Source organism: Rattus rattus, chromosome 14, assembly GCF_011064425.1.
Source record: "Rattus rattus isolate New Zealand chromosome 14, Rrattus_CSIRO_v1, whole genome shotgun sequence".
NCBI lineage: Eukaryota > Metazoa > Chordata > Mammalia > Rodentia > Muridae > Rattus > Rattus rattus.
In genome coordinates, this window is record NC_046167.1 from 38,042,128 (window position 1) to 38,186,306 (window position 144,179).

Here is a 144,179-nt window from a genome sequence, read left to right on the forward strand (position 1 = left end):
GCCACATTTCACAGAATTCTGGCTACTTCATTTGGCTTTTCTTAGATATATCAACTTCTGTTTTAGAATGACAAAATTTGTACATGTTTACAAAATCCTATGTAATATCTGAGTCCATACATATATTGAGTATTCTTTAAATAGGGGCAAGCATTGTTCCCTAAAACATACATTCATCATCTCTATGCCATGAGGCCATTCAAAATCTTTTCTACTGATTTTGAATGCACATCATATTATTAGTTAATATTTTAGTATGCATCTTTAGAATAATTCATAAATTAAGTGATTTCAGGTTTACATTCAAAGTTCCAAACAGAACACTTGATATCTGGATGAAGTAATGGTGGAAATCATTGGTGTGATATTTTCCAGGGTAGTGGGTTATGCATTATCTGAGGTACATAACACAAATGAGCAGTGAGATGCACAGAATTTCTGTGTTCTGCACACGGAAGCTGTGGCAAGGGGTACTGTGAAATCTCCTGAAGCCCCATGGGAATGGCAGGATCTGACCCTGATCCTGATGTTGGTTTGTGTCAACATCTCTGCTCTTATCTAGTATAGTGTAGGTTTGTAAAATGGAAACAGTCTATTCTTCAAGCAAACATCCTTTTGCTATTGTGCTCAAAATGGATGAAGAAAGTGACCTCTTTATTCACATTTTTAAACTTAAAATGTGGGGTTTTGCACAATCAATTCCAGTTTCTGTGAAGCGAAACAGAGTTCACTATGGAAAAGCAACAATAATATTCAGGCTTAAGATGATGAAATATCTCCTCATCCCACACAATCAAATGCACATGCTGGCGAGGATGTGAAAAAAGGGGCACACGAACACTCCTCCATTGCTGACGAGACTGCAAACTTGTACAACTGCTCTGGAAATCAATCTGGCAGTTTCTCAGAAAGTTGGAAATAGTTCTACCTGAAGACCCAACTATTGGGTATATACCCCAAAGATGCTCCTCAATATCACAAGGACATGTTGCTCCACTATGTTTATCTATGCCTTATCTGTAACAGTCAGAAACTGGAAGCAACCCACATGTCCCTCAGTGGAATAATGGATACAGAGAATGTGGTTCGTTTGCACAATGGAATACTATACACCTATTAAAAACAAGGAAATCATTAATTTTGCAGGTATAGCACAAAGAGGGAGGGAGAGAGAGAGAGAAGAGAAAGGGAATGCAGAGGTAGAATCGGATATGGGGAGAGACAGGAGAAAGACCCAGAAGGCCAGGAGAATGAATGGAAATCTCCAGCTGAGGGGTTAGGGGGGCGGGGTTGTCTCTAGAAGTGCCAGAGGCCTGTGTGGGCAGGCTCCCAGGAGTCAATGCGAGTGACCTTAGCCAAGTGCCTCGCAGTGAGGACGTGGAACCTGAAGAGGCCACTTCTTGTAGGATCCTCAGGGGAGGGTAAAGACATCAATTTATCCACAAGGCTTTCAACCCAAAATTTGTCCTGTCAAAAAGAAATTCAGGGACAAAGATGAGCAGAGACTGGAGGAATAGCCAGCCAAAACATGGCCCAACTTGGTGGGCCCAACCCATCCCATGGACAAGCACCAATCCCTGATATTATTAATGATACTCCGTTATGTTTTCTGATGGGAATCTAGCATGGCTGTTCTTTGAGAGGCTCTACCTAGTAGCTGACAGATGCAGATACCCACAGGCAAACACTGGATGGAGCTTGGGAACCCCTATGGAAGAGTTTGGGGAAGGACTGAAGGCACAGAATGGGATAGGAACACCACAGGAAGACTAACAAAGTCAACTAACCTTGACACCTGGGACCTCTCAGAGAATGAGCCGCCAACCAAAGGGCATACAGGGGCTGGCACATATGTAGCAGATGTACAGTTAGTCTCCATGTGAGTCTCCCCTAAAGCTATGCCCTGTCTGCAGTATCCATTTCCCAACAGGGCTGCCTTGTCTGGACTTTGATGGAGTGGATGTGTCCCAGTCCTGAAGGGACTTGATGCACCGGGGTGGAGGGATACCCAGGGAGGTCCCACTTTTGCAGAGGAGGAAGGAGGGGTGGAGCGGGAGTCTGTGAGGAAGGACTGAGAGGGTATGCAGTATTTAGGTTGTAAATAAATACACAGATACATGCATACATCCTTTCATAAAAATATGCGCAGAAAAATTCTTAATAATAAAAAAATGAAGTTGAATTTAGATCTACTTCCTGGTGCTCCTGAACTGACCAGACCGCTCCTGCTCCCAGACTCGAAACAGAGCCATGACTAGGTCTGCACTAGGAAACAGATGCCATGACTGGGAACTGACAATCAGAAGGAGCCTCCTGTGGCTGATATCACTGGTCGGTAGCACCAGGCCTGGTCTTTCGTGGTATCGAACCTCTTAGCGCTCTCCTCCCGGAGTCCCCCTGGGCAGCCCCGAGACCCAGTAGTAAATGCTGGAGGCAGAGAGATGGAAAGACGCTACTGTGGCTCAAAGCAGTTTTACTTTCTCAAGCTTCTTTTGGTTATCTGCTCTGTCTGTGTGGTTGCTTCCTGGAAAACGGTTTAAGTCAAACCTCCTCTGTTTGGGGCAGCACAAAATGTGGCTAAGGCGTTAGAAGACAACACAGGAGCAGTTAAACCACAGCCGGTTCTTTCTCGCTTTCAAAAGATCATGGCTAGTAGAGAGAAAACCTCCTGCTGTGGAAGTGGTCCTGTGCTGATGGAGGCTGGGCTTGCCACGATTGCTGTTTACCATGCTCAGCTCCGGGGACTGGAATCTGATTCTCAGCACTGTGTAGACGCTAGACCCAAGAAAGGAGCAGAGAAGGAGACATGTATCCCCAATATCATTTTAACATTCCATCAAAAGTCTTTTCTCTAGTACTTGTTATAAATGTACAAGTAGCTTTTTGCCTCATTTTCGAAGTGGATAAAAAGGAACAAGGCTGCATCCTGAGCAAAATAGCATAGGACAATGCAAGTGTGGGCAAGAACCATGTGCCAGAGGAAATCACAGAAACAGGTAACCAAGGACAGCTGTGCTATGTGCCATTCACTGAATAGCATCGACACTGGGAGGAAAATGTATCAGATCCTCTGAGAAAGGCTTAGGTGAACATACTAACAGAAGTTTCAGGTATGCAACAGACTAGAATCAGAAAATAAATGTTCAGAAACATGAGCACAGAAAGAAAAACATCTCCATCCTTTGTTGCACGAACTGGGTACAAAGTAGGCAGTGGGCACCTGGCTTCATTTGTCCAGTTCCAGGATAACTGTAAGTATAAATAAAACACTTGAGTCCAGCTTCAAAGTCTGATGTCATGACACATTTTAATTAGATACAGTGATAATCTTGTCTGTAATTAGGGTTAATGTCCTTTTTCTGCTTTTTATTAGATTTTTAATGTATTTACATTTCAAATGTTATCCCCTTACCCTCCTCTACCATCCAGCCTCCCCCTGCTTCCATAAAGATGTTCCCATTCCCACTTCCTCATTCCCACCTCAAAACTCTGACATTTCCCTACATTGAGGAAATGATCCTTCACAGGACCAAGGGCTTCTTCTACTATTGATGCCAGATAATGCCATTCTCTGCTGCATATGCAGCTGGAGCCATGGGTCTCTCCATGTGTATTCTTTGGTTGGTGGTTTAGTCCCCAGGAGCTCTGGTAGGATCTGGTTGGTTGATAATGTTGTCCTTCTTATGGGGTTGCAACCGTCTTCGGTTCCTTCAGTCCTTTAACTCCTCCACTGGGGTGCCTGGGTCCAGTCTGAAGTTTAGCTGCAAGCATCCTCATCTGTATCAGTAAGGCTCTGGCAGAGCCTCTCAGGAGAGATCCATATCAGGTTCCGTCAGCAAGCACTTGTTGGCATTAGCAACAGTGACTGGGTGGCTGCATATGGGATGGACCCCCAGGTGGGGCTCTGGTTACCACTGATTCTGAACAGCCACTTACCGCCCTTACGTTAGTTAACTTTGAGGGAGGGAGGAGAGATTCTGAGACATTTCAAGGCAGTCCTCTCCAGTGCTCCCTGGGATCATATGCAGCTGTCTGCAGATCACTGCAAGCTTATTTAATACAGGGCCGTAGGTACATGTGCACATAGCAGAGGGTGTCTCCTGCCAAAATCCAAGGCCTATCACTGTGGTCTACTTTGCCCACTGCAGGGATATGTGTGTCAGCTCATTCTCATCTCCACTACTTCACACTTCAGTTCCTGGACATCCTGCCCTAGGCAGTTTTCAGTCTCCTGTCTTTCCCACTCGGAGCCATGTCCCCAACCTTGGTCTTCTACCAACTCTTTCTCCGACTGAACAGATCTCACCTGTGTACTTCCAGGCTTAGAACTTTTCTCTTATTCTGTCAAGGCATAAAGTCAAGTTTCCAGAACCCTGGCACTCTGAAGTGCCTTCCCACCTCCTAACTTCTCCTTCTTCAGCTTCTCCCTACCCCATGTTTTGATGTAGGACTTGTCTGGCAGCTTTTGCTAGGTGTCTTCCTGGCTAACTCCACTTCCTCTGCAGTTTCATTGTCATCACTATCTCTTCCAAGCGGCCTCTCTCCTGGGAAGACAGAGGGAAAAGCCTCCAATTGCTGGACAGTAGCGCCGCCTTGTGTCCTCTCTTCTGACAACCTTTCCTGGCTTCTTTTCTATTAGAAGCTGTTTCAGGAGAGGTTAGTTTTCCTTTATTTGTTTTTTGGAGTTGATGACAAAAAAGAAAGAATGAGTGAACTAGTGTTTACGTATTTGTTTAGGTATTTGTATTTATTTTGATTCCCATGAAAGATAAACATTTAAGGTCTGATTTTTGTAAAAACCTAACCAAGTAAAGATCAAGGATAAAGAGTTTCACCTATTAAATTATGGGATTTCATACATGTAAACCCCTCCCCAAGCATAGATCAGTGTTTAGCATCTATTTATGGACATCTCTGAGATTGACTTTACCTGTCTGCAAGGTTATTGTCCTTTGAACATTTCCTACCTTTTGTTTCCCCATCTATCTGATGATAATAAAACCAGGAACACCCTGTCCACCAAATGATGGTGGACAGAAACTGATGGTGATTTTTGACACATTGTGCACACAGCTTCCTGTGAATTGTGCAGGGCAGCAGCAGAAGCCACCAGCCAAGCTTATCATAGCGAATGCCTCAAGTAAAGACAGTCAACAGGAGGCTTCCTAAGCAAGAGTTAAAGGGAATAAAATAATTTAGGACCATCCACATACAAAGGTGTTTTCCAGTTGAGAATTGTTACCATGAAGGAAGGAAACATTAAAATACAGTCTGAAATATGTCTTCTTATAAATTTCAAGTGAAGAATGAGAGAGTAAAAGAATTGGTTTTCTTCAGAGTTATTAACACTTTCCATTGGTTATTTTTTATTTTATTGACTACAATGAGGTCACAGATAAATGTTGACTCTGCAATTGAAAAGGCTTTAGCATGTAGCTTCAATATCAAAGAGTCCGTCATTGTACGGTATGTGTAGTGTCCACTGCTCTGTGTACATCGTGTATACAAAAAGCTCCAGAGAAGTTTGGCATGTGGTGCACGGAGGTTGGGAATACACACTGACTTTCTTTCATGTTTAGTTATTTGGTTATTTGTTTAACGTGTATGTTCATGTGTGGACAGATCCACATGTACATGCATACATCTACACATGTACCATTGTGGGTCAGACGACAATCTTGACTACGGGTCTTTAGGCACTGCCCACCTTGCTTTTGTGAGATGAGTCTTCTCACCAGCCTAGGAATTGCTCATTCATCCAGGCTAGATGGTCAGGGAGCTTCAGGGATTCACCTAACTCCATCTCAACTCTAAGGTTATAAGAAATCTTGAGTGTGGTGTAAAAAGAACCCGAGATGGGGAACTGTTGAATGACAGTTCTAGCCGTGCTGCAAAGACTTATATTATCCTCAAGGGTTAGAAGAACCGAGGGCAGGGCACAAGGCCATTTTCTGCTACATATGTTGATGGAGCCATAGGTTCATCCCTGTGTTCTCTTGGGATGGTGGCTTAGTCCACAAAATAGAAACAGAAGGAGCACTACCCAATTGGTTGTATGAAGCCACAATTACACTTATACCAGATAAATCATCTAAACAGTCCCATAACTCCTAAAGAAATAGAAGCGGTCATTAAAAGTCTCCCAACCAAAATAAGCCCAGGACCAGATGGGTTTAGTGCTGCATTCTATCAGACCTTCATAGAAGACCTCGTACCAAAACTCTCCAAACTATTCCACAAAATAGAAACAGAAGGAACACTACCCAATGGTTGTATAAAGCCACAATTACACTTATATCTAAACCACACAAAGACCCTACAAAGAAAGAGAACTTCAGACCAATTTCCCTTATCAATATTGATGCCAAAATACTCAATAAGACTCTCAAAACCCGAATCTAAGAACACATCAAAACGATCATCCATCATCACCAAGTAGGCTTTCATCCCAGGGATGCAGGAAACGTTCAATATATGGAAAACCATCAATGTAATCCACTATATAAACGAACTCAAAGGAAAAAAACGATCATTGCATTAGATGCTGAGAAAGCATTTGACAAAATTCGACACCCCTTCATGATAAAAGACTTGTAAAGATCAGGAATTCAAGGACTATACCTAAACATAGTAAAAGTAATATACAGCAAATCAGTAGCCAACATCAAGCCAAAGGAACTTGAAGCAATCCCACTAAAATCAGGCCTTGATAAGGCTGCCCACTCTCTCTACCTATTCATGTCTTCTTTTTAAAAGATTCATTTTATTTTTAGTTATGTGTACATACATTTAGTTATATGTACATAACTAAACATAACTGGTGTCTTGCTGTGTGTGCATATGCACTTGCAATTGCAGGAGCCTGCAGAGGCCAAATGAGAGTCAGGATCCCCTAGAGCTCAAGTTCCGCCCAGTTGTAAGCTGCATGTGTTGGGGACAGCAACCCAACTCCAGTCTTCTGCGCGAGCAGCACACACTCTGCCACATTCATGGTACACACTTCAAGAGGAGAAAGCCACTCCCAATGCAATGGCTCCTTCACAGGAGCAGGAGGATAAGGATGTGGGGGACACTCATGCAGGCATTTGTGTGTTCTCCATGTAAGTGTCCTGTAATCTGTAAATCAGCTGGCATTTCTGGAGCACCTGTGCCTGTCACCCACAGGCCAGGTGTTATCACTGGCTCACTAGATCCAATCCTTGGGAATAATAGAACGTTGCAGCACAACTAGAATTCCCATTCAACAGACCATCAGCTTGTGTTCTTTCCACTCCATGCATGAGAGTAATAGTAGCAGTAGTAGTAATAGTATTAGTGGTAATAGTAATAATAATAATAAAAAATAATAATAATAATAACAATACAAAGACTATACATGGACTGACCCTGGGCTCCAACCTCATAGGTAGCAATGAATAGCCTAGTAAGATCACCAATGGAAGGGGAAGCCCTTGGTCCTTGGTCCTGCCAAGACTGAACCCCCAGTGAACGTGATTGTTGGGGGGAGGGCGGTAATGGGGGGAGGATGGGGAGGGGAACACCCATATAGAAGGGGAGTGATTAGGGGGATGTTGGCTTGGAAACCGGGAAAGGGAATAACAATTGAAATGCAAATTTAAAATACCCAATTTAATAAAGATGGAGAAAAAAATAATAATAATGCCAGCCACATAGTTGCACAGGTCTATAGTCCATGCGTCTTAGAGAACAGAAGCAGGGAGATATTTTGAGAATAAAATGGAAGACTAACCCAGGCATCAGAGAAAGACTCTGTCTCAGAATATAGATAAAGGAAAGTAAAGAAAGTCAAACAAGACCACGACTGCTGAGGTCTGGGAGGGAGTACTCTTAAGGAATATGCAAAGCTTTAATCGGCTCTGTCCAGCACCCAGTAAACAATTCTGAGAGTGAAACAAATCACACTATAGAGATTCTTTGAGGAACAGAAGAAAACATTAAACATGGTTTACACTAGGGATTTGAGGTCTGAAAGGAGTGTGAATAATTCCATGAAAAGAATAAGATTAGCATGATCATTATGGAGAGCGGCCAGCTGCCTAGCCTTACCTGCACAGGCCCATTGCCAATCATCAGGCACTTAATATTTATGTCTGCTTTGCACAGGAATGATTCCACATTACCAGAACAGGAGAAGAATAGGTGAGGAGGCCTTTAAACCTTCTGAGGCAATAAGACAATCTGTTTCTGGTGGGTTTTGTTTTATCCAATGGAAATTACAGTCCTCTTCTCGTTCTCTCTCTGTCTCTGTTACTGGCCCATGGTAGATTGTATAAGGTGGCACTCTGGGGAAGAAGAAAGCATGCGCCATTCTGCATTTTAAACATACATTCTAAATGCTTTGCGATCTCTTATGGATGGTAAAAGTAATGCTAGGACTTGTTGACATCATTGAAAACTCCTGATTTGTCTGCTATTATGTAACAATTCTATGTCATATTCTTATGTCATTCAATGATGTCAGCCTCTTAATATTTCTAAAAATTCAAGGGTAGACAAGGTGCACATGCTGAAGTCAAAGCTTAATGTAAGCCAACATTCTCTAGGGTATAAAATACTGGGGACTTTTCTCTTGGGCTTCATTCATTAAGTTTTCACATGGATTATTCAAAATTCTACTGCTTCTGACAGTGAGCTAATCAATGGAAGAGAATAAGAGGCCATACATGCAAATACCACTAGTGCACACTCTTTGTGACTGTGCATGTTTGCACAATAACAAAGGATCTTATTCCTTCTTTTTCCACAAGCCCGTTTTTCACTAAGTAAACCATAAAATTAAGAACTTCCCAGAATTATTAACATGTAAAATATGTGCTTTTTTTTTTTAACCAACACATAGTAGTTGCATACAGTAATGCTTATAGGGTAAAGTAGGACATTTGTTTTGTTCTATTTTACTTTGAGTCAGAGTTTGATGTTATCCCAGCTAGCCTTGAAGCTGATACTTATCTCAGGATGGCATTGAACTTCTCATCCTTTTCCGTCCACTTCTCAGGCTCTGGAATTACATGCTTGCTACCACACGCTTACGTGGGGCTGGGGATCAAACCCAGAGCTAAGCAAGCATTCTGCCAACTGAACTCTGTCTGACCCAGGGGGATGATACTTTAGCTGATTCAGGGAATTGGAGTAGCTGTCCACAGTCATTTTAGTCTCCTGAGGAACATTAAACATTATTCTCGCTGCCTAACTGGACCTTGCCCTTCACCCACACCAGCCCCATTCCTTTCTCAGTCATTATTTCATTCTCTACATCTCTGACGCCAATTGTCTAGTTACCCATACATACGTGAGATATGAATGCCTCTTATAACAGGAATGAAGATAAGTGACACACACCACTTTCTGTGCTTCACTGATTTCATGCAACACCGCATCTTTCTATATTATCCTTATTGCTACAGATGATAATATTTGCTCCTTTTCGGCAGGTAAATAATATCTAGTTAGATGCATATGTGTGCATACATACCCAAACCCAGACCTCATGTTTTCTTTATTCATTCATCTGTGGTTAGAAAACAGCTGATTCATATCTTGGCTCAGGTGCAGTGGAACCCATGCAGAACCGAACATCTCTTTGACAAGCTGATTTCTTTTCCATAGGGGCCCATGCACAGTATGTGTGTGTGAAGTGAGTGAAGTTATATTTCTGTCTATAAATATGTAGAATAAAAGTTGAAGAAAACATAAATGTCTGTTATCTTCATTGACTTTTTCATATATTCGTTAACAGATATTTTTCCTTATCTGAATCATCATACTTAAGAGTTCTGTGTTACTGAATGTTATTGAATGTCTTTTTCCTCTGTCTCCATTTGTCAAATGGAGAAGAACACAGCACTTCATATTGCTGCAGATAATGTTAAATCAAGGCAGGTAACAAAGCTGTCAAATGTCCAAGAAATCCCCAATGGCTATGAAACACTAATGTCAACCTTAGTCTCGAATGCTAATGCTATCATTAAAGGTTAGCCAGGGCTGTCTTAGGCTGTACACACTTAAGCTGCAACCTGACTCCAAGACCCCACAAGAGGAGACAAAACTTTCCAAAGACTACCATGCTTCGTACCTGTTAACAGTTTCAATTCAGTTGTTTCTTTGAAGTTCCTGTATTAGAAATGGAATGCAATTAGCCAAGTCGAAATCTACTTTGCATTTGGTAGAATAAAACACAAAATATATTTTTGCTTGTGCACAGAGTGTCAACCAAGGATAGCATCTGATGTTTTTCTTCTAGTGTGGAACATCACAGTCAGTCTTTGTATCTGGGTCTTGAATCAATAGCAAATCACACAGAAAAACAGACAGATTAAAGCAAACGTCTCTTCATAGTCTCCAAGTAACATAAATACGGTGGAGTCAAGGACTGACTGGGCCACTCTCTCTACTCTGTACCCAAATGAAGACTTTAAAAGGTGTCTCTCTAGATCTTTAATCCACAGATACATCAGATCTGCAGCTGTGAGGCAGGAAACCCCAGAACTGCTCAGAACTGGAGCAGACCAAGACCAACCCTAGGGGATCCACATCTCCGGATCTGCATTTTTCTGAGACAATAGGACAGCCCCACCTCCTGCTGGTAACCTGAAATTCCAGCTTGCAGAGCACTTCTTGCCTCTGCGTGAAGCGGCTCGCCCACTGGGATGCTGCTCCTGAGATGGTTCACCTTCTCCTGCCTCTGGGTTTGTAAGTAGACATTTCTGTGTGCAGGAGGCAGTGAGAGCATCCTCCTTTCCATTTCTTCAAATACTGCTTGATTTGCTCATGAGGACTTTTCTCTTTGCTTGCAGTTGGGCTTGGGCAGTTGAAGCAAACGAAAATGTCGGTCACCAGAGCGACAGATGAGAGTGCCCAAATACCCTGTGTAGTTTCTGTTCCAGACTTCAGCACCACAGCTATTCATTGGTACCGGCAGAAAACAAATCAAAAGATTGAGTATCTAATATTTGTCAGTACAAGCTACAATCAACGCCCCTTAGAAGGGAAGAGCAAGAAAATTGAAGCAAGAAAAGATTCTCAAACTTCTACTTCAACCTTGACATTAAATTACTTGAAGAAAGAAGATGAAGCCACCTACTACTGTGCGCTCTGGGCATACACAACATTAGAGCTTCTAGACCAGCCTGTATAAGAACCATTTGCCATCTGTGCCACCCACATCCTTCTTGGCAAGCAAAGCCACTTGATGCTCAGCCAAGGGCCACAAGAGCTTTCCTTACCCACAGTACTTGAAGCTTCTGGGACACATCCTGGGTTCTGTTTACCCAGTGCAGTCCTAAATCCTGTGGATTACAGACTAAAGACAGGATAGACCCCACACTAACTCAGTTAGGGTATCTGAGAGTTATTCAAATACAGGACTGAGAGCTCCAAGTATGAACTGGTCTTTTGTTAACTCTGCACAGAGGTTTGCAGTGACTGAATGGCTTAGAATTAAATCAGAAGAGGGCTAAATGGAGGAGAGACACAAATCCGACAGTGATATTTTCTGCTACAGTTTCCCAGTACCTTCACAAGCACTGGGGATCTTCAGAGATTACAAAATCTGTCTTTAGTTACAACTTACAGTTGATAATGAAGAAACTAGTGACTATAGCACCTGTAACTAAATAATCAGCTCAATTGGGGGATATTAGAGACCAATGGACAGTTTTTGAGAGGTGGGTCAATGTAACAAAACTTGGTCTATATTCTGGTCTCATGGCTTGTACTTCAGTGATCTGCAAAGAAAATCGTGAGTTCAGAGCAAGAGCATCAGGAGATGCAAAGGGCCACAGAACAAATTAAAAAACAAAACGAAAATCATGCTGTAGTTGCTAGACTGCCTAGGAAGATGGGGTTGGGGATGAGTTGAATAAGAAAGAGGGGGCTAGTTAGTGTGCCTACAATGTGTTATATGGGTATATGAAACAATAAGTTAACAAAAAGAGGAAGAAATCTCCCAGCACCTCACAAAACCCAAATATAAGAAATAATCTTTGACAATTACGATTATTCTAAGTTTAGTAGTGGAATGATTGAGTACATCCAAAAATAATGTGTCAAAATGCTATAAAGTTAAAAAAAATACAGATTCCTGTCCCAAATCCTTAGAATCTACTTTCTGTGGCATGAAGTTCCCAGGGAGAGCTGTCTTCTAGAACATCCACGATGGTGAAGAAATGAAGTGTTGTAGTCCTGATACCAAATCATCCTGAACTAGCTTTAAGCCCTTAATCATTTTTAATTGTTCTTATTTGTATTTGATGAGCATCTTTATGTCTAACGGGTAAACCTTTTGGAATATGCTAACAGCCTACGAGCTGGCCCTGCACCACAGGCGAAGCGTTCTGTGAGATACTGTCTGGTGCCTTTGGTAGAGATTTCCCCACTTTGCTATAATCCATCCACTTGATATTTTCACCAAAGCATTTGAAAAGTACCTTGATTCATGATTTACTCTTGTTTCATCACTACAAAACCTTCATTAAACTGTTTCTAGGTTGGAACATAGCATTTGTGATAAACTCAATGCATGATCCTGAAAAATGGTCACTTATTGTCCCCTCTGAAATTCAATTCTCCTTTTGTCCATTAAAGTGAGAGCCATGTTTTGCAATGATACCTGTAATTAAGGTGGAAAAATTCTGATTTCAGAAAGTATACTTAGATAGATGTTGTGCTAATCTCCTTTGGAAGAATGAAGCAGGGAGAGGAAGACGTTGAGAGTAGCCTGGGCAACACTACTGCAGAGGAGAAGAGAGAGGGAGAGGCAGATAGAGACTGACTGACAGGTGGAGAGAGACAGAGAGACAGACACACAGAGACAAAGACAGGCCAGGAGAAGGCAAATAAGAAAAAAGGAGTTTTTTATATTACTAATATTAGTATAATTAATAGAGGTGATGTATAACATGGGATTATCAATAGTTTGGGTAAATTTTATTTCCATGTCTTTGCCCTTGAATTCGCCTCATTTTTCTATGTCTTAATTATAGATTTGCTCTTTCACATGTCCCAAAGGACTCAAATGTTGCATCCCTGTGCTTCTTTTTCTTTTTTTTTAGATTTATTTTATTTTTTTATGTATGTGAATACAATGCGGCTCTATTCACACACCCCAGAAGATGGCATCAAATCCCATTACAGATGGTTGTGAGCCACCATGTGGTTGCTGGGAATTGAACTCAGGACCTCTGGAAGAGCAGAGAGTGATCTTAACGCCTGAGCCGTCTCTCCAGCACATGCCTGTGTTTTGTTTTGTTTTGTTTTTCATCTTTATTAACTTGAATATTTTTTATTTATATTTCGATTGTTATTCCCCTTGCCAGTTTCCAGGCCAACATTCCCCTAACCCCTCCCCCTACCCTTCTCTATGGGTGTTCCCCTACCCACCCTCCCCCCATTACCACCCTCCCCCCAACAATCACCTTCACTGGGGGTTCAGTCTTGGCAGGACCAAGGGCTTCCCCTTCCACTGTTGCCCTCACTAGGCTATTCATTGCTACCTATGCAGTTGGAGCCCAGGGTCAGTCCATGTAGAGTCTTTGGGTAGTGGCTTAGTCCCTGGAAGCTCTGGTTGGTTGGCATTGTTGTTCATATGGGGTCTCAAGCCCCTTCAAGCTCTTTCAGTCCTTTCTAAGATTCCTTCAACGGGGGTCCCGTTCTCAGTTCAGTGGTTTAATGATGGCATTTGCCTATGTATTTGCTGTATTCTGGCTGTGTCTCTCAGGAGAGATCTACATCCGGTTCCTGTCAGCCTGCACTTCATTGCTTCATCCATCTTCTCTAGTTCGGTGGCTGTATATGTATGGGCCACATGTGGGGCAGGCCCTGAATGGGTGTTCTTTCTGCCTCTGTTTTAAACTTTGTCTTCCTATTCCCTGCCAAGGGTATTCTTGTTCCCCTTTTAAAGAAGGAGTGAAGCATGCACATTTTGGTCATCCTTCTTGAGTTTCATCTGTTCTGTGCATATAGGGAAATTCAAGCATTTGGGGTTATAGCCACTTATCAATGAGTGCATACCATGTGTGTTTTTCTGTGATTGGGTTACCTCCTCAGGATGATATTTTCCAGTTCCATCCATTTGCCTATGAATTTCATAAAGTCATTGTTTTTGATAGCTGAGTAATATTCCATTGTGTAGATGTACCACATTTTCTGTATCCATTCCTCTGTTGAAGGGCATCTGGGTTCTTTCCAGCTTCTGGCTATTATAAATAAGGCTGTTATGAACATGGTGGAGCATGGTGTCTTTTTTATATGTTCAAGCACCTTTTAGGTATATGTCCAAGAGACGTATATCTGGGTCTTCAGGTAGTTCAATGTCCAATTTTCTGAGGAATCTCCAGACTGATTTCCAGAATGGTTCTACCAGTCTGCAATCCCACCAACAATGGAGGAGTATTCCTATTTTTTCACATCCTTGCCAGCATCTGCTGCCACCTGAGTTTTTGATCTTAGCCATTCTCACTGGTGTTAGGTAAAATCTCAGGGTTGTTTTGATTTGCATTTCCCTAGTGACTAAACATGTTGAACATTTCTTTAGGTGTTTCTCAGCCATTCGGCATTCCTCAGCTGTGAATTATTTGTTTAGCTCTGAACCCATTTTTTAATAGGGTTATTTGTCTCTGTGCAGTCTAACTTCTTGAGTTCTTTGTATACTTTGGATATAAGCCCTCTATCAGTACTTGTAGGATTGGTAAAGATCTTTTCCCAATCTGTTGGTTTTCGTTTTGTCCTAACAACAGTGTCCTTTGCCTTACAGAAGCTTTGCAGTTTTATGAGATCCAATTTGTCGATTCTTGATCTTAGAACATAAGCCATTGGTGTTTTGTTCAGGAAATTTTCTCCAGTGCCCATGTGTTCCAGATGCTTCCCTAGTTTTTCTTCTATTAGTTTGAGTGTGTCTAATTTGATGTGGAGGGCCTGGATGCACTTGGACTTAAGCTTTGTACAGGGTGATAAGCATGGATAAATCTTCATTCTTCTACATGTTGACCTCCAGTTGAACCTGTACCATTTGCTGAAAATGCTATCTTTTTTCCATTGGATGGTTTTGGCTCCTTTGTCAAAAATTAAGTGACCATAGGTGTGTGGGTTCATTTCTGGGTCTTCAATTCTATTCCACTGGTCTATCTGTCTGTCTCTGTACCAATACCATGCAGTTTTTATCATATTGCTCAGTAATACTGCTTGAGTTCAGGGATAGTGATTCCCCCGCAAGTCCTTTTATTGTTGAGGATAGTTTTAGATATCCTGGGTTTTTGTTATTCCAGATGAATTTGCAAATTGTTCTGTCTAACTCTCTGAAGAACTGGATTGGTACTTTGAGGGGATTGCATTGAGTCTGTAGATCGCTTTTGGTAGAATGGCCATTTTTACTATGTTAATCCTGCCAATCCATGAGTAAGGGAGATCTTTCCATCTTCTGAGATCTTCTTCAATTTCTTTCTTCAGAGGCTTGAAGTTCTTATCATACAGATCTTTCACTCACTTGGTTAAAGTCACATCGAGGTATTTTATATTATTTTGGACTACTATGAAGGGTGTCATTTCCCTAATTTCTTTTTCGGCTTGATTCTCTTTTGTGTAGAGGAAGGCTACTGATTTATTTGAGTTAATTTTATACCCAGCCACTTTGCTGAAGGTGTTTATCAGGTTTATTAGTTCTCTGGTGGAACTTTTAGGATCACTTAAATATACTATCATATCATCTGAAAATAGTGATATTTTGACTTCTTCTTTTCCAAACTGTATCCCTTTGATCTCCTTTCATTGTCTGATTGCTCTGGCTAGAACTTCAAGAACTATATTGAATAAGTAGGGAGAAAGTGGGCAGCCTTGTCTAGTCCCTGATTTTCGTGGGATTGCTTCAAGTCTCTCTCCATTTAGTTTAATGTTAGCCACTGGTTTGCTGTATATGGCTTTTACTATGTTTAGGTATGGGCCTTGAATTCCTATTCTTTCCAGGACTTTTATCATGAACAGCTGTTGAATTTTGTCAAATGCTTTCTCAGCATCTAATGAAATGATCATGTGGTTTTTATATTCAGTTTTTTTTATATAATGAATTACTTGGTGGTTTTCCATATATTAAACCATCCCTGCATGCCTGGGATGAAGCCTACTTGATCATGGTGGATGATTGTTTTGATGTGCTCTTGGATTCAGTTTGCCAGAATTTTATTGAGTATTTTTACATAGATATTCATAATGGAAATTGGTCTGAAGTTCTCTTTCTTTTTTGGGTCTGCGTGTGGTTTAGGTATAAGAGTAATTGTGGCTTCATAGAAGGAATTTGGTAGCACCCCATCTGTTTCAATTTTGTGGAATAGTTTGGATAGTATTGATGTGAGGTCTTCTATGAAGGTCTGATAGAATTCTGCACTGACCGCATCTGGACCTGTGCTCTTTTTGATTGGGAGAACTTTAATGACTGCTTCTATTTCTTTAGGCGTTATGGGGTTGTTTAAATGTTTTAACTGTTCCTGGTTTAACTTTGGTACCTGGTATGTGTCTAGGACATTGTCCATTTCCTGTAGATTTTCAAGTTTTGTTGAATATAGGCTTTTGTAGTAGGATCTGATGATTTTTTTAATTTCTTCTGATTCTGTAGTTATGTCTCCCTTTTCATTTCTGAGTTTGTTAATTTGGACACACCCTCTGTTTCCTCTGTTTAGTGTGGCTAAGGGTTTATCTATCTTGTTGATTTTCTCAAAGAACCAACTTTTGGTTCTGTTGATTCTTTGTATAGTCCTTTTTGTTTCGACTGGGTTGATTTCAGCTCTGAGTTTGATTATTTCCTGCCTTCTACTCCTCCTGGGTGTATTTGCTTCTTTTTGTTCTAGAGCTTTTAGATGTGCTGTCAAGCTGCTGATATATGCTCTCTCCTGTTTCTTTCTGCAGGCACTCAGAGCTATGAGTTTTCCTCGTAGCACGGCTTTCATTGTGTCCCATAAATTCGGGTATGTTGTACCTTCATTTTCATTAAATTCTAAGAAGTCTTTAATTTCTTTCTTTATTTCTTCCTTGACCAGGTTATCATTGAGTAGAACATTGTTCAACTTCCATGTATATTGGGCGTTCTTCCCTTATTGTTTTTGAAGACCAGCTTTAGCCCGTGGTGGTCTGATAGGACACATGGGATTATTTCTATCTTTCTGTATCTGTTGAGGCCTGTTTTATGACCAATTATATGGTCAGTTTTGGAGAAAGTACCATGAGGTGGTGAGAAGAAGGTATATCCTTTTGTTTTAGGATACAATGTTCTATAAATATCTGTTAAGTCCATCTGGTTCATGACTACTCTTAGTCTGTCCATGTCTCTGTTTAATTTCTGTTTCCATGATCTGTCCATTGATGTGAGTGGGGTGTTGAAGTCTCTTACTATTATTGTGTGAGGTGCAATGTGTGCTTTGAGCTTTACTAAGGTTTCTTTTATGTATGTAGGTGTCCTTGTATTTGGAGCATAGATATTTAGGATTGAGAGTTCATCTTGGTGGATTTTTCCTTTGATGAATATGAAGTGTCCTTCCTTATCTTTTCTGATGACTTTTAGTTGAAAATTGATTTTATTCGATATTAGAATGGCTACTCTAGCTTGCTTCTTCAGACCATTTGCTTGGAAAGTTGTTTACCAGCCTTTCACTTTGAGGTAGTGTCTGTCTTTGTTTCTGAAGTGTGTTTCCTGTAGGCAGCAGAATGCAGGGTCCTCATTGCATATCCAGTTTGTTAATCTATGTCTTTTTTTGGGAAGTTGAGTCCATTGATGTTGAGCTATATTAAGAAATAGTGATTGTTGCTTCCTGTTATATTCATATTTGTATGTGAGATTATTTTTCTGTGCTTTTCTTCTCTTTGTTTTGTTGCCAAGATGATTAGTTTCTTGCTTTTTCTAGGGTGTAGCTTGCCTCCTTATGTTGGGCTTTGACATTTATTATCCTTTGTAGGGCTGAATTTGTAGAAAGATATTGTGTAAATTTGGTTTTGTCAGGGAATATCTTGGTTTTTCCATCTATGTTAATTGACAGTTTTGCTGGATACAGTAACCTGGGATGGCAATTGTGTTCTCTTGGGGTCTGTATGACATCTGTCCAGGATCTTCTGGATTTCATAGTCTCTGGTTAGAAGTCTGGTGTAATTCTGATAGGTCTGCCTTTATGTGTTACTTGACCTTTTTCCCTTACTGCTTTTAATATTCTTTCTTTATTTTGTGCGTTTGGTGTTTTGACTATTAAGTGACGGGAGGAGTTTCTTTTCTGGTTCAATCTATTTGGAGTTCTGTAGGCTTCTTATATGTTTATGGGAATCTCTTTCTTTAGGTTAGGGAAGTTTTCTTCTATGGTTTTGTTGAAGATATTTACTGGTCCTTTGAGCTGGGAGTCTTCACTCTCTTCTATACCCTATCCTTAGGTTTGATCTTCTTATTGAGTCCTGGATTTCCTGTATGTTTTGGACCAGTAGCTTTTTCCATTTTACATAATCTTTGACAGTTGTGTCGATGATTTTAATGGAATCTTCTGCTCCTCAGATTCTCTCTTCTGTCTCTTGTATTCTGTTGGTGATGCTTGTAACTACGGCTCCTTGTCTCTTCCTTTGGTTTTCTATATCCAGGCTTGTCTCCCTTTGTGCTTTCTTTATTGCTTCTATTTCCATTTTTAATTCCTTCACCTGTTTGATTGTGTTTTCCTTGAATTCTTTCAGGTATTTTTGTGATTCCTCACTATTGGCTTCTACTTGTTTATTTATGTTTTCCTGTGTTTCTCCCTGTGTTTCTCCTGTGTTCTTTGTGTGTTTCTTGAAGTCCTCCATCTTGCTTTTCTGTTGTGTTTGGATATTCAGTGTTTGCTTTGGTGGGAGAATTGGGCTCCCATGATGCCATGTATTCTTGGTTTCTGTTGCTTGTGTTCCTGCGCTTGCCTCTCGCCATCAGGTTGTCCTGGTGTTACCTTGTTCTGCTTTTCTAGGTGGCTAGACCGTCCTCTAGGCCTGTGTGTCAGGAGTGCTGTAAACCTGTTTTCCTGTTTTCTTTCAGCCAGTTATGGGAACAGAGTGTTCTGCTTTTAGGCGTGTAGTGTTTTTTGTCTACTGGTCTTCAGTTGTTCCTGTGGGCCTGTGTCCTGAGTCCACCAGGCAGGTCGCTTGGAGCACAAAAGTTGGTCTTACCTGTGGTCCTGCAGCTGAAGTGGCTCCTGGGTGGCTGCTTTTTAGCTCTCTGTGAGGGCGGCAAGCAGGAGGGTCTGCGCCACCTTTTCCCAGGGCCCCCGTTTACCAGGGTCCCAGATGGTGTTAGGTGTTTTCCTCTGGAGTCAGAAATGTGGGCAGAAGGTAATCTTTTCTGGCTTCCCAGGCGTGTCTGCCCCTCTGAAAGTTTAGCTCTAACTCCCACAGGATTCGGGTGCAGGGGTCTGTTGATGGGGTCCCTTCAGATCTGGGTGGTGTCTGGACCGCAGGGGACCTGCCACTTGGGTGCCCCTATCTTCCCATTTCCAGAGGCCCTGTACAGTTTCCTCTTGGGCCAGGGATGTGGGCAGGGGCGGACAGTATTGGTGGTCTCTCCCGCGCTGCAGTCTCAGGAGTCCCCACCTGTCTGGGTGGTAAGCTCTCTCTCCCAAGGGGTTTGGGAGCAAGGAACTCCATCCCTGTGCTTCTTAAGATTTATTATGCTCTTTGACTGATTGAGTCAACTGCTCTAGCTTATCTTCAATCACTGGTATCTTATTGTCACCATAACTATTCTACTGATGAAGACTTTCCACCTTGCCTTTTATTTGACTTACTAAGCTTTCACTTCTAGTATTGCTTTAGCCTAACTTTTCTTCCACATCTTTCACTTGGTTCAATTCTATTTTCATATTCTGAATTGTCTTTGATATTTTGTTTGCTTGTTCTCTCTGAGCATTCACCCAGACATTTTATTCTTAGCCTCTTTGCATCCATCTGGTAATGAGTTCATGTTCTCTTAGAAAATATTTATCTTTTCCCAGAAAATATCTATAACTTAAAAATTATTTTCTGAAGTTTTGTTTAAATTGCTCTCACTGGGGATTACACGTTTAGTAATTTAGGAGGAAACATAGTCTGGGCTTTTTATGTAGCTCATGTTTCAAAATTGGTCTTGGCACACATGGAGGCAATTTTCTGGTTTGGTCTTTGGTATGAGTTTCTGGCTACTTTTACTGAATGGATGTTTTGATCTCTTTCTGTTGTTCCCTAGGCTTAGATAGTTTTGTATCAGATAGATGACGCTTGAAGTTCTGGCCTAGAGGCACTCCATACTCATCTATGAATGAGAAAGCTGGCCTGACACCAGCACAGTTGGGAGCTGTATTACCTTTGACATCACCAGTTGGTGTCTTGCTTGAGCCGGCATAGAGGGAATGGGGAGCTGCAGTGTCAGGCAGGGTATAGTGAGGTTGTAAATAGCAGCTGTTGGTGGTATGGTCTCCAACCTGACAAATAGGCAGGTATTCTGGAGGGTCCTGTACATGATACTAGACTTTGTGATGCCAAGAGTTATCTAAGATGTGTGCAACTTAATTTTTTTATCATTCCATATTTCTCAGTACTAACTAAATGAATCTTTGTTACATATCCATTCCCTGAAATTGTCTGTTTGGCTTTAGTTAAATTTCATATCTTTGATTTCATTTTCCTAATTTGCAATGGAGAATATGATATTAACTTTCTTAAACTATTGAAAGGTATCACCAAATAATCCAGATAAAGTTTTTGTAACACCTGTACTCATCCATCATTAAATAACTAATATTATTGAATAACTGTTAAGACTTGGTCTGGGTTTTTAGCGCATATTAGTGGATGAAATCATTTAGACAACTGAATATGCGGGGCTGACTAAAATAAGCAGGCCTGTTTTTAATGCCTGTTAAAATGGTACAAGGAACATAAAGGATCTTTACGTTGACCATTTGATGGCAACACTCAACAGCCAAAGAAAGTCTAAAGCAGGTTTCTTTGTCTGGATTATTAAAAGTCTAAAGTTGGGGTTGATGTAAATTCTCCCTGTCTCTAATAGCCTACCTCCAAGTATTCCAGGTGAAATGTAGCATGAGCAACAATGTTTGTAAAGTTTTGTTCAAAAGAAATTTCAAATGTAGACCTCAGGGACTATGTATCTTCTATCTATCTATCTATCTATCTATCTATCTATCTATCTATCTATCTATCTCTTAACTATCATTTAGCTGTCTATTCAGTATATATATAATCTATATACTTATACATTTATCTGCCATCTATCATCTCCTAGTTACTTGTCATCATTCTTTTATCAGTCATCTATCATCCATAATCTATATACCTATCATCTATTATCTAGCATTTTTCTATAGATTTTATTATCTAACATCTATTTCAGTACTTTCTCAATCACCTCCATCATCTCCCTTTTCTTCTTTCTCTCCATCCCTACTTCTTTCCTTTCATCTTTCTCTTTCTTATTCTCTCTAGCGCTATCACTTCTCAAACTATGTGCACAATAACTTCACTTTTTAAACAAGTAAGCAGCTTCTTTATATTAATAAATTCAAGTAGAAAATGTGGAAAATCAGGTTTTTACTTAAAATTTGATTAGTAAAACAACTTTTGTAGCACACCTTGATGAATAACAGATTCCTCTTTTGCTACTCAACATACTTTACTGAAAATGAATAATTATGAAGAGATAAAAACAGGTGTTCATTTACAATAGTGTGTAATAGTGTATAGCTATATGATTATTATAATACTTGGAATCAAGCTTCAGACTCTGGGGAAACTCTGCATCTATGAAGGGTTTTTACTATTCATAAGGCTCTGCAATTTTCTTCTATGACTGGAATTCTCATCATATTCTATACGGTGTATAATAATGAAACTCTTCCTGTGTGATTATTATAATCAAATACTGCTTGAAACCTGTTAGATAATATAGAAAACATAAAAAACCCATCTCTCACTTGGACACAGATAAGAATGAAGGTACCTTTAGCCTGTTAGTCAACAATGGTATCACATCAGATGAAGCCACATACTATTGTGCCTCCTGGGATCTTACAGTTCTCAGCATCTCAAGGTACCTGTTAGAAAACCTTCCTATCCCTGCTCCTTGGCTTCCCTCACAGTCCTAAGATCACCAAGAGCCTTCAGTACTCTTATTCATGGGTTCACAGCTATCAGGACTGGGCATAACACTGTGACTTAGGTTTCATTTATCTCAGAGTTGTCACTGCAAATAAGGAAGCTAAAGCCCAGAATGGGTCTGAAACTGGTGACCTACAAAGGTGACTGCACTTGTCTTTGTGGCTTTTTCTGTCTCTCCTATGATGATTGCCAAGCCAAGCTTCTTTTAGAAAACGTTTTGATTAGCTTTAGTTCTCACCGTGGCATAACCTGGAAAGAGAGTGTGAATGGGGAATTGTCATTAGATTGTGATGGCACCTGTGAAATCAAAATGACACCAGTCTGTGAAAGTATCTGCCTTTCACCTCTCACACAGGTCAATAGATATAGTATATATTTTTAGGAAAATACCATATATATATACATCATATATAGAGATACAGATATATGTAGATAGATAGATTTAGATATAGATATAAAGATAAAGATATAGATATAGATATAGATAAAGATATAGATATAGATATAGGAAGCAAATAGCCTACTAGCTTTCTTATAGAAATCCCAACTAGTTAGCAACAGAAGTCGGTAAACACCATCAACGTTTCTGGAAAAGAACTGATGTGAACTCAATGTATAAACTATTCTTTTGTCTCAAAATGCCACTTGGGAGCTGGAGAGGTAACTTAGTACAAGTGCTTTCTGTTATTACAGGGGTCACGGGTTTGGTTCCCATTACCCACATGAAGGCTTATAACTGCCCTTAACTCCAGTTCCAGGGGATTCATGCCTTCTCTGGCTTCTGTGGGCACTGTATATATGTTCTATACATACACATATGCAGGCAAAATATTCACAGAAATAAAACTAAAATTTTAACATTTACATGTAAAACTGTATTTGGGATATAGTTTTCTTCTATAGTTTTGTCCCCTCATCTGTCTCGGTGGCTCTGAATGGGCCATTGATAGTCAGTTGTTCTGATCACCAACAGTCCTTCATCCCCTGGAACAGAGTTCATGTGTGCTCAGGAAATGCATGCCTGGACTCTTGAGTCTTGGACATGGTAGTGAGTCGGGTCTGGTAGGACTTTCAGCTGGGCTCTAGAACATTTCTGGACATTCCTCTCCTCCTATTGGGGTGAGCAACCTGAGTTTACCAAACTGCCTTCAGGGGGCATTTTTTTCTTTTTTTCAGATTTTCCAAATACCAGATTTTAGTTACTACTTTCTACTGTAAATAAGGAATGCATGATTCCATGGGAGATAGAATTGTATAATTTTTTTTTCTTATATGTGAGGAAAAGGAAGCTGTCATTGAAGCCATTTCCTAGTAGGCACCACGCTGATAGAGAATCCTGATGTTAAGAGCTCGTTTCTTCACTAGCCATGCAGGGTTTGGCTCACCATCTTTAAATTTTGGTTGGTACATTTCCATTGCCATTGCTAAACAGTTTTCTCCCTCAAGAAACCACAAATTATTGAAGAAGTGGCCTTGGCATTTCTGAGAACAGAGGCACTTTGGTGAATTATCATACCAGTTTCATCAAAATTAAACCTCTGAGAATCACACACAAAAAAGGAGAGACTTAATTCTGAGAATACATTTCCTGGTAAGTTAGAAAAGTAGCTGGTTTGTGGCGTGGCCCAGCCCTCTTTACCTTTTACTATTCCCACTGTCTGTTGACACTTTCCAGTCATCACTACCTTAGAGAAGAGAAGAATTTGTGAAGGAAACTTACAAACTATTGGATGATACAAAACGTCCCTAAGGAATCCAGGTCATCTTTCTAAGATAAGAGTTCCTAACTGGCTTATCGCACTGAAGCTCAAGAGAGGCTCACGTATTTGTAGAAGCTCTGAACAATGTGTCAGGCACATCATGGGTCAAGATATTTGCCAAAGGAACAAAACTCGTAGTAATTCCCTCAGGTAAGGAAGCTTTGTGTTGTTATCTTAGAGTGAATAACTAATGAGTTTTTTTCTTGTTTTTAGAAAAGCAATAACAATTATGATCAGCCATATCTGACCACAACTTCACATTTATGAGTTAGAGAAATAACAACTGGATAGAGAAAGAAAGCTACATTGTAATCAATTTCTTCCTTCCTTGTCAGTTAGCGAACTGAAATCCGGCAATTTAAAATGCTCAGACAAGGTGGCAGTTAGAATTCTGGGAGAACTGTTTATGCTATTTAACAATATTGCATCAGGTTACCCTTTTGTAGAATATCTTTTAAGTGGGGCTACTCAAAGTGGAATTTTATAATTCTTCTCTGTATATTTGGAGAATTGCATTAGATCCTTTTCTTCAGAGACCTGCAATATCCCTATTCTTGATTATAATACATGCCTAAGTACAGTGAAAACTTCTTACAGAAAATTCTAAGGATGTCAACACATCTATCTCATATACATGACAGCTTCAGGTAGTGTGGGAACAGACAGAATTGATGGCTCTGAGACACTAGGATGCTGTCCGAATAAGGCTGGGTTTAGTGGGATGTGCATCTTCCAGATGGCATTTGAGTCCCAGGTCCATGGAAAGACCCTTCATGGCTCTGCATCTGCCTTTGACCATCTATGCTCTCAAGTAGCAAATAGCTTTTGCTCAGACTGGCAGAGGTAAAAAGGGTAGCTAAGACATAAACTTTGCACTGAAGAGCTTCCCGATGCTGTGATTAAGCCTCACAAGGTCTTGGACTGTGGCTACTAGAAAGTCAAGCGGCCCTGGGTTACTTGATTCCTTAATTTGTGTAATAGCTATAGCTTTTTAAAGCCCAAATCTAGGATGAGCCTTTCACATCTCAAACCGTATAAGATCTGAAACACTTGTGGGTGCAAGCATTTTGAATGAATGATACTTGAAATGTGGACCAGGAAAAATTAGAGAATGTGGCCACAAGTTATTAAAGAGAAAAAATAACACTGGAAAACATTTTGAAGGCTAGATATTAAGGGAGTGTGTGTATCTGCAGTCATTATGCTACATTACTATACACGTGTATTTCTGTATTGGTATCAAATTTGTTGGAAATATTGAAGAATCTAAAAGAAGATAAGCTGTACTAAATAGCACTCCTTAGCTTATAATTCACAGCTGCCTGTACTCTCATGAAGATAGAAATAACCACACGTTAGCATGTTCTGGTTCATAGTGCAGAATTAAATTCAATGCTCAGAACACTGTCAGGGAATCTTCAACAAAAGGAGATTTTCCAAACAAGGAATAGCTTATGAGATCATCACTAAGAATTAATATCCTGGGGTTGGGAATGTTGCTCAGTGGTAGAATTCTTGCCTATCATGCCAGAGGACCCACCCCAGAGGAAAACATGAATTTAGTTTGTAAAATAACTCAGTCATTTATTAGTTGTAGTTGGATCCTAGTAAGAATTCATGTTATAATCCACCTAGATACCAATCATTGCATTCATCTGAATCACAAAATGCCTATAATATTATTGAATATATATTTATTAAATGTTCAAATATATGAATACTGTAATTGGTTCATAAAAAGTGAAGAAATCTTTAAAAATGTAATTACATGCTAGGTTAAAAAGCTGATTTATACTTTGAAGGGAACAGATTTCTTCTTATAGTTATTAAGGTTCCTATCGATCATAGAAGAATTGTTAAGATATATAAATAAGCACAAACACTTATGGCCATTATTCTGTAGAATTTCCAATCATTTGTCTGGGTATATTTTAATTGTTTTTACACAATCAAGGTAGAGTAGGTACACAATACTGATTCTGGGTGTTTTTTTCTTGGTACTATGCTACAAAGATTCTACCCAACTGTTGTTCTTAAAATTAATATTCTCATTCACGGTTGGCCTGTACCTTAAAGATAATGACCTCCACCTTTAATGGGTCACTCTGTAGGATTAATATAAAGACATTGAGTATTTTTAGTAGAAGTTGTGGATTTGTTCTTGTTTTCTCCAAATTCAAAAGACTACAAGTCATTCAAAGAGAAGCTTTAGAACAATGCAGCTCCGAAACCAAGAGTGGATTAGATGTGGAAATGAGATGCTGTACACTAGGGAAATGAGATGCTGTACACTGGCAGTAGAGATCCATGGGCACGACCAAGGGCTCAACTCAATGGGCAAAATGTACTTGGAAGGAGATAGCCACTAAAATAGACAACCTACTTTGAGATTCAGCATAGTAGAAAGTGGGCTACTTGAATTTCAAATGCATGGGAGAATGACTTACTCCATCAGTCTAAGAGACAAAAACATTTACTAATTGTGTATCTGTAAAGTGGGAGCAAAAGTAAGTCTGTGCAACCTGTGGTAGGCAGAGGTCTACAGTGGGTGCTAGTCTTAATTGGTCTTCCAAGCTCTGTGCACAGTTTGTGTCAAATCCATTCAACATCCAAGACCCCCTAACAATTTTCTCTTTATATTTTACATTTTCTGCAGACAAACTCGTTGACTCAGACATTTCTCCCAAGCCTATTATTTTTCTTCCATCTGTTGCTGAAACGAATCTCGTTAAGGGTGGGACATATCTTTGTCTCCTTGAGAAATTCTTTCCTGACATTATAAAGGTATACTGGAAAGAAAAAGATAATGATATAATTCTGAAATCTCAAGAGGGAAACACCATAAGAACTAATGACAGATACATGATATTCAGCTGGCTGACAGTGACAGAAGATTCAATAGATAAAGAACACAGATGTATTGTCAAACACGAAAACAACAAAGGAGGAGTTGACCAAGAGATTCTGTTTCCTCCAATAGACAAAGGTATGTGTAAGTTAAGGTACATACAACTTTTCATATGTAAAGGGAATAGTCCTGTTGTTATAGTATGTATTTATAAAAATAAAGCGTGGATCTTTCTTCAATCTTATAACATCTTAAGCACAGAACCATGCTGTTCTGTCCCAGAGAATGCTACAGGTGGACAAAACTAGCAGAATATTTGCTTTCAATTTACTTAACCTTAGCGACACTATGCAAAACATGAATATCGTATCATATTTTTAATAATTACTGCCTGGATTAAATGAGTAAACATACCCTAGAGCATCTAGTAACTCAGTGCACACAATGCAGTTTCGTCTTGCTGCCTTTGCTTGATGCAGACATAAGAACAATAGAGCTCTTTCAGAAATGTTCTTCCTGTCAAACAAACAGAATTACCTACTTGGATTTTGACACACTAAATTTGGGTTACAGAAAGTTTTTAACTGACAAGATAGTGCTCACATAACATATTTACAGTCAACAACAAAAACAACAAAAATAGGTCAGTTTGGCCCCTGAAGATGTATGCTAGTCTTGAGATTTTCTGATTTTTGTTTTACATGGCATGTTACACACAATCATAATTTAAGTTTGGATGAGGCTAACATACATAGCACATCTCTGTTTCCCATGTTCAGCAGATTTCTTGCTATTGGTAAAGGCAGCCACTTGGGTTGGCATTTGCTACGTCTTTTGCATGCCAGACAGAGTGAGTGAGTGAGTGAGTGAGTGAGTGAGTGAGTGACTGACTGACTGACTGACTGACTGACTGACTGACTGACTGAGATGAGTGGGTGTAAAAAGTTTAGGATGAGTTAGTGTCCCCATGGCTGCAGAGGAGAGAGCCTGCACTCTGTTCCTCATCATTTAAAATCATGCATTTTTCAGATACCACTTCCTAGGCATTTTCACATAGCTCAGCAGAGGGCCGAGTGGGCAAAGACTGGTGGTGGGCATCTAGCTAGCTCACCGTGTGCATATGTTGTTATCCTATTTTGAAAGCATTTCTAAGGCCTTAGAGTGACAGAGAAAAGTAATTCGTTTATTTTCTCGCATGTGGTTAACAAGCCTGTTCAATCTAGTGGAGAAACATACAAATAGCAAAACCTGATGACATCTTTGCCATTTGTGCATCAGATGTCCTCAGTAAGTCCTTGTCCTCTGGGATACTTTGTTTTAACCTATGGTTGTCATGGAGAGAAAATGAATTAATAGTAATGAAAGAAGTTGTTTGCTGCAGCCTAGCAAATCATTACAAGATAGCCCCATATTCTTCTTCCAAGCTTAAAGAGACAGCAGCAAGATAAATATACAAAGCAGAAAGCTAACATATCCATTTTATTAGTTTGATTATGTTATAACCTTTCTAGTGGTCAGGAAAAAATGAAATAACAGTAAAACCCTTGGGGATGAAGCTGTACAGACAAGACATTTCACTTACTAAAATCTGCTTACAGTGAACTTTGACAAGCATCTGCCATGTGCATCTCCTGGCAGGAAAGAGATCAAGGGCATTTTCTCTAACAGGATTCACCGGAGTTTCAGATGCTGCCTCCAGGGTATGTTTTGTCTTGATAGTTGAAGCTTCAAAGACATACAGTGAGATAGAACTTAGTGATGTGCTTATAAAAGTACATGAAGCTGGTCTCTAAGACTGCAGTTACCTTTGGGTAAGAGTTTAGAAACATATAGATTATATTATTAGTAATTCTAGTCTTTGTACCTCAATTGGTACATGGTGATAGTGATTTTTGTTTTTTCAGGTAATAAAGTCACTCAAAGGAAAAAAAAAGTAGACTTTTAGAGCCATCAGGGAGACCTTGAAGATAGAAACCAAACATGATCATATTTATATTTTATATTCATTAAGACACCCATACGTGTGTGTGTGTGTGTGTGTGTGTGTGTGTGTGTGTACTCAAGTGCATTTCCCTGCACACCGAACCTCTTCTTCAATAAAATCGAATAGTGGAAAGAAATGCTTACCTATGAGAACACATGTAGCAAAAAGAAAAAAAAAAGCTCAAATAACATATGTATGCTTTTCCAACATCATTTAAAATAATTAAACACCATATTATTTTTACTTTTAAAAACTCATAATTCTATCTATCTTATCTCAAGTTTTATACAGAAAACTAAAAATATAACTTGGATTATCTGCATATCCCCATAAATAACTGCCCAGGGACTTTAATGTTATAACTAGAATTTATATCTAAGCAGGTTTCTTTCTTTTCCTTCTTTTTTTAGATAGAATCTTACTTTGTAACCTCTCTGGATAGACCAGGCTTGCTTCTCATACTGTGACAGGAAAGTTAAGTGCCTGCAGGCCCATAGATCCACTGATACGCTGTTTACTTCTCCATTGAGCACGTATTAGTACATCTTCTCTTTGGTTGCAGACAGTGTTCTAGGACCTAGTACACAGGAAATAAGGCTGACAGGGAAGTGTTGGGAATTACATTGAGTTACGATAAACGTGTAATCATTGTGACCTTCAACAGGTTCACATGTAGAATCATCATATATGAATGTCATCAACTAAATTACATACAATGCAGCAAATGTTTCTGGGATTGCGAGCCTCACAGTTTAATGGCTGTCCTTTTTTCCACACTAAATTTTTATGCACATGTGTACAAATATGTATATTCATGTTTCTACATACATATCTACAAATACGGTAAAATAGTAGCCATAGATAGCTGATTAGTAGTGTTTGCTTTTCTTTCCTTTAGCTGCCAACATCATTACTCCCACAAAATCTGCTTTGAAGACTGAGAGCGGTAAGTTTCAGATTGTCTTGTCCTCCTTCTAGTCATTTTACTTTAAAGCAATCAATAATTTCCTTGGCATCATAGTAACAAAAGAGAGTCCTATGAGATGCTCTGAATGACTGTTGCTGAGATGTCTATCTGCTTCTCCTTTCTTCACATATTTCAATCATGAAATTTCTCCTTTGCTGTTCTCTCTGGCTAACATTGTCTTTCTTTCTTCCTTATGGTGTGTAGGATTTTAAGATCCTTCAACAGTGCTGGTTTACTGGCTGGCCACAAAGTGTTTCATTTTGTGCTTAAAAGGTCTCCATTGATTTTCAGATACTATTTCCTAGATCCCACTGCATACATTATCAGCATATTTTTGAGTTTTGAAGAGGGTCTGTGCTGGGAGCTCTGAAAGCCTGATGTGTGCCTCTGTGACTTGGTATTTTTCTTCTGCAGCCTTTCATGGATTCTTTCTATTGTAGTTTTCCTATCTTGGCTTTAACGGACCATGCAGAAGTCCTTTTCTGATTGTATTTGGAATTTTAAATACCTCTTGTCCTTGGATGTCGATATCTTTCCCAGGTTTGAGAATGTTCTATCAGTGTTTCAGTGAATACATGTTGAGACCTATAGCTAGTTTTTCCTGGTTTAACTTAGCTATTCTTCTTACCCCATAGTTTCTCAGATTTAATCTCTTGATCATTTATCAGAATTCATGAATTTGTGGTCATGCTTATTTTTCATTATTGATGTCTAAGTATAATATATTCTCAAACAAGTATCCTATTCCAAATATTTTTATTTTGATTGAAAAATATCAATTCACTACATGTTTGATGAAATTTACAAAAGTATTTCCCCTCATATCCTATCTATTAAATTCACTTTCATATCACACACACACACACACACACACACACACACATTTTCAAATCTTTTAAACATTGACCCTCTCATTCACTGTTATGAGTTACATGAGCTCTTTAAAATTTATTTCTTAATTTGTAGTTAGGATATCTAGAATTCAACCCCCTTTAGTATTACAGGAGAATTAAACATGACGATGCCCAAGATGCATTTATCCAGTCCCGGAGCAGTAGTGGTCACAGGACAGACAGCAGCTCTTACGAATACTCATGAGCATGTCCACAAGCACCTGACCTTCAGAAACCAAGCATCTGCATGGGAAATTTGGAGAAATTAGCTGTGGCTGCCTTCCTCTGCTTAGCTAGAAATTGGCCTAAATCAGATTCCCTCAAGGACATATGATTTTTTTTGTTGTTGTTGACTCTAAGTTTAGACACATTCATTGTAGGTAGAACATAAGATATTGGAAATCTGAAATCAGCCCATTTGAAATTCCTTCCATTGACCATATCTTTTGTGCAACATTCTGGCAATTTTGTGCATGGAATTTTGGATAGAGAAAAAAAAAAGCAGGCAGTCTGGAATATAGTATTTCAGGTGTGATTAAAAAATGTATACTTCAAAATATGTACTTTGGTATCTTTGTGTGTTAAACTATACAATAACCATTACCTACAAAATCTCAAAGTAACGTCAATTATTTTTGGAATTTTTAGCCTCATACTTTTTTAATATGACTTCTCTGGTGTCTGTGACAATACTTAATATATATTAATTCACACACACACACAGAGTCAAATAATAAACATGAATAGCTAACTGGTACCTTAATTTCTTTTAGCTTTCACAACTATTAATGTCAATCCCAGAGAGAATGTTTTCAGACATGAAAATGGTAAGTTTGAATATATGCTTGCCTTTACCTCTTGAAAAAGTGTTTTTCTTCTATCACCTCATCTTCTGAACCTTCTTGGATTAACGCTAAAAAGACAAATGAAAACAATCGCTAACTGCAGTAGAAGAGTGTGAGTTGCATTTTAAATCAATCTTTTCTTCCATGTCACTATAGATCAAAAACAATTTCTATCTGAAACTTTACAAAATAGACTTTTTTCCACTATCACAAAGATTTGCACTGAAATGCTCAGCCCTGGTAGTTAAAAACCAAAAAAGTAATTTCCTAAGAAATATTAAGATGCACCAAGTAAGTGCTGTAACGCTTGTATTCCTAGCTCTTGGGGATAGAGGAAGAAGAATGAAAAATTCAAGACAAGCCTGTGATAGATGACAGTGTCTTTGTTAAATGTTTTCACGTGTTCATGGGATTGAGGGGGGGGGGTCTGAGAGAGAGTATGTGTTCAAATTCATGTGTGTATATATGCATATATATACACACATGAATGCATGATAGAGGAAAACCTTTGGTGTCATCCTCTGAAATACTAAACACCTTCTTTAAGACAAGTCTTTCATTAAGCTAGACTGCCCGGCCATCTAGACTAAGGGAGCCTGTCTTTCTCTGATTATACAGCACAATGATTACCAGAAGGCACCCAGGCCTAGCATTTTTATGTGTATTCTGGAGATCAAACTTAGATTCTTATATTTTCAAAACAAGCACTTTTACCAATGGATTTATTTCCCAACCAATGACCTTGACTTTAAAAAAAATCATGTAAGTTTTTTTTTACTATCTCATTTAAGCCTTTTCTTTTCTCAAACATGGAATTATTCAGAATTTAACTTATTTAAGTGCTAGTGTGGAATTAAATACAATGAATGTGAATTGTTTAATACATTGCCTGGTATAGCAATTATCAGCTTACAAGTATGAACTTTCATTATCAATTGTCTGAGAATCTCTCCCTCTACCTCTCTCTCTCTCTCTCTCTCTCTCTCTCTCTCTCTCTCTCTCTCACACACACACACACACACACACACACACACACAATGCCCATGGTAACTCACTAGAACATGTTCTCCTTTCTCCTAGTTAACAATGCTACTGTTCAGGAAGCTTGCTTGAAAGGAAGGAAGGGTAAGTTGTCCTTTCATCTCTTTACCATTATCTTATCACAGAGAACACGATCTCAATCATGTTAAATTTGAACTCTGCTTGAAAGAAAAGCCATAATGGCTGGAACTGCAATTTAGACCGAGTGATACTGTAATTTAACCCATCATTTCCTACTCATCAACAATTTGTCTTCGTACAATACAATTTTGATTAGGGGCTATAGATTTTTTACTTTTTTTTAAAATCCCATTTCCTAATACCTACAGAGTCCACTTTAGGCAAAAGGCCCTTGAGCTGGGTTCTGTATGTATGTCTCATGTATCTCTCATACGCACACTGTAATAGTTTCCTCCATTGTTCAAATGGAGCTAGTGAGCTAATATTAAGTCCTCTGTACATGAACACATTCAGATCTGGGGTGCAACTCAGATCATCAAATGGCAACTTGATCTCTCACTCAGTTTTGCATTTCCCTCTAAGTCACAGAATAAGGTGCTGTCTTCTGTGCAATGTTATATGCATGGGGAAGAACATGGGCTTCAAACCATATCAGACTAGTGGTCCAGTCCTTCTAATGATTCACCACTCACATATGCATGAGTGACTTCCATTCTGTAAGCAAAGGCTGCTTCACCTGGTCATGGAGAATGATTGCCCTAAGTCTACACTGACAGATGAGCACCATGGTGTCAGATGCCCAGCATGCTTATCAGATTTAGTGAGCAGACTGAGTGCTAGTTTCTAGTCCTTTCTCCTAATATATACACTAAAATGAGACTCATATATTTATTCTAGGGCTAACTGCTCTTCCATTTCCTCAGGGCCATGATCTCAGAATATGAGGTGCCACACGAGGAATGGACCTGACCAAGGACAGAGTTAACACATTTCATTACTTGAGATCTCTTATCTTAAGGCCAGAAAGAACCATGGCCTTGACTCTTTAAGTAGTTACTGTGGCTCTCCAATTCAATCATTGCTTTAATTGACAACAGCATGCATTTCTTATAAAATTCCAATTACCCGTTAGTTATACACTAGTGAGAGCCTTGAGAGAGATGGTGACTGTCTTGGGAAACCTGGATTGACAGGTCACCTCAGGCTTTTCTGCAGTGCCCTATTCTATAATTGCCTGTGCATCCCACTGTGCTACAATGGGCTTCCTTAGTCAGTGTCTGCTGAAGGAGCACTGCAGGCTTCATCTACAGCGCTTCAGATGTTCTACACTGCATTTGTGCTCATATTTTTATGCCTGGGAGGAGAGTTATACCTGGAGGTATATAAAGAATTAGGTAACATTTCTTCCAAGTCACTTCTGTAAACAAAGACTTAGGCTGTAGGTTACTCAATACGTATTAGGCAAACTATTTTTTTCTGTGCTCTCTGATTGCAAGTAGAAATGAAAATTCTTCCTCCACCAAAATCTATTACTTTATTAAAAAGGTGAAAGTTTCATGGCTAAGATATCAGAATATTATTTAAAATTTGCTTTGTACATGATGCATATTATCCGTTATTATTTTGATATACCAGCAGTGAAAATTTCGAAACTTATCCCCACTTAACCTTCAAATGGGTCCGTCTATTCCGAGTGCATCTTCTTTTGCCAGTAGTAGGAAGGCTATAAACGAACTTCTCAAGGGTTGTTTTTAATCTGACTTCTTTTTTTTTGTTTGTTTTTATTTATTTATTTATTTATTTTTATTAACTTGAGTATTTCTTATATACATTTCGAGTGTTATTCCCTTTCCCAGTTTCCGGGCAAACATCGCCCTCCCCCCTCCCCTTCCTTATGGGTGTTCCCCTTCCCACCCTCCCCCCATTGCCGCCCTCCCCCCAACAGTCTAGTTCACTGGGGGTTCAGTCTTAGCAGGACCCAGGGCTTCCCCTTCACTGGTGCTCTTACTAGGATATTCATTGCTACCTATGAGGTCAGAGTTCAAGGTCAGTCCATGTATAATCTGACTTCTAAGAGGAGTCTTTTTGCCCGTTCTGCTAAGAGTGGTAGGTGTTGGGTTGTCCCTCAATGCAGGTCACCAGAAAAAACAGTTGATGACGTGTGCTGTTTTGTCAAAAGAGCCGATGAATCTAACTCCAGGATTCTTTTAGATATGCTGCAGCTTCAGGTCACCACCACCTCTGCCTTCTACGTTTACCTCATCCTGTTCTTCAAGAGTGTGGTCCACTTGGCCTTCGTTGTGTTCTGTCTGTTCAGAAGAGTACCTATGCCTTGTGATGGCCAACGTTCCTAGTGGATGATGAAACAGGAAGGTCATGCTATCTTCATCCCTCCTACATCTCAATATCTGCTGAGGGTCTAGCTTGGCTTGCTTGCTGGCTTTGACGTCCACAAGGACACATATGTGTGGTTTTGTATCATTACTATAATTCTCACAGCAGAGAAATCAACTTTACTCTCTAACAAATAGTAGCTTCCAAGCACCCAACCATCCTGACCCATCCTCTCTCAGTCCCTTTAGAGGCCCTAGCAACACAGGCCCAATTTATATAAACTGCAGTTCCTAGTCACCCCACTTCATGCCCTAGAACCAGATAATGCCCCCAAAGCCTTTACTTCATATGCTCTAAATAACTTTATTAGGATTTGAATTTTGTGTTTTGTTTTATAAAATATAATAAAAAATCCAGCCTAATTTTAATGTGATGTGTGTTTTTATTTGTGACAGTAATTGAAGGTTCAAAGAAATATAACAAACTGAACTAGGACATGTTATGTCTGTTGGTAATCTAATCTTAAATCCTAAATCTCAGATGATGGTTGGGAAGATATTCTGAAACAGTGGGTCCTAGGAGCTGCAGCCAAGTGCAAAAGCCAAGGGGACTGCTCTCTCAGGGGAAACTAGGTCATTTGGTTTAAGTCATTCCCATGGAAACAGAATGTGTGCTGTGTGATCAACTCTGTGCCTGTTTCACAGTATCATGCTTCCCAGTCCTCACATAGTTCCCAGGAGAGATATCCAAACCCCAGAGAGGAAAGCAAATGGGAGATATGAAAACATGAATTGTAGACCTGAGTACCTAGGTTTCGACTCTGGATTCAGAATTTAGAATCTGTGTGAGATCAAATACCGAACCATAGTTTCCTCCTGTAAAAGAAAGTTAGAGTGATGTGTTCTCTGGGGGTGTGCATATTACATGAGTTAATAAAGTTCTGTGCCGGCCAGTCCTTGAGAGCCTGGGGCTATGTTCCAGATTTTACCTTAGAAATACTGGATACCACACGCAGACCTCACATAAAGGCACAGGCTTAGCTTCTACGAAGGCACCAGGCAAATTGCAATTCTCTAAGAGTGCACTGATGTGGGTACAATTCTATCCTATAGAGCATTTAAATTCACTTTCCATTAACAGTACAGTTTAAAAGGAGGTTGATCTCAATTCAGTGCATTTGTTTTATAGACATAGATAATTTATGAATTATGTGCCTTCCTCTAAGTTACTCTCAATTGAGAAAAATAAAACAAATGGCTTGAATCATCCCCAAGAATTTCCTGAAGGGCTTAAATGTCTGTCTTCCTTACACATACACGTACATGTACACGTACACATACACATTGTTCATCGATTCTCAGTCCTTCGTTGGGAAAGGCTCTGCTTTACTCTGGAGTCACAGTAGTCTTCCCCTCTGCCATCAGTAGAAGCTCTGCCTTTACCCGTGAGTACCTACCATGCCCCTGCTCTTTCTGGGAGAGCATTAATGAAGTGGGCTATGGGCTGCAGGTAGCACAGGGACTATTAATGCTCTCAGGATGCGAACAGCATTCTGACACCTACACCTACCTCTTCCACACTCAGTGGGCTCTGAAGTCCTTAAACTTGCCACATGAAAGACGCAGGTGAAGCCAAGCACATTTCTGAGGAGGAAGACAGTTGTGCATCCTTCTTCATCTAGGGCTTGTTCACCAAAATTGATACATATAGGAAATCCATGTGCTTTGATGGTAGGATTCTAGACCAGAAATCATACCTCAAAGACATTTTAAGAGTCTAAGAGAGTTGTTCTCTTAGTCTTTCCCTCCCACGTGATCTATCAACATGTATATTTAATTACAAAATCCTGTGATTGATAATTCTGTAAAATTTTCTAATCATTGTAAATATCTTTTCCTTAAACATTTTTCAATATTTGAAAGCATTCATTTTTTTCTCTCACTGTGTGACATACACATTATATTATATGTTAAGATTTAGTCTCATGATGAAATTTAACTATATTGTGGAGAACATATTCCAGTTTCTATGCACATGCCAATTCAATTGCAGAACGCCTAATGAAGAACATGAATCATAGAATGTGGAGCCTTATTTTATATCTCATTTGTACCCAGTGAGACAAGGCTAAGTGACATTCTATAGGTTGGGAAACCGAGGTTAAGATGAGTAAGAAGCCTTCCCACAACACTGCAGCTAAGAACTTGAGCAAGGATTTGAACCCAGGCTGCCTGGATTCAGCAGCCTAGCTCTTGCCTTCTAAATCATTTGGCTATGGAGTAGAAAAAGATATTCTTCAGAATATCTTCAGAAAATCTTCCTCACTAGGCTAAGAACTGATTGAGAGAATGACTCATCTCCCTTTCATCTCCTGGTTTTATGCTGTTGTTAGAATTACAGCAGACAACCTGCCATAGATTGTTTATGCAAGACCAAATTCCACACTGACTTCCTGTCCCCCAAGGCAGTTATGCTACATATCACATAATGCGATAAAATACATTTGGGGACAGAAGTCTGCACTTAAAGGCACTCAAAGAAAACGAAGATTTGCACAATCTCACATGAAGGAAGTCCTGTCTGGACAGTAGCCTTTCTTCCAAAACTTCAAAAGGTCTTAACTACAATTACCAGTCCTACCCCCGAGGCAGGCCTTTGAGAAATAGCTGAGTGTGCTCCAACCTCAACAGCTGGGAGAATTGGGCTGACAAGCTTTTCTGGTTTTCTTAACCACCCATGGAGCATGGGCAAGCAGAGTCCTTCAAATTCTTCTCCACTATACATACAACTAGACTAGTTTAGAAATTCCACGTCTCAATTATAAAGCAAAGAGAAAACTTCTAGACAACACACCTTGGAGTTTTCTCCAGTACTTACATACAGCACTTTGTATTTTTTATTTTGCAATTAAAAATTTTTTGCAAAACAAAAATACGTTTTATAATGATGAAGGTTCGTCAATCCCTAAAGCGCCCTCATAAGAGTTCAAGAACAGTGATACACACTTTTAATCTCAACCAGGAGGAGGTTATGATATGCATATTCCTGGTGCTCACTGGCCAGTCAGCCTAGCTTACTTGGTGAGTTCAAGGCCACCCTGAGTGGACAGTGTCTGAAAGTCAACACTGGGGCTTGCCTCTGTGTGGACATGCACACTCGCACATATGTACAATAACAGACCTTTTTCATGTTCTCTAGTGATACTGAGAAAATATGCCAAATCCCCCTTCAGAAAGCCCAACTTAGCTCTGCAGCCCAGGTGTGTGTGAACCCCTCGAAGGGGCCTGCCAAACTTCACTGCTATGCTAACCTTCCAGTATAAAACAGGGTCTCATGGTGCCATCAATTTATTTTTTCTGAAAGTAAATATCTCATCAGTTTGACCGTTTATATATCTATTACATGTGTCTATTCATCTTCCTTCCCCCATTTTCTACTGTGCAGTAATACAAGGAAACACAGCACCTCTTAGTGCATTTCTGTAAGCAGAGATAATCTACCAGATGTTCTACATGTGGTAGCTGGATGAGAGTTCAGTGTGTGAGACACACCTTTTCCAATGGACACTTGCGAAGTTAGAACTACATTTGAATCAATAACGTCTAACTTTAACCCTGGAAAGGTTGGTTACAATCAGCTTTGATGGTCTGGAGCTGATCAGACTTTTTCAGTCCAAGTTCCCGGCCCGGCTTTGCAGACACGGAACTCTTTCTGCGGTGTTAAGTATAGACAGGGAATTGACAACTAACAGTAGGAGCTTCGTGAGGTCGCCACTGGCCAGGACACAGGCAGCATCTCCTGAGGTCAGGCGTCTCAGCACCCTCCTTCCAGTCCACCAGGGCTCCAAGTCTCAACAGTACAGAATGCAGTTGCAGGGGAGGAGGGGACACTGGAGGTTAATGGTGTGCAGGATGGCGCTGCTATGGCTGGTGGCTTTATTTTCTCAGGCATCTTTTGTTTACCTGTGGGGTCAATGTGGTTGCTTCCTGGAAAATGCTCAAAGCCAAACCCACCACTGATTGGGGCAGCACAAAGGGTAGCTAGGGTGTTAGGAGAGAAAATAAGAGCAGTTAAACCGCAGCCAGCTCTGCTCTGCTCTGCTCTGCTTCAAATGGCCATGGCTGGCAGGAGAAAAATTAGCTTCACGCTGGGTGGTGGCTGCCAAACTGAAGAGTCACACTGAGGACAGCGGGACTCAGTGCTCAGCTGCTTCAGCTAGGACCGGATGCTGACACTTTTCCCTTTACTTCCAGGTGACAGAGAGGAGGGCCACAGTAATGTGCTTCATGAGCAATGAAATGGAAGGCAACTCAGTGCACTGAAGCCCCTGGGCTGATCCCAGAGGCACCACAGTAAAGCTAACTACGACACCATCGTGCAGTAATGAGAGGTCAGAGAAGAGGCCCACAGCCTAGGGCTCATTCTTCCTGAGCCAGAGGAAGCATGACTACCTCTGAGGTCATCTCCCTAAGACTCCCTGTCTGGTTTCACAGTTGCAGGTATTCCATGGCCACCTGTCAACTTCTTCGCATGGCTGCAGTCTTCCCAAGAGAGAACTGGCTGCATCTACTGGCTCAGGCCAGCACTTCCTTCCTCAGCAGCGTTCTTTCTCAGCACTGACATCTGGCTAGGCTTTAAGTACATACTGCTCCATTCCTGACACGGGAAGCTGTCACTGAAATTGTTCCAAGTTCCTGAGGTCCTGTCCCAAGAACAGACCCGGAGAGTTCCCTCCTTTCTCTGTTACTATGAGAACCCCTCCTTGGTTGCACCCAGCCTCCCTGCCAGATTCCTGTGGCACTGCTGAAGTAGGCACACTCTTGAAACGGTGCCTATGCAGGACTGGCTCTGCACAGGACCTGTTTCCTCCCAAGCCTGAAGCACTGCTGCTGCATGCAGTTAACCTTGCCTGCATGACACCAATCAAGGATGGAGGCTCAGTCTGCCCTTCCAGGAAGCCGAAAGTGGATCTGGAAAAGTGACTGGAGAAACAGTTGATGACAAAATTAGTTGACATTAATCCTAACGACGTAAACATCCAGGAAAAGTGGCAGCGAAAGCCTTTGCAGGTTGTTTGTCTGCAGAACATCAGACTACCTCAGAACAAGGAGTCCCAAGAAAGTCGTACAACACACAGGGCAATAGTTTCGATGCCCCCCGACCACACCCTCTTCCTTTTGTAACCGCACCACTCCTAACAGACATATATAATATAGACAAAACACAACAGTCATTTTGATATGTTGGATTTATTATTTTAAAATTGTATAAAGAGCACATGTGCATGAGTTTAAAAACAGAAGTGAAATGTAAGGAGTTAAAAAGAAATACAAAAGAAATCTGAGACATGAAACAAAAAAAATACATTCTGAGAATTGAAATAAAAAGGTATCTCACTTACTACAAAATTGTTATTTTAATATATTAAGCAGTCTTTTGATTCAGATGCAGCACGAGACCGAGTTATTCACTATCAGGTCAGACCGAAACTCACAGACTAGAGGAAGGACCACAGCATGACCCAATGGTCACAGGCAGGGATGATGTGAGTGGAGGTGGAGCAATGTCCATGAGGTATCACCATAAATAAACTCACTAGCTCATCAGCATCCAGCAGTGAGCAGATCCACCACTTCAGCTGGCCTCCTTGGACGACTTGCAGTGAGGTTCTTCACACTTAGAGAGAGTGGAGACACGGAGTGAACAGTGGTCAGAGGCCAAGTGCTGTGTTCCTAACTCAGTACTGCAGGTGGGCTGGGACAGAGATACATCGAGGACACTGGCATGACAACTGACTTTACTTTAAAGGGTTTACCATGAAGCCTGGTATTTCATGCTGACAGTTCTGCCTCTTGTGTGCGTCTAGCTGCTGTGCTGTGCTTGTGTGCTGACAATGTCACAGACACGGGGCTCATCTGCCTTCCCCTGCTTTGCGAGCCACAGTCTGATTGCCTCTTCCCCAGTAGTTATGTCCAGAAGCACTGCTACTCTTTGCTGATGTCCCTGCACGAGGATTGATGACCTTAAGCCATGATTAGGAGGGTGTTTGAAATTAAGCCAACAGCTGGCACTGATAGTTTGGCTAAGTTAATCCTTATTTCCTTAGAAATGCAGGTCTCTGAGGGATCTTTAAAGTTATACATATTTACAGCCCATATACAATATAAAGGCCTCAACCTAAATTGTTGTTACACACACACAAGCAGGACAAATCTGGCTTTGGCTGGCCGCATACTCCATGACAGTTCCTTCAAATCCACTCCAAGGAAATGCCCACACTTCAACACTTTGTTGGTACAATTTCATTTATTAACACTTACTTCACAGAGCAGAACTCATAGTTCTAAAAGCGGTTTCTCACTGTCCTGTTTTTCCTCAGCTTCTTCTTCAGATCCTATGAGGTAGGAAAGAAAAGAAAAGCCAGAGTCTCATTGTGTTAATGTTATAAACTTCTTCACTCAAATGTGGATATAAACTATAATGCAGATATAAAAAAAAGATTAATAAACTGCCATTTTAAAGTTTGACCTTACGTTTTATAGGAGAAACTTCAAGGAGCACTTCTACCTTGGACTAGATTGGTGAATGGACTGACTTATAAACTAGTCAAAGGTATTCACATACCAAGAATTATTATCAGTTCCTGTGCTTCATCTCCTCTTTGTAGAGACTGTTGGCCTGGCTTAACTTTTTTATGTATGTGTAGGTGTTCTGTCTGCATACGACTGTGCAGTACATGAACGCTGGGACATAAATGTCCAGAACTGGAGTTACAGACTATTGTGAGCTCTTATATGGGAGCTGGGAATTGTAGTGGGATTTTCCCCTAATAAATAAAGTTTACAAGAAACTGATCTCTCGGCGAGGAGGTGGGACTTCCGGGTCAGGAAGAGGAAGAGAGAACAGAGGAGGAAGAAACGTGTTTTCGACTTCGGGAGTAAGCAGACGCAATGTAGGAAGCCGGAGGCTGTTCTAGTGGCAGATCAACTGAGATCCACCGATGGAAGATTTCCAACAGAGTAATTTCTAAAATTAGGATACTAGGTTCTGCGCCCAGCTATTGTGTTATCTGTTGACTCTAAACTAAGATTGTGTGGTGTTTTACTTCACGTGGCAACTCAACTGGGATCCAGAGAAAGGTAACTGCAGCCGGTGGGTTTGCAAGAAGTGCATGCACCCCTGCTGGCCCTGGGAATTTAGGAGTGCAGGGCAGATTTGACAGCAGCCAGCCTTGAGGTGGAGAGTGACTGCTGAGCTCTGGAGAGGCAGAGCTGGCCTTGATGGAACAGGCTTTGGATAAAGGGAAAACATGGTCTTGGATGCTGGGCTGGAAACAGACTGAGACTGCTGGCTGGTGCCTGTAGGTTGATGTGGTTATGGAGGTAAAGGCAGACACAAGAAAATACAAGGCTTGTCATTGCACGAGAAGGGAGGTGGGAACAGAGATTTTAGAAGGAGAGGGAGAAGCAGAAGAGAAAAGAGAAACAACATGGAGGCAGACATAGTTACAGGTTTTACAAATATTTCTTTTTTTTTTTTTTTTCTTTTTTTCGGAGCTGGGGACCGAACCCAGGGCCTTGCACTTGCTAGGCAAGCGCTCTAACCACTGAGCTAAATCCCCAACCCCTTTATGAATATTTCTTAAGGGATGGATTTCTATAGGTCAGTTTATCTTATCTAGGTGGGCAGTTTATATCTTTATCAATTGGTTGTGAGTGGATTGAGAATTTAACATATAAATGGGATTGTTGAGTTACAGTTTATTGAGTCATGATTTTTACCTAGTAGCTGGAACCAGAGAGTTCATGGCTAGCAGAGAACCTCTGGGAGAGATAGTAACCAGAGATAAATTACGGCTAGTTCCGGCACCCGTGGTGGGGTCATAAGGTTCTGTTTTTTTGTTTTGTTTGTTTGTTTTGTTTTAGTATTTACTGTAATAGGTACCTTGCCAGTGTTAGTGTGGATTTGATTTTTAATGTATCACACTGCAGAATCCAGGTACTCTGGAATGCCAGCTAATGTTCTTAGCCACTGAAGCATCTCTCCAGCCCCGCTGTGTATACATTCTTAAGCACAAACTACGTTTAATCTAGAAGTTTTTAGAAACCATGGCACAAGTTGAACTGGGCGCAATAATGATTCCTAATGCTAAAGGGAGGTGCTACCAGATGGTAAATTCCCCAGGGATCTTGGACCAGCTCTCTGAATAGATTTTCAGCCTTAGGTTTTTCTACAATTGAGCAAACTGTCTAGTTCTGAAATTCCTTCCTTTGTATCTTTCCTAAAAAAAAAAAATACTAATTATCAACAAGGACTTTTTCCCCTAAAGATCAGAAATCAGTGCTACCAGTCTGAGTTATATTCTTTGAGTTACATTTCTGTGAAATAATTTGCACTCACTTAAAATTAATTTATATGTAACTTATAATAACATGGAAATTATTGAAAAAGCAAATTCATAACAAATAGCTAAATAAAAAGTTTGCACAGCCTAAGTTTACATAGGACAAAATAAAAAAAGATATATATGTGGGTATGTGGGTGTGTGTGTGTGTGTGTGTGTGTGTGTGTGTGTGTATATATATGGAGAAATAGTAGAAAATAACCATATAACACATATCTGTGAAAATTTCAAAATGTCCACAGCAAAATGAAGGAGACTAATTTTTAACTCATAACTTCATAAACAGACTCCTGCTTTAGCTATAGCAAGTATAGACACCATGGTGTGAAATTACACACACCCAACTAGAAGAAAACACCATGAGCTGATCTTGCTCCTCAGTTTGATGGACAGGTCAGATCTGCATATTTTTATGTAAGTATGGAGCATTCTCATGATCAGGGAAGGGTTTTAGGAGAGTGAGAAGACAAGGCACAGATACGGAGGTGGCCATCCTCATGGGCTACAGAGATCAGAAGGTAATGTGCTCTCGAGTGCACATTTGTCTTTAGAGAATTCTACTCAAAAAGCAGAGAACAAGCACAGTAAGGAAGGAATGATGGAGAGTCTTAAGGCTGTGCCCATATGCTAACTGCACAAGCTTTACCTATGTCAAGAGAATGTGGGATAGCGAGGTAAATGTAGAGTGGCCAGGCTTCTCTTCCGTCCCACAAAACTGCTGCTGGATTCGATGGAGACTCTGGGTGGGCTGAGTACTTCCTTTCAATGCAAGAGTGACTCAGAAGAATGTCCAGACTGAGCATTCCTGTTCCCAGACTCAACTTCTACTGCCTGGCCAATGGCATGAATGGCTCTTTGTGTCTTGGATCTTCTACATAAGTCCATCTGCCATGTGGCAGAGGAGAGAGGCCTTAGTCTGGAGCTTGCACATGACTTCTGTCTAGTCACTGGATACCACTAAGCATGGCCGAGTCCAGAGACTTCTGGGAAGTGAGGCTTAAAAAGCAAAGCAAGAATGTGAACCAGAGGACGGGAGGAACGCTGTGAAACTCCGTCCACTGGACGTGACGTTTCCACACTTGAACGCAGAGCGGCTGTGGTTACATAGATCAAGGAGGTTAAACATCCCAGTGTGGAGGGTAGAGGGGCACTTAAGGGCCCATCCTAATTGAGGAGCTTTTGGCAGCCGATGGCTGACAGGGGAGGGAGAGTTGCTTTTCTTTTAGGGGTAGCCACTAGAAGGTTGTCCAAGCCCTGATAGATTACCCCTCCCTGCAACACCCATGTACATACACTTAGCACTAACTGCACTAGTGGATTGGTTACAGTTAAAAGAGGACACAAAGCCAGAGGCAGATGTGCTGGGCATGTGCACTGGTGCCTAGAGGAGGGGAATGTATTTCCACCTTAATGGGAGTCTTCTAGGAATACAAACTTTCTTAAAACTTAGTCAAGTTTAAAAATCAAGTTTTTCGAAGGAGGAGGAGGAGGGAGGAGGGAAAGAAGGAGGAGGAGGAGGAGGAGGAAGAGGAGGAGGAGGAGGAGGAGGAGGAGGAGGAGGAGGAGGAGGAGGAGGAGGAGGAAACTGGCACAGGAGGTACTTCATGGTTAATTTACTACGTTAACAACAGTGCTCCTTTGAGAGAAAAAAGGAAAAAAAATCCAAATCCAGAACTGCGTCACTACACAGTCAACAAAATGCAGCAGAAATTATAGGAAGCATTATTTAAAAGAAAATAACACAATGTGTTAATGATCATCCTAAGAGAGAAAGAAGAGTCAAACCCAACCATCTGTGTGCCTCCAAGTACTATATTTAACCAGGAAAACATCCACACAGCAATGATAAATACATTGAAAGGCTACATACAATCACCTTAAGAAGTGAAGAAAGGCAAGAGAAAGAAACCAGCCAGAGACTGTCAAGAGGGGGTAACATAAAAAATGAGCAGAGACTGAAACACAAGTCCTGGAGTGGGAGAGCAGTCAGGAGTGGCTGTGAGAGGAGATGGGGAAAGCGAGACAGGCAGCAGGAAGGAGCCTTCGCTTCCCTAGGGAGGGAGTGACTGATAGCATCCAGTCTGCACAGCAGAGAAAGACCCAAGGGCACCTCGCAGAGACAGATGCTGGCCAGCAAAGCAAACCAAAACATGCCTGGGGTAGGGGATCAGGAAGGCATTTGAAGAAATACTGGCCAAGTCTTCCTGGGGTTGTTGACAGCCATCAACCCATACCTAATGGCTGAAGAAATGTGAGTAAGGATCTATCTACTCAAAGGGCCATGTCACCCACCTGTTGAGAAACAGTAAATAATACAGCAGGTCAGAATGCAAGCACAGCAGTAAAGCAAGGTCTAGAGGAAACTACAGCTTTAAAGGCTTGCATCAGATCATGAGAAAGGTCTAAGTGACTTTTCACAAACCAGGAAAAGATTATGCTAAACCCAATCCAAAGGGAGTCAAAGAGACTCCTGGCTTGGCACCCACAGCAAATATGTCAAGTGGTCAGAGGGAAGTCACTGTTTTGATAATTGCTTCAAAGACAAATGGACAGATATCTGACATCAAGAGAATGTGCATGTAGTCTTATATTTCATCTATATATTAAAATTAATTAAAATATACTATAATCCTAAAAAATCCAAATCCAACCAAACAAAAATACCTTTCTGTTGAATGAAACTTCTAGATAAAATCTACAGGCAAATTCCTTTATGACCCAGAGTGAAGGTTAAGAGATCTTAGCTATGATGGCTCATACACTATCATCAAAAGAGCAGACCCATAAGCTAGGCTTAATTGACATTAAGACATAACACATGAGAAGACCACAGGACAGGCACCAGCTGAAGTGGGCTTGAAGACGGTTGGACAGAGGCTTCAACCTTGGTCAGAGAAGCTTCTTTCTGCTGCCAACTGAGGTAAATGCAGAATCTCCTGGCTGCTGGAGTGCTGAGAATAACAGTGTTGTGTGCTCAGTCCTAACACGGACATCTGCATCTCCTCCAAGGCTCAGAGCCCGTCACAGGGAAATGGCAGAGATTATAGGACCATGAAAGGGAAGATGAAATGAGGCAAGGAAGGCTGTCCACAGGAAAAGCAGGGGCATGACAGCTCTTGGAATTTTAGCACCTGTATTTGACTTACCCAGAATAAATGTTATACAGTTTGAGATTTTAATCCGTTCATCCAACTGTCCACTGCACTGGGATCAAACCCATGGTTTTACATATGCCAGACAAGTGCTACACTTCTAAACTACACATCTTCAGTCAAACTAGTCTGTATTTTAAACCAGCCTTCCCGTCGGGGTAAAGAACTGTCCTGACTAAGCATCCCACGTAGTTCATTTGTGCTCAGTCAGCACGTTCACTCCAGTCACCTGGAGGGGCTGACACCTTCATCCTCTGCACTCAGAACAGCCAGCAGTCTAATGTCAGACTCATCAGAAAGCTTTGTGAACAAATTGGGCTCTACTTCTAGCCGCACTGCCACCTAGATGTGCTGATTTCTGAATTCCTATTCTAAATTTTGAGCTGTTTCTAAGATGATAACATTTCTAGGTTCACTTCCTTAAATCTCCTTCTCTACTTTAACCCACGGTGATGGTTTGCATATGCTTAGGCCAAGGAGTGGCACTATTAGGAGGTGTGGCCTTGATGGAGTAGGCGTGTCACTGTGGGTGTAGCTTTAATACCCTAGCCCTCAGTGCCTGGAGGTCAGTCTTCCACTAGCAGCCTGCAGATGAAGATGTAGAACTCTCAGCTCTGCCTGCTCCATGCCTGCCTAGAAGCTGCCTTGCTCCCACCTTGATAATTGACAGAACCTCTGAACCTCTAAGCCAGTCCCAATTCAATGTTGTCCTTTATAAGACTTGCCTTGGTCATAGTGTCTGTTCATAGCAGTAAAACCCTAAGTGAGACACCCACCCCTCCCACAGACAGAAATCTGTCATGTGTCAGGTATGTGGGTGTGGGACACAGGCAAGCAGGGCCGCCCCAGTCTTCTGACACCACCAGTCTCTACAGGCAGGCAGTGCCTCTCCCTCTCAGCACTATGGAGTCTGACAGTTCTAAGCACATTACCTGCTGTAATAATTTTATTTTTTTCCAAACTGAACATTCAGACAATATAAACATAACACAAGAAAGCAAGGTCTTTGCGCATCCACCTACGTTTACCAATACTGATGTCTATCTTATGTAACTAAACAGCTACCTAAAGGAACACTAACTACCTAGTAATTGTTTCTGTCCTCTGGCTTCATAGTCCAGTGGTAACTCCCCAGAAGACCACTAGGTGGTGGCAGACATCACAGACTAAAGGCCGGCTGCTGGAGGCAGCAGTATGCCCAAGAATCACCATTTACTGTGTGACGCTGGTGTACTTCTGCTCTGTGTCTGACTTTGTTTCTCTCTTGGTACCGTAAGTGCATGTCACAGAGTGGTTAGTATGATGCCAATGAGCCCCAGTGCCCCTTCCCTGCCTGGTACCTATAAAGTCCTAACAACTTAAAATACTTGATATATTATATGAAAATAAATGTAAATAAAACCAAGTATTTTGGACAGTTTTTCATCTTGAAGTGCTCCATGCAGTGACTCTAGGGTCCACATTACTGTGAGAGCATTAACACTATTCTATTTATTACACAACTTCCTCCATCCTGGGCCACCATTATTCTTCAACTCACTGTTACTGTAATAAACAAAGCCCTTCAAGTATTACTTTTTAAATCCGGCGTGTTTTATCTCATGCATTCTGCTCAGGGTTCACATATGGTCATGGGTCAAGATTCAGTTCCTTTTTAAGGCTCTAATACATTCCCCTGGATGCATGTGTCACGTTCTGTCACTTGTTGATAGCTACTGTACACAAGCCTGCTAGGATTATAGGGGCTCACTGTGTCTCTTGAGTTTGTTTTCCTTTCTCTTGGACAGATAGCCAGATAAGCAAGTGAGGAGTGATATCATAATTCTACACTGATTTTTGTTGGGAAGCACCAAGCTGTTTTCTACAGAGGCTGCACCACTCTGCCCTCTCAACTGTTGTACATGTGGGGTTTGACTTCTTCCATGTGTAGGGGACTTTTAATCCTTACGTTAGTGTGGTACAATGGTGCCTTAGTATGGTTCTGTTTGTATATTTCCCAAAGGTTATTAGTGTTGGCACACTTTCCCACAGACCTGGCTTTCTGCACTCTCCCTTTGGACATGCATCCTCTAGACCCTTATGTGATTTGGTCAGGCCCGTTGCTGTTGCTATCTGTGGCCACTGATGTCCTGGGAGACACCCCCACCCCTACTTGGTTTTACATCATGGCATGCTCTGGGTCTGCTAAACACACTGGAAAATAGACAGGGCATGAGAAGAAAAAATGGAGGGGACTTCAAAATGGAACAAAACACAAACAGTCTGTGATGGCTTACCTGCTTCAGACTCGGGAGGGGAGTAAAACTGACCATCAGAGAGCCCTGCAGGGATGAGAGCTGCCCTCTCCGATGCATCCTGAACTAGCAGTAGTCCTGGGAGAGAAGAAAACAGACGCTAAGAACCTCATCAACCTCCTGGTAGCTTCCTGGCAAGATTAAGAGTTATAAAAATGACATCTCAATACATCAAATAAACTATTAGAGAACAAGGCACTTTGAAAATCTTTCAACCATCTAATAAAGACTTCACTAATAAAACCATACACCAACCTTGTGAAGATTAAAGAAAAACAAAAAACAAATAGTTTTAATAATCATTTCCAATTACGAACACCTGGGCTCAGTATTCAGATCAATCTCCTGAGGATTTTCACTTCTCTACAAACATCAACACCAACTTCAAAACCAAAAAGACAAATGACAGAACCTCATCCAAGGAGGAAGACCATCTGTCCTTAAGGCCTTTTGGCTAAAAAAGTATCAGTGTTAGGAACTGTGGTAGCAAGTACCTGGCCACACAGCAAATACCAGGTATGCTTCCTATGTGCTGCTACAGTGAAGGCAAATGATGCTTTAAATTTCATGAAATATGTAAATATGCATTCATTTTTAACGTAAAAATTAGTTTACTATTAAAAAAAACCTTACAAATAAAACTACCATGCAGCTGGCTGAGCATAGCTGCCGAGCGAGTGTGTGCCCAGCCCTGAACTCCGAACTGCTCTATGGACTTCTATACACTTACCATAGCCATTCTGAAGCCATGGGCTTTCACTTGGGGCTTTACACTGTCATTATCAACTATAATTTTATATGCTTATCTAACACACACAAAAAAGTTAAAACAAGAAAAATAATTAGCTTCATATCCTTTTTCATGAGTTACGTGTCCTTTCTTAGTACCCAGCACTATCTTTCCTGCTCTATTTCCTTCATGTCATACTGTACCCACAGGTACATGTTTATTTATACACACACACACACACACATACACACACACACACACACACACACACACACACACGCGCGCGCACACGCACATATATGTAATGTATACATTACAGGTTAGGATTTATATATGGTAGAATGTAGGGAAGAATGTATGTTTTTTTTTTTTTTCTGATACTAGGTGGCTTGCTTAATGTTCCCTTCTTTAAAAAAAATTAATGTTTATGTACTTGTGTACATATGCTGTGTGGGGTAAGCATGTGTCACACTGTCTAATCAGAAGACAATCTGTGAGATTTGGTTCCCTCTTTCCACCAGGCGGGTTCTGGGACCAGCACTAAGTTGTCAGCCTTGGCCACAGGTCCTCTTACTCACTGAGCCATGTCTCCAGCCTTTCCGCTCACCTTTATTAGATGCTGTGAAATTGGTTTAATCACGTAACTATTCAAACCCCAGTCAAGTGAACACTTGATATTTTCAACAATGTTGAGTTTAGAGTTTATACTGGCATGCCCCTTCTCAGCTAGAAGGACGGACACAGAAGGGTAGAAGCATCTAGGATCACCATTCAGTGTGCTCTGTAAATTCACTCTTGAATTACAGTTCTTTTGTTTGCTTTGCCTTCTCTGTTAAGGAAATTCTTCAAATGAAACTTGATGTAAAGTGATTCTTGATCCTGTTGCTTTTAGAGTTATAATTGTGCTTAATTTTCTATAAAACACAAGATTTCTTTTCTTCTTGTTGGGGCAAATTCCCAGATGCTGGAAAAGGCTCCAACAGGGGCATGTCTAAAGCAGCATGCCGTTTTAAACTGAGTTATGATCCATTTTTCTCCTAGAAGGTTCGGTGGCATTGTATCTCCACTAATGGTTTCTTTCCTACAGAGAAGAACGCCAGGCCAGTAGCCAACTTCCCAGCTCTTAATGGACCATTTGACCCTCCTCCCTAACATCCTAGCACATTGGGTTCCATGAGGTTATGGAACAGCTCTGTCAGATCTTACATGAAAATGGTGCCAGATGTCACTCAGTCACTCAAGGGAGGCTAACAAACTGCTGAGCCAGCCACTGAGTTCTCCTGTGAACCATCACAGAGCCAGTGCAAGGCATTTAACTATTCTATTTGTGACCCATCCTATGCCTGTTATATATACAACGATACTGCTCTGTGCAGTTACCGACTGCTTTAAAACAGCTTCTTGCATTCCACATAGGATTGGTTCAACTTCCCTGTCCCTGAGAACACAGTTCTGTTGTGGACAAAGGCTTACAGACCTGAGAGTTATAATGAGAAAAGGTCAAGCTGCCCATGGAGAAGGAAGCAGTAGCTCTACTCTTCCTTTACAAATGTCTGTCTCTACTCTTCCTTTACAAATGTCTGTCTAACCAATGGCCACACCTTCTAAGAGATGCCTGGTCCAGCAGCCAGAACAAGGACCACTTCGAGTCGCCATGCACTCACATGTCCACCCATTCACCCTCAATTCTGACACAGCCCCTGAAGAACAGGTGCCCACCTGCCTCAGTTTGGTCCCTGAAGCTTCACTCACAGCAAGAAGCCTCATCAGTTCCCTGCAGTGTGATATGTGTAAGCCTGGCAGGCTGACTGTGGAAAGACAACTTACTGTTCTCTTCCTCTGCTTCCTGAGGTAACACTTTGAAATCCAGGAACCACGTCTCAATCCAGGCGAGGATGAAGGAAATGATGGGCAACACATAGCCAAACGCCCCTTGAGAGAAAAGCTAGAGAACAGGAGGTGTTGAGGGAAAGCAGCCACTACTAAGCTTACACAGGAAGCAGGGCTTCATTGGGCAGAGAGCAACAGCACTGGGAGGAGAGCCACACATACCTTTGAGAGGATCACTTTTGCTAATAGAAAGGCACTGGTCACTGCTGTTGTCAACTGCAAGATAATAATAAAACACTTCTCAAACAGGACGCTTAGCACTGTGAGTGCCCTCCCTCAAAAACAAAGCTGCGCCAAGAGCAGACAGTGCCTGAGCAGACTGCGCAGTCTGCTACTTCCCAGTTTTCATGCTTCCCTGTATACCCAGTCCCAGCAAAAGGGGTTTTCTGAGGCATATAACCCGAGTGGCTCTATATGACTTCCTCCTCTTAAGCTGCAGAAGGCTAATGTGTTGGGAAACTTCTGTCTCTAATACATGTAAGAAAGGACAAGTGACATCCAGACAGGGCTCTGTCTCCCTAGGGTTGTGAAGCCTAGAGCAATCACTTCCTGCTGAGCACTGTTTCCCACCTCTCCAACTGAGGCCTGAGCAAGGTAAAGCCTAAGGGGAGTGTGAATGGCAGAGATGACTAAAGTGACCAGCAGGATGGAACACGCCGGCGAGCACATGCACACACTCACACAAGGTAGTTTGCTGAGCGAAAAACAATTTACTACCAGACAATAATTTACTTTAGAGACTGACATCAATTGCTTTTAGGGGACTTGGTTGATTTCCCTTCCTGCAAATAATTTAAATACTCTGAAACAAAAAACTGGATCTGATACATCAGACCTTTCCTTATTTAGACTGAGATGTGAAACAGTACCATTGAAACTAAACTGAATTCTATTTGAAAATGGAAGTAGGTGCTTTACTGTATGTGAATTTCTTTCATAATGGATACCAAGACGGACAGTCTGATGAACATGAGTCTACATGGAGACTCTGGAATAAAATGGCCCAAATGCAGAATGTGATGGAAAACAGAAAGGGGTGATGAGGTCAATGAGAGATGGGGAAAAGGCCTGCTGCAATGGTCAACATTCTTTAAACAAGACTCGGAATGACAGGAGGTCCGACCTGCACCGTATGATGTGGAAGGCAGCACACGCCCGGTCAGCCCTGATGACTGCCCACGAGAGACTGCTCCTGCTGGGCTCACCTTACTCCTGAGCCCCTCTGGTATAAGAAGCTCCAGGGCTCGGTATCTGTCCTCTATCTGAATCACTGGGTTTGCAGGAAGGGACAAACAACATCTGGGGCATCCACACACATGGCAGAAATGGTGCGGGCAGACAACTGTCTTGAACATTCAGTTTCTTAATATTTACTGAAAATGAACAGACTGTGTGTAGTCTCTGCTAGAGACAAGGAAAAAGATTCGGCAAGGGTGGGAGGTGTCCACTCATCTGGAGAAACCAGAGGAAGAAAAGAGCCTGACAATGGCTTTTCCCTCTTTGACAGTTAACAGGACTGTGGACATCTTAGGGGGTTACAACTGCTTAGCTGAAAAACCCCTGAGCATGTGTGAGAGGATGTTTCCAGAGAGGCCTAATGGAAGTCAGAAGGCCCACCCAGAATGTGGCAACAGCATACCATGGGCTGGGGTCTAGGACTGAACACAAATGAGGTAAACTGGGCCCAGCATTCATCTCTGCTTCCTGATTGGGTGTCATGTGACCAGCTGCCTCATACTCCATTGATGCCCTCCCCACTGTAATAGACTGTATCTCAAGCTGTGAGCAGATAAAACTTCCACTCCCAAGGTGCTAACATCACTTCAATAGAAAGTAACCCTTAGGAGAGGACTGAAGGCAGGGGGAGGGGCTGTCATCAAACAGAGACCAGAACATCATGTGAGGACAAAATCACAAAGCAAGGCATTTTCCACATATCTCGCTTGGAGGCACCGCCGGCCACCCTTATCTAACAGATGAGATGGAGGACAAGAGGAGAGGCTTACTCCTTACAGATCAAGCCAGTTACAGAGTTAACTGTTTTCACTACAGAAAGACCCCTGGTAAATTAAGTCTGCTAAAGTGAGGGAAGAGGACTTAGAAAAGGCTGGTGAAACTAGAGGTTGCTCAACTCTTGTCTCCTCTCAGCACAGCCTGCTGTGAGCTGCCTGGCCACCAGCCTGGAGATGACCCACTGTCATGTGCACTCACCGCTATTGCCCACCAATGGCGTAATCTGCATACAGCATACCCAAGTATCAGCACTTTGAATCGAAAAACTGCCAAAAGCTGAGGGGGAAAAATGGTAAGAAAAGTTATGTCCAATATGTAAAACATAAAGCAGCTTCAACTATCATTTTTCTACCTCGGCTGCGGACAGCCCAGAGAGGCTCAGACCCCAGACTGTCATGTGTGGAACATGAACTGCAGCCCTAGGTTTCAAGTCCCTATTATCAATATAAACGGGGGAAACAAACAAACACCCAGAGACAGACCAGCACTTCTTCCCAGGGACGAGGGCCTGTCTGTCAGCTGAACCTGAGCTCTACTGCTAGGGAGAGGATGAGCTCTCCTCTCCTGAGGAGGGCTCCTGGCCTCTCCTTCACCTTTCCTTTTCTTGCCCATCAGTTCCTAGTGAGCCAGAGAGCACTGAGTGGCTAGGTAAGTCCGGGAAAACAAACATGCCCACTGCTCAAAGGAAGGAACACGGGCACTGCATTTATGGCCTATTTCAAGGGACCTGGCCTCTTGGTTTCCATCTCATTATATCTGAATCGAGACGTAAAGGTCCTTACAAATATATCAAAGTAAGAGGAGTAGTAGTCATAGTGAGCCACCTCCTTCTTCAGGGTGTTCTCGATGCCTCCGTTCACCTGGAGAACACAGCAGAACGAGAAGTGAGAACGAAACACTAACATAGCCATACTCACACACACGCATGTGCTAACATAAATATATGAATGAACAGACTATCTGTCTATACAGAGAGACTTTTTTTTGTCCTTTCCTATTACCCGAATTAATCTTAAATGATCAAGTTCATGATTCTACATATTAAACTAGACAGAGAAATTTAAAAACAAAGTCCAGTAGGGCCCATATTTTAGGGCAATTATAGAGTCCAGGCAATAGACTCTATAGCCCTAGGCTCAGCCTGGTCAATTCAAGTTTCTCATTACAAATGCAGTCCTAACAGACAGACAGACAGACAGACAGACAGACAGACAGAACTTACCAGGTAACTGGGTAAGGGAAAATTAATGAAAAATTGTTCACAAGGTCCCACAGCTGTCCAACTTAAAATAGAAATGCCACACAGAAAGGGAGGGCTTAGTTATTGCACAGCTTGCTTCTGCTATAGCAATGGAGCCAAGGCAACTCTTGAGGAAATCAGCATCTGGGTGCTGAGTGTGAATCAGCCATAGATAGACCTGGCTACTGATGTGTACAAGTGAAGTGCAGAAGAGAAGTCCTATGCAAGTAGCCACCTAACTCATGCTGTGTCTCTGCAAACTACAGAAAGCTGCTGCTCAAATATTGAAGAATATTCACTACTGGTGGCCTAGGCAAAGGTTCTCTACCAGACATCTCCCTCTGCTTCTGTTTCATGGGTGCACACTGGCCATGGGGGAATGCCTCTTTTGCTATCTGTGTGCACTGTAACATGACTCTGTTGCCTATATAGAGTTCTTATAGTTTATGTCTGCAACCCAAACTTGTACTTTAAATCCTTGTCTCGCAATCTTTGGTTCAGGGGGTTTTTCAAAGAGATTAGCTATGGTTCAAACAAGATCTCTTCCCAATCATCTTTCCGGCTCAGACTGAGCATCCCATGTATACATATCTGAAATCTGACCTGCTACACCTCTCACTGCAAATGGGAACTTCCACACTTGACCTCATAGGAAGGGACTCAGTTCAACTTAAAGTCCATTAAAGAGTATAAACTGGCCAAGACTATGAACAAAGTATGAATAAATAAATGTCACAAAATTGGGTTTCATTCCCAAGATAACTTGCTATGCAAATATCCTAACACCCTCAAAGCCTAAGCACCTCAGGTAAGGGGCAGAGGGGCAGTGTGCACCTATATTTTTCTGGGTTCCATCAACAGAGTAGTCTTAAATACTGGGTAGATACAAAGTAACTTTCAACAAGTCTGTTCCCCTCACCCCCATCTCCTGAATGTACCTCTCAGATGAGCTTTCTCCCTAGCCAGGTACTTGGAGCTGCATTTCTTCTTCAGCTTCTGACTTTGTGTTCTTGCTACCAACCTGTCTCTAGCTTAATCAAGCTGTTCACTATGGCCACAAAGATCTTCATCCATTCACAAGTATATGCTGGGAACCTACTGAGTGTTGGCATCGTTCCAAGTACAAGAATTACTGCAGTAAGTAAAACAATGTCTGTCCTCAGGGGTTTGCCATTGTGTAAAACGATAACAGCAATAATAGTGAATCACAAGACACATGAACAGACAGGGTGACAGAATAATGGTGCCATTTAAACTGACATCAGTATGATAGGATCCCAGAATTACAAGAGGATACAAGAAATTGATAATTTTATGCAGAGGGAACACTACTGCCTTAATACAGACAGGAACCTGTTTCAGTCTGAAAGCCAGAGGCCACAGTAGCTGTGGAGTGAAAGGAACCACTGACAAGTAAGGGCGAAGTGTCTGCATCGAGGTGTCTTCCAGAAGGGCTCAGGCTAGGTGTGGGGAACACAAGCAACCAGACCCAAGGCTTTGAGAAACAACACATACCAAGGATAACCAAATACATTATTAAAACGTATTCCATCAGGCTATTTTAATTTTGTTAGTGTACATATAGAGAATTTAAATGATATAGTTAAACTTCATATTATATTCTATTTGATAGTATTTATATAATTTGTTCAATAAAATATGAAGAAATAATCTCTTTCTTACACAAGGGAATTAAAAAGCAAACATAGCAATTTCAGAAGCACTTGACACATATATTTCAATATTAAAAATTATCTTATGTGTATGGGTGTTTTGACTGCATGTACATATATGCACCACAGAAGCCTGATGCTCTCAGAGGCCAGAAGATGGCAGCAGATCCCTGAAACTGGAGTTACAGATGGATGTGCACTATCATTTTGGTTTTTAAAATAGAACCTGGGTCCTCTGGAAGAGCAGCCAATACTCCTAAGCACTGAGCCATCTCTCCAGCACCAACAGTTTGTTGTTGTTGTTGTTGTTTAAAAAAAGAGCTGGTAAACATTTATTTAAAAAACCCAAAAAATAATTATTTTTGCTTTTTAAGACAGGTTTGAAGTTGAGCAGAGACTGAAGCAAAGGCCATCCAGAGACTGCTCCACCCAGGGATCCATCCCATATGCAGTTACCAAACCAAGTCACTATTCCTGATGCCAAGAGGTGCTTGCTGGCAGGAGCCTGATATGGATGTCTCCTGAGAGACTCTGCCAAAGCCCTATTGATACAGATGAGGATGCTTGCAGTTAACCATCTGAGCATGGGGACCCAATGGAGGAGTTAGAGAAAGGACTGAAGGAGCTGAAGGGGTTTGCAACCCCTTAGGAAGAACAACAATATCAACCCCACAGGGACTAAACTACCAATCAAAGAGTACATACACATGAAGAGACCCATGGCTCCAGCCACATACACAGCAGAGGATGGCATCGTCTGGCATCAATAGGAGGAGAAGCCCTTGGTCCTGTGAAGGCTCATTTCCCCATCGTAGGGGAATGTCAGGGTGGTGAGGTGGGAATGAGTGGGTGGGAGGGGGAGTATCCTTATAAAGGCAGGGAGGGGGGATCGGAGAGGGGGGAAGCAGAAAAGGGGCTAACATTTGAAATGTAAAGACATAAAATATCCCATAAAAATGCAAAAAAAAAAAAAAAAAAAAGGACATTATGCAGTTAGGGAGATGTGCTAGAGGTTCCTGGAGAGTTATGAGGGGAGAGAGAGGAATAGACCTTATCTAGATGGATTGAATGGAAATGCAAAATAATAAATACGAACTAAACTAAAAAAGGACAGATTTTCCTCAATTATTCGAGCCAAAGGAGAGACATAGATAAGTAAGCCTGTGCACAATGACCAGTGCTGTGTCCTAGGGAAGCTTCGTGAATACAGATAGATGAATTTGTTCAAAAAGCTGGGCATTTTCAACTCTGTATTATTAAGCAGAGCACCAGGAATTCAAATTTCAACAGAGGAAGTAAATTTTAAGCTTACCAGGTGTGATTCACATACTAACACTAAGAGTAAGAAAAGTCTGAATCAGATGGAGACGGGTAACACTTTATCATTTGAAAAGAGATGATATTCACTAAACAAAAAAAATAAGGAGAAAAAATTTCAAAATATTTTTCTTCTAGAAGCAAGAAGTCATGAGCAAAACTAACTTACATTTAACTCTATTATCCACAGTAACGTTACAAATAAGAGGTCAAAGGTGACAAAAAGACAAAAAGTCCTCCTGACATCAGATATGCCTTTCTTTTCCCTTCCTTCATAGGACTCAATCCTGGCCATGAGCTGCCCAGGATTGATGGAATGGATGTCACGCAGAGAAGCGTGTGAGCTCTGGCTCCCTGTCAGAGTGTTCTCCATGTCTTCCGGAAGGTGGTTCATCCTGGAGAAGGACTGAAGGAGTCTCCATCCAACTCCACCATCCCTAGTGAGAAGCAACCTGTAGAGACCAAAAGAGAAAATCCATGTTAAACCTATGCCGATGTCATATGACCATGATGCTCTCACCATTCCACTGAGCCACAGTGCTTTGACATAAGACATTTATGTTTGACAGAAACAAAAAAACATATAAAATATGTCTTATATAAAATACAATACATATTTTATAACATATAATTTATTATTAAATATAGTATGGTATAATATATAAAATATATTTTATAACATGAAAAAACTGCATTCAATATTACTGAGTGGCTACTTAGAAAAGAGTATTAATGGAGAAAACAAAGTAACAGGAGGAAAAGGTGAAGCTAGGGTATTAAGCACAATACCAAAGGATTCTCAGAAACCAGAAGCCAGCTCCCTTGCCACACCAGCAGGTAGAGCTCCAGGGTCTTGTTATTACCATGGGCTACAAAGTCATATTCCACACATCGCCCCAAAGAATGAAGCAGAACCACATAAATAGTTACAAAAGGAATTGTTTTCTACCAAAAGAAATATCCCTATATTTAACACTCCCTAACACTTCTTCATATGCAAGCATGTTTTCTGGGCATCATCTTAGGAAGGTAGTATTTAAACCTGCACTATGCAAACACCAGATTGATAATTTCAGAAGTTATGGCCGCATACAGGGGTTCCCCAAGACCTGGAATGCTTTACCTAGAATAGCACGGAGGAGGAGTAATCTGAATGAGCAGATTCCCCAGGGATGGGCTAAGTCCACTGAACAGAAATGATGAGGGCTGCAGTGCTGAGCATTCTAGCCTTCCAGCCAGGGTACCTCTCTCTCGGGAGGACTGTCTGTGCTTCTGGCTCCACTGACACTCATGTTTTGCTTTGGCCACGAATGTGAACAGAGTTGGGTGGTACTTGTGTCCAAATCTGTAGGTTCACCTTTCTAAACTGCCATATCACTGGCAGTGTCCAGACCAAGCGCATCCATAAGATGAATGGACCAGAGTATGAAAACAGATTGCTAAGATTCCCTCCAAGCAATGTGGTCTCACACAGTACTTTCTCTTACACTTGGCTCTGCTCGCTGTCTTACCCTCCTCAGGAACTAAAGTCCTTTCCATACATTTATACCAGGCGATGGGGTAATATATTATTTTTAAAGCAATTTAATGAAATGAATTGGTATTTTAAAATACATCACTTGCTACAGGAACTCTACTTTTAAAGATTAAAGGGAAATTTACCAAACCACAGACATTTAATGTTAATTTGTAACACTAGAGGTCAGGTAATGGTTGTCTTGGAGGAAGAGAGGGGTATAAGTGACTAGAAGTTCAAAGCAGGAATGTGTTTAGGAAATTTGCTAAAGTTCTATTTTTTGACCCAAGGAGTAATAACAAAGTTGTGTTCACTTGGTGATAAGCTGTCACTTGGAAGCTTCAGTAGAGTGCTGACTGTTTAAATTATTTTACAACATTTGCATGTACCCATATATGTAGCCTTTCAATAACACTTCCATTTAAAAGCTTAGATAAATTACTGTAATTCAATTAGAAAACAAACCTGCTACTTAACAAAAGGAACAATCAGACAAATTGTTACATTTAAATGTATCATTTTCAAGCCCTTATAATGACTTAGGATAATGCTTACATTATATTAATTGGATTAAAACTCTAATGATAAATGGAACACATACATGTGTATATACATGATCATACAATTAATTCCTTAAAGAATCCTATTCATGAAATATATCAGACACTAGCAAAGATTACCTATGGGTGATGAGAATTTTCTTTTTTTATTTTTTCTTGAGTTCTTAAATGTACTTTGTGCATAATACATTTAAAACAGGAGAAACTAAGTCCACACATCTTGCTGTCAAGATTTAAAAATATTTTCACATGATTTCTTTGTCAATTAGGTCAACAGCATTCTAGCTATTGCTATAATTAGGTTTGGCAGACAAACCACGTAAAACTTAAAACAGGCTTCTATATTCTGAAGTTCATAGGTCTTCTAATTCGTATGTGAGCAACTGTGCCTCATGCATGGTTATTTCAAATTGTGTTAGGGTTAGATCTACCCTGCCTGCCATGTTCCTTAGACCAGGGAAACCATCAGCATTTTCTTGTTATTAGAGATGGCAAGAGTAAAAGAGACAAGCTAAACCAAATCAACATTTAAAGTCTCTATATTTTATATGCTTATATACTCTATATTTTGTTCACATCGGCCAAAGTATATTTCTGTATGTTTTAGTAGGTTTCTGCTATGTCATTTGTATTGCCTTGAACGCTTTCATGCTATAGCAGTAGGAATGAAAAAATTGTCTGCAAAAAAAAAAAAAAATTGTCTACAAAGCTGAAAATATTTGCTTCAGTGTTCTCTCTATTCTAGGAAGTGCTAATGGGTTCTTCCTAAAAGAGATCTGGCTGAGACATGAAGTGACAGTGTAAATGTCTGTAAACCATGGATAGGCTAAACGACAAACATCAGTTTCTACAAAATTTCTACAAAATACAGGTCCAGCCATGTAGGGAAAGCCAGCACTGTGCAGCACGGCCTGTTGTCTCTGCAGGCGCTGCTGGAGTGGACTCTCTGTCAGATAGGACACCTGTGATGTAGCAGCAGAGTAACCTGGGGAAAATCCACACGCTCACACATCTGCTGCCTCCTGAATCAGAATAGCCTGCAAAATTATCCTACTCCTCATACAGCACCCTCAGGAGAGAGAGGATGAAAAGATCCAGGGACTTGTTTGCATCTTCCAGGTCATTTTACCACATCTGTTCCCATGTTGGGTACAAAGTGAAGGTGAACTTCAACCTCTTCTGCTTCCATACAAAAGTGCTAACGCCCAAACAGTACACGGAGTGGAGGAAGATGAGGACCAACATGTATGGCAATGCAATAATAAAATCCATTATTTTGTAAACGAATTGAAAAACAAAGCATTTCTACCTATAGATCTATTGTTTTATGAAAATGTCAGTTTGCCTTCCTATGAGGACAAACAGGGAGTTTGCCCTGCTTACTAGTGGCAGTCAGTTTAGTAAACTGGCCTAATCTCTAACTACATTCTAAATATTTGTCCTTATACCCAGAGATAAGTGCAGTACTCACCTCTCATTAAGGAAACGTCTCTTTGCAACAGATGGAGACATTACAGAAAACCACAACCAATCAAAATGTAGAACCCAGTGCCAAGGGACATACCTAAAAATCATTCTCAAACCTAAAGCTCAGGAACCAATGCTAAAGAGGGAGCAGAAAGGCTGTAGGAGTCAGAGGAGCAGGGGAGTTGCTGCAATACTGTGTCTACTATGAGCGTGTCAACCCTACACAAAGAACTAGAGGAAACTAAAGAATACTGAGAGCAGGAGAAATCATCTTTCCCAGGGTATAGTAAACCAACTGGTTATTCAGGACAAAATGGTCACCCCTGAAAACAGACATATAAGTAACATCATATACACTGAGCAGGTTGTGCTTGTGTATTTAGAAATATATGCGTGTGTATTTAGAAATGTATATGTGTATATATGAATATACATATTTAACAAGAAGTAATGAAAAAAGATCATGAATTTGAAAAAGAGCAAGGGAGGGTTTGTAGGGAAGAAATGGAAGGTGTAAATGATGTAGTTCTGCTGATCTCAGTGTGTGTGTGTGTGTGTGTGTGTGTGTGTGTGTGTGTGTGTATGTGTGTGTGCGCGCGCATGTGTTCCTGCCTGTGCTTAAAAAGGAAGAAATACAAAGATAAGACTGCTTCAGGCAATCTTGAAAGAGGCTGGAAGGTACTTTCCACAAAGGATCAGTAACCAAAACAGAATGCCACTAGGGTAACGCATGAACACATCATGGAATGGAGCTGGACCCCAAATAGATCCACATGTGCATGGGCATTTGACTTCCGATGAAGACACCAAAGCAATGAAGCCGAGAAGAAAGCTTGTTTTCAGAAACGTACGCTAAGACAATCAATAAAATTTGAAAAAAAAAATGAATTACAACCTTGAATTTGCATTATGTAAAGAACTAATTTAAGAAGGATCATGGTGTAAGCATACTAAGAATATAAAACATGAGGGGCATCAGAGGATGTGTTCCATACACCAACAATGTACGGAAAAGTAACTGTAAAATCCAGTATTTTCTATGCTAATTGAAGGATTTCTATTTATGTGTCTATTAGTACTTGTGGAAAACACTTTTACAATATTCTTATAGATACAGATTTCTTAGAAAAGGCAAAAAAACAAATGTCATGACTAAAATATTTTGCGTGTGCGCAGGCTGGCTGTCTTAAAAGACCATTTGCTGTCTATCTGAAACAGTGTGAACATCAATGTAAGTATGACTAAGGATAGCATGGTTGGACTTCATTCTGAAAAACAATCTTACAAGACTATGGCTACTTTGTAAAAGCAGATTAAGAGTAGGCGGGAAACCAGAAAAACATGTAGGAGGAAGAAAATTAGAAAAGTCAGTTTACAATTCTCAATGTAACAATTACTTAGGGAAGAAACACCAGCAGACACTAACAAATATTTTAAATTTATGAGGAATAGTCTCAAATCGTCTCAAAGTATTACCTCTTAAATTAGTTAAGTTCTGTTGGGGGACAATATACTTTTATAGAGGAGACACTTGACAGTCAGCACCTGGACCAATCTCACATGATATCATATACTGTGTTGCAATAAACATATAATAACAATTCCTCACTATAAATGTTTAACCTGCATGTAGTTATGAGGAAGTAACCAATCACAGACAACTTTCCTAGACTAGTTAGAAAAGGTAGTGAAGGAACAGTGAACAAAACAGTCAAGTGCAGCAGTGTGAATACTCTTCAAAGTGAAAAAGGCATAAAGCCCAAACATAAAAGTAATGAAAAGGCATGGCTGAATAACAAGTTTAAAAAGGCAAAGGTCATGGTGAGCGCTCTCCCCCGCCCCCCAACACACACACAAGCATGCACCCAGGCAGTTTTAAATTTTTTTTTTTTAAGAATAACAACAAAAATAAAAGGCTACAAAAGACTATTAATGAACTGATAAACGTCTGACCTTGTTACATGGAATGCCGTCAAGTGGGAAGAATGTTACAGCTACACTTCATCACTGCTTTAAGACAGCTCTGCTCTTTGATTTCTCTCTGTTTTTCAGAAGCTACTATCAGTCCAGGATAATTGAAACAACAGAGTCTCCATAGTATCCACCTTCTATTTCCAAGTCTTCTCCTAGAAAGGTACCTTCTAGTGCTCAAATGGATTTAGCATCTTAAGCTCTAATATTACACTCAAAATAGTTCATCTCCACACAGCACCTAAAAACTCTTTTGTCTCAATGTCTCAGAAGAATAGGCTACCTCTCGTGATCTGTATATGCCTGGTCCAGGTAGTGGCACTTTTAGGAGGTGTTCCCTTGTTGGAATAGGTGTGGCCTTGGAGGAAGTGTATCATTGTGGAGATGGGCTTGAAGACTCTCCTTCTACACTGGGAGACAGTCTTCTCCAGTTTGCCTTCAGAAACTCTCAGCTCCTCCTGTACCATGCCTTTCTGGATGCTGCCACGCTCCCACCCTGATGATACTGGACTGAACCTCTGAACCTGTAAGCCAGCCCCAATTAAATAAATGCTGTCCTTTGTAAGAGTTGCCTTGGTCGTGGTGTCTCCTCTGCACCTCTTTTTGTGTTTTTGTCCACTGGTGTCTCAATAAATCCCAATTATAGGCTATTGCCAATGCTATTGTTTACTCTCCAGAATTTGACAGTTAGACTCGATTGATGACACAACAGTTAGACTCAATTGATGACATACCTGACTCATAGACCACAGAAAATTTAGCAGGTACTGGAGGAGAAATGTACTCATCAGTCTCACCAGCTGTGAATCCTTCGGCTCCACCTACGATGCCCATTCTGCTACCACCCACCAACAGCCTACTTCACTGCTGTAGGAAGCTCATATGTCACCTCCTCAAAACACTCTCTGGATCCCTGCGGGCTCCTGAGGGCCTCCTTCAAAGGCTTGATTCTCAATGTGGAGAGATGATAAAACCATTAAGGGCCAGGGCCTGGAAGGGTGCCCGGCTCACTGGAGAAAGATATTACTGTAGTTCTCTAGGACTGGTTGATCCTGAAAGAAGCACAAGATTGTAAAAGAGAAGTTGTGGGCCCTGATCTTCTGCATGATCTCTGCAGAGCTTTTCCCTGTCTTTTCCTCTGCTATTCTGAGTCAGAGACCCTTGCCAGAGGCTGAGCTATCTGACCATGGATTTCTATCCTCCAAAACAATAAGCTAAAAAAACCTTTCTTCTTAACATTGAGGTGTACTTTATATAACATAAAATTACAAAATTGAGGTGTACAATTCAGAGGCTTTGAACATATTTTCAGTATTGTATAATTTTCACTTTTATATAGTTCCAAAATATTTTCATCACTGCCAATAGGAATTTCATAGCAATCACACACTAACTCCTTCTCGCTCCCCTGCCCTGCCCTGCCCTGCCCTGCCCTGCCCTGCCCTGCCCTGCCCTGCCCTGCCCTGCTAACACTGCTTTGTTTTGACTATTTCATAGGCGCGTGCTGTGTTTTGTGTGGAGCTTCTTTTACTTATCACAGTATATTCAAGATGCACGTGCTATTCTATATCACGTGCTAGCAAAAGGCGGCATGCTGTTCTCTTGCCTTCTGTTGCTGTGATTACCACTATTACCAAAAGCCAAGAGGCTTATAAGGTTTACACTCCAGGCCACAGTCCATCACTGAGGGAAATCAGAGCACGAACTCAGGCAGCAGCACCAAACGCTCCAGAGTGATGTTCACTGGCTTCTCCCAGCCTGTATTCAGGTGCCTTTGTTAAAAAGCCCAGGTTCACCTTCCAGGGATGGCTTTTCCCACAGTGGGCTGGGCCCTCTTACAGCAACTACCAATCAAAAAATTCGTCCATCCAGAGACATGCCCATAGACAAGTTTGATCCAGGCAATCCCCCAACTGAACCTCCTCCAGATGGTGTCAAGACTATGACAATTCCAAACTGTGTCAAGGAGACGGCTGAAGCTAGCGAAGAAACCTAATTACAAACTAAACCACTTATCTATAAAATTATTCTATAGCAGTCATTTTGTTATAGTAGTAGACTACTTCTCCTGGGTATAATATGTTCACGTACCTTCAAGACTACCTCTGCTATTCTCAGTGGTCAGCCCAGAAAACCTATACATAAGAGTAACATTATATAAACTGAACGAGTTGTAATTATATATACACATACACAGAGGATTACACATACACAAACATATGTATATAACAATAATAAAAACAGAGACCATAAATGTGAGAGCAAAGGGAGATATATGGGAAGATTTGTGGGGAGGAAAGGTAGGGTAAATGATGTAAATATTTTTTTGAGCTTATATCTAGTGTACTAGTCTGTTGCAGAATATTTGATCACACCGTGAACCGCAAGATTGTGTTATTTACTAAAAAAAAAAAACCTGTTTCTAGTTGAATTGTGGCTCAACCCTTAGCACATACCTTTAATCCCTCTGGCTGGAATACAGACATGCCCTTGGGACACACTTTTAATCCCAAACAATGAAGATGAAGTTAGTTTATAGAAGGAAGCACCCATATTCGAAAGTGTTGTGTAACTGAGTGACAAAGCAATGAATCAGAGAAAGAGTTGACTACATAAAGAATAGGATATGCCCAACTGTTATAAGAAGAAGGGAAGCCATATAAGACAGCACAGAGAGTTTTACCCAGAGAGTTTTATGGAGACAAGTTAAAAAGAAAATGAGCTAGACACAGATGAAGACAGAATTTGTCAGAGAATAAGAAGGACACAGAAGATTAGAACAGATTGCGAGAGTTAGTTTGAGGCCAAGCAGAGCAAAAAGCCAGAAGCGAAGAAAGAAGCCAGATTGAATCAGTCAGAGAGGAGCTTGAGCCAGAACAACTGATTGAATTGAACCATCCAGAGTTCAGAAAGAACTAGGAATGGGTAAGTTTATTCAGCAGTAAGTCTCAGAGGCTGAAAACATCTAGGCCTAGATAAGATTGGATGGAAACTAGAAGGTTCCATGACTAGGCCAAGGTTAGTAGCCTCCAAAGTGACAATTACCTCAGGTGAATAAAAGTTACTTTTACATTAGTATAACTAATACTAGTAGTATAACTAATACATTAGTATAACTAATAACTAATAGTATATTACTATTTTTAAAAACAGAAGCTAAAATAAGAATGTTCTCAATTTTTTATATATATTTCACATATTGTTCATAGGTTTTGTGAAGCATAATATCAAAAATCTCCTTTTATAGAACAATGAGGTATCCTTTTTTTCTACATATCAAAAGCTCTTAGAAAGCCAGGCACAGGGGCACCCACTCTAGTGGTGGGGCCAGGAGGAGCACATCCCCAGCTACACAGGGACCTCAGAGTCATCTTGGGTTATATGAGGCCGTGCCAAAAACAAAACAAAGCAAAACAGAAAAACAAAAAACAAAAATCATAAGCAGAAAATTTCCTAGAGAACAATACTTCATCATAGAGAAGTGGTGGACATGCAGACATCCTATGTGCCTGTTAGATTTATAAATACCAGGTATAAACATAAAGAGGCCGGGTGTGGTGCTGCACGTCTTTATTCCCAGCACTCAGGAGGCAGAGGCAAAAGGATCTCTGTGAGTTCAAGGCCAGACAATTCTACATAAACCCCAGGGCAGCCAGGACTACATAAAGAGACCTTGTTTCAAAAACGTGAGGGGAAAAAGAGAATATAGAGCCTGGGTACTTGCTAACTAAAATTTAAAAAAAAAAAATTACTCACGTTTAGAATTTCAACATGATATAGTAATACACCAAGAATATTTTGTTTTTTTTTAAGCTAGGGTCTCATGAATTTCCTGTATAGTAGGGGGTGACCTTGCCCTGATTCTTATGCAGGGACAAACTATGCTTATTCCCAGTATTAATTTCAGTATCTATTCCTAATAATAGAATTAATAAAAACAACCTAATGTTCCCAAATTGATTAGATTGGTCATCATTCCAAAATGCAAACGCACAGCAGGGCTATATACACAGAAAGCATAAAACACATCAAGTGTATGGCTCTCACCTACCCAACCCAAACAAATGGGCATCTACTGCATGAAAGCATTGTGCTAACTGCTATGCGGGAAAGTCAAATGGAAAGGACACCGTCCTTGTACTCATGTAAATTATTCAAGTAGTATGAAAACAAAGTATAAAATAAATATGAAAAAGGAAGGCTCAGTATCAGTTTGTGATCAGAAATGCCACCAAAAAAAGGCATGTCTTAGAAGAAATATGACTTTGAATGATCTGAAATGTATCAATGAGGACGAAGAAAGGGACAACTTAAATGGACCAAGCACAAGCATGTCCACTAACAATGAGTCAACCTCTGTCTGGGGAACAACGATGAGTCAACCAGGTGAGGGGACTGAGGGAAACAACTGGAAGGCTGGAACACGTGTGTGCACAAGTGAAAGAGGGCTGAAACGTCATCAAGAGAGTGAGGATACCTTTCCCATAAGGTGGAGCTAAGGAGATCAGGATCCTAAGGACAGGGCAAGAATAAAAGGCCAGGAAGAGTTCAGTGCTTCTACGTCATTGGCAGAGAACTTCCTTGTCCAGAGAAAGGTAAACAAGAACTCCAGGGTAAGCGGCTCTTAGCAATGTGAAGTGCGCTCTGGTTCATTTCTCCAGGACCGAGGCACTCAATTCCAGAGTCTGTGTGCTCTCAATGCTCTGATTTTTATTTAAGCACTGAGACAAGTGTAAGTCATGAAAGAAAAGGCGGTGAACAATGACTGTTGCAGTAAAGGCTGGCAGTTCTCACAGTCCGTACCAGCAGCAGACTAACTGCACAGCATGGTAGGTGGCCAGCTTTAATTTCCACATTCCTTGGGCTGAAAAGAACACAAGACAGTGCCTGTGGTGAGAAAGCCTTACTTGCCCATCCTCTGCCCTCCTGTGCCCTCCACTTGGCATGAACCTGACTTCAAACATGGAATGGATACACATGTCCTTAGTTCAGCAAAGCACTATCACAGACCTCCAAAAAGGACATCAGCTACCAAGTGAGGGCTATGGATACTTGTCTGCTGGCTTACGCTTCCTATACAGGGAATTACTTGTCGGTATGTAGAGATGAACATTTCACTAATGAAATCCCTAGGACTCTAGTTTCTCTTGAAAAAAAAAAAAAAAAAAAGACAACTGGCAATATTCTCCATCTCACCATTGTGGCCCTAGACAGTGTGTTTACTTGTGCACTCAGATGGTTCCTGCTGCCGTTTCTCTTTTCTTATTACCAGGTCTTTGGACAATTGCTAGTAGTAAGTCAGAGGGGCACTGCCTGGTTTTACAACCCTATATTGCTACTTTGGTCAAGTAACTTACCCTTTTATATGTTTGGGACAATAGGGACAATGCTACTACAACTTAACTTAGAGAGAAGTTTGGAGAATAAAGACAACAGATGCTCCCAATGGGCCAGGGCATTAGGGAGTCGACTATGCTCACAGGGACATAGTTTTACTCACAGTCAGGCACTTGCCATACAGTTTTTTATCTAGGGCTAGAGGGATAGTCTACAATGTAAAGGCTAGCCCCTATAACAGAATTTTCTAGTGCAGTATGTCAGTAGTACTGAGGATGGGAAACCCTAACCCAGGCCATCAGAACACCTCTGGACACAGAAAATCTTTGCTGCTAATTACTAGCAACAACGCCAGAGCAAGTCCCGGCTTGGTGACTTTACCTCTGCTGATGAAACTTCTAACACTCAAGAGTCCCCGTTCCCTTTGATGAGTTTACAACATCACAGGAACAGCAGAACAGCACTGGAGCTGAAGAACTGCACAGCATTAAGGGCAGATAATGCCTCTGCAGAAGATGTGAATTCAGCTCTGCTGGGTGTGGCTAACGACCCCTTCAATCCCAGCTCCTAGGGAACCAATGCTCTTTTGAACTCTTCAAGTGCCTACACATAGAGGTGCAAATAGCCAGACCCCAACATACACACACAAACATAAATTTAAAAAAATGTTTAAAATGAGTTAAAAAGAAAAATGTTACTGGAATCACTTGATTCTGCATTATTAAATCAACAAACAGGAAGTGGCTAATTCAAAGAATTATGGAATAAATTTTTCTAAAACAAAAATAAGAGCGTACCACAATACTGAATAATATGCCATATTTGAAAAGTCTATTTTCTAGAGGAATATAGGATATAAGAAATCTATAAGTGCTTCAACTTTAAAAGCTCTAAACAAAACCATGCATTTAATAAACTGGAGATATAACTAGTCACAAAATATTGGAGGGAGGGGTAGGCTTTGTGAAACTGGAAAAAACCAGAAGAGACATGTTTTAAACCCAGAGTATAAAACCAACCCTAATCCAGCTCCTGACCAGGAAGACCCTCCAGACTTAAGCAGCCTGAGTCACAAACCCCGCCTGAGAACTGAGGCTTTGGTCTCCATTCACCACAAGAAAAGAAGGATCTTCTATATCCAAGTCTGTTCACAAGGAAAGGAAACAATCAGAAAAGCCTGAGCTCCGACAACCTGTGATTTATGTTCTTGCCGGGAGATCTGAGCTGCAGCAAAAGCTCTAACTGTTCACCGGGCCTAGGTAAGTGGCCAAGAGTCCAGAGGCCGATCTCTCTAGACCCCGGCTTTTCCATCTATAATATTCACAACATTAATGATTATAACTATTTAACACGACCTTTTCAGTAGCAATGTGCCGTCAACATTTACATGTAAGGATTTAAGATTTTTAAAAGAGGTCCTCTGTCAAATTGAAGATGGGACAGGAAGCCAGTTCTGTGGAGTCAAAGCCAAGAAAAGCTTCTTGCAAAGATGGTAATGAAAGTGCAAATAAAACTAGAAGGTTCAGCATTGCAAAAGCTATACCACATGCGATGTAGATGAAGTCTTTTAAACTTTGGCCAACACAGATCTGAGGGTGCACCTATGTACCACATGAACAAAGGAACGAAGATAAGTTGCACACAAAGTGGTTCTGAGAAAAGAGAAAGCTTCCATCAATGGGAGAGGAGAAATGTTTTACTGAAGGATTCCAACATTGGGGTGGACTCTGAGGCACAGTTAGAGAGTTGGTAGTCATCAAGCACAGAAGTGATCAGGTTCCCTGTTTGGGGCACAGGACTCACCATGACTAGATAATTCAAATGCCTACAAGGTACAGTCTGATGCGGATAGCCTAGATCTTTAAGAATGTGGTCATCGGCTGCATAAACATCCTTCCAGACAGTGAGACTTGCTCTAAACAGTTTTGATATTTTGAGTTCAAATGCAAAAGGCTCTTTTGCATAAATGTAAAGACCTTCTGACATTTAAGAATTCTATTTACAGCATTTTAAAGCTATTAAATGCAATTTCCATTTTGACAGCAGGTCAAAAGGGCAGCCAAAAGCAAATCAGCCTGCTGATTTTAATTTTTATAACTTTACTGTTATTAATCTAATATAGTTCTTTGAATAAGAGAACCTTACAACTAATGGTTCTTTTTAAAATTTAGGACAACCTACACTGTTTCTCAACCATATAACAATCTGGTTCCTCAACCATGTAAAGTTTATAAACTGGCTTCTACCTTTTTAAAGCAGCATAAGAAAAATTACATCACTGAGCTGACCCAAATACTTCCTCAATCATGGGAAAACTCTACTTGCTACCAGAAACAAAGAACCAGCAAATCACATTCCATACTACCTCATATCTAAGAATAAGATCAGGTTAGGAAAACAGTAACAACAATTAAATTTAATTAAAACTTGAATTAAAATTATTTCAGGGGTACTGGGGACTGAACACAGGCTTACTCAGGCCTCAGGCATTCTTTCCCTGAGCTAAAATCCTGCCTTATTTTTTTTTAATCAGGAGACAGGGTCTTGTTAAATTGCCTAGGCTGGTCTACAACTTAGGATTTCCCTTCCCAGAGCTTTGCATATAGTTGGTGTTACACGCCATAGGCACCACTGTACTGAGTCACTTACACACCATAGGCACCGCTGTACTGGGAGTCACTTACACGCCATAGGCACCACTGTACTGGGAGTCACTTACACGCCATAGGCACCACTGTACTGGGAGTCACACTGAGACCTGACGCCATAGGCACCGCTGTCCTGGGAGTCACTGAAGCCATAGGCACCGCTGTACTGGGAGTCACTGAAGCCATAGGCACCACTGTACTGGGAGTCACTGAAGCCATAGGCACCACTGTACTGGGAGTCACTGAAGCCATAGGCACCACTGTACTGGGAGTCACTGAAGCCATAGGCACCGCTGTCCTGAGAATCACTTACAAGCCATAGGCACCGCTGTACTGGGAGTCACTGAAGCCATAGGCACCACTGTACTGGGAGTCACTTACACGCCATAGGCACCGCTGTCCTGAGAGTCACTTACACGCCATAGGCACCGCTGTACTGGGAGTCACTTACACGCCATAGGCACCACTGCACTGGGAGTCACTTACAAATGATAGCCTTCTCACAAAAAAGAAGGGTGCACTTCCTCAGAAAAAAGAGAAAAGAAACTAAGAGGATTATTTTAATGCAAGGAAAAACATTGCCCCATCTTTGAAATTGTCTTCTGTGAGTTTAAAAACATTAAGTTTAGTTTCTAGATACTGAGGTGCTGTACTTTGATATAGAACCAAAAAAGACTTGCATGAAAATTTGGAAATAAGCATCTGGCATTCCTGGCATTTTCTGTGTTGAATTTTGGAAACTGCTGTGTATCTATAGTTCCAGAGCCCCTTCTCCACTGAAAGGGTCCAGCACACGAGTTACAAAATGCAACATCAGGACCAAATTGGAAACACCATCAACCTGGAGATCCTGCTACTTGCTTCAAGCGGAAGGGGTGGCTCATGGCGAAGTGGACTGGGAGTAAAGTTAACGACCTCATCAGTCTAGCCGAGGAAACTTAGTGTACATTTTCTTCTCTGATGGAAAGTTTAGTCTGTGCAATATGTCTGCAGGAACAGAATGCATGTGCCATGCCAAGAAAAATGCAGGAACTAGATAAAGACAGAGTAATCCTTAGAAATACAAGTTCTAATAGGAAAGGTTCACCTCCTTACTGTTCGTTACACTTTCTAAGCACTTGTTTGGACAGAGCGAGACTGCCTGCCGATGCTTTCCAAATGAAAGCAGGTAAAGACTGTCCTGGAAATGATTGGCAGCAGGAAGTAAGGGGATAACAGGCAGAGCTGAAGATGAGCAGAGGGTTTGAGTCTTGCATATAGCAGCAATGAGAAGAAAAATAACTGTGGGGTACTGGGGAACAGAGAACCATTCTTCCTTAAGGGGCCCCCAAAAGAGAAAGCTATAAAATGATTAATGACTTCATAATCAAAACAAGTAGGAAGCTGCTGAGAGTTTGTAAGGCCTCTAGAGGAATCTGAAATCTGCGCTTCCACAAGGACGTCTGTTCCTCCATCAGCATTGCCCAACCCAGGCCAGCTGGGCCACCTCACTCTCCCACCATTTACAGCTACAGCACTACTGGGCCCCCTTTCACTGCTTCAGTCTTTGCCTTGAATTGGACACTTCCTGCTCTTCCCCTGACCAGATCACTCTAAACATTCAGGTCTCATCCAAAACATCGTCTCTTCAGGGACATTTTCCCAGATCCCACACACCACTGTCCCAACAATGTGCCTTACTGCCAGATTTTCACGCATTCATTCCTACCTAAAATTGTGCTTTTATTTGCCCATATAGTCTGTCACCAAAACCAAAGAAATTTGAGGGCCGAAACCTTATCTAGTATTCAATACTCAATGTCCAACACCTAAAACAGTATGTGACATGATATAAACTGTCTAATAATTAAATCCAAATGACGACCACTATCCTGAGAAGGTAAGTCCTTGGAACAGTTTTAATTCCACTTCTTTAATGCGTTTGATAATGTAATCTTTAAAGGTTCATGTTTGTAACAGGAAGATCTCAAAAAATAAAATGTACCCTTCCTTACAATACAAAACATTACATACATATGTATGACTATTATGTAGAAGGGGGGCACAGTATACACTGTCCCTTCATGGGCATGATTATCTATCATTTTACTTATGCATCAATACAGCCAAATTACTATAAGTTGTTCTTTTTTCATCAAATCCAGCTCTAGAAGTGGATGATGGACATAGGAAGCATAAATGGGAATTACAGTTAGGACCCTTAAACAAAAACATCAGACGGGGCATGCTATAGTAACTCCAGTACACTGAGAAGTCAAACCTGTTACTGTGTTCATTCAGCCTTACTAACCTTACCCAAGCTAGTACTTGGTCAAGTGATGGATGCCATCTGTGAATAGAGACAAATGCCTTTACAATTGCCATATTAAGAGAACACTAAGAAAAGTTCCACAATGTCCACCCATGTTCCAAACAGTAGAGGAAGAAAAGAAGCCCTAATTGAGATTTTTAAAAACTAAAATCAGGATGAGTGGGCAAAGCAGAGAGCTGAAACCATTGCTAGAACATTCATGACTCATGCTTTAATTTTCGTTTTGTTTTGTTATAACAGGGCTTTTCCTGACGAAGGCATAAGGCCAGTAACAGACAGTACCTGCCGGCCTACACCCGTATGTCACATCTCGGTCTTGATGGGGGTTCATGGCATGGGCCCAAGGCTGGACCACCTGCCTCCTGGTGAGAATGGGTGGGAGTGGGCCCGGGGCCGGCTTCCCTCCCGCGCTCCGCCGCGTTCCGCGGCTGCCCCCACAGACCGCGCGGCCCAGGCCAGATCTGGGGAGGCCGGCGAACCCCGGAACCTCAGGCTTCGCAACCTGCCCAGCAGGGCGCAGAAAGACTGCCTACCTCCTCCGCGGCGCGAGCCGCCCGCTGGCCTGTAGACACGGCTCCGCGGTCGCCGCCCGCTAGGCTGGGGCGGGGCTGCAGGGCGGGACCCTTCCGTGACGCCAACACGCTGGTCACGCAAAGACGTTGCCGCTGTGTGAATAGTGGCAGAGGAGGTGGAGGGTTGGTTTGCAGAACTGTCAGTCTTCGGACGACCAATAGCGGCTCAAAAAGCAGGCAGTGGGCGGGCCTCGGACTAGCCGCGCCCCTAGAGGTATTAAGGTATCTAACTTCCATCAGCAAGGTATTAGTGAGTTTTACCTTCCTTTGGAATTCTACGCAAGGCTCCCTTTATTCTCTTTATGGGATTTAGACCGGTGAGGGGTAACCCTGAGAGTGGCCCTGGTACCTTGGTTTCAGCTGTCCACTTAAGAATTTGCCTATTCTAGGACTCTACCCTAAGTCTCAATCAGGATAGTCTTACATAGGAAGCTTTTTTTCCTGCACTTCCACTCAGTAATGCCTTTGTCTTACTGATAGTTAAGGCCAACTGTATTTGCTTGTTATACACGAAATTGGGCACTAAGTGATTTTTCCCCCCAATAGATGGTACAGTTACATTCTTAAATGTAAGACTACAAAGGAAGATAAAATGGCACTATCAGTTCTGAAGATGCTAGCCTGTTAGAGGAAAATAGTATTAATAATAGTGTTTATATGAGATACTCATAAAGTCTTTTAATTGCTTTTATAATGTTTAACTTACAAATGTGAATTTATATATGCGCAAAATTTTGAACGGTATATGTTGGGTGAAACCTATTTTTTACACCAATTAAGGGCTCAATCTTCCTGTGCATTGACATGTGAAAATATTTGTTAACACTCAAGTTCAGTTCGTCATCTAATCTTAAATGTGCCTCGATGCTTTTTAAATGCTGTATGAAAGTCCTCAGCACCAATAGATATAATTTGCCATTTCTGTGCCCTTAGACCTATAGTTTGTTTTAATTGGTAGTAGAAGAAATGCTACCTTAAACATGTGTGAATGCATGTTCCTACTTCTGTCCAAGTACTGCTTATGTTGCAGGTGATAACAAAAGAACAGTCTAGATGTCTGGCATACGTCCTCAATCCTATTAGTAGATGCTTCTGATAAAGGCTCTTAGTGTTGCTACAATGTTCATTTCCACCCACAACATTTAAATAATCCTGTTCACCATCTCTTGGAAGAGAAATAATATGCAAGCTTTTCTTATTGCTTTTTTTTTTTCACATTGACGAGCATGAGAAAAATTAGGGTTAGGGTATGTGTATATATACAAACTAAGTGCGGGGGTCTTGTGTACAATGATTTTGGTGACAGGGTGAATGAAGCAACTTGTATGACTACTGTAATGCAGAAGCCTTCTGCTTAGTAATGAAGACACTACACACTGTCCTAATACTGTCACTGTGACTAGTTTTCCCTGCTTTCAGTCGTTTGTATACATACCTAGGACATACTCCAAGTACATACTCCCTTTTGATACCAGTGATGCTGATATTGATTATCAGCTCCACACAGTCTAGAATCATCGAGAAGACAGATGTCCGGAGAAACGGGCCGAGCAGCTGTGCTCATGTTAATGTGTTTCCAGACTGTGGATGTATCTGATCACATGCTCACTCTCCTGCCTCCATGCCTTTTCTGTCATGTTGCATACTACCCTAAATGTAAGCCCAAATAAATCTTTCCTTAACTTGCTTTTTGTCTTATATTTTGTCTAACCAATAAGGAAAATAAGTAATATAGCACTATATTTGTACTATTGGTGTGTATTAAAAATGTTGTAGTAACTTATCCGTTCTCAATTTTGTTTATAATTTCTAATCTTGCTCATTCCACTGTTGCCCAACATTGGGTGATCGAATGTTTGGAGTAATTCCAACGATCCTGCCATGGATATCCTCCCACCTTGTCACTGTTACCTATAGCTATACATTGACCTTGGTTTGTAAGAAATGTTGTGTCACAGTGCCTCGGGATATAAATACATGTTTAGCAGTAATAGACATTTCTGGTTCCATCAATTTCCACATCCACAAGCAAGGGAAAAATCTGGTTGCTCAATATTTGCACAGATAATATTTTCGGTTGTGATCTTTTTTTATTTTTTTTCATCTTTTACACATGTATATTTATAAGTATCATAATGTGGATTTAACTTGCATTTTCTACATAAAAATAATATAAACATAAATTTATATACTAAGATTGTATGTCTTTTGTCAATGTCTATCAATTTTTTGCTTATTCTTTATGTTATCTGCCTTTTTCTTAAAGCTTTCTTATATTCTTAATAAGAGTTCTTCATCTCAAATATATTGTGTTAGAACACAGTTCGGGAGTTGTGAGGGCTAAAGTCATGTTTTAAGTTTGAAATACTGTGCTTGAGAAATCTATAAAACAAAAATGCCTCTAATCTGAAAACTCCACTTGACCAAGGGCAGATAACTTCTTGGAGTTCTGGGAGCTATGGTTCATGTAAGATAACAAGCTATAGTTTTCACTTCTGTAAAGAAAGTTGTAAACTGCACAGGAAGTTCTTAGTCACATGTATGTGAGAGGTACATAGGCAGGAAGTACATCAGGATGCATGCTTGCCCCTGATTGGATGGAGGCAGGAAATACATAGCTGTGTGGGTTGTGCCTTTCTAAGCAATTAACTAACATAATTGTGGCCATTCTCTTGGAATCCTGGGTATGGACCTGACCAGTGTACATTATCCAGTCCAGTTTTCAGTAAAACCTACTTCAAATTTCGCTCAAAAATTGTGGTAGTAGTCTTATTCTCACTCAGTGGGATTGATATGTCCTGGAGACCCCAGCAAAATCAGACAACCTACCTAAATTTTAAAGCTGGGCCTTCATTCCCAGACCCCAGGCCTTCTGTAAGAGGTATACAGCTTGAGATACTCCAGGCCTCCGAGATGTGCTTTCAGCTTTGTGTGCTATCAAAGTGAACTGCCAGGGTGATAAAAGCAGCAGACCCTGCTGAAGCTTCTGCTAAGTCATTGTATGATTCTGTTCTGTGGGATCCTGATCTGGAACATGGAGGGGTTCAACAGGATCCAAATACTCTTCCATCAGGGCAAAAAGCAGGACATCACCTGCCCACCTGGTTGTGGAAGTTTGGAAAGGTTTCGTCTGTCTGTTTTGTGCATTTGTACATGGGTTTCTGTTTTATAATATGCCTTTAAGCTTTATTGCAAACATGGGAGCCTAGATTGATCTGGGTCAGGCTTAACTGGATATATGAATGATGGTGGCCACCACATGTTTTGTTTCTGGCTGATCTCCTTTGTGTGGGAGAGCTTTCTGTTTTGTCTTTATTGATTTTGTTTTTGTTCTACCCGCAAGTTACCACCAGTAACTTCATTCGACATGGTTCATTTGATTGCCAGAGTTCAGAATTTATCTCTAACCCTTCTGGTCACTGGATTCAGTTTAGCAGAGATTCAAACATCTTTTAGGTGTGGATAATATTAAAGTTGTTTTAGGCTGTTCTACTTTATTGAAATGCTGACTCAAGTGGGATTTCAGTTCTCCCTTCTCTATACCCAAGCATGTTTATTTAAAAGTTTCTTCTATGTCCTTCATCAGGAGAGCCACCTAATTCTATGACAGAGGGAAAAAAAGAAAATCAGAGCTGCTTTAAAAAAATAGACTATTGGAGCTGGAGAGATAGCTTGGTGGTTAAGAGCATTGGTTATTCTTCCAGAAGTACTGAGTTCAATTCCCAGAAACCACATGGTGGCTCACAACCACCATAATGGACCCAATGCCCTCTTCTTGTGTGCCTGAAGACAGCGACTGTTTTCATATATTCATATATATATATATATTCATAAATATATATAAAATCTTAAAAAAGAATTCTTTTAAAAATGGACTATTGGTTTCATTTAACCGTCTAAAAACTTTTGCTAAGATAATAATAGCCTTATCTCAAAATTTGTAAGACTATTTTGTAAACTTCCTGGACTCCAAGATTCATAAGTTTATCAGATATGGTTAAGTTCTGTAATATCTGTAACACAATAGTTAACTTAAAACTTAAAAGTTCCAGGGACTAAGCCACTACCTAAAAAGACTATACATGGACTGACCCTGGACTCTGACCTCATAGGTAGCAATGAATATCCTAGTAAGAGCACCAGTGGAAGGGGAAGCCCTGGGTCCTGCTAAGACTGAACCCCCAGTGAACTAGACTGTTGGGGGGAGGCGGCAATGGGGGAGGGTGGGGAGGAACACCCATAAGGAAGGGGAGGGGGAAGGGGATAACACTCGAAATGTATATAAGAAATATTCAAGTTAATAAAAAAAAAGAAACTTAAAAGTTAACACAGGGGCAATAGTTAAAAATCTATACATGGGTAATTTTAAAGGAACTAGGTGATCTGATGCCATCTGGGATATAAGTACCATATGGTTTGCTGCTATCTTAGCCCTTGCCCCCATCAGCATAGAGGTGGCCAAGTGTCCAGTAGTCATCTTTGCCAGGGTTGAAGAGGGTGTATGTCCTGTGACTTCATCGCCATCTTGGCTATAGGTGACCACATAGTATAAACCAATCAAGGAGGCAACAACAGGTCTCCAAGGTATCTTGGATTAGGATAGATTTTTGTATGATAATGCTTGTCCTAAAAAGAAAGTAATAAAAACAGAGGTTTTGAAAGATAAGATTTAAAAACAGTGCTTGTTTTATAAGGTATTAAAGCTGCACCTCTATGTGTTTATATACAAGAACGAGCCTGGTGCTGACAGTCAAACTTTATAATGAAAGATCACTCAAGTAGTATTGGCTGTAAAGGCATGAAATGGTCCTAGAGAGTAACTGAGACGTGGCGCTCTGTGGCAGGGTTGGAGCTCCTAAAGAGAGCCCAGGATCGGGACCCCAGCAGTTTTGGAGAGCTCAGTACCATATGATGGCTACCAGAAACAACAGCCACAGTGAAATGGAACCAGATGTGCCCTAAAAGACAGGCTATATGTGCTGCCTAGGGCAGGACCAGAGGTGCTTTCCCCAGTCCCTTGGGAAAGCCCAGGAACTATGAGTGTGAATCCTAGCATTGAGTAGTTTGCATGGTTCGAGTTTGGTTTTTGCCTTGTCCAAATTGTGGTTGTGTTCTGTTTCTTCCCACTTTATTTTTGATATTGCAGGAGCCCACTGCTGAGATTTTAATTTTTTAAAGGAAATTTCGGAGTTTACAAAAATTATAAATGAAAAGGCTAGGTATTTTCTTTAACAATTTAAATTTATAAGGCTTTGGGAAATTTTAAGTTTATAAAATGTTTTGTATTAAGATATATTTATTAATATATAATCTAAATGAATGAATGAATGGATAAATAAATAAATAAATGTCTAAAGAGTCAGGGCCACAGCTATAGGACCTAACACTAAGCAACAGAAACTGGGATATTCCTATCGTATGAGGCTGTGAGACAATGACCTAAGCAGTCTGGCAAAGAGCCCAAAGAATGTCTCTCCTTACCTATGATCAATTCGGGTTAACAGAAACTGAGTCACAGATGTGGCTCTAACCCACATCTTTACTAACTTGTTAAGCTTTAGGTGTTTTGATATGCTGCATCATACAAGAAACTGTGATACTCCGTAATAGTATAGAATAAAAGGACCAAGAAAACAAAGTTGCCAGTTTTCCCCATGGACAGCATTAATGACTTAAAGTTATATTTTGATACTAAAAGAGCTTCAACTCAGAAATTTTTATTTTTTTTTAAGGTTCAAACTTAGCAGAGATAAAGCTGCAAATCCTAATTATATAAAAGCTACTAACTTATTGTGACCTGTTTTGTAATTAATTTACAATGACAAACTTTAGCCTCCTATATGTGTTTTCAAGGTAAAGTCTGAAGATAGTAAGTAAATACAAGTTTTTAACTAGTAAAGCACAAAGCTAGTAACTGAATACAAAGTAAGAACAAAGTTGTCTGCCTCAGATATACTTAACCAATTATGGTCCTCAAACTCTTCAGAGATCTGCTAAATGTGGCATTTAAGATCTTTAATAGAAAACATTTTCCATGATAGACTGAAATGCCAAATTCTAGTAGCAACCTTAAATTCTCCACAGAAGACCATGGAGCATAGATAATGCCACATGGATTGTGGTAACACAAACCATTGGAAAATACTGCTCCAAGCCTTGCCTACCGCTGGGACCCTACCCAAACAGTGGGCAAGCAGGACACCAGAGAGTTGATTCGCCCACTTTACATAAACAAGATAGGCCAGTCCCCTAACTTCCTCCTCCATTGGAAAGTGTCTCCAACCTCTGGACCTGATGGCCAAAGACTGATGCTGCCCTGGGACATCTACCCTCAATGAAGCTATTGAGACCAGAGGAGCCTAGAGTAACTGTGTAGATAATGGGTAAGTCTCTTGTCCTTTTAATTGATATATAAGCCGTTTGGATTATACTTCCTACTAAAATTTACCATCTCAGATTTTTGACAAACTGGTTAAGTATAGCTTTGTCAGTTTAATGGTTCCTTCCCCAAGGCTTCAGATGCCTTGTTAGTTCATTTTATATGTAAAAGTCAGGCCTTGCTCTATCCAGAGCTACTAGTGCTTAGAAAGGCAAATAGGCTTCAGATGTAACTTTTTTACAAACTATTTTGCAATGACTATTCTCGGTAAGCAACGACTTGTGTCTCGTGGTAAATTATTGGATTAAAAAAGGTATAAAGTGTATGTATGTTCTGAGGGTGTAAGAAAGTGTTTGTTTGCTTGCTGGAGAGTCTCAGTATGTACCCCAGGTTAGCCTCTTTGCAGCAGAGACTTTTTGTATACTTTCTTTCTTCAAAAATATGCAATATATTACACATTCCATGTGTATATTATTTTATATACTGGTTTATTTAGAAATGCTTTCTTCTATCACACTCAATTGCTCTTAGCTCACCATTCTCCTGTGCACCACATCCACATATTCTTTAAGCAGGAATTGCCAAACACATGTTCACTTTTGTGATCACAATTTCTAAAAACTTACCATCAATCGAAGTGGCTAGTGGTGACCCTTATTGGGTGTCCTTGAAAAGCACCTACATTCATTTGTCTCTTATGCCCATGCAATCTAAATTTTTTAAGAGGTTTTCCACAACCCTTGAAGACATGAGTTGCTAACTTAAATAATGCACTTTATAATGGGAAAAGTTATTCTGAATGTATGCCATTTTTGCTATTGAGTTCTTACAAATGCAAAGAACTTCCCATCTTCTAATTGTGGGAACTGAGACCCCAAACTGACAAGAAAATAGCCCAAGTAGCAGAATTTTTGTTTGAAAGATTTACTGTTTTAACTCATGTGGGGCCAGATATGTCTTCACTCACATGTCAACTTCTACCTGGGAGGAGATACAGTTGAGGGGCACTGTATCTTGCCTCCCCTCGGACTCAACTTCCACAGTTGTGACTTCCTGTTTTTCTTATTGTTGTTTCCTATTGTCATGTGCTTCCTCTTTAGTTATGTTTTTTTAACACCATGTGTACAGGAGTTTTGCCTGCATGTATATCTATGCGCCAAAAGCACGAACTGCCCTCAGAAGCCAGAATCCCATGGAACTAGAGCTACAGATGATTCTTAGCAACCGTGTGGGTGCTGAAAATCAAACCCAGGTCCTCTGGAAGAGTGGCTGTGCTCTTGACCACTAAACTGTCTCTTCACCACATGTCCAATCCTTCTTGGTCACACTGGGGTCTAAACAATTCTAATTTTGCAGACTACACGACATCTGACCACAGAAGAATGTTCAAATAGAAATGATGTTTACTTTCTCCATCTGTTCATATTGTCATGCTCCCTCTACATTCTCTCCTTTTTCATCCCCTTGGGAAGCAGAAGGCAGAGGGAGCCTCTGCCCTCCTATCAATGGTTGTGTTGGCTTTTGTTTGAAAGACATGTTCAGTATGTTCAGCCACTGAAATGGGTTATTTTACTTGGAAGATCAACATTTTCTACTTAAGCTGACTAGTTCATGTGTAGAAGAAAATGCATTCCTAGCACAGCAAACCCAAAATTGAAAAAAATCAGTTTGGTGCTCAGTATACCCTTCCCCTTAACACATATAAAATAAGATATAAAATATTTGAGATTATTGTATGTTTCACAATACCACTATTCTGCCTGTAACATGAAAGCCAAATAAAAATGATTTGAAATGTAGTAGTTTCTTTCTCTCAGGATAAAAGAAACGTGGATGGGACAGCTTAAGAAAAATGGCCCACACCCAAAACATCATCAAAATCCAACTCACTCATTTTCTCCTTCTTTTTGGTCTCCCTTGGTCTCAGTTGCCTTATTTCTGACTGAGTATCAAAACATGCAAATTAAATGTGGTGTGGTGAAGCCTGGCATAGGTGTTGGCAATAGATACTGAGGAAATGGAGGCTTTGCAAAGGCTTTTTAAAGAAGCCATTGGGTGTTTCAGTGTCTCCTGGCAGGTAGGGAGGAGTCACGTCACATTTCCCTGAAGAGAACATGAATGTCCTGAAGAGAACAGGAATGTTGAGTCTCTTCAATGAGAGGCCCTGCCATGTCAGGAAATCTGTATGTTGCTCAGGTTGCTGCAGCAAGTTGTGGGGAGGAGGTCCAGGGTGGGACCAGATCATTAGGGTCCTCATCTGTAAGCAGGTAGGAGGTCCTTTGAGGGAGCAGGAATAAACTCTAATAGAAATGAAACCAGTGAAGACTTACATAACATTATGGCAATGTGATGATTTCTGCAGTTTAAAATCTACTCTGGCTAGGAACCAGAGGATGTGTCAAAAGAGAATGGGGAGAGAGGAAGACTCTGCTGCCAGGAAAGCCACAAGGACAATTGATTTGGGAGCCTGCCTGTGTGAGGTAGGAAACATGGGTGCTAGCAGAGAATAGGGAGCAGTTGGTAACAGGGAGTCCTGCTGTACCCCCAAGGTGCTGGGATACGAGGGTGCCATTCCAAGCCCAGACTGCTTCAATAAAGCAAGCTACTGGAATTTTGCCTTTGTTCCCCAAAGTATATACAATTATTGTTTATACATTGTAGTTTATTAAACATGGAAAAACATTACTGTTGTAGAAGGTGGCTTGTATCTGGATAGATAACACCAGACCAACACAGCTCCACAAGAAGAGGTTTATTGGGGGGAAATGAGGAAGAAAAGCAGGAGGAAAGAAGAGGCAAAGAAGAAGGAGTGAAGGGTTGGGGTCTCTCTGCCTTTTATTTGGGCTGTGAAATAATCATGTGCACAGGTGAGGCACGAAGGTGAGGTGCATATTGGGAATGTGATGGTTGCCATGACAACAGATGCAAGAGGGTCTTTGTTGCCTACAGGTGACATCATCTTTGGATTTGGAGACCATAAACAGCTTCTGATTCCAACAATTACATTTTAAAAAATAATGTGGATCACTTAATTTGAGATGCATCCTTGTCAATAAATGGTAATGTTTTATTGTGACGTGAATATCTGGGAGTAGTACCATCATTTCTGATTGGACTCAAGTTCCAACCCATGAAATAGAACTTGATACTATTGAAGGAGCCAAGTACCTGTGGGTAGATAACTGTAGGGAAAAACTTAATACTATGATTATGCTAAATGACCATTGTATTAAAATGACTCTTATTGCTATACCCATAGATGACCAGAGCATCTCTCAACCTTTCTCAGAAAAGCTTTTCCTTGCAGTAGATGGCAGTTGACTCAAAGAGCCTCAACTGGTCAATGTATAGAGTGAGTAGAATGCTCAGCCCTAAATTGGATATTTGTATCATCTAGGTGCAAAGGTCTCTGTAGAAGAGACAGAGATATTGTAAGATGAGAGGGGAGTCAACAGCATCAAAGAAATGGTGCCTTTCATCAATATGACAGATGCCACGTGAACTCACAATAATTGTAACAGCATGTACAAGACCTGTATAAGCTCCAGTCAGACAAAATCTTAGCATGGGGCATGGGAGGAGGCATGAATACCCATCAGCAGCTGAGGATCTGGTATTTTGGAGTTTTGGGGTGAGAAGAGTTAATTTTCTTTAATGATGTGACTCCTGATAGGTTGAGTACACACCAGAGCTGGCCACACTCCCCAATACTAAGTAGTAACACAGTTGAGAAAGGAGAAGAGGAGGAGGAGGAAGATGAGGAAGAGGAGGAGAAAGAGGAGAAAGAAGAGGAGGAGGACGAGGAGAAAGAGTAGGAGGAGGAGGAGGTGGAGGTAGAGGAGGGGAGAGGAGAAAAATCATTTCCAAGTCAAGTGGAAAGGTATGGGAGAAAAGGGTGATAACGAAAATTGGAAAAGAGTTAGGTGATGGATGTTTTCAAAATACATTGTACAGAATGCTCAAAGAATTAATAAAATTATTGGGGGAGAAGCACAGGTCAATAAACAAAATAAAGCATTGGGAATTTTTTTAAAACTTAATGATCATTGGGAGCATTAAAACAATCACACAGACAGCTCTTGCAGGATTGCCAAAACCTTCAATTTGAGAGACAGGGAGAAGTGCAGTAAATGTATTTAAGCATATAAAGGTAAAATAAAAGCATCCCTGGGCTAGTTTGTAATCCAATGAAATGGGTTAAATAACACATCTTATCTGATTTTTCAAGTTCAAAATTCTTATGGCTTTCTTAAATTTTTAATAATGTCAATTTTTGAGCAGAGATGTACTTTTATTTCTTACTTGCAGGGTATAGAAGCATTAGGGTTTATAAAGTATAATATTGTTAATTTGAATAAAGAATGTGATTAAATACTTATTTTCAAAATATTGGCTTAATCTTTGTGTGACTTATTTCATTGCTAGAAATACTTCTTCTCAAGAGAATGTGGCTTTAAAAGAAAAGGAGGAAAGGCTGTCTAGGTTTACTCCATCAGAACACAGAAGACATTTGGTTTGGTATTATCAGGAAATTGTCCAGTGTTCTTTCTGTAATCTAGATCTTAGTTGCTTTCTCTCCCCAATAAATCAGGGTGCTTAATAGCTAGCAAATCATGGGGGTTGGAAATCAGAACATTTTCAGAAAAAATTTTGAGAGTATTGCAGATGCCAAGAAGTGCCTGCTGACAGCTGTCTCCTGAGAGGCTTTGCCAGAGCCTGACCAATACAGTGCAAATGCTCTAAACCAACCATTGGACTGATCACAGGGACCCCAGTGGAGAAGTTAGGGGAAGAACGGAAGGAGCTGAAGGGGCCTTATCTGGCATCAATGGGAGGAGAAGCCCTTGGTCTTATAAAGGCTTGTAAATACTAGAGTAGGGAAGCAGGAGTGGGTGGGTGACACCCTCATAGAAGCAGGGTAAGAGGGGGTGGGATAGGGGGTTTGCAGAGGGGAGAAAATGGGATAACATTTGAAGTGTAAATAAATAAAATATCCAATTTAAATAAACTGGTTTTTAAATATAATTAATTTTAAAACATTCATTTCTTGTATGTGCTTGTGTGCATGCACAGTAGTGCTGAGGCTCATGTGTAGGAAAGTTGGTCAGAGAACAACCAGCAGGATTTGGTTTTATCCTGTTACTATGTGCATTTCAAAGATCAAACTCAAGTTAGACATAGTGGCAAGTACTTTTACTCACGCAGCCATCTCACCAGCCTGAACGTTTATTATTGAAAATATTCCTATTTGTCTAAATTTGAGATCATTTGTAAGGCAGCTTAATCCCTCTTAGGCTGCTGGAGTAGAACACACACACACACACACACACACACACACACACACACACACACACACACACACACTTGCCAACTTATTTTCTACAGTTTGAGATCTTGCTAGACCAATATCAAGGTGTTGGCAGCAGTTAGGGACTTTGCTGTGGTGACCTCGTATGGTTGATAAGGGAGAGCTCTCATACAATCAAATGGTCACAGGTCTGTAGGGGAAGGGGTTGAATCTATCCTTTCTTATAGGAATTCAAGGCCCATACCTAAACATAGTAAAAGCCATATACAGCAAAACAGTGGCTAACATTAAACTAAATGGAGAGAAACTTGAAGCAATCCCACTAAAATCAGGGACTAGACAAGGCTGCCCACTCTCTCCCTACTTATTCAATATAGTTCTTGAAGTTCTAGCCAGAGCAATCAGACAACAAAAGGAGGTCAAGGGGACACAGATCGGAAAAGAAGAAGTCAAAATATCACTATTTGCAGATGATATGATAGTATATTTATGTGATCCCAAAAGTTCCACCAGAGAACTACTAAAGCTGATAAACAACTTCAGCAAAGTGGCTGGGTATAAAATTAACTCAAATAAATCAGTAGCCTTCCTCTACACAAAAGATAAACAAGACGAGAAAGAAATTAGGGAAACGACACCCTTCATAATAGACCCAAATAATATAAAAGTACCTCGGTGTGACTTTAACCAAGCAAGTAAAAGATTTGTACAACAAGAACTTCAAGACTCTGAAGAAAAGAAATTGAAGAAGACCTCAGAAGATGGAAAGATCTCCCATGCTCATGGATTGGCAGGATTAATATAGTAAAATGGCCATTTTTACCAAAAGTGATCTACAGATTCAATGCAATCCCCATCAAAATACCAATCCAATTCTTCAAAGAGTTAGACAAACAATTTGCAAATTCATCTGGAATAACAAAAACCCAGGATAGCTAAAACTATCCTCAACAATAAAAAGGACTTCAGGGGAATCACTATCCCTGAACTCAAGCAGTATTACAGAGCAATAGTGATAAAAACTGCATGGTATTGGTACAGAGACAGACAGATAGACCAATGGAATAGAATTGAAGACCCAGAAATGAACCCACACACCTATGGTCACTTGATTTTTGACAAAGGAGCCAAAACCATCCAATGGAAAAAAGATAGCATTTTCAGCAAATGGTGCTGGTTCAACTGGAGGTCAACATGTAGAAGAATGCAGATCGATCCATGCTTATCACCCTGTACAAAGCTTAAGTCCAAGTGGATCAAGGACCTCCACATCAAACCAGACACACTCAAACTAATAGAAGAAAAACTAGGGAAGCATCTGGAACACATGGGCACTGGAAAAAATTTCCTGAACAAAACACCAATGGCTTATGCTCTAAGATCAAGAATCGACAAATGGGATCTCATAAAACTGCAAAGCTTCTGTAAGGCAAAGGACACTGTGGTTAGGACAAAACGGCAACCAACAGATTGGGAAAAGATCTTTACCAATCCTACAACAGATAGAGGCCTTATATCCAAAATATACAAGAACTCAAAAGTTAGACCTTGAGGGGAGACAAATAACCCTATTAAAAATGGGGTTCAGAGCTAAACAAAGAATTCACAGCTGAGGAAGGCCGAATGGCTGAGAAACACCTAAAGAAATGTTCAACATCGTTAGTCATAAGGGAAATGCAAATCAAAACAACCCTGAGATTTCACCTCACACCAGTGAGAATGGCTAAGATCAAAAACTCAGGTGACAGCAAATGCTGGCGAGGATGTGGAGAAAGAGGAACACTCCTCCATTGTTGGTGGGGTTGCAGACTGGTACAACCATTCTGGAAATCAGTCTGGAGGTTCCTCAGAAAATTGGACATTGAACTGCCTGAGGATCCAGCTATACCTCTCTTGGGCATATACCCAAAAGATGCCCCAACATATAAAAAAGACACGTGCTCCACTATGTTCATCGCAGCCTTATTTATAATAGCCAGAAGCTGGAAAGAACCCAGATGCCCTTCAACAGAGGAATGGATACAGAAAATGTGGTACATCTACACAATGGAATATTACTCAGCTATCAAAAACAACGACTTTATGAAATTCGTAGGCAAATGGTTGGAACTGGAAAATATCATCCTGAGTGAGCTAACCCAATCACAGAAAGACATACATGGTATGCACTCACTGATAAGTGGCTATTAGCCCAAATGCTTGAATTACCCTAGATGCCTAGAACAAATGAAACTCAAGACGGATGATCAAAATGTGAATGCTTCACTCCTTCTTTAAAAGGGGAACAAGAACACCCTTGGCAGGGAAGAAAGAGGCAAAGATTAAAACAGAGACTGAAGGAACACCCATTCAGAGCCTGCCCCACATGTTACCCATACATATACAGCCACCCAATTAGACAAGATGGATGAAGCAAAGAAGTGCAGACCGACAGGAGCCGGATGTAGATCTATCCTGAGAGACACAGCCAGAATACAGCAAATACAGAGGCGAATGCCAGCAGGAAACCACTGAACTGAGAATAGGACCCCCGTTGAAGGAATCAGAGAAAGAACTGGAAGAGCTTGAAGGGGCTCGAGACCCCATATGTACAACAATGTAAGCAACCAGAGCTTCCAGGGACTAAGCCACTACCTAAAGACTATACATGGACTGACCCTGGACTCTGACCTCATAGGTAGCAATGAATATCCTAGTAAGAGCACCAGTGGAAGGGAAGCCCTGGGTCCTACTAAGACTGAACTCCCAGTGAACTAGACTGTCGGGGGGAGGGCGGCAATGGGGGGAGGGTGGGGAGGGGAACACCTATAAGGAAGGGGGGGAGGGAAGGGGATGTTTGCCTGGAAACCGGGAAAGGGAATAACACTCGAAATGTATATAAGAAATACTCAAGTTAATAAAAAAAAAAGTATTTAAATGCATGATGTAGAGTATAAGAAAATGAGTTAAGGTAATAAAAATGTTTCAGATTTCTTTCCTGCCTATATGCTCTAATTTATACTAAGATATCAAAAGTTCAATGTTTAATATTGATCAATGGAAAAAATATTGATCAATGGAGTTCTGATAAGCTGGTAAAGCAATGACTCTTACTATCAGCCACAAGATCAAGATTTCAAGTTTCCTTTGGTTGTCTTTCAAATACAGACTTAAAAGTGCTTCTCATTAGATTAAAAATATGTCTGTCCAGTCTCTATATCTTTAGCCCTCTGGAAGAGAAAAGAATGTCTATGCTTTTGCTGTGACTTGAAAGTTTGAGTGTACTCCAGCTCTTATAGTCTACAATGTGGATTTCAATACGAATTACAAAAGTGGTAATGCCAATATATATGTTATCTCTTTTGGTAAAAATCATCCCGTAAGCTTCGGGAGCTGAGGGAGTCCTAAGGTTTGGATCCACCTCTCACAGCTTAAAGGGACTCTGGATAAGTACAGATTGTCTTTCCACCTGCGTGTTCCTGAGGGTACGATGTCTCATCCTCTCCCCTGGTCTTAGGACTTCCCCTCCCCCAACTACCAGGACTATGGGCCTGACAGCTGTAAATTTATGAGTTTCCTTTAAGTTTCTAAACTTTAACTTCTGTTCTTACTCTATATCTGTCTTAGCAGATTTCCGCTTGGCTGACAGACACCATCTAGGAATCGGCTGCCGACTACGAACTGCTCTAAATGCTTGAAATCCCCGGACATGCTGAAAGCTTGTCATGGGCGAGTCCAGCTGATGGAATCTCTCCATCCCAGTCAGCTAACCAGATGATTCTGATGATGTCCCATTGCCTGAATGCTCTCCCAGACTTCGGCTAGGATTCCAGCCCTCGTGGATCCTGACAACATCGTTCTCATTTTAACAGAAGTAGATACAGAACAGAGTACTAAAGGCTGGAATGTTAGGTCAAAAGGAAACTCCCTGACATAGGGTACAAAACATTTACCTTTAGTGCCTATTGGCATACCATGAAAGGTACCTACTTAAACCAAATAGATCTAGTTCTATCAACAGGTAGATTCATTATCTGAAACAATTCTACGATATGATAGAGCACTCAATCTGCCAATATAGAACAAAGAGGTATTGTGCGGCTTTAAGTGAAAATTCTTTCCCTGAAAACTACCTGGAAATCATTAGAGATAATCTGGCCATACTTAAATGAATTACAAAAAAAAATATGAGTACCTGAGATGAAGTAAATTTTCCAGCTCCTCCTAGATAGTAACTCTGGCATCAGCAATCACAGGACCTTTGACCCTTCTGTTTCTACTAATTACTGTTTGCCCTTGCATCATTAATGCCATATATATATATATATATATATATATATATATATATATATATGAAAATATAAGGTGCCATTAAGCTGATGGTTACTAGATCCCACAGAGTCAAGGATTTGACACAGGATATAGCTCAAGGGGGAAATGTAAGGAATAAAGTTATGTTTTAATTACTGTGTTTAAGAGATCTGTAACACAAAAATGCCTCTAACTTATATGTTCAATTTGCCCAAAGACAGATAACCTTATGAAATGCTAAGGGCTGATGTTCACGTAAGATAGCAAAGCTAGTCATCTGTTTTCACTAGTCTGTGTTTCACATCTGTTTTGTAAACAAGATTGCTTGTCCCAATTGCACAAGATGTTCCTTATCACATCTAGGTGAGAAGTAAAGGCCAGAAGTACATAAGGATGTGTGTCTGTCCCTGATTGGATGAAGGTGCGTTTTACCTTTATAAGCACCTGACTAACATATTTGTGGCCATTCTGTGGAAATTCCAGGTATGGACCTGGCCAATGTCCATCATCCTGACCAGTATTTAATAATTCTTTCAAATTTGACTCAAAAATTATGGTAGTGGTCTTACTCTTGGCCAGTGGTATTATCAGAATGAAGCTGCATGAGATTTCTGAGAGCTTTTGAGAAAACACCAAGCAGAATATTGTAACCTCTGTTCCTCCATAGCATATATCTCTTCTTGGAATGTATTTTCACATCCCTCCCACAGGTAGTAAATAGGGGTGGATTTACTTTCCATTACACATCATATTAACAATTATTAATCAGAATGGTGTTTTCAAGCACAGGCTGCCCTTGAGACATAAAGCCTCAATGCCTTGCCCTGTGACTATATACAGCCTACACATGTGTGACCCTGCCCTGAGAGTATATTCAACATGAACTCAAGTGAACATTGCTCACATGTTCTTGCATAACCCTTACAATACCTGGAGATTGTAAATTGTCTGATGCTCTGAACAAGGTGAGCTAGTTCGAGAGACTTCAGTCTGCCCCATTTTTAACTTTCATTCTCCCAGGTTCTTGCTGCCAAATAGAATGGTAACAATATTGTGAATATATTTTTTACCTGTGGTTTACAGTTTCATTATAAAATTAATCTTTGATTTCTTAGAATCTATTATAAATTAATTATTCCTAGTTCTTGGACAAGGCAAGACTTTAAACATTTCAATATTCTTAGGTATTATGAAAATATATCATTCAATTAAATTGTTAAGTCAATCAGAATATAGTTTTGATTTACATAAGCTGTTTATATTTAGGTACAACTATTTTCTTTTCACATTTATTCGAGGAGTATGGTTACCCTTGAGTATAATCATGGATAGATACCTGGAGTGATACTCGATATCTAGAATTGGACTGAGCAGGTTGATGGATGCCAATTATATTGTTTTAATGTGATCTATTCTAGAATAGTGCTATGAACATTATAAAAAAGTCTGGAGTGCTGTTGTAAACATGATTATCTCCCTCCAGCGCCCTGCCCCTTTATAAAAATGTAAGAAAACTTAAATAGAAATGGTCAGAATTAAAACCCGTTCAAAACTCTGAAAACATTTGATATTTTATAGCAAAATAAACGTTGAGTCAAGGAAGAATCAAATTTAACATGATAGGAGAGTTTCAGATGATTTTTAATTATTGTTGACCAACTTCTTCCCAGATTTGAGAGCAGCCCTGAATACATCAGCCAATGTTCCCGAAGAGGGCATATGTCACCAAGCTAAAAGAAAAGATTACAGATCACGAAGAATTGCTTTTATCTAGTCAAACTGGCATCCTTGTGGAAATCTTTCACCAATCTTTTGAAGGGTAGCTCTTCTAAGTAGGCCCTACCAGATCTGCCAGTCTAGCTTTGTTGCTATGCGTTACTTCATGCAGATGTTTTAAGATTGCATGTACCAGAGCTTCAGGAAATGAAACCATCCTGCTGTCATTCAATTTCCCCAGGGAGTTAGCACCTCAATCAGTGAATCTTAGGCTGGCTCCTCATTCCATTCTGTGTGACGAAGTTTGAGCATAGAGAAGTACAAACAGTATCAAAGCCTAGTTAACTGTTCTCCAACTAAGAATTTTAGTGGCTCAGCCAGATCTTTGATTTCCTTTATGGTCAGTCTCTTGGTTCTCTGGGAAGAATATGTTAGCTATTTGTACTGACAAGTCAGCTGCCTGAAGTAGGACTAGTGTTCCCATGAGATGCTTCAGTATATTCATTTTCTGGAATTGGTAATCCTTTCTTTTCCAAGGCACCATGTACATGGTAGGAAGCTATATTTAGAATCAATTTGGTGGTTGATTTGTTTTCTTTGGGGCAGTTGTAAATCTCTAGAAGGTAAAATGAGCCCAGACCTTTGTGTGGATGTGCAGGCTGGAAAGGAGTGTGTTCTATTAATCGTATCTGGTGTTCTCACAGCATATCCAGCTCAGCGCCATTCCTCCAAGCTGATCCTCTTGGGAATAATTCCTAGGCCTCAACTGTCAGTGTTTGACCTCATGAACATGGTCTGTTGCATCAAAAATTGTTCATTTGTTGGTTTGTTTTTCAAGACAAGTCCAGACTAGGGTGGAACTCTCTGTGTAGCTCAGGGAGTCTTCTGCCTCACCTTCCTGGCTGCTGAGGTTACAAGAGTGAGCCAACATGCCAGGCTGTATCTCAGTATCTCAGTGTCGCTGTTACACATCAGCATCATATTCTATCACTGTCAATACAATTGCTAGGGTTAGGGCTGTGTGGCAATGTTTGGATTGTCAAGCGAGTAGCCCACATTTGCCGGTTTTTTGTTTTGTTTTTTGTTGTTGTTGTTGTTGTTGGTTTTTGTTTTTGTTTTTGTTTTTGTGGTTTTTTGTTTGTTTGTTTTTTTTTTTTTTTTTTTGGCACTATCATCCAGAATCCTTTTTATCCCAATAAGGTCAACATGGATGAAGTCCAAACACTGTAAGAAACTGTCCCAAGTAAGCTACTCTTCTCCTTTGCTATCCCTAAGGTACTCCCTGCATCTTACTTGCTGAAACTGGTTTAAGGTTGGCTGGCCAACTATGGCTATAGATGCCAGTTGCTTAGGAAACTAAATTATTGGTTCACAATACATACAATCAACAACTTGAAAGGCTACTGAAGCTTGAACAGCAGAAAAGCTGGAACTGATGTTTTAATTTCTCTTTAATAGCACCAACTGTCTGTGTTCTCTGCCAGTTGGTCATCTCCATCAAACATTGGATTATATACTATTGTGTGAAACTTTCTGTGGAGACATAAGCAAATGTCTACTCACTGCAGATAGGAACTACAACATACCAAAGTAAGGTACTGCCAGAATCCAGCTTGGTGAATGTGGTGGATGAATTGGATGAAAATGCCCCTCATGGGCTCAAAAGGCATGGCACTGTTCGGAGGCATGGCCTTGGAGTAGGTATGGCCTTGTTGAAGGAAGTATGACATTGGGAGTAGGCTTTGAGGTTTCAATTGGTCAAGCCAAGCTCAATGGCACTCTTTCTTCCTGCAGCCTGCTGATCCAGCTGTAGAAATCTAGGCTCCTTCTCCAGCACCTTGTCTGGCTGCATTCTGCTATCTGTGCTTCCTGTCACAACGATAATGGGCTAAATCTCTGATCCTCTAACTAAGGCCCAATTACATGTTAGTTACAGAGCTTTCTGTAACTAAGACAATGAACTAATGACTTTTATTGGAGTTAATAGAACTATGGCGAGGGGTTCCTTACAGGGGTAGAAATGACTCCATGACACCATATCACCAAAACCCATCCCAGCATGAGTGACAGCTCAGAAAGTCTAGAAACTGGTACTGCATATCATGCAGGCAACTCAAGAAGTTGGGGAGTCCAGGGACTAAGCCACTACCGAAAGACTATACATGGACTGACCTTGGGCTCCAACTGCATAGGTAGCAATGAATATCCTAGTAAGAGCACCAGTGGAAGGGAAGCCCTGGGTCCTGCTAAGACTGAACCCCAGTGAACTAGACTGTGGGGGGGGGCAATGGGGGAGGGTTGGGAGGGGCACACCCATAAGGAAGGGAAGGGGGGGGATGTTTGCCGAAACCGGAAAGGGAATAACACTCAAAATGTATATAAGAAATACTCAAGTTAATAAAAAAAAAAAAAAAAAAAAAAGAAGTTGGGGAGTATCTCTGCCAGGTAGCTCAGTAGGTCTGCACCTCTTCTGTGCAGCTTAGATGGTCTCTAATTCATCCAAGCAACTTAGCTGAGCTCTATGTCTTAATTGGCTCAGCTTGCCTGAGAGTCTTCTGGGAAGCTTTGCTGGCCTGAGGATGTCTCTCAGTTGTCCTTAGCATTTATATGCTTTTGGGGGATGGAGGGAACTAGTGAGTCTGGTCAGTTTAAGGAACTTCCTGAAGCCTTTCAATTGTTTTCTTTCTAAGCTTGAGAGGTTTCCCTGAAGAATAGAGTGTTTCATCTGCCTGTGGAATATTCTGTGTCTTAAAGGGTATCCCTTCAGCATAGAAGACTTCTCCTCAGAAGAGACTGCTACATGGTTAAGCATATTGTCCTGCACCGTATCAGGATGTTCCCTTGCCAAGGCGACTGCCCTGTCACGTCAAGGACGAAACTGTGCTTGATACTTTCTCATAGTTCTATGGCTTCAACACTAACTAAGAGTTTAAAAAAAAAAACCAAAAACTAAAACAAAAACAAAAAAGCTACCATCTTCAAGTTATGCAGCATCTGCCTCTACCTGCTGCAGGAACAGCTCACCCACTGGGCAGTTGGCACTATAGAGGATCACCTCCGTCCTTACATGCCAGAGTAAATAAGAGCATTGACCAGCAATGGAGAAGACCAGAGAATGCAGCAGCTATTTTCTTTTCTTGTTTTCTTACCACTTTTCTTTCAGAGTTTAAAGAAAATGGACTCATGTACAGAACACTATGCGTTTTGAAACTTGTTCATCCTGGATTTATTTTAATCATTTGTATCACAGAACTTTAAAAAAAATTAGATGTCTTCTGCACGGACTGTGTGAAAGAAAGTGCTTTGCAGACTGCTGCACTGCATCGGCATCTTATTAAAGTGTGAAGGAAGGACTATTGTACACTGAATGCTTACTGTATCTGAAAGCACAGGGATGCTCAGTGTCGTGGTCTTCATGTTTGTGCTGGTTTTTGCCTCTGACATCTGTCATCAGTATTGAGGGTGAGAGTGAATGTAACAGGTATAAATAACATTTAAAAACTTAATAGCTTTGCTATGATCACCGTTGTTCCAGAGCACTGTCAGATTCATTCTAATGACCAGATGGTTGTTACAAAAAGAAATTACAACCACGGGAAAGAAATGTTAATGAAAAAAAGCATCTCATTGAGTGAGGTATCTCTGCCTCGTGTGCACAGGGCCATGTTTGCTTTCTTGGTACTCATCAGTACATGTATTTTCCCAGATCTCTTTCCCTGAGATGCTGATATAGAGTACTCTGCTGTGTGCAGATGCATTTATACACATTAAAGCAGATCTGGAGTCTGGTGTGGCTGAAGCAGCTACAAAACCGAGGAACAGTCAGAGCTGCAAAAACCATCATAAGTAGAGGACTTTTTTGGTTTTTGTTTTGTTTTTTTGGTGTTAGAAATTTTAATTACAAGTAAAAAATCCAGTGAATTAAAAAAAAAGCCAGTTTTTATTTTTGTTCTCCCTTTCCTCTTGAGTTTTGCTGTCATGGATCAAAACAAAATCTAGCACTTCTTTCTTGGAGTCCTCATTACACAATAATGTAAGAGTTGTATATAAGGAATTTCAGCATATTTACTTAACTCTTATAAAAAGCACAATAATTCCCATCAGACATTAGTTAAGGAAAGGCCAGAGAACCATTTGTCAACAGAATCTTCTGTATCTCAGGACTGTGCAGTGCTACAATGGTGTATCAATTCCTTCCTAGTTCTAGAACTAGAACTATAACCTGACTAGTTGTTTCGTTTGCATTCCACAGGACTCCTAGCTGGACTTGAAACTGAGATGCCTCTCTCCCCATCCTAGAGATAAAAGAGAAGTAGGCAAAATGTCAAACCTAACCAACAGAATGCTTCAATAAACCTCCTGAAAGTGTAGCCCTCTAAATCTTACCCAATATGGACCAATACTCAAAACCCGTTCTGCTGCTTTTATAGGCATTTGAGACTGGTTACCACTAGCTAATACTGTAAGGCAACTTAAGCAAGGTTCAAAGGTTATTTAGCTCAAATTCTGAAATAGACGGTTCCTGTTATCTACTGCAATATTTACTGGACTCTAACTACTTCTCAAAATCCAAAACAAATACATATTTGTGCATGCTCATGAAATCATCATCATACACACACACACACACACACACACACACACACACACACACACACACACACCACAAATAAATGAAAAAAGAACCATAACAATAAACAGAAACTCAGGAAAAGGTACAATCATTGCTCCCCACCAACAAAGATGTCAACATGAAAACACAGCTCTTTCATCAAAATAGCCTATTCTGGATCTAAATATGAGTGGCTAGGGTGTGGGAGCATAGATTTAGATTACGCCAAATTTCATCTTCGAATGTAATAACAGTTTCGTGAGGGATGTTTTATAGTAACATAAGAAAAGAAAGTCAAAAGTCAACCCAGTTTTTAAATACACTGGTTGGTATAGCAAGAGGTAGAAATTGTACTGCATCCACAGATGCTGTTTTATGACACTGTTAACTCTGTCTTGTTCATACATGTGAAGAATGTATCTAATAATCACAAGTTGGTTTGGTCACACAGAGAGTTGGGCAATAAACTTGGTGGGCTATTCAAATGGACATGATAGCCTAAGATCATTTGTATCTTAGCTCTGAACCTGCAACATTAGAACCTCTCCACAGTAACTGGAGCTCTGAATAGTCAACAGCCTTTAGGATGTTACCACAGGGGCATTTCCTTTCAGGGAACTTTGGTTCAGAAAGTGTTTATACTCAGCCAATGTGATGAACAGGAATGAAGGGGAAACCCTGTGGCACATGTCATAGGCAATTGCTGGAATGCCCCTGAAAACCCAAATGTGGGGTCAGCTAGCCATGAGTCTTCTCTTTCTAAGCAGTCATAGGTCCACCCATAGAAAATGGGTGCCTGCTTGAAGGGTCTGGACTGATTCTCTGGGTCCGGTAATTACCATAAGAACCATTACCATTATGTAAGGTTTACATTGCTCAATCCTTCACTGAAAACTAAGAGCCTGATTATCATGTTGGTGTGGTAGGTGAGAGTGCTTGCCTTGTAAGCCTGGGCACCTGAGCAATCCCAGAACCCACAGTGGAAGGGAATGACCAACTCCCCCAATTGTCTTCCGACCACCATGCATATGGAAAACTGCAGTACCATAAGCACCCACACTGGCACTCACACATACAGACACACATCATACACATACAAACACACACAATACTAGCAAATAAATACATTTACTTTGTAAACATAGTAAACTTTAGTGGAAGGAAGTAAATTTGTTTAAGAATTGCCCTAAGGAAAATAGAAGGAACATTTCTATCTTAACTGTCCATCTCAAGAAAAGGAGTGGATTAGGAGTGTGGACTCTCTTATTAGACATAAACTACAGTGAGACAGCTTGTAAGAAACCCCCTGATGACTAAAAATTTTCTCTCCAAAATTGTCTCTTCCTTTTTTTTTTTTTTTCAGAAGTCAAGATGGACCTGGGACTTTGAATTCCAGCTGCCAATGTCTGCATTTTTCCCCAAACAGATATAGAATTATGCAAATCAATTTCTGTGAATTTCGCATTGCACATGAAATAGACATCCACTAAAGATCCAAAGACAGGATTGCTGAGTTTAGGCAAAGTTAAAAGGTTCTTCATGTTGTATTAGAAAGCAAGCGGTTTGCTCAGCCGTGCACTCTTACCAAGAAGAGCATCACATGCTCAAAGCAGCGGGTTCTCTCCTTAAAAGGGGAACAAAAATATCCAAAGGAGGGACGTGGAAGCAAAGTTTAGAGCAGAGACTGAAGGAACAGCCATTCAGAAACTGCCCCACATGTGGCATATATCTATATAGCCACCCAAACTAGATAACATTGTTGAAGCTAAGAAGTGCATGCTGACAGGAATCAGATATAGATCTCTCCTGAGAGACACATCCAGAGCATGTCAAATACAGAGGCAAATGCTAGCAGCAAACCACTGAACTGAGAACAGGACCCCTGTTGGTGGAATTAAAGAAAGGTTTGAAATTGTTGAAGGAGCTTGCAACCCCATAAGAACAACAATGCCAACCAACCAGAGCTTCCAGGGATTAAACCACTACCTAAAGACTATACATGGACTGACCCTGGGCTCCAACTGCATATGTGGCAGAGGATAGCCTTGTTGGGTACCAGTGGAAGATGAAGCCCTTGGTCCTGCCAAGGTTGGACTCCAGTGCAGGGGAATGTTGGGGGCCAGTAAGGGGGAGTTGATGGGGGAAACACCCTTATAGGGGATGGGGAGGAGATAGGGGACTTATGGACAGGAAACCAAGAAAGGGAATAACATTTGAAATGTAAATAAAGAAATATATCCAATAAAAAATAAAGTTTAAGCATAAAAAAATTACTCTGGACACAAAGCTCTGAGATGGTAAGCTAAAATGGTCAGCCTTTGTCTTCTGTAACTTCGTTATTTCAAGAACTTACATTTTCTTAAAGTTAAATAACTTGAGGGGCAACTGAGCAAAGATTTTCTTCTAGAATTCGTGCTAAGGAAACTGAGTGTGCATATACACAATGACATTAGACACCTACATCAGTTCCCATACAACATTATTAACTCAGAGTGGGGGAAATGACCTAATTACAACGGCTAAAGCTATAAAACCCATAAAAGCAAATGTAGAAATATGCATTTATTTATGTACCATTATCTTTATTTACTACACATGGCTATTTACTTATTTACTTACTTATTTATTCTTCTCCATGTTTTCGTATTCTTTTTGACTTGGAGACAGTGAAAGTAAACTTGAAAGTCCCTGGCTCAAAGTTGTGTGGGTGACCATGACTGTCCAGCACCATAGTCTCTCAAGGTAAGATCACATAGAGCTGAGGAAGACTGGCCTCATTCACACAGCACCCATCTTTTCATCCAGGGAGAGTAAATAGATCAGGGAGTGAAAACTCAGGCAGAGTCCTAGGAAATATCACCACCCAAAGAGCAGACAGAAGCCTAAGACATCAAGAATCCTAGAGAATACACACTTAAATCAGAGAAGACTATGTAGAGTAGCCACAGATGGCATGGGAAAACATTGCCTTGAGGGATGGACTGATGCGGACTTTAACTGAAAAGGAGTCAGATAAGAGCAAAATGGAAGAGGACACAAGGGTAGGAACAGTGACAGCCGACGAATATTTACCTAAGGAGACCAAGAGTAAAGCCGGAAGCAGTGATCTTAGCCTTTGATTTGAAGCATTAGAAAACAAGTAGAAAATGGAGAAAGACAAGTGTTATCAGAAAAGCCATGAGAAGAGCTAGTGACTCCTCGAGGGCAGCCTGGGCTGAATGGCGTGTGGAGCCACATGTGTTAGAGAAATCAGTAAATGGCACATGGTGCCACATGTTAAAGAAATCAGTCCAATTCTGAGAGAGCTTGCAGTGGATCGCCTGATGGAGGAGGGAAGAAAGTAAGTTTCGTTCCAGCATTTTCCATGCCTTTCTTCTATTAATTTACAATTAAAATAGTTTTGGGAGTTTGTCTAGAAGAACAACCCTTTAATCATGTAGCAATAGAAAAAGTATAAAGGCATATTACAATTCAATTTCTACAAAATTATTGTTATATAAATAATGTTTAAATACATGGATTGCTAGTTTCAACTTAAAAAAAAGAGAATGAAAGAAAAAAGGAAAAACATGACAGTTCTGGAAAGAACGTGACTGTGAAAGGACATTGGGAGGTGGAGAATCCATGTTATAAGACCATGATTCTAAATCAAATTGAGACATTTGGGTCTACTCTGAGTGGACCTTGAATGCTAATTCATTCGTTATAGTGAATGGGATGGAAAGCCCTATATAAGTTATTGAAAATTCTGACTCACATGCAGCAAATTATCTCTAAGAAGTTGAAAAGACAAAGAAAATATGATTTATGAGCCCATAGCTAATGTTAGGACTTGGTAGAACTTTGCCAACCCAAATAATCAGTGATTTTGGTCATTTCCATCCTGCTCCCTCTAAACATGAGGGATCCAGTTGCGTTTTGGTGAAACCATTTAGCTCAATGTGGTCTCTTGTGTAGCTCGGGACCACAACTCCAATGAGAATTCTTGCCTGCTCCACTGAGTGAGTCAAGACAGCCAGGAAGGAGGCCCCCTTCTGCCACCATGACTCACCATGCATGAGACTGAGCTGATGACCCAGGTCGGGAGCCACTGCATCTCCCTTACATGTGGACCCACTGCTAACCACGGTTGGTTAGACCACCAATTCCACATGTCAAATTAGGACTTTGCCTTGCAAAGTACCAAGGAGTCACACAGAGGTCATGGGTCTATTGTTCCCAGCTATACTTACAAAGTTTTCACACAATGTTTATTTTGGCAGGAAGAATCTCCTGAAGGTTCTCGTGGTAATGTATGAGGAAGGGCCAACATAATGGCGGCATATCCAGGAAAGCCATGCTTACTATTGTCACAATTGTTTTCAAAGGAAATTATTCTCATTGTATTTTTCTCTATTTGAGAATTTTTAGTTTAGTTGTAAGCATCTGTAGTTTGTTGTTCTTGCTGTGGTGACAGAATTTAAGTAAATCAGGTAATTCCTGATTTTTGACAGCTCTATTTTGGTGCAAAGTTTCTCCATAAAATTATGTTCTCTATAATGCTCCTTGGACGGTGAGTGCTTACCACTTGTTGGGGAACCTGATTATTATTATTATTTTTTTTTTTTTGTCGTTAGGGGCTGACAGAGTTTCTGGGGTTTTTATTTGTTTGTTTGGTGTGTGTGTGTAAAGGCAATTGGTCTCTTTAGAAGTTTAGTGGTGAGTTGGATCCTGGCCCAGCTGTGACTTCTCAATTCTTCTGTAACTTTCTTTGTCTTCCTTTCACTTCCAGAAACATGGTCTCTGGTGTGACTGTCTCTGATGGTGTCATCAAGGTATTCAATGACATGGAAGTGTGCAAGTCCTCAAAACCAGAAGTGAAGAAATTCAAGAATGTGGTGAGTGCTCTTTTGCCTGAATGAGGGCAAGAAAGACATCATCCTGCAGGAGGGCAAGCAGATCCTAGTAGGAGATGCAGGAGAGACTGTGTACAACCCCTACAACACCTTCATCAAGATGCTGCCCGACAAGGACTGCCACTATGCTTTCTAAGATGCAACCTACATGACCAAAGAGACCAAGAAGGAGGACCTGGTGTTCATCTTCTGGGATCCCTGGAATGCACCCCTAAGAGCAAGATGATCTATAGTCCACGGATTTATCTATATTCCACGGATGCCAACAACAAAAAGCTAACAGGAAGTAAGCATGAATTATAAGCTAACTGCTACCTGGGACCCAGAACCTCTGCACCCTGGCTGAAAAACTAGGAAACAGCATTTGCTTCCTGGAGGGCAAGCCTTCAGTAGCAGCCTCTAGTCTCCTGCCTGGATATTTAGCAGCCCCAGACCTTCCCATGGGGATTACAGGCTGCCCCTTTCCTGCCAGTTCTGGTTCTCCCAAACTGCTTTTGATCTGATTCCTTTTGGGTGGAAGCAGACCAAGTCCCTCTACAGGCACCCAGTTTAGGGAGAGCCTGTAACTTTCTAACAACATCCTTACATCCTTCCCCATCCCAGGCTGCCAACATCTAACCACAATAGTGATTCTGGTTGTCATTTAGTTCTGTGTGTAAATGAACTATGGAAATGACCCTCCCTTCGACAGCTGGTTGCTCTCTCCTTTCCCTTGATCTTGGTCACTCGTGGAAGCAGGATCAGAAAGGGACCTTTAATAAAACAAACAAACAAACAAAAAATGGAAACAATAAAGGCTAGTTAACAAAAGAAAAGAAGTTTAAGGGAAAGGAGATTAGAAGTGTTTTCCTCCCTCCCTTACTCACCGCCCCTCCTTTGTCATAGAAGGAAGAAAATGGAGAAGGCACATTTTCTAGTGTATCTGGTTCACAACTATTGTCAATGTTGGAGTCAAACAATTTCAACCACGTTGAGTGCTTTTGTCCTTTGCTGAGTCATAGGAGTTCTTTGTGCATTTTGGCACTAGATTCTAGTAAGGCATATGATTTGCAAATATTTTCTCCTTTGCAGTTTATTTACTCATCCTGTTAGTATTTTTCCTTTGATGTGCAATTTTAAATAGGCCTAGCCCTGTGCTTTTATTTCCTTTGATTTCGTTATAGAAGAAAATAAAAACTACAAAATTCAATATCATGAAATTTGTATCTATGCCAGCTTTAGGGCTAATGTTTCTACTGTTGCTAGTTTTAATGCGCATTGTAACTTACACATCTACTGTTTTGCATGCTGGTATCTGATTTTCCCACTACTCCTTAATCCATGCAACCTTTCCTTGTGTACTTTGTTGCTTTTGTCTATAATCATTGGAACACCAACCTCACAGGTTTTTTCCCTCAGATCTTTACTATTCTATTGAATCAAATACTTCTCTTTCTGCAGTATCGGCTTTGATCATTGTAGCTTTGTAATGTTTCAGTCAGCTTTATAAATTCTCTTTGTCTTTTAACATAGTGTGAGCTATCTATGGTCTCTTGCTACTTCATGTGAGTTTTAGGAATGCTTTAGCTAGTTCTGAAAAAATAAGTATCATTGATATTTTATAAGGATTATGTTGGATCTGACAAAGCCATTAAGGACTCTGGGTAGGGCAATAACAGTAATAATAATAATAATAGTAATAATAATAATAATAAATAATAATAATGCATGCTCATGGGATGGTCTTTCATTTACTTGCCCTTATAAATTATAAATTTTAGCAGTATGTTGTAGTTTGAAGTTCACAAGTCTTTCTTTGCTTTCATTAATTTAATCCCTAAGTATTTTATTTTTATTAAATTTATTTATTTTGTGTGTGCTCACACGCATGAGTGTGTAGGTTAGAGAACAATTAAATAAGCTTTTGATATTTCTTGTTCCACCATGTTCCATCTCAGGAACCAAAGTCAGGTAATGAGGCTCACAAGCAAGGATCTTTATCTTTTGAGCCATGTTATTGATACTTATTTATATTCTTGATATTTATTTTATATTCTGTGATGCTGGGATTGGAACCTCTGGCCTTACACGTGCTAAGCAAGTATTTTATCAGGAGGCTATATTCTCAGCCAGATTTTACTACTTTTGATGTAGTATATTATGATTATCTTAATATTTTTCAAATAAAATTTTCCTTGTGAGTGTATAGAAATGCAACTAGTTTGGCGCTCACTTTATATTTGGCATTAGATTCAGGGTAATTTCTGGTCTCCTGGACTGACTTTGGAAGTCCTCCCTCTCCTTCAGTATGCATATTGGAAGTCTTTAGGAGCAATGATGTTAATTCTCTTTTGAAAGAACTACAAGATTCTCTGGAAAACCCATCTGCCATGGACTCGCAGAGATGTTTTTAATTCCTCGTTACAGATATTTTAAGAATTTTCAGTTGTACATGTTTTAGTCTTTGTAGGTTGTATGGTTTTAGAAACTTATCCAAATTCTAGGTTATCCAATTTGATGTATAATTATTTAATCTCTTAGAATATTTTTACTTTAATGTGTATGGAGTAGGGCTTCATGTACGTCTCTGTATATCACATGTGTTCAGTGTCTGAGAAAGAAGGCCAGAAGAGGGTGTGGGTCATCAACAACGGGAGTTACACATGGTTGTGAATGGCCATGTGGGTGCTGGGAGCAGAACCGAGGCCCCCTGTGAAAGCAAAACCAAACCAGTCCAAACCAAACCAAACCAAAACAAAACACCCACCCACCCAACCAAAACACTCTTGCCCACTACCCACCCTAGAGCTCTTTTCACTATGTTACAACAGTCACCCACTACCCACCCTAGAGCTCTTTTCACTATGTTACAACAGTCGCCCACCACCCACCCTAGAGCTCTTTTCACTATGTTACAACAGTCACCCACTACCCTCCCTAGAGCTCTTTTCACTATGTTACAACAGTCAGCTCTTTTCCCACCACCCACCCCAGAGCTCTTTTCACTATGTTACAACAGTCGCCCACTACCCACCCTAGAGCTCTTTTCACTATGTTACAACAGTCACCCACTACCCACCCCAGAGCTCTTTTCACTATGTTACAACAGTCGCCCACTACCCACCCCAGAGCTCTTTTCACTATGTTAAAACAGTCACCCACTACCCACCCCAGAGCTCTTTTCACTATGTTACAACAGTCGCCCACTACCCACCCCAGAGCTCTTTTCACTATGTTACAACAGTCGCCCACCACCCACCCTAGAGTTCTTTTCACTATGTTACAACAGTCGCCCACCACCCACCCCAGAGCTCTTTTCACTATGTTACAACAGTCACCCACTACCCACCCCAGAGCTCTTTTCACTATGTTACAACAGTCGCCCACCACCCACCCCAGAGCTCTTTTCACTATGTTACAACAGTCGCCCACTACCCACCCCAGAGCTCTTTTCACTATGTTACAACAGTCGCCCACCACCCACCCCAGAGCTCTTTTCACTGTGTTACAACAGTCGCCCACCACCCACCCTAGAGTTCTTTTCACTATGTTACAACAGTCACCCACTACCCACCCCAGAGCTCTTTTCACTATGTTACAACAGTCGCCCACTACCCACCCCAGAGCTCTTTTCACTATGTTACAACAGTCACCCACTACCCACCCTAGAGCTCTTTTCACTATGTTACAACAGTCACCCACTACCCACCCCAGAGCTCTTTTCACTGTGTTACAACAGTCGCCCACCACCCACCCTAGAGCTCTTTTCGTAGCATCTCCTCTTCCATCTGATTTTCTTTTAGTATTTTCTGTTTTTTTCATATTTTAGCCAAAATTTTGTCCATCTTGTTAATCTTAAAACTATTAATTTTGTTTCTATGGTTTTCTGTTATAAAATTTAATTTATTTATTCTCTAATGTTTATCGCTTTCTCCCTCTGCAAATTTTGATGTAAGTTATTCTCATTTGCTGAGATTTAGTTCGAGTGTTGGTTTGAGATGTGCTTTCTAATGAGAATGTTCACATCTTTGCACTGCCTTTATTACCATTTCCCTGCAACTAGAACATTTTGGTATATTGTAGTTTTGCTTCCTACAGTTGAAAGTTCCCTTAGATTCTTCCTTTGACCTGGCTTTGTTAAGACTTGTCTAATTTCTATGTTTTTATAAAAGCATTCAGGCCTCCTGCTGTTGTGTTCTAATCCCGCACTATTGTGGTTTGTCTTTGGGTTTCTATTGCTGTGCTAAGGCACCCCGACCTAAACCAACTGGGGAAGGAAAGCGTTTCTTTCAGTTTACAATTAGAGTTCATCAACAAAAGTTGGGGCAAGAACTCAAAGCAGGAACCTGAAAATAGGAACTGAAAGAGAGGCCATAGAGGAATGCTATTCACAGGCTTGCTCAGCCTGCCCTGTACCATCTGCTCAAGGATGGCCTCACCCACACTGGGCTGCCCCCCTCCATGTCAATCACTAACTAAGAAAGTGCAGCACAGGCTTGCCCACAGGCCAATCTGGTGTGGGCATTTTCTCAATTAACGTTCCTAGATTATATCAAGTTGACATACAGCCAGCCAGCACTACTACTAAGTATGACACAAATCTTAATTTGCTTAGGCTTGTTTTATGGCCTGGCACAGGGTTTATGCTGGAGGCTGTTAAATATGCTACTGAGGAGAATATATACTCTTCTGGCGGTCAGTTGTACTCCTGCGTATATCTATGTGTAGTTGAAACGCAAATGTTGTTCACATTGTCCATTCCCTATTGATATCTCAGCGTTCTATTCATTACTAGAAGCAGATGATTGAAGTCTCTGACTAGAACTTCATTGTCATTTACTTGTGAGAAAAATGATTCTTACTGCTGCATAAAGAAACACTTGAGCAACATAAAAGTAGCCAGCAGGGAAATTTAGTTTTGTAAAAAGGATGCACCATGACCCAAACTGTCTAGCAAGAAGCACACAGTGCCAAGGTGGTCTCCACCTTTTATCCCTAACTCAGGGCAGAATCTAGGCAGTTCCACACTGGCTTTGCTTCAGCCTCACAGTCTGCTGCTTGGGTCAATTTGGAAGGTGGCACAAAAGACGTGAAGGAAAGAGGGGAGGAGAAAGGGAACAGCTGCTGGGGTCATCAAAGTCCAGAGATCAAACTGGACTCTATAGCCTACCATGCATTTATCTGTCAGCCAGTCTAAGTGTATTTCACATACATACACAGTGTATACACATATATGTTCATATAATTAAGTTTTCTACTTTTGGTAAAAAGTATTTTACCAAGTAAGAGAGATAAAAGACATGTATACAAGTTTTAGCGGGTAGGGAAGATTTATGAAATTTTGGCTCTTTGCAAGCCAGCCACTTTGACTGGGAAGGGAGCACAAACATTCTGACATGCTGCTCCTGTAAGATGCTGGTTCTCTGTGATTGTGCTTTCTTCCTGGTTCACCAACTGTTGACTGCTGGTGCTTCAACGTTTTGTTACACCGAGTTCTCCCTCGGTTTTGGTTTTCTTTGCATTTGAATTTATTAACTACTGCTGCTCTGCCTTGTGGGAACTCCTCCTTGCTTGTTTCCATTGAGCTAGTTCATACCGTCTCCATTACCTTCATTGACACTATTTTGCATTTCTGAAATTTTAGTTCTATTTTAAAATCATCTTTTTTTCAATTTCCCAGGATTCTTCATGTTTTGTGATTTTTTTTTTCATTGTTTGTATAGATGCTCCTACATTTCCCATGTGCTTTTGAAATCTGCCAATTTAGAAAGTGATGCCAAAATATTTCTGTGTTTTGATTGGTTGCTCTTAGATAATCATGTTTTGGAAGGTAACTTTTCAGATCTGTCTGTCTGTCTGTCTGTCTGTCTGTCTCTCTGCCTATCAATTGCTCATTCTCTCATCTCCCAGACTCAGATTTCTCATTGCCTTCATTGGGACCTCATGGCTTTTCAATGCATACTAGATTTGCATAACAAAGTTGATACACTCAGCAGCTGGTTTCCATTCCTGCTTGTGGGGCTCTTTCTGCAGCACCCCACTTCCTGCCCCTCATAGCTTCCTCAAAGCTTTAGCTTCTTGCTGCTTTGGCCACTGATAGTTTGTCGGGCATTCCCCCCTACGCCACCCCCACTCATATTTGTGAGCTCCTTCATGGCCAACACAACTTCCGGGCATGAAGTCATGAGTCTGAGCGTGTGATACTTTGTGTTTTCCGGTCTCTCGATATCACTTACATGAACCTGGAGTCCAATCCCAGCGCTCATCTGGCCTGTGGCATTAGACCTATGGACCTCTTGCATTTTCTTCCAATTTCTGCTTTAGAAAGTGATTGTATCGTTTCCAAGCTGTCATATCTTCTGCATGGGCTTCATAAAGTTTTTATACTTCACTTCCTGTACTAATTTCAGATCTATAGATTTCCTATAGTTTTAGTTGCTGTCTCTAATTCTTTATATATAAAAAATTAGAAATTCTTTATATATGAAGAAATAGCATGTTTAGAGTAGAGGTTATGAGAACATATTCTGTTAGCTTAAAGTACAATTATGAGGTGTCCACAATCTTCATCAACACCAAGAGCAGGGAAACAGTATTGCTGTCTCCCTGCATCCACTGGGAGCCTCTCCCTGGGTATCCCTTTCCCTCTCCGGACTGTGTGCAACACTTCAGCCTGATTCTTCCTTTCCCTGCCGTTTAATTTTACCTTCATTGGTATCCTCAAATAGCATTGCTGTGATTTATGAAAAGATAAGGAGAGGTGGACGTGAAGTCAGGTGTGGGGGAAGGGGTGCCTCGAGGGCCCACGCTGAGGCATCCTTCCTCCTGAGGAGCAGCCACAGTACAGTATAGTATAGAAGAGAGTTTATTCAGGGCATGGGGAGGGAGTCAAGAGGGATAGTAGAGACAGAGAAAGGCAGCAGGGAGAGAGAGAGGGAGAGGGGAGAGGGAGGGGAGAGGGAGAGGGAGAGGGAGAGGGAGAGGGAGAGGGAGAGGGAGAGTAGCAGAGTAGAGGCTGACTATGAACATGTGGAGAGGGGGGGGGATGGGGAGAGAGGGGGAGATGGGGGAGAGAGGGGGAACGGGGGAGAAGACAGAGTGGGAGCAAGAAGGCAAGAGAGCAAGAGAGAGCAGAGGTGTGAGTCAGGCACACCTGGCTGTTGCCATTTAACTGTGGAGCAGAGCTCAGACAAAATGCTAACAAATACAGTATCCATGTTTTACTGCTAACAGAATTTTAACGTTCTATGGCTTTGAATGCAGAGTAGTGTAAATTGCTGCTCCCCCCCATGATTTGCTTGTTTTTTTAACTCAACATAGTTTTTAAGAATAATTTTTACTGATGAGTGTAAGCCTTATTGCATTGATTTTTCAGTCTTGAATATTTTTCCATCGTATGACTGCAGCACAACTTTACATTTTCAGGGAACACTTAGGGTTTATTGTTGTAAGCATAGATGACTGTAAGCAAAGAGACTATAGAATGTGTCTTTTGTGTATTTGTGCATAGTGTCAATATGCAGATTCTTCTGAAAAACAGTCATAGATTAAAGTGAGATGTTTATGCAAACTTACTTTCCATAATTATTGTAATGTGTACCAAATATATTACAATAGCCATTTTGTGGACCAGGACTCAGTTTTCCTCACATTCTGTTAGAGACCGTTTATATATTCTGCCTTCCTGTGGATCACAGCAGCTTTGCTTCTTTTCTTTTCAATGTGTGTGTGTGTGTATGTGTGTGTGTGTGTGTGTGTGCGTGCGTGCGTGCCTGAGAGGTCTGAAGAGGGCATCAGATTCCCTGCAGCAGCTACAGTGTAGCTGGACTTACAGGAGGTTGGGAGCCTTCCAGGGTGAGTGCTTGGAACTCCAGTCCTCTGGAACAGTAACGAGCACGACTAACCTCAGAGTCCTGTCTCCAGCCCCAACCGTAGTTTCTTATTTTTCCATTTGCCTCTGAATGAGAACCAATGAGCACTGGTTTCCCTTCCTCTTTAATGAAATTTGTATTCATATTTTTGTACAGGGTTTTCTGCATTTGTTCATTTGTGGTTGATATACTGTTGGACAAACTTCTGTGATTAGATTTTGTAACTTTCTTAAAGTTTGTTGCTCATCTTTAATTGCCTTATGGTGGTGACTTTCTCACTGTGACTCATTTTGATGTAGCAAATATATTTGTTCTTTTTTATGTCTATACTTTTGTTTTTTGTTGAATAAAGTTCTTCCTTACTCCTGTTAATTATTATTATTATTATTATTATCATCTTTAATCTCTTTTTACAGTCCAGTTGTCATCTTCCTCCTAGTCCGCCATCTGACAGTTCCTCATTCCATTGCTCCTACCCCTTCCATCTCCACATGTCCCCACACCTCCCACAACCCCCCAATACCCTGCCGGGTCTCCAAATTTCTTGGGGCATCAAGTTTCTCAAGGGTTAGGTGAGTCTTCTCTCATTGAGACCAGATCTCTGCTGTATATGTGTTGGAGGCCTTGGACCAGCTTGTGTATGCTGCCTGGTTGGTGAGTCAGTGTCTGAGAGATCTCAGGGGTCCAGGTTAATTGACACTGCTGGTCTTCCTATGGGGTCACCCTTCTTAATTTTTTCCAGCCTTTCTTTAATTTAGTTACAAGGTTCTCAACTTTAGACCATTGGTTGAGTTTAAGTATCTGCTCTGTCTCAGTCAGCTGCTTGGTGGGCCTCTTCAAGGGCAGCCATGCTACGCTCCTGTTTGTAAGTACATCATAACATCAGTAATAGTGTTAGGCCTTGGCACCTCCCCTTAGATAGGTCCCAATTTGGGCCAGTCGCTGGACCTCCTTTCCCTCAGTCTCTTCTCCATTTTTGTCCCTGCAATTCTTTTGGACATGAACAATTCTGGGTCAGAGTTTTGATTGTAGGATGGCAATCCCATCCCTACACTTCCTTACTCCTGTTTTTAAAGTTATATTTTTTATTCTGTTTATAAAAGATTTTTATAGTTATGCTTCTTACATTTGTTTTGGTTTAACTCAGACTCGGAATTAAGGCAGAGACAGAGACTTATTTTCCTGTAGAAGACCAATCAGCCTTGCTCTCCTCATGAGGAATGGTATCTTTACCATCCATGGAGTTTCCTCGTATGTGTACGTCTGCTTTATACTGTCTATTTTGTTCTATTGGTCTTTCCAAGTCTATTGCCTTGAAATGACAACTTTTCTGATTATCTGGCAAAGTGGAAGGCTCCTTGGCTTCCTTCCTTCATGAGGAATTTGTTAGCTGCCATTTGCATTTCCATAATAGTCCCATTCAGCTTCCCAAACTGCATTCATAAAGTAAGCCCTTTGTATTTTGTACAGAATTACAGTGGACTTGTAGATCATTGTGGCAGAATAGGCACCGTTGTGGCATTAAATTTTTCATTTCACAATAGGAAATGTTCTCACTACTGAGTTACATAATTGCGTGTATGTCCTGAACAGAAATTCTTTGCTAAGTTCAGGCTTCCCAAATAATGTTTTCTCGGATTTTCATTTCATTTCTTTGTATTTCTTTTTATTGGATATTTTATGCATTTACATTTTGAATCCCATCCCCTTTCCCCACCTCTCCCATCCCTTCATTTCAGTTCTTATAATTGACTTTTGAAGACCATAGATTTTCCTATTTAAGAAATCTTTGCCTAACCTTAGGTCACAAAGATTTATTCTCATTTTCACAAGAAATCTTTATAGGTTGAGGTGTTTTTACTTACACACAGAAACTTAAATGTCCAACATTATTTATTGACACCCCCTTCTCCCATATTGAATTGTGCAGCTATCTTCATTGAAAACCAATTAGCTATCTCTCTGTGGTTTCTCTCTGTGAGGAGAATTGGCTCAATGGTTAAAAGCTCCTGCTGCTTGTTCAGTTTGGGAATGCTTCCTCTTCTCCTTTCATCATTGTACCTAACTTAAAAAAATAAATAACAATATCTTAGTATTTGTGGCTTCATAACATAACTTTGAAATCAGAAATTATATTTGGGACATTTAGAATTGTATTCTAAATGTGTCTTTGCTTTTTTATAATAAATGCTTTTCTGTTCCATTGGCATTTCCTTATTTCTGTAGGAATGCGTAATCAGTTTGTCTAAAGTAAAGCCCACTAGGTCTGTGGTTAGACTTGTACTTGGGTATAGAGATTAATTGTTATAACATAGGTTCTTCTGCTCTGGAGATTCATCCAAGTTACTGCACATGACAATTGTTTGTTCCTGTACACTCCTGACCCATCTGCTTCCTACTATATGAGTATCCTCTGGTCTACATGAGCATTTGCCATGAATGGACATCTAGTTTGGATCCAAGTGCTTTTATGAATAAAACTACTCTAAAGAATTATATAAAAATTTTGTGTGCACATAAATTTTCATTCTTTTAGATGAATACTCTGGAATTCAGTTGCTTGGTTAAAGAGTAGTTTCATGGTTAATTGTTTTTAAAGCAAGTGGCCAAACTGTTGTCAGGATGGGCAATACATTTTCATTCTCACAACAGAGTATGAACAATTGAGTTTCTTGCATCCTCATCAGGGTATGAGTGATCCAGGCTCCATTGTGTATTCAATGTCATTATTTTTATTTTTTTATTTATACATTCTAGCAAGTATGTAGAGACACCTCAGTCTGGCGTAACTTTCTATTCCCAGTGGTTAATGGCATTAATGTCTTTTCTTTTTCATGCAGTTATTCGCCATTTGCACATCCTTTTCAACAAAATATCATCTTCCTGTTTTGTGAATTAATTGTTTATTTTATTCTATTGTAAGAATTTGTTCTAAATACTAGTCATTTGTAATATTTGTAGTTTAAAATTTTCTCGTTTGTGGCTATGACTCATTTCTATCTTTGAATGATAATGAAGTCTTTCCTAGGTCTTTCCTGTCCTAGTTTGGTTATTCTTATAAACACTATGACCACAATCAACTCAGAGAGGAAAGGTCCATTTCAGCTTAAAGGTTACAGTGTATCATCCAGGGTAGCAAAGGTAGGTAGCCAAGGCAGAATGCCAAGACAGAATTCCAAGGCAAGCACATGGAGGCAGGAAGTAAAATAAAAGCCATGCACAAATATTCCTGGATTGCTCAAATACTTTTAAAAAATAAGTTTTTGCTATGTAACCCTGACTGGCTTGGAAGTTGCTGTATAGACCAAGCTGGCTTCAGATTCACAGAGATCCTCCTGCCTCTGCCTCCCTACTTCTGGGATTTCAGACTTGTGCCATCCCATCCATTTTTAGGTTCCCTTCTTCAATAGCCCAGGTCTAGATGACCAGGGATGGTATTATCCACAGTGAACTGGACCTTCCTAGTAGCAATTAAGAAAATGCCCACAGGGTCTGAAGAAATGGCTCAATGGTTGAGTGCACTTGCAGAGGACCTGGGTTTGGTTCATATTCCCCATATAGTTGCTCACAACCATCTATAACCCAAGTCTAAGAAAAGCTGTGCCTTCTGACTTCTAAGGGCACCAGACCTGCATATACACATACATATATACAAACAATGCATTCAAACACACAAAATAAATAAATATTTTTTTAAAAGTTTTTTTAAAATGCCCATGGACCAATCTCATGAAGGAAATTCCTCAACTGAAGTTCTCTCTTTTTTGGTATGTCAAGTTGACAACAAAGATAACCTATTATGCTCCCTCCATGTGTTTTGGCCAGATCTAAGAACATCTAGGATTTTTGTGGATTGATGTCTATATGCAGGTGAAGGCAGGCACAAGATAAGGCAAGGCCGATGGTTGGGCAGTGAAAAAGTAAGGCAGGCACAGAGTTTTGGAGAGAGGAGAGAGAGAGGAGAAGGAGAGGAAGACCCAAGATGGAGGCAAAGAAGGATGACCCAGATCTGTGTAGCCTTAAATGGCCATAGGTCGCTATGAGTATCTTAGAAGGGATGGATTATTACAGGACAATTTGTCTTATCCAGGTGGACAATTTATATCATTATCAATTGGCTCTGAGTTTATTGTGCAGACGTTTTGTGGAGTGAGAATTTACTAATATAAATCTGATTGATAAATTGCAAGCTTATTGCGTTTTGATTTTACCGGTTTGCTGGGAACGTGAGCAGAGGCCACAGCGAGAGAGCCTCTGTGTGAGACTGGAGTGTCACGACCTGCCTTGGGAACTAGATGGATGGCTTCTGACGGGGCTAACCATGGAGGCGAGATCCCAGTCGGACCCGAGAACTGGCGGTAGGGTGGGATGGAAAGTGAGTACTTAGTGAGTCAGGTGGAGATGTTTTGCTGATTGAGATGAAAATACCCTGCAGACCGCCTGCTGGAGCCGGCAATAGCATGGGTTGGTGCGATTTGATTTTATGATTTACCACTAGAGATCTTCTCTAGTGACTTTTCCCCACAAAAAGTCTAAAAGTGTTCTATTTATATTTAAGTCTGTAGTGCATTTGGAATTACTTTTCAACAAGGCATGAAAGCTAACTGTTTTGTTGTTGGTTGGGTGTTTTGTTTTGTTTTTTCCTATGTTTTTATTTATGGTTACCCAATTATACTAGCACCATTTTTGCCAGTGTAGCAATAGGTTTCATAAATATTATAGCAGAAACACACACACACACACACACACACACACACACACACACACACACACACACACACACGGGGTGGGGAGCAGTTGGGGCAGGTTTAGCTATCAGAACAAAGGGTAAACCAGTGCCAGGAACTACTTAACGCTAAAGCACACGATTAGCAAAACCAAACCAAAACAAAACCAAAACTTCTGCAGAAGGGTGAATGTTCCAAGCTACATCACCGTGATGGAGTAGAGAGAAAAGACTGCAGCAACAGGGAGCCAAGTACTAGACTCAGCCTTTCAGTATGTCTTAACTTCCCATTTAGTGGTGAGGATCAATCACTCTTTGTAACCCTTTCAAGTTTTCAAAAAAACAGCAAACCATTGTGGCCTCCAGTCCTCTACTGACCGTCTAGTATGTTGACACACGCAGCATTTATGCACATATCACTGATACAGGGCAACGAGACAATGTTATTGCATAGCACATTCAGTGAAAGGAAAACAAAGATAAGTCCATTTTGCCAGCAAGAATAAAAGAAGTCGTCACAGAAAATGAAATAAATAGGATGTGAAGGGGGGGGTGGGCCTAGGCAACAGGCCTGATTGTTCCCTGATTGTTGTCAGGGAAGCTTCCTCTTGTTTGAAAATTAAGCTCTAATTTGTTTATCTTACAGAAATGTGCATTTTTAGGAGCTTGTTCCAGACTGGATAAGGCCTTGCCTTTGTCAACATGTTTTCTGTTTTAAAAAGCTACTTCAAGTTTTAAAACAAATACTTTTGTCACCATGAGTTCATTATACATTCCATGTTTGAAGCCACATTACTACTTCCAGGAGGCACCCACACACTGGGAAGAGAGGAGCTGTGTCATCATCGCGTGGAGAGTAAACTAGTGTTCGGTGCTGTGTCATCATCGCGTGGAAAACAAACTAGTGTTTTGGTACACAGTGTTCTGCCTGCATATATGTATGCAGGCCAGAAGAGAGGGCCAGACACCATTGTAGATGGTTGTGAGCTACCATGTGGTTGCTGGGAATTAAACTCAGAGCCTCTGGAAGAGCAGTCAGTGCTCTCAACCTGAACCATGTCTCCAGCCTGTGGGGATGGTTTTATTGTTATGTTCCTTTAGGTGTATGAATTACGGAGGCTATGCTGGCTTATACAAGACCTCTACAAGTTCAAACCAGCCGAGTTCCAGAATGAAGAGGGTGATGTGAGCACACACCTTTCTTCTTTGTAAGACAAACGATCTCTTGCCGAAAGTTCTTTGTTCTTGGTTTCTGCTTAGTGTTAGTTTGGGGTGGGATGCAAGGGGTGGCAGTATTCCTGACCCACCAGTGAGAACAGTGAGGAAGGAATTGAGGAACTGCTACGTAGATTAACCTAGAAATACAACCCCGCCACAGAAGGCTGTGTGGCCAAATGATCTTCACTGTAATTAGCTTTTTAGCCCTGCAGGCTTCTACCCACTGCTAACGCTGAGAAAACAGTGATTGGATTTGGTCCTGTTATAACTTAGAAAAATGTAATTTTTTGTGGTTAGCTTGCATATATACACTTTCTCCAAGTCAGCAAAACAGAGAGCTCATCTGATGTCCCCTTTCCTATACTTGCCTGGCCATAAGAACCACCAGAGGCAACAGATGATGCGCAGACTCCTGCCCTGGCTCCCATGCACTCACTTCTGAACACCTACCATCTTTTAAAGATTCCTCAAAGGAGCTTCATGATTGAGGGGCTTTGTAAACACTAGAGGCATTCAGCTCATAAACACTGTAACATGCATTTGCAATCTCTCCCTAGAATAAACACATTGTTACTGGCATGTATACCCATCTGACATCTTGAGTTTCTGATTCAAACTTCTGAGTTTCTCTCTAGCCCCGGCTTCTGTTCTATATAACTACTCATTGAATCTGCATTCTTACTTAAACTAGAATGGCCGTTGCTTATATGTTATTGTGTATTCCTGTAAAAAGTAAAAAAGAATATGGGCTATATGCAAAGGAAAAACCTACTCTTTACATAATGGGAAGGACTGAATGCTCTTTTCTCACCTCGTGGAGATGAAAATGTTGCAAATTTATGTTGTATTCCAAAAACGGAACCTCCAAGAAAGAAATAATCTTATAAATATTTATTTAATGTCTTGAAAACTAGTCTTGCACTTGTTAGACTGAGATTCTACATAGAGAATGTGGGACACAATGTCTTCTCTATTGACAGTAATAAGTGAAATTCAGTGGTGGTGCATGCCTTTAATTTAGCTTTTGTTAGGCTAACACAAAAGAAGAGCAGGTTTGCGTCTGACCTAGGCTACATAGGCAGATCCTGCCTTAACAAGCAATAAAAGAAACAGAAAATTGTTCACAATACTGAGACAGGGTCTCCCGATGAAACAGTGATATTCTTGTATGGAACAACGTGTACAGGAAGATGAGAGAAGTCACAATTCCATACATCAAGGTCCTGAGAACAGTACAATGATGTTATCCCCACCTTCCACAATCGACTCATGGCCAAGTTCTCCTTTGATTTGTTTGCTTAACAGTTTCCTCTTATTTCAAGTGATTCCCACACATCACACTTCGAAATAATAAAAATGAGATTCTAGGAAATGAGAAAGTTTAGTTTCAGCAACACACAAATCTATTTTAGGGGTATTAATACTATCTAAATGGTTTAAACAGCAAAAATATGCTATATGTCCAATCTTGCCATTGTGATTTTTTTTAAAGAAAAGGTTTTTCTGGATCATGACTCAATGCTCACAGATATATATGACCCTTGCAGATGTCTAGTTTTGGGTCCCCAGCACCTACTTGAGGAGGTTCACAGGTGCTTATAACACCAGTCCTGGGGTACCTGACACTGTCCTTGGGCCACTGTGAGCACTGAACTCATGTACTCACATCTTTATAGACACACATCTGTACACATAATTTAGAAAATGGTGAAAATAGATATTTAAAAGAAGAAAAGAGCTAGCGAGAGTATGATGACATACACCTTTAATCCCTGCACACAGAAGGCAGAAGCAAGTGGATCAATGTGAGTCTGATGTCATTCCAGTCAACAGAACAAGTTCCAGTCAAGCCAGGGATACAGAGGAAGACTGTGTTCTGAATAAAATAAACATTTTAAAGTTGAAGATGAACAAATGAGTGAATGAATAAATGAACGAATTTAATGGCGTTAGTGACAGCACAGTGGTTCAATATCTGCCTAACAAGTGTTTGAGATCATGGGTCTAAGTCTAAGAAAACAAAACAACTAAACAAACCAAAAACCCAAAACAAAACAAAAGGCAAACTAAAAAGACAAAACAGGAAGAAAAGCAACTGATGACACCTTTGCAGTAAAGATAGAACAAAGCAAAATTCCTTTCAAATGGAGAAATAATAAAAAGTACTAAAAGTTTTTAGTATTTCTTTTGCAGTGCTGGAAATCATACCTTGAACATGCCTAGAACATGTTAGGCAAGCTCTATGTTAAGCTCTGTGGGGGCATATCATTTATGTTTTGTTTTATTTTGTTTAAAAATAAATAAGCAAGGCTTTAGCTCCAGGGCTGTAGGCAAATACAGGGCAAGATGCATTTAAGCTATGGGTTTCATTCTGATGACTTTGTCAGACATTATTTTTTAACCATTGTTTGATATATAAAGCAAAGACACATTTCCACAATCTTTAGTAACTAACAGTCCTCTGTAACTAACAACCCTGTTGCCCTGATTCTTGCTAAGGAGACATAAACAAGTGTCTATTTTCCCTAGACAGAACACCATTGACTGTCCAGAGAAACAGTGCCACCCATGTCTAGCTCGTGGATTCCGTAAGATTAAATGGGGTTGCTCAAAAGATTGTGTGTAACTTACAGCCCACTGCACTGCCAAATATTCTAGCAAACATGGCCCTTGAGGGCAGGGCCTGAGAGCTGACTTGAGGGCAACAAGTGTGTTACCTCATGGATCTTCCCTCACTTCAATAGAATTCTGATAGACCCAATTTTGTGATGGTCTTTCGCAGATAATCACAGGTGCCCAGAGTTCAGGATAGCACAATCATACCATTCACAGGTGACAAAGTTCCCTGACACCATGGGAGTAAGGATGGCAGATGGACAAGGGTTCCAAGTACCAGACATAGACATGGGTCAATTCTACCCATTCGAGGATAGACAGTCTAAGATTCAGAAGTATACGAAAGAGAGAGGATTCATTATAGAAATTAAAGTAGGGATAAGAGCATAGCTTGGTAAATAAAAGAAAATAAAAATTTAGAAAGAATATTATGCGTAGTATTGAATAGAGCCAAGAAGATAGGAACTGAAACTGATGGTTTAAACTGAGGAAAAAAAATTGAGGTCCGGTAGAATAATTTCAATGGAGTATCAAGCTTGATCTTCAGAAATTCAAATGCCAGAACAGGTGGTCTGTCTACTATTTTCTCCGTCATTACTCTGAATTTCAGAATTGAAAGATAGCTCTTGGAGAACGCATTTTTTTTTTTTTTTTTTTTTTTTTTTGGGATTTTTTTTTTTTTTTTTTTTTTTTTTTTTTTTTTTTTATAGATTTTTTTTTTTTATTAACTTGAGTATTTCTTATGTACATTTGGCAAACATCCTTCCCTCCCCCTTCCTTATGGGTGTTCCTCCCCACCCTCCCCCATTGCCGCCCTCCCCGACAGTCTAGTTCACTGGGGGTTCAGTCTTAGCAGGACCCAGGGCCTCCTTCCACTGGTGCTCTTACTAGGATATTCATTGCTACCTATGAGGTCAGAGTCCAGGGTCAGTCCATGTATAGTCTTTAGGTAGTGGCTTAGTCCCTGGAAGCTCTGGTTGCTTGGCATTGTTGTACATATGGAGTCTCAAGCCCCTTCAAGCTCTTCCAGTTCATTCTCTGATTCCTTCAACGGGGTCCGTTCTCAGTTCAGTGGTTTTGCTGCTGGCATTACGCCTCTGTATTTGCTGTATTCTGGCTGTGTCTCTCAGGTTGATCTACATCCGGCTCCTGTGGGGTCTGCACTTCTTTGCTTCATCCATCTTGTCTAATTGGGTGGCTCTATATGTATGGGCCACATGTGGGGCAGGCTCTGAATGGGTGTTCCTTCAGTCTCTGTTTTAATCTTTGCCTCTCTCTTCCCTGCCAAGGGTATTCTTGTTCCCCTTTTAAAGAAGGAGTGAAGCATTCACATTTTGATCATCCGTCTTGAGTTTCATTTGTTCTAGGCCACTAGGGTAATTCAAGCATTTGGGCTAATAGCCACTTATCAGTGAGTGCATACCATGTATGTCTTTCTGTGATTGGGTTAGCTCACTCAGAATGATATTTTCAGTTCCAACCATTTGCCTCTGAATTTCATAAACTAGATTTTTTTTTTGATAGCTGAGTAATATTCCATTGTGTAGATGTACCACATTTTCTGTATCCATTCCTCTGTTGAAGGGCATCTGGGTTCTTTCAGCTTCTGGCTATTATAAATAAGGCTGCGATGAACATAGTGGAGCACGTGTCTTTTTTATATGTTGGGGCATCTTTTGGGTATATGCCCAAGAGAGGTATAGCTGGATCCTCAGGCAGTTCAATGTCCAATTTTCTGAGGAACCTCCAGACTGATTTCCAGAATGGTTGTACCAGTCTGCAATCCCACCAACAATGGAGGAGTGTTCCTCTGGAGAACGCATTTCAAGTAAGCTCTTTGATCTTACTCATCTTGAAGGGAAAAGGAAAAACAAGGAACAGGTGTGGAAAAGTCAGGCCTGTGAGAGATATGCCCGGCCAGCAGGAGGGCAGATAAGGACCACTTTTAGAAGAGCGTTAAGCTCACATGTGTGGGAACTTTTTGGATGGGAAAAGTTTAGAACCAAGCAAGTATCCCACAACAAACAACTAAATGCCTTAAACACAGTCCAAGCCCAGGTGAGATTAAAAAGCTCTGTGAGGATGTGGAAAGTGTAGAAGGGATTTAGGCTGGGAACTTAGTGGAAAGAAAGAGTTCAGATAGAGAAAGTTCCTCCATGGCTGGAAGGAAGCACTTACTACTCATAACGTACAAGTGGCATTGGGAAAGACCAGTGGCTTCACAAAGTGGATGCTCCCAGATTTGGTTTCCCCTTTCACAAGGTTATATTACATCTCCTAGGAGGGCTTTGTCCCCAGGAAGCAGAGAACCAAAGTACACCACTTCTTTTCTATAAAGAGCAGGCAACATCCAGAATGAGCATGGTAGGAAGGTGGAACAGAAGCAAACAGAGGCTCTGGTGGGAAAGGAGACAAACCAATTTCAGGGGTCCAGGTGAGTAAAAGGACTTCTGCAGTGAGGGAAGAGTCATGGGTTGGGAGGTAAGTAACCAAACATTTCCCTGCAATAAAGGCAAGACCAAAAGAAGTTGATCCTCTGAGAAATGGAAGGTTAGGAGGTCATGGGAAGGGTAGAGGGTTTCACAATCTGTGATTTTAGAACCAGCACACATTCTTGAGGGCAACATTAACCAGACTTCCCTTTTAGCTCAGTGAGCAACGGTAAAGGCCCAAAGAATGGTTTCTATCACACCCAACTGTGTCTTCATCAGTGTCCCAGATTAATAACAGCAGAACAGAGAGCAGGGCTACTGACTCAGCAGTTTCTCTAATTCCCATCCCATTTCCCTTAGCATTTAAAGAGAATCTGGTTCAAAGTAACTATTAATTAGACCCTGGAAAGTGCTGACTATAGGGAAGAATGGGAAAAGCCAACATGTATGCTTCCCTCAAACATCACCCAACAGATCGGGATTGTGAGCTACCACCAGCAGGGCTGTTCTCAAGGTGTTTGTACCACAGGAGTTTCAGTTGCACACTTATTTCAATACTTTTTAATAAAATGCTATGTGATGGAATAATCTGATACTAGGTGTAATGTTTAAAGATGGTCAAACATAGAATGACTTAATCTGGAGGTTTTGAAACACTATGGAAAAATGGAACTCTTGGGCACTCTCATTAACAACTGTGGATAACCACAGATTTGCCAAATCTGCAAAGTATGCAAATGGAAGCGTCATAGAAATAATTTTTGGAAAAATGGAAAAAGTAGATTTATGATTTCTTTTTCTCCCAGCATGGATTGTTAGCATTTAATTTGATTTTCCTCTGTACCCTTAAGCATTACTACCTACAACTTGCACAGAAACCAGAGCACACTAGGCTTATTGCTTTGTGGTTAAATATCCATTAGCTTTGAAGACTTCCTCAATCCTGCCAGATTGGAAACTGCCTCTGTACGTTGTGCCCTTGAATGCTTCATATCATTCCAGTTCTCTTTCTTCTTCATAGGGGATTGATTCTCTGACCTAATTCCTCCTCCCTAAGGAGGAGAATGAAAGACTCTTAAATAACTTTCATTTCCCGATTAAGCAACTTTTCATTTTGGCGTAAGCTGGTCAAGTTCAACTAATACCATCATGAGCTACCCTGCCCTTTACTTTGCTAGTTTAGAATGTTGTCGTTCTCCAAGAGTGATGTTTTTAAAAGTCTGTCCTTGTTCTTAATATTTCTAATCCCTCAACAAAGTTCAGGTGAATTGAGCCTTCTAATAGAATGAGATAGTCCCCAAAGTATTGTTTCCAAATACTGCTGCTCAACCAAGGGTTAAAGACACGTAGCAAAAGACGCTCTCTGACTAGTCAAATGTAAATGTTTCACGATTTAGAAAGGAGAACGGTTTGCTTTGATATAACCCACAACCTCCAGACTGCATGACTACCTCAAGCAACGAAGGAAGAGAAGCATTACTCAACTGAGTCTTTTAAACAAATGAACATTAAAAAAATGAAAAGGCAAGTTGAATATTCCTCTCTGTCCCTTAAATCATGGCAAAATAGAGGTCAGAAGTACAAAATTGGCTTTGATGAATCCAAACCAAAAATGGGGCTGGAGACAGAGTTTGATCAATAAACTAGTAACAGAATTTTAGAATCTGCCTACATACATTAGTTACACATATATTAAATTCTTTCAGCACTTTTCTAACTCCAAAAATACAGCCTTGCTCAGGTATTTTAGCCCGTGGTCCTAAAGCATCCTTTCTTATATGTCCTTCTCCAGACCTCAAACTTAATGGTATATGCCATTCTAAGCAGAACCCCAAGCAACATTCTGCAGAATATGTATGTATCTGGTTCACTTCTCTATCAGATATTTTTCTACAGCTGGTGAGAAGTTCATTCTGTGAAACAGAACTACTGAGTACAGAGAGCACTAACGCAGGGATGAGGGTGTTTTCCTCCCTTCCCTGAAGGAAAATGGTCTCCTCAAACTAATTACAAAAGATAGGACAGGCTTCATGGTGGCCTGTGGTTGTGTTCTGCTTCACTGCATTCTGTAATAAACACTCTGGTTGAAAGATTGAATTCTGATGAAGTGACACAATGCTGCATGTCACTCCATAGCCACAGAAAAGAGGTCTCCATTTTCATATGAAGCACCCTGGAGCTTAGGATCCCAGCCTACTCCATGAGAATTGAAATATAACAACACATCCTGACATGTGGATTGCCTACAAACCATAAAGAACAGCCACAATGTCAACAACCTCCCTTCCTTACCTCTGACCAAGCATTCTGAAGCTGTGTCCTGGAAACGTAATGTAGAACATGCTGGCTGTGGGCTGAGAGACTCGGGAAGATGATGCTCGTTTCATTCTAATAAAGCACTGGAAAATATGGAGTGAGGAAACTCTAGCTATTTCTACTTTCTCTAACAGATGGGAAGGCTAAAGTACAAGACAATGCACTTTGCCTGTTAAAAAGACAAAGGAATAAAAAGAATTAGAAGATATCTAAGACTCATCTGTAAATGTAGTCTTTATCGTTTTCCTTCAGAACGTGCTCTACAATGTTGTAAAAAGAATTGTTTAGCAACATCCATTTTAGTGATAAATGGACTCTACAAGCCAGTTTTCTTAATTTAGATGAAACAATACTATAGTAACAAAAAAGTGTTTCTCAAGGACCAATGCCCTAGGATAGATTGGCAGAATGTTTATCAATTCCACTTCTGGTAGTTGTTGGATATTTCTAGTCAGCGAAGGCCGTATTTGCCTGTGTTCAGAAGTTGGGCAGTGGTTACTTGTAATTGGATGATGCCAATGTTCACAGGCCTGACGTGCTAGCTCCAACACAGGGTATGAGTGGGGCTTCTGGGAAATAATGAAAGGATTTGGAGATAGGTGCCATAGACTGAGTTGGCACACATAGTTCATTTTAACTATGATTGCTTTTTTCAAATCTCTCTCTCTAAACAGTTGATCACTATCTCTATTTCTGTATTACTGTATGTCTAGGGCAAATTTAACCATTAGTCATGGCCATTTTCATTCTGTCTGTTTCATGATACTCGGTGCTAAATGATACTAAGTAAAAGTACTTAGCATTTTCTTTATACAGTCTTGTCATCTCAAATTTCTGCTTAAGGCTATAGAATATATTTAAGTGAGAACGAACTTTGAAAGGAATCTTCTTTTTTCTAAGTTGAAAGTTTTCTTCAGCTGTTATTGGCTGTTTGATTGTATGCATCCAAAACTTTTATACAACAAAGATTAATGATTTCTGTTACTTTTAAATAGGTTTAAAAATCATCTTCTTGGCATTGAACTTCTGAGGATGCTTCAAATAATATAAATCCAAGACTATAAAAGGCATGTGCTTCATCTGTACAATGTGATTTAATTCATAAATAATTCTGTAGGTAGAGGAAGGACTTGCAAGCATTATAAATATAGGCATTTTTTGCAACAAAATCTGTGTTGGCATTGGAGAACATTATCCAGTTGTGGTGGTTTGAATATGCTTGTTCCATGGGAAGTGACACCATTAGGAGGTGTACCCTTACTGGAGGAGGTGTGAACTAATTAGAGGAACTGTGTTATGATAGAGGTGGGGCTTTGAGGTCTGATATGTATGCTCAAGTCTAGTCAGACTTGATCCAGCGTTCAGCATTCAGCCTTCTCCCGGGTGCCTTCCAGATCAAGATGTAGAACTCTTGGCTTCTCCAGCAACATGTCTGCCTAAACGCTCCCATGCTTCCCACCATGATGATAATGGACACAAGCTCTGAACTCACAAGTCAGCTCAAATTAAATGTTGTCCTTAGTCAAGGACTTGTCTTTAGTCATGGTGTCTCTTCCCAGCAATAAAACCCTAACTAAGACACGGGTCTTGGATAAAAGCAGGTCATGATCAATGGGACAAAAGCTAGGGAAGCTGAGGAAAGATGAAGAGGAAAATGAAGGGGATAGAGGAAAGACAATATTGAACAAATACAAGGATGAACGAGAACACCCCCAATCATTGTGACTCTGGAGAGTATAAACAGATCATATAATCAAAATAGCTTTTAGGTAAATTCAGTACCTTAATTATATAACTAAATTCGTACAGAGGGACCAAGCCTGTGGCATGGACCAAGCATGGCAGTACTGTGGTAGATAGTGATAGAAAGAACGAGTTACTTGCCCCTATGGGTGTTTGTGGGTCAGTCACTAAAACACTCACGTGCAATGACCTCACTTAATGCAAGCCTGCACATAGATAGTGGCTATGTTCCCAGAAGACTCAGATTAGCCATGTTCTGTGATAGAAATTGTATAAAGCAAAAGAAGAGCTTTCTCCAGAGTCAGCAAGGTTTCTAGATCTTTCTTTTGAGATTAGTATCTGTGGAATATTGGAGATCTCAAAAGGAAGGGGTGTCCAAGTTAACAGAAAAGGATGTGTGTTATTCAAACTGACCATTCTAGAGTCTGGAGGGGACTTCAGAATAGAGAACACAAAGAGATGTTCATCTGCCTCATTTCTTCAGGCACTGCTCATCACTTAACAGGGAAAACAATGTCCAATCAGAAAGCTACAACCCAACTTACCACCCAATAACCTCTCTGTAGAAAGGGCTTAAGGTACACACTAACAGCTTGAGCTTTTCAGCAGATCTACATGGGTTTTAGCTCACTATCTGTTAGGGATATTACTCAACTCTAGACCTTGATCTCTTACCACACACACACACACACACACACACACACACACACACACACACACACACACACACAAAATGGATCCACAGATATATAACAACAAAAACCACGGAGCAATTTTGAAAATCTAATGTAACCTACACAAAGTATCAATTTCAGTGCTTGACACCAAATACTGAAATTTGCTGGATGCCTTAAAACATTTTACTTGATAGCTTGCTCTTGGGCCCTCTGGTGTCTGTCTTTAAGTTAAAATTCATTGGTATATCAATAGATCACATTTCCTATATTATTCTGTTTTATCATCATAATATATTTCTAAAGTGTATTTCAACACTAAATTATATTTTCTATTTTGGAATAAACAGATATAACAAAGCAAAACACAGAAATAAACTTTGAGCAAAGCCATAATGTAAAGATTATTATGAAAACAACCTCCAGAGACCAGACTGGAACACGCATGAAAGGAGAGGAAATAAACAATGGCTGGCATGGAGCATGCATGTGCTCCCTGCCCCCACTGGTTTGGTTCTTATTAGGAGAAACTGTGTCAGAAGGTCTTCAGTGTTTTAAGAGTAGCAAGCAACACAAATTAAAAGTTATTATGTGTGTTGGGATGGAATGTGCCTGCCACCATGGATGCAAAGCCAAGAAAGCAACTTTGTGGAATCCATTCTTTATTCTTTTCTTTTACCTTTATATGGGTCTTGGGAATGGAACTTAGATTCAAAGACTTCCATAAAAGATGTCTTTACTTGCTGAGCTACTCCACAGAGCCACAATCTTAAGAATGCTTGACAGTATAAACACACACACACACACACACACACACACACACACACACACACACACACACCCCACATGGTCTTATAATACAGAAGTTTCTAATTTTAAATGAAAAATTTGAAAACACAAAGAATTGATGAAAACATATTCTTGGTCCAGATCTAGGCATTCAATGTCTTTGGTCAGATAAACGTACACCTTCAAGGTTAAGTGAAATGGTGGCTTCTGGATACAAAAATATGGGAGCAGTCAGCAGCAGGAACCTGCTGGTTTCTGTGTGCGCCCGGAACTGAACTGAACTGATCCCACACTCCCGCACCCAAATTCCATGAGGGAGAGAGCTGGACCTGAGAACTCAGAAGAGACAACTAGTTTCTGCCCACATTCCTCATCCAAGAGGAAACCACCAAGTGTCATCTGGACCCTCTGGGCACAAGGACCTAGGAGCAGTCGGGGGCGGGACCCTTCGGGTTTCTGCCTGCACCAAGAGCTGAAAGCCAGTCGCTAGGAGTGCGTACACACCTGAGAGCAGAGCTAAGACCAATTCTTCTGCACCAAGCAACCCACCTGGAGGCTTCAGGTCACACAAACTCAGGAGCAGTTCTATTCTCAGATCCAACTAAAAGAAAACAGGTCTACAGGAGGGTCAAGTCACTGTCAGAGACAGCAAGACAAGCTAATACCAGAGACAACCTGATGGTGAGAGGTAAGGGCAGGAACCTAAGCAACAGAAACCAAGATTACTTGGCATCATAAGAGCTCGGTTCTCCCAACAAAGCAAATATGGGAGATCCAAACACACTGGAAAAGCAAGATTTGGATTTAAAATCACATTTTATGATGGTGATGGAGGACTTTAAAAAGGACATAAATAACTCCCTTAAAGAAATATAGGACAATACAAGTAAACAAGTAGAAACCCTTAAAAAGGACACAAAAATGGCTTAAAGAATTACAGGAAAACACAACCTAACAGGTGAAGGAACTGAACAAAACCGTCCAGGATTTAAAAATGGAAATAGAAACAATAAAGAATGCACAAAGGTCAATATATCACTATTTGCCGATGATATGATAGTATACATAAGTTCCACCAGAGAACTACTAACTTCAGCAAAGTGCTGGGGTATAAAATTAACTCAAACAAATCAGTAGCTTTCCTCTACTCAAAGGATAAGCAGGCTGAGAAAGAAATTAGGGAAATGAAACCCTTCACAATAGTCCCAAATAATATAAACTACCCCAGAGTAACTTTAACCAAGCAAGTAAAAGATCTGTATGGCAAGAACTTCAAGTCTCTGAAGAAAGAAATTGAAGATATCAGAAGATGGGAAAGACCTCCCATGCTTACAGATTGGCAGGATTAATGTAGTAAAAATGGACATTTTACCAAAAGCAATCTACAGATTCAATGCAATCTCCATTAAAATTTCAACGCAATTCTTCATAGAGATAGAAAGAGCGATTTTCAAATTCATTTGGAATAACAAAAAACTCATAATAGTGAAAACTATCCTCAACAATGAAAGAACTTCTCGGGAAATCACTATCCCTGACCTCAAGCAGTATTACAGAGCAATAGTGATAAAAAACTGTATGGTATTGGTACAGAGACAGGCAAATAGATCAGTGAAATAGAATTGAAGACCCAGAAATGAACCTACTCAACTATGGTCACTTGATCTTTGACAAAGAAGCTAAAACCATCCAGTGGAAAAAAAGACAGCATTTTCAAGGGTTAGTGCTGGTTCAACTGGAGGTCAGCTTGTAGAAGATTGAAAATCGATCCATTCTTATCACTCTGTACAAAGCTTAAGTCCAAATGGATCAAGGACCTCCATCCCCATAAAACTAGATATACTCAAATTAATAGAAGAAAAAGTGGGAAAGAGTCTTTATGACATGGGCACTGGGGAAAATTTCCTGAACAAATCACCAATGGCTTATGCTCTAAGATCAAGAATTGACAATGGAACCCCATAAAACTGCAAAGCTTCTGTAAGGCAAAGGATACTCTCATTAGGACAAAATGGCAACCAATAGATTGGGAAAAGATCTTTACGAATCCTACATCTGATAGAGGGCTAATATTCAAAATATACAAAGAACTCAAGAAGTTAGACTCCAGAGAGCCAAATAACCCTATTAAAATGAGGTACAGATGTAAACAAAGAATTCTCAACTGAGGAATGTTGAATGGCTGAGAAACACCTAAAGAAATGTTCAACATCCTTAGTCATAAGGGAAATGCAAATAAAAACAAACCTGAGGTTTTACCTCATACAAGTCAGAATGGCTAAGATCAAAAACTCAGGTGACAACAGATGCTGGCGGTGAGGATGTGAAGAAAGAGGAACACTTCTCCATTGTTGGTGGGATTGCAGACTGGTATAACCATTCTGGAAATCAGTCTGGAGGTTCCTCAGAAAATTGGACATTGCACTACTATACTTCTCCTGGGCATATATCCAAAGATGCTCCAACACACAACAAAGATACATGCTCCACTATGTTCATAGCAGCCTTATTTATAATAGCCAGAAGATGTAAAGAAACCAAATACCCTTCAACCGAGGAATGTATACAGAAAATGTGGTGCATCTACACAATGGAGTACTACTCAGCTATCAAAAACAATGACTTCATGAAATTCATAGGCAAATGGATGGAACTAGAAGATATCAGCCTGAGTGAGGTAACCCAATCTCAGAAAAAGAAACATGGTATGCACTCCCTGATAAGTGGATATTAGTCCAAAAGCTCGAATTACCCAAGATACAATCCAGAGACCACATGAAGTTCAAGAAAAAGGATTACCAAAGTACAGATGCTTTGCTCCTCTTAAAAGGGGGGACAAAAATATTCATAGGAGTGTATATGGAAGCTAAGTTTGGAACAGAGACTGAAGGAATGGCCATTCAGAGCCTGCCCCACATGGGTATATAGCCCATATATATACAGCCTCCTAAACTAGATAAGATTGATGAAGCTAAGAAGTGCATGCTGACAGGAGCCAGATATAGCTGTCTCCTGAGAGGCACAACCAGATTATGTCAAATACAGAGGCGAATGCTAGTAGCAAACCACTGAACTGAGAATGTAATCCCTGTTGGAGGAATTAGAGAAAGAATTGAAAGAGCTGAGGGGGTTTGTAACCCCATAAGAACAACAATGCCAACCAATCAGAGCTCCCAGGGACTAAACCACTACTGAAAGACTATACATAGACTGAACCATGGCTCCAGCTGCATATGCAGCAGAGGATGGCCTTGTTGATCACCAATGGGAGAAGAAGCACTTGGTCCTGCCAAGGCTGGACTTCCTCAGTGTAGAGGAATGTCGGGAAGGGGGGGTGATAAGGAGGGATGGATGGGGAGGGGGGAACATCCTTATAGAAGAATGGGAGAGGGATAGGATAGAGGGCTTAAGTCCAGGAAACCAGGAAAAGAAATAACATTTGAAATGTAAATAAAAAATATCCAATAAATACAAACAAACATGAACAACTGAAAAAAAAAGTTAAGTGAAAAACCACCCCACTAAGGCATGGGTTTCAGAAGATAGGGTGAAAGGCTATAAAAAGCCATTATGTAGGTTGATGCAACTATTCAAAGTATTATCTGGCAATCACTGTAGTTTCCCACACTGGGCACACACAAGACTGGCCCTAGGAAAATAAGTCAAGTGTGGAGGAGGAATTCATGGGGCCCAATCCCTTAGCTCTAAGCTAAAGGCTGTTGGTAGGTTCTGGGAGAGAAGAATCATTACCTTTAGTTCTGTACCCTCTGCTGTCCACAGGCCTCCAAGGTATCGCTCCATAATCATGATAACATAGCCCTGATTTAGTTTCAGTTGTCATAAAGCAAACCAAATAGTCACGAATATTGTGACTCCATGGTTTGTGGAGGAGGGGTGTGAGTGAGGTGGGTCTGAGTTGTGTACAGGTGTGAATTGTGTAAAAATATTTAATACTGAAAGACTATACATGGACTGACCCAGGACTCCAACTGAATATGTAGCAAAGAATAGCCTTTTTGGGGCACCACTAGAAGGGGAAGCCCTTGGTCCTGCCTAGGTTGGACACCTAGTGCAGGGGAATGTGTGTGTGGGGGCAGTAAGGAGTGTGGATGGGGTGAATACCAGTATGGGGGAGGGTGAGGAGATGGGGGCTTATGGATAGGAAACCGGGAAAGGGAATAACATTTGAAATGTGAGTAAAGAAATATATCTAATAAAAATAAAATTTAAAAAAAAAAAAGAATAAAACCTTTTGGTGACTGCCACCTAGTGGTAAAAATTATAATTAAAAGACAAAATTATATTTTCTAATGTAATGCTAAATATTCAATGACGATAAATATACCCTGACTGGATTTTTAACTAATTAAACACTAATGAAATTTGTTAGCTTTGGAAGCCTCTTTAATCACATGAAATGCTATTATACTTGTCCTAGTTCGTTTTGGCACCTTGTCACTTCTGGGAATAGCGAAACTCAATTGCCTCCAACAGACAGGCCTGCCCACATGTGTATGGAGCATTATCTTGATTGCTAATTGATGTAGGAAGGCTGAGTCCACCGTGGGCGTGCCATCTCAATGTCATTGGGCCAACGCTACGTAAGAAATGTTGCTGAGCAAATCCGGGAAGCGAGCAAATAAGCAGGTTTGCTCTGTGTTATCTATCAGCTTCAGTTCGAGCCTCTGGGTTCCTGCACTGAGCTCTTGCCCTTGCTTCCCTACATGATTGAGTGTAACTCGTAAGCCAAACAAACCCTTTCCTCCCAAAGTTGGTCAGTGTTTTATCACAGCAAAAGAGAACCAAACCAGGGCAATACTTTATTTCTGCATCTTAATACACATGGCTATAAAAAGGCCTAACTTTTTTCATGGTTATCTTACAATTTCTAGGGATTCTGTTTTCTTAAATTCTGAACTTCTAACTACTTGGACTTGCTGTTTGGCACAATGTGACTTTCGCCTTGTGTTGAAATGGTACCATGCAATATGATGGAGAAAGAACAAAATATGGTGTTGATGATGGCAGAGAGAGCGCGAGACTCTAACACTGTAGTTTCAATAAGTTAGGAGAGGACAGGCATCCTCATTTCTTACCATCTCGACTTTGGCTGCCTTCTTACCATGATAGCAGAGCTGTAGCATGGCATCCTCCGTGTTTAAAATAATGACTATCTTCCTAAGGGAAAGCAGGCACTTCCTGGAATCGAATTACTTCAATGTAGGCATAACAGGTCTTCATCCTTTATTATAACCTTACAGCATGTCCATGTGTATATGCTCTAAACAGAATGTTTCTGAAGTTTATTTAATTGAAGATGTATTTTTGGTCTTGTTTTGTTTTGTGACAGGATCTCTCTGTGTAGCCCGGGCTGTCCTGGAACTCCCTGTAGAAAAGACTGGCCTCAGACTCAGAGACACTTACTTCTGCCTCCTGAGGGCTGGAATTAAAGATGTGAGTCACCACACCGAGCTGAAGCTTTATTTATTTATTCTTGTATAACTGTTAAATGCAGTTACATGGCTGCACTCATATTTATTTTAACATTCTAATTTGTGGTTTTGTATTTAGCCTACATTCTACTTTTTCTTATGTTTAAATGATAGTTCTACCAAGGATAAAACTATTAAAAATAGTAATATTGTTACTACTATTTTTTTATTGTTAATGTAAGTTTGAAGTAAAAATATACAAAATTAGAGGAGGATAAATTTGTAATTATGATGACACACTTTACCCAGTTCTAAGCAACTGTGAGGAAAGCCCTTTGTTCAGTGTGTGTCTGAACCCAAGCATGATGAGTAAAAGGACACATGCTACACACTGTAACACTGGAAACAATAGTATCGCATTTTTTAAGCTCTTAAAGAACCACTGTTGAAATTGACAATGTACTCAACCATGACTTACAACGAATTTTACTCATTTAGAGATTGTCCCCTGCAATGGAAAGACAAGCAATTGAAAATCAGTGACAAATTAGGCAGAGAGCTCTCAAATACTCACACATTTAATAACATTCTTGAAACAATCACTGGGTAAATGGGTGGTAATGGAATTAGATAACATTTGATGCTAAATTATAAAAATATGGCACTAAACTATTTTTGGTAACAGATAGAGTTCATTAGAGGAAAATGTACAGTTTATATTGTTGGAAGAAAGAGGGAAACAAACTACTCAAGTATTTTAAAGATTGTAGTAAATGAACAACTAAACTCACTTTGAGTTAATATACAGATGAAAAATAGAGAAAAGAAACAAGACACAGATTTTTTAAAAAAGATTAACACAATGATAAGGTTTGATAAAATAAACCAATTTTTAAAAATCCCTGTACTAGCAACAGGCTATTATTAATTTTCTTATTTTAAATCGCCCCGGCATCCTCCATCTGGAAACTTGGGTGCCATCTTGTGGCACCACTGGGATGTGGTAAAGTTTTTAGGGTCTTGAGCTGAGTGAGAAGTTAGGTTCTTCTGAGATATTGAAAGCTTGACCCTCTTCCTCTCCTCACCCCCACCATTGCCTCAGTCCCATGCTATATTGTGTTGTCCAAAGCACTTGTGGCCAACTGACCATGGGCTGAAATCTCTAAAGACTTTAGCTAAAATAAACAGCTCCCCCTTTACATTGCTCTATTTTACTGCAGCAAAAGAAAGCTGACTCATATATTCCAATGCTAAACAACCTTTGCACCTTCATCTCATTAAGTAACTTTTCAGGATTTTACTCTAACTTTACACATAATGATACATAATGATGTGTTCTTGAAGATTTTTTTCTTATTTTTAATGCATTTTTAAAAATTTTAGCCTGTTAATTTTGACAAAATAAATCAGGATAAGCTCAATATGTTAGGATAAGATTTACATTGTGAGTTTCGTGACAACTGGTGATACACAGGGAGACTGAGAGAGAGGCGGGGGGTGGTGGGGAAGAAGAGACTAAAGAAATATAGGCATTGTAGTAAGTATTATTTTTCATTATTCTGGAATAACCTTTACTCATTTAAATCTTTCTCATTTATTATAAGCAGGAGTTTGTTTTCCATGTAAAATATTATGCATTATTCTGAATTTTTATCTTTAACATTAAATTTTATGTTTTCAAAAACCATACCTACTATTCATTGAAAATTGAAGGTGTAACATGCCCCATGTGATGATAGAAAAGTATTTTATAGACAGTGGGAAAAATAAGAAACCAGCTTGTAGAAAAATCCAGTTTAGTATGCTTCTATATAACATAAGCTACAGCTAATAATAAATTAAAATAATAAAAGCAAATAAAACAAAGGAGCTATTAAGAGCTTGCAGCCTTGTGTTTGGAGTGATTATTTGATAACCTGGATGTGTAAAGGGATTATAACATTATCTACAAAAGTAGAAGAAAATTTTGGTTTGAATGAGGAGAAATGTTTTGAATGGAGAATTGAAATTAAGAAGTTTCTGGAGTCACTAGGTGAACCATTTGTGATGTAGGGATTTAATGCGGGCATGAAGTTAGGAACGAATGGCAGGTAAAGGCATGAAAGCTGAAAGCTTACTTAATGAATGTATAGGAAGAGAATTATTGGATGTACAATTCCCCACGTTCCAGTATATGAAAATGGGCAGGTAAATTTGATTAAGAAATAAAGAATTTACATTTTAAAACTACAAAGAAAATTCAAAAGAGACAGAAACTTCTGGGTGTTTTTAAACTGTAGAGTTCAATTATGCCACTAAGTATTTGTGCTATGCTGCTTAACCTTTTTACAAGGCTCATGTGATAGTTGAACTTAATCTCCAGAAGTGAATAAGTAAGATACTTACCAAGTACTGGGTGGTATAGGCCCCCATTTGTCCTATCCATTTCCTGTGGCATAATATTCTTATACATACTCTTGGTAGAGAAGCAGCAGAACTGGGAGTCTGGCGTGGTTGCAATTATAAGGTTTTGTAAGTCCACACTTCCTCTGTAAAATGCTCTGGAAGTTTTGGTGAATCTGACATGGTTCTATGTAGTACATCAGTTCAGCTCCTAGTCACTTCTGCTCGAGCAGTAGGCATAGACTGTAATAGTTTTGCAAGCCAGATCTCATGAATATTTGTTCACAATTAGTTTTCCATACAAAAGGTGTGTGTGATATTTTAAGGTATACATAGTGAGTATCCTAGATTTTCAGTGTAGGATAAGTTGCATAGTAAACCAGTTTAATAAGTGGTCAATATCCCTATCCTAGGGGAAAAACCATCCCGACCTAATATTTCATGTCTATGTTCTTGCTCATTTTATTCCCATTAGGGTCACACAGAATTTAAATTTATACCCAAACCCAAACCCCATAGGAGTAAAGCGACTGTGTTTTCCCCATAGGATCAGAGTGACTGTGTTTCCGTGGTTTCCTGTAGCTTTCCTGCAAAACCAGCTGCTGGACCGCAGCCATGTTAATAAAACCATTTGGTGGGAGAGTCAGGTAGGCGCAGAGAGAAGGATATCAGAAGAATAGATCAATTGGGAAATGTTGTCTTAGAGTTCCTATCTGTGTGATAAAAGATGATGACCAAAAGCAACTTGGGAAGAAAGTGTTTATTTGCCTTATACTTCCACATCATGGTTCGTCATCAGAAGAAATCATGGTAGGATCATGGCAGGAACCTGGGGTGGGGGAACTAAGGCAGAAGCCATGCAAGAGCAGTTACTGGCTTCTCCCTCCGGGCTTTCTCAGCTTGCTTTTCTTTACCGCCCAGGATCCCCTGACCAGGGGTGGCACTTCCCTCAGTAGGCCCTCCAACTTCAATCGTTAATCAAGAAAATGTCCTACAAAGTTGTCTACAGGCCATCTGATGGCAGTATCGTCTCAGTTGAGATTCTTCTTCCAAGATAACTCTAGGCTTGTGTCAAGTTAACCATTTTTCTATCTATCTATCTATCTATCTATCTATCTATCTATCTATCTATCTATCTATCTGTCTGTCTGTCTGTCTGTCTGTCTGTCTGTCTGTCTGTCTGTCTGTCTGTCTATCATCTATGTATTTATTGTATGTGTGCTTGACTCAATGTAAGTACACTATATATGTTCAGACGTCATGAACTCTGGAAGAAGTTGTTAGATATCCTGGAACTATGTGGTTGCTTGAATTCTTATGATTGACACAAATAATACTAAAGAAAAAGTAGACTTTTTAGAAAAGGAAATCATTATCAAATTAAAAAGAGTGAAATGAAATATTTGTTAGTCATCTGTCTGTTAAGATCTAATGTTCAGAATAGTTATAAAGAACTCTTTACCTTAATATAAGCATGCAGGCTATTGTCTCATCATGTTGAAGTGATAATGAACAATGATTTTGATATTCTTTTGATGTGTGTATACATATTCTGTGTGTATGTAAAAGGCAATAAGTTGTGTATGGGTGCACATGTGTTTGGTTATATGTACTTCTGGAGGCCCACAGTTGACATTGGTCACTTTCCACTTTATTTATTGAGACAGGGGTCTCTCAATTAAATCCAGAAGTCAGCAATTGACTAGTCTATGTAGTCAACTTGCTCTGAGTGCTGGGACTACCAGCAGCAATCACAACATCCTGTCTATTTATGTGGGTTCCACACACTGCCAAACTCCAGTCCTCCTGCTTGTGTGACAAGTGCTTTATTCACAATAATCTCCACAGTCCACTATTGGGGAACTGATATGTGACATGATTTATTTCCCTTGAGTCTGGCTGTTTCTTGGTCCACAATCATCAGACCAGCGAATTCTGTGTCTGATGAAGGTCTGTCTTTTTTTGTTGATGGTGCTTTTCATGTGGCCTGTAGGCCATTCTCTCAGACTCTCATGCAAAAGATTGAATCCATTCATGTGTGTGGAGCCTCCATGACTCATCCATTACTTCCCCAAAGACTCCAAGTCTCTTCTTTCTCTTGCTTTATTTATTTGTCGAGAACTTCATGCAACATGTTTTAATTGTATTTTTCTTTTCTTCCATTCTTTCCACTTATACTGCAGTCTTTCCTACCCACCTGAATTTGTGTCCTTTAGTTTTCCTTAAAGCCATCAAATTTGATTTCACTGTGGCATGGTCAATCTACAAAGGGTTCCATCCTTTAAAATAAACTGATTCTTCCTCTCCCAGAATCTATTCATTGCCAAAAGATCTTTAGCCAGGAGTAGGATCCCGTGACTCCACTCTTCTTCTTCTTCTTTTTATCTTTATTAACTTGAGTATTTCTTATTTACGTTTCGATTGTTATTCCCCTACCCGGTTTCCCGGCCAACATCCCCCTAACCCCTCCCCCTCCTCTTCTATATGGCTTCCCCTCCCCATCCTCTCCCCATTATCACCCTCTCCCCAACAATCACCTTCACTGGGGGTTCAGTCTTGGCAGTGCCAAGGGTTTCCCCTTCCACTGGTGCTCTTACTAGGATATTCATTGCTACCTATGCGGTTGGAGCCCAAGGTCAGTCCATGTACAGTCTTTGGGTAGTGGCTTAGTCCCTGGAAGCTCTTGTTGGTTGGCATTGTTGTTCATATGGGGTCTCAAGCCCCTTCAAGCTCTTTCAGTCCTTTCTAAGATTCCTTCAACCGGGGTCCCGTTCTCAGTTCAGTGGTTTAATGATGGCATTCGCCTATGTATTTGCTGTATTCTGGCTGTGTCTCTCAGGAGAGATCTACATCCGGTTCCTGTCGACCTGCACTTTTTTGCTTCATCCATCTTGTCTAGTTTGGTGGCTGTAAATGTATGGGCCACATGTGGGGCAGGCTCTGAATGGGTGTTCCTTCTGCCTCTGTTCTAAACTTTGCCTCCCTATTCCCTGCCAAGGGTATTCTTGTTCCCCTTTTAAAGAAGGAGTGAAGCATTCACATTTTGGTCATCCTTGTTGAGTTTCATGTGTTCTGTGCATCTAGGGTAATTCAAGCATTTGGGCTAATATCCACTTATCAATGAGTGCATACCATGTGTGTTTTTCTGTGATTGGGTTACCTCACTCAGGATGATATTTTCCAGTTCCATCCATTTGCCTATGAATTTCATAAAGTCATTGTTTTTGATAGCTGAGTAATATTCCATTGTGTAGATGTACCACATTTTCTGTATCCATTCCTCTGTTGAAGGGCATCTGGGTTCTTTCCACTCCCCTCTTCATATTAATTGTTCATATGAGCTGCCCTGCTATGTTCAGAAAGCAGGCTTCTTGTGTGAAAGACTTTTTACTCCCTCTGTTTCTTACAATTGTTCTGTTCCATCTTTTGCAGAGGTCTCTGAGCCTTGGGAGGAGAGGAATTGCGATATACGGGTGATATAAATGTCCTGTTTAGGGCAGAACATTCTTTTTCTTTGCATGTTGGCCAGTTCTAAGACTTCAATATCTAATGCTGCTTAATGCACACCATGTATGTATTCGGTTTCCTAAACCAACCTTCAGACCATAGCACAGCTTACATTAAGTATGGAAATGGAAATACAAATGCCAGGAAGCAGCACTTCAGGCTCGCTAGAATGGATATAACCAGGGAAAAGAGGAAGAGTGTTGAAGTTGTGGAGATGAAGAAGGTGCAATGGCAGCATAAGCTGCTTGTGAGCCCAAGGAAGACAAGTAAATCCGTGAGCTTCTCATCAGGAAATACAGTGAGCGCAATGTGGATTGTAATAGACTCTGTGTCCCTTGCTATAGTCATGTCTATTTCCTATGTTAAGCATTTATATTTATAAATATAAACATAAACCTAGATTCAAGTAGAATGAATAGTTTCCCTTTGAAATGCTTGGCAACCCATCTCATCTTTATCATCTAGTCTCATGTTATTTGATTTACCTGGGCCCCACTAGAATCATTATTATGATTTGGACACTAATGTCATTGAAAAGTGGTAGAGTTTTTAAGAGGAATTAATGTCTTTCTAATGAGACTGGAAGAGTGAACACTCTAATAATAGTATATTTTTATGAAGCGAGTCTGTCCTTTTCTGATTCCTTGCTTGTGTATGCCCCCTCTTAGTGTCTCCCTCCATCTTTACTTCATGTATGAGGCCGCATGTGTCCTTATGTAGCAAACTGGATACTGTCCCACCCTTGATTTCTGTGTTTCAAAAGAATCTTGTGATGAAATGACTCTTATATAGAGTATTGATCTTCAAGTGTTTATTATACTGAGAGGAAATGAACTAGACAATATGCCAGTATTTCCACCCAAAGGATTGCTCAGATGTCCTATGCAGTACTTTCACTGGGCAGAGAGAAACTGAGTGGATAGGAGTTAGACTCAAAGGATTTGGACTAATACCTCTTTCAAAATCCAGGTAAGGACCAGAGATGATTTGTGCCAGGTTTTCCCCAGCTCTCTTCATTAACACCAGCTAACATCTCTGCTAAAATAAGAATGTCTGACACTGGTCTTCTAATCCATACACATTGCCTTTTATAACTCAAAACATACAACCCCAGGATGGTTTGAGATTTTGCTATTTAATGAGTCTAATGAGATTAAAGTATAAACTATTTCAGTTTTTACTTTATACCCCTCATTATAACTATACAATCATAACAGGAAATGTAACTGTCACCTGATGCAGTGTTAGTCTGCACACTAACTCAAATAAGTGAAAAGACCAAGATGCTTCAAGAGAGGCATAACGTGCAAGCTACAGAGTGGCACAGCCTGTGTTCACTTCCGCAGTGCACATGTGGCTGCCCCGCTACACTGATATTTATTATGAACCATGGTTTTATAAAGAGCCATATATGAGCAAAGGAATTCAGAAGATTGAAAGTGCCACAGGCAACAAGATACACACATGCTTTTGCAAATGACAGGGCATATAATAAGGGCAATTATGCAATGGCATCATTGGCTCTTCTTTTATTGACTCAATAGGAAAACCCTTATACATGTGTAAATATCTGACTGAAAGACAAAACATCTCACACTCATCCATATATGTATATTTAGCATTCAAAATCTTTTAAATCATTGTTGGGATAGAAGGTTCTAAAGAATTAAAGAAACTAGCCATGGGAGAAAAGGAGGGAGAAGAGGAAGAAGCTTGACATAATTTGTAGTCCCACGTAAACCTGCTGTCCCCACTGTTTCTGCTGAAACGTAAGACTGACAACAGTGCTGGCACACGTGCTTATTTCTCCTCAAGATGATGAGGACAAAGATACTTCCTAAACACGATGAAAGAAGGCACTGATGAGAAAGGAATGCTTTTTGGAACCAGACAGAGAATGCCATGTGATGGATCTTGTCCCTAGGTTTAATCTCGTTCTCCTGACTCTGCTATGGTGATGCCATGAAGCTGTTGACTGAAAATTGGACAATCAGCATGGCGTACGTCTCATATCTTTTCTTTCAAATTAATATTGACTACCAGGAAAGGAATATATAATCACAGTGTCTATCCTTTAGTCTCAAACTTGATCCTGGTGGCAGTTGGAGCCTGTGTAACCAGAGAAAACTCCTCTAACAAAAACCTTAGAATCAATGAAAGGGACTCTAAATAACAACCACCTCATAAAGGCCACAAAGACGGGTAATTTGGAGGCCGAAAGGTTGTCTACTTCCTTTAGGAAAAATTTTGGATAAGGAGGCAACATTTAAGCAGATCCCTGGAACTCCAAGTCAATGGCATGTTTCAGAGTGATCAAATTTAATATGGTTTGAGGTTTTGCAGTAAAATCTCATCTGATGCTAAGCAAAAAATGAAAGTCCCTTTCCAGAGTCTTGGAAAGAATGTGAACTCACAGTACTGAAAAAAAAATAGGTTAAACCAAACCAAAGGAAACAGACCCGGGGTTGGAAGCTCTGCCAACACAGGATGGACTGGCACAGATAGTCACATACATTATCATTTTCCAAAACATCCTCTCCTGTGGAAGCCAATGTTACTACTCAGCCTGCCAAAACCATGTGATCAGCCATTAATAACAATCTCAGATCAAGCAGGTCCTATGAATATCCTCTTAACCCTTTAATTTCAAAATGGTACTGTTCAAAACATTAGCCAGCATATTCCTTTGTGCAAGTAACTTGACGGCTTGGGGTAGCCATAAGAAGTCTCAAGGAGTGGCTTGCTTCCAGACATTATAGATCAGTTTGTGGAAGGACCTGAAGCTCTCATGGTTTAGGTTTAGGCACTTAGGCGAGCAGTACTATTTCAATTTGTGTCTGGAAGTTCAAATGTACTTCCATGAAAAGAAATGAGGCCGCAAGCTAATAGTCTCATAGAAAAGAAGACAGCTAAAAGCTATTCTCTGAGAATACATGTATAAACAAATAAAACACCATCAGAGGATGAACTGCCTTTTTGTCTTTCCAGGCAAGCACTGTATCTATCTCTGTCATAATTGAACTTTATAAAAAGCTCCACTCGGCAGAGTTTTTATACTTAAAGCAAAGTCAGACTGTCTAAGTAGTAGTTTATTTAATGCAAAGGCATTACAAGAATAAGGATCTGCTTCCCCCTAAATGTTCCTGTTATTCCCAGGGGAGAGGGATACAGACAAATTTTACTTGAGTATTGAAGCACACATTTCCTGAAAGATTTTGATTTGGGAAAAAGTATACATAAATCTTGCCATCTTATCCAGCGCATAAATGTTTAACCATATTCATGTTTTAAGGCAAACAACATCGCTATCCATCTCCAGAACGGTTTCCTCCTTGCAGATTGGAGCTCCATCTCCTAGGAGTCACTGTCCATTCTCATCCTTTATCAACTCAAACCACTGTTCTATCTTGCTTCTCTTTGTATATGTGTAATGTAAGTAGCATCAGTATATCCTTTTGCAAATATTTGATTCACAAATAAAAAAATTTTTAAAGGAGATGAAAAGAAGAGAAAAGGTGCAGGGTGTGAACACATGAAAAATAAGGAACAAAGGGTGATGAAGAAGTGTGGGTGGGGAAATTAAGATAGGGAGAATGAATTATGATTCACCTTGTTTAAAAATACCATTAGAGATACCTAGAATTTTGTATGCTAATTTAAATAAGATTATATTTTAAAATATCTCCAAGGTTCATCTGTACTATAACAAATGTCAGAATTCCCTTCATGTAAAAAGAAGAGATATATTTGTGTATAGACACACACACACACACACACACACACACACACACACATTTTGCTAATTCCCTGATCTTTTGATGGATACATAGATTGCCATAGCTAACCATGCTGCCGTCACCACAGGTATACATATGTATATTAAAGACCATATTTTCACTTTGGAACCGGCATGGTGGAGTCATTCTGTTCTCAGATATTGAAGAATTGTCGTGTTCTTCTCCTTAGTTGCATTCCTAATACCAAGGCACAGGGGGCCTTCTGTACATACATCCTCTCCAGCCACATGGTTCAACTTTCTATGTGCCTTCTCCTTTTCTCTCTTCTTTCCTTTCTTTTTTGGCAATGACTTTTGATGCAAAGAGATTTTATTCTAAGAGTGGAATGTGTCTTCTTTTTTCTGTTATTACCAGCGTACATTGGTAGCACATCTAGGAAATCCAATGTTGTGAAGGTTTTATGTTTCTATTCATGGAATTAAAAGTTGCAGCTTTCAAGTTTAGGCCTTCGATTTAGTTCCAGTTTAATTTTTATATCATGTTGGATGATAGTCAGTAATGAGCTTCATTGTTCTATGTGTGGATGTACATACAGTTTTCCAGCATCATTTTGAAAAGACTGTTCTTTGTCCCAGACATAGTCTTGGGGCCTTCATACAAAAACCACTCCCCACTGATTTTGAAAGCTTCTCTCATTGTCCTTTAGGATGCTCTTGGTTTGGGACTAACTTTACTCCAAGAACACATAGTTTGGTTACCAAAGCACTAACTGTGGATGCCCCAGAAAATTGATTTTCTTCTCAAGGTTGTTTTGCCTATTTGTGGTATCTTAGGATTCCATCTAAATTTTAGAAATAATTCTTTTATTTCTACAAAATGTCACCACTGGTCTTTACAACAATGCTCTTGGTTCTTTATATGGGATTTAACTGTATGATATAACACTAAGGCTTCTGATGGATGAACATTTGATATCTTTCTTTTTTTAAAATTCTTTCAGCAAAGTCTTTACATTCTTAGTTTACTAAATTCATTACTATTTTATCATTTTAACATTGTTTTAGTTGAAATTGTTTTCTTAATTTCTATTGTGATTCTTGTTGCTAGTATATTGTTATGGACTAGGTATGCCATGCATCCTGTAGGCTCACATGTTTAAGTACTTGGTCCCCAGGTGGTGGTGCATTTGAGAAGATTGTGGAACCTTTAGGAGGTGGACATTTGCTGAAGGAAGTGAGTCAGTATGGGGGGGGGACTTGAGGCTTTATATTCTAGCACTATTTCCTGCTTACTCTCTGATTCCCAAGTGAGTATGCAGTGTCACCTGCCAGCTTCCTAATGCTGCTGATAAGTCTTTCCTGCCACAAGAGACTGTATCCCTGTGGAACTGTAAACCAAAGTAAACCCTTCTCTCTTAGATTGCTTTCTGCCATGGTATTATTTCTATTATGCTTACTTATTATTTTATGTTTGTGTGTACATGTGTGTGACACATACATCACACACACACACACACACACACACACACACACACACACACACACACACACACACACACTGGACAATAAAAGAGTCTGAACCCTTTGTTATCACATAGGTGCAGGGATTGAACTCAGATTACTAGGCTTGTGGCCACGCATCTCTGCCTCATGAGCCTTCTCACTAGGCTATTATTGATTTCTAACTCCATAGTTGTAATCAGAAGACATGCTTTGTAGGGTGCCATTTAAAATTTGTTTGACTGAAATTGTGTCCTACACGTGATCTATCCTAGAGTATTTTCCAGGTAAGTGAAAAAACTTAATGTTATTTTTATTAGGTAGAGGGTAGAGTAGCTCATGTGCGTTTGTGTGTGTGTGTGTGTGTGTGTGTGTGTGTGTGTGTGTGTGTGTGTTGATTTACTTGGTTTATTATCCTTATATACTTTTATCTTGGAGTTTTATCCAATAATGAGTAAAGATTATTAAAATACTCAGCTATTATAGAAATATCTGATTTTCAAGTCTTTCAGTTTTTTTTGTTTCAGATATTGTTATGGTTTGCTGTTACTTTTTGCTTTAATTACTTTTATTAATATATAATTTTATCTCCTCTAAGCCCTTTATTTGAGCCTATTTTGTCTATAATGAGTGCTTTTGGCATCCTTGTCAAATACTGAGATGTTGTAGTTATATGCACTTATTCTACTATGCTCTCCCATGGATCTACATGTCTGTTTCTGTGTTAATAACATGCTATTTTATTACTATGATTCTGCAGTATTTCTTGAAACTTGGAATAGTATTCATTCTAGTACTGTCCCTTTCCATCAGGATTGCTTTGGCTCCTTGGGATTTGTTGTGGGTCCGTGTGAACTTTGGGATTTTTTCCTATTTCCATAAAGAATGCCATAGGGATTTTATTGTTAGAACAAATCAATCACTAAATTTATCCTGTTAGGATGGTCATTGTTACAATTTTAATTCTAGCAACGTGTGAGCCTCTGAGGTCTTTTCATTCTGCAGTGTCTTCTTCCAACTCTTTCTTTAGAGATTTAAAGTTTTCACTGCAGAGCTGTTTCACCTCCCCAGTTAGTTTTATATTTTTTATGATATTCTGAATAAGAGTATTTCCATGATCTCTTTATCGGCCCTTTGTCACTGGTGTATAAAAAGGTTACTGATCTTACAAGCTAGTGTTCAAGCCTGTTACTTTGCTTAAAGTGTTGATCATTTGTAGAAGTTTTCTGGAAGAATATTTGGGATTGCTTTTGTCTAATAGTATCTGAAAAATAGAGATGAATGGACCTTTTCTTTTCCAATTGCCAAGTGTTAAATTTTTGTTTCTTGTCCTATTACTCTAGCAAATGATGCAAATACTGTATTGAAAATGAGTGGGGAGAGAGTACATTCTATTTTACTCCTGATTTTAATGGGGTTGCTTTGACACTTTTCTCCATTTAGGATGCTGTTGGCTATGCATTTGCTATATAGAACTTCTATTGTATGGATTATGTTACTCCTGCTCTATGTGATTTAGGATGGATATAATGAAGTTACACTGGATTTTGTCACAGGCCTATCCTGAAACTATTGAAATGATAATGTGATTTTTTCTCCTGAAGTCTATTTAGATTATTTATTATACCTATTGGCTTATATGTGTTTAATCATGCCCACATATCTGCCATAAAGACAAATTGATCAGGGTTGAGAAAAGCGCTCACATCTCTATAAGTCACTCCTAACCTATGCTCTGTGAGGAAACCCAATAAACCCACTGAATCCTTGAGTGGACTTTGTCTGAGTGGTGCCTCGGTTTTTCTGTTAGAAGCATGGGATGAGGGGCAAATGCTCCTTTATGTTAAACCCTAAGAAGGAGTTTTAGCAACATATGTTTACAGAATCTCAAACTATAACAATGAATGATATTAAACATATAATAAAACAGTGGATATATGTTTTAATTAAAATGGTTTTATCATTTTACTCATGACAATAGCTGTTTTTTCTAAAGGTTATTATATTTTTGTTTTTCTTCCATTCAAAATTTGCTCATACTTTCTACATTTAAAAGCTGTTGGATCTTAATTGCATTCTGTTATCAGTTTTTAGACTGAGATAAATTTTTCTTCTTAATATGTCAAACAAAAACATCTTGATCAAATAGAGCAATGTATGGAAGTAATACTAAATTTAAAC

The 144,179-nt window shown here is 40.3% G+C and overlaps 1 protein-coding gene, 1 pseudogene and 1 gene segment (V, D, J or C); 2 read left to right on the top strand and 1 right to left on the bottom strand.

Annotated features, from left to right (window-relative positions):
- Positions 1–10,615: 10,615 nt before the first annotated feature.
- Positions 10,616–35,204, top strand: LOC116883497. The segment is given in 8 exon segments: positions 10,616–10,710; positions 10,815–11,115; positions 23,998–24,059; positions 26,566–26,895; positions 29,640–29,687; positions 31,375–31,428; positions 32,527–32,571; positions 34,660–35,204. Coding segments are annotated over 8 exon segments (1,026 nt in total).
- A 4,808-nt stretch (positions 35,205–40,012) lies between these two features.
- Stard3nl (STARD3 N-terminal like) lies at positions 40,013–73,951 on the bottom strand. Its single transcript, XM_032884528.1, has 9 exons — positions 73,839–73,951; positions 57,665–57,947; positions 54,048–54,125; positions 53,464–53,541; positions 51,415–51,468; positions 51,190–51,307; positions 48,615–48,710; positions 41,103–41,176; positions 40,013–40,458 (listed from the first exon to the last, which is right to left on the bottom strand). Exons 2-8 carry the CDS (start codon positions 57,887–57,889, stop codon positions 41,118–41,120), a joined length of 708 nt encoding a protein of 235 aa, XP_032740419.1. The 5' UTR covers positions 57,890–57,947; positions 73,839–73,951; the 3' UTR covers positions 40,013–40,458; positions 41,103–41,117.
- A 27,006-nt stretch (positions 73,952–100,957) lies between these two features.
- LOC116883195 lies at positions 100,958–101,580 on the top strand (annotated as a pseudogene).
- The last annotated feature ends 42,599 nt before the right edge of the window (positions 101,581–144,179 follow it).

What these genes read in the sequence shown, in the direction of transcription:
- Stard3nl (XM_032884528.1), bottom strand. Translation starts at nt 57,889, where the DNA reads ATGAACCACCTTCCGGAAGACATGGAGAACACTCTGACAGGGAGCCAG. An exon ending in CCTCTTACTTTGATATATTT is followed by an intron (nt 53,542 to 54,047) that starts GTAAGGACCTTT and finishes TTTCCCCCTCAG; the next exon opens with CTTTTGGCAGTTTTTCGATT. An exon ending in CCCTCCCGAGTCTGAAGCAG is followed by an intron (nt 41,177 to 48,614) that starts GTAAGCCATCAC and finishes CCTACCTCATAG; the next exon opens with GATCTGAAGAAGAAGCTGAG.